General features: G+C 37.7%; 16 protein-coding genes, 1 long non-coding RNA gene and 1 pseudogene across 29 annotated transcripts; 8 read left to right on the top strand and 10 right to left on the bottom strand.

The window, feature by feature from the left end:
* The first annotated feature begins 1680 nt into the window (after nt 1–1680).
* On the top strand, nt 1681–5129 carry LOC125215458 (uncharacterized). 2 transcript variants are annotated; one of them, XM_048116880.2, is made up of 8 exons: nt 1681–2062; nt 2630–2754; nt 2839–2876; nt 3575–3685; nt 3769–3848; nt 4432–4468; nt 4649–4690; nt 4773–5129. In XM_048116880.2, the coding sequence occupies exons 1-8, from the start codon at nt 1787–1789 to the stop codon at nt 4838–4840; spliced, it is 777 nt and encodes a 258-aa protein (XP_047972837.2). In that variant the 5' UTR covers nt 1681–1786; the 3' UTR covers nt 4841–5129. The 2 variants fall into 2 exon arrangements, with proteins under 2 accessions (XP_047972837.2, XP_047972836.2); XM_048116879.2 differs by lacking the exon at nt 4432–4468.
* A 119-nt stretch (nt 5130–5248) lies between these two features.
* On the top strand, nt 5249–10443 carry LOC125215457 (proline-rich receptor-like protein kinase PERK10). 2 transcript variants are annotated; one of them, XM_048116877.2, is made up of 8 exons: nt 5264–6956; nt 7052–7465; nt 7540–7626; nt 8453–8523; nt 8619–8695; nt 8794–8941; nt 9713–9874; nt 9973–10443. In XM_048116877.2, the coding sequence occupies exons 1-8, from the start codon at nt 6104–6106 to the stop codon at nt 10135–10137; spliced, it is 1977 nt and encodes a 658-aa protein (XP_047972834.1). In that variant the 5' UTR covers nt 5264–6103; the 3' UTR covers nt 10138–10443. The 2 variants fall into 2 exon arrangements, with proteins under 2 accessions (XP_047972835.1, XP_047972834.1); XM_048116878.2 differs by lacking the exon at nt 9973–10443 and having other exon boundaries at nt 5249–6956; nt 9676–9811.
* Nucleotides 10444–11409: 966 nt separating this feature from the next.
* On the top strand, nt 11410–12273 carry LOC125212574 (putative calcium-binding protein CML16). The gene has a single exon (XM_048112779.2). It carries the CDS (start codon nt 11572–11574, stop codon nt 12091–12093), a length of 522 nt encoding a protein of 173 aa, XP_047968736.1. The 5' UTR covers nt 11410–11571; the 3' UTR covers nt 12094–12273.
* A 114-nt stretch (nt 12274–12387) lies between these two features.
* Nucleotides 12388–18566, bottom strand: LOC125212572 (ATPase E1-E2 type family protein / haloacid dehalogenase-like hydrolase family protein). 3 transcript variants are annotated; one of them, XM_048112778.2, is made up of 12 exons: nt 18434–18566; nt 17505–18031; nt 15535–16862; nt 15320–15430; nt 14837–15113; nt 14654–14742; nt 14464–14572; nt 14055–14258; nt 13764–13889; nt 13586–13684; nt 13303–13494; nt 12388–13231 (listed from the first exon to the last, which is right to left on the bottom strand). In XM_048112778.2, exons 2-12 carry the CDS (start codon nt 17904–17906, stop codon nt 12599–12601), a joined length of 3570 nt encoding a protein of 1189 aa, XP_047968735.2. In that variant the 5' UTR covers nt 17907–18031; nt 18434–18566; the 3' UTR covers nt 12388–12598. The 3 variants fall into 3 exon arrangements, with proteins under 3 accessions (XP_047968735.2, XP_047968734.2, XP_088923326.1); XM_048112777.2 differs by having other exon boundaries at nt 18388–18531; XM_089067200.1 differs by lacking the exon at nt 18434–18566 and having other exon boundaries at nt 17505–18338.
* Nucleotides 18567–25747: 7181 nt separating this feature from the next.
* Nucleotides 25748–28144, bottom strand: LOC148931043 (DNA-directed RNA polymerases II, IV and V subunit 8B-like). The gene is made up of 5 exons (XM_089067743.1): nt 27955–28144; nt 27442–27545; nt 27164–27321; nt 26346–26452; nt 25748–26130 (listed from the first exon to the last, which is right to left on the bottom strand). Exons 2-5 carry the CDS (start codon nt 27509–27511, stop codon nt 26019–26021), a joined length of 447 nt encoding a protein of 148 aa, XP_088923869.1. The 5' UTR covers nt 27512–27545; nt 27955–28144; the 3' UTR covers nt 25748–26018.
* A 1551-nt stretch (nt 28145–29695) lies between these two features.
* On the top strand, nt 29696–35466 carry TADA (tRNA arginine adenosine deaminase). Its single transcript, XM_048113545.2, has 4 exons — nt 29696–33362; nt 33437–33524; nt 33671–33798; nt 34902–35466. The coding sequence occupies exons 1-4, from the start codon at nt 29863–29865 to the stop codon at nt 35167–35169; spliced, it is 3984 nt and encodes a 1327-aa protein (XP_047969502.2). The 5' UTR covers nt 29696–29862; the 3' UTR covers nt 35170–35466.
* A 789-nt stretch (nt 35467–36255) lies between these two features.
* Nucleotides 36256–37208, top strand: LOC125210908 (uncharacterized). Its single transcript, XM_048110540.2, has 2 exons — nt 36256–36873; nt 36959–37208. The coding sequence occupies exons 1-2, from the start codon at nt 36301–36303 to the stop codon at nt 37058–37060; spliced, it is 675 nt and encodes a 224-aa protein (XP_047966497.2). The 5' UTR covers nt 36256–36300; the 3' UTR covers nt 37061–37208.
* Nucleotides 37152–39044, bottom strand: LOC125210909 (Zim17-type zinc finger protein). The gene is made up of 4 exons (XM_048110541.2): nt 38815–39044; nt 38500–38659; nt 37957–38085; nt 37152–37376 (listed from the first exon to the last, which is right to left on the bottom strand). Exons 1-4 carry the CDS (start codon nt 38958–38960, stop codon nt 37269–37271), a joined length of 543 nt encoding a protein of 180 aa, XP_047966498.1. The 5' UTR covers nt 38961–39044; the 3' UTR covers nt 37152–37268.
* A 669-nt stretch (nt 39045–39713) lies between these two features.
* SUA (suppressor of abi3-5) lies at nt 39714–48482 on the bottom strand. Of its 5 annotated transcripts, none has more exons than XM_089066808.1 (17): nt 48143–48482; nt 47751–47879; nt 47515–47555; nt 47005–47214; nt 46438–46873; nt 46272–46343; nt 46073–46165; nt 45912–45991; nt 45327–45477; nt 44662–44746; nt 44495–44586; nt 44338–44406; nt 44031–44210; nt 42685–42874; nt 40929–41879; nt 40448–40632; nt 39714–40181 (listed from the first exon to the last, which is right to left on the bottom strand). In XM_089066808.1, exons 2-17 carry the CDS (start codon nt 47796–47798, stop codon nt 39999–40001), a joined length of 3066 nt encoding a protein of 1021 aa, XP_088922934.1. In that variant the 5' UTR covers nt 47799–47879; nt 48143–48482; the 3' UTR covers nt 39714–39998. The 5 variants fall into 5 exon arrangements, with proteins under 5 accessions (XP_088922934.1, XP_047968018.1, XP_088922935.1 ...); XM_048112061.1 differs by having other exon boundaries at nt 48194–48482; XM_089066809.1 differs by having other exon boundaries at nt 45327–45474; nt 48194–48482.
* Nucleotides 48483–48586: 104 nt separating this feature from the next.
* On the bottom strand, nt 48587–52559 carry PHO1;H1 (EXS (ERD1/XPR1/SYG1) family protein). Its single transcript, XM_048109881.2, has 13 exons — nt 52338–52559; nt 51959–52250; nt 51414–51822; nt 51271–51319; nt 51105–51176; nt 50765–50894; nt 50435–50555; nt 50096–50345; nt 49858–50007; nt 49613–49765; nt 49260–49538; nt 49026–49162; nt 48587–48945 (listed from the first exon to the last, which is right to left on the bottom strand). Exons 1-13 carry the CDS (start codon nt 52545–52547, stop codon nt 48855–48857), a joined length of 2343 nt encoding a protein of 780 aa, XP_047965838.1. The 5' UTR covers nt 52548–52559; the 3' UTR covers nt 48587–48854.
* A 7037-nt stretch (nt 52560–59596) lies between these two features.
* Nucleotides 59597–60894, bottom strand: LOC125211204 (uncharacterized). Its single transcript, XR_007174477.2, has 3 exons — nt 60518–60894; nt 60118–60193; nt 59597–59765 (listed from the first exon to the last, which is right to left on the bottom strand). It is a non-coding gene; the product is annotated as an uncharacterized LOC125211204 (long non-coding RNA).
* A 486-nt stretch (nt 60895–61380) lies between these two features.
* LOC125215188 (FACT complex subunit SSRP1-like) lies at nt 61381–67809 on the bottom strand. 3 transcript variants are annotated; one of them, XM_048116532.2, is made up of 18 exons: nt 67352–67809; nt 66625–66709; nt 65939–66051; nt 65158–65343; nt 64754–64859; nt 64392–64528; nt 64143–64226; nt 63972–64066; nt 63763–63871; nt 63510–63596; nt 63320–63412; nt 62867–63064; nt 62637–62782; nt 62389–62542; nt 62161–62259; nt 61891–62070; nt 61725–61803; nt 61381–61651 (listed from the first exon to the last, which is right to left on the bottom strand). In XM_048116532.2, the coding sequence occupies exons 3-18, from the start codon at nt 65990–65992 to the stop codon at nt 61524–61526; spliced, it is 1935 nt and encodes a 644-aa protein (XP_047972489.1). In that variant the 5' UTR covers nt 65993–66051; nt 66625–66709; nt 67352–67809; the 3' UTR covers nt 61381–61523. The 3 variants fall into 3 exon arrangements, with proteins under 3 accessions (XP_047972489.1, XP_047972486.1, XP_047972487.1); XM_048116529.2 differs by having other exon boundaries at nt 65939–66078; nt 67352–67808; XM_048116530.2 differs by having other exon boundaries at nt 65939–66075; nt 67352–67808.
* Nucleotides 67810–67969: 160 nt separating this feature from the next.
* On the bottom strand, nt 67970–79354 carry PPC4 (phosphoenolpyruvate carboxylase 4). Of its 2 annotated transcripts, XM_048116527.2 has the most exons (21): nt 79123–79354; nt 78181–78344; nt 77497–77611; nt 77329–77406; nt 77190–77258; nt 77023–77101; nt 76874–76950; nt 76707–76802; nt 76417–76558; nt 75674–75805; nt 74961–75034; nt 74577–74852; nt 74156–74281; nt 73922–74023; nt 73694–73840; nt 72528–72626; nt 72323–72411; nt 70555–70681; nt 70273–70479; nt 68411–69836; nt 67970–68200 (listed from the first exon to the last, which is right to left on the bottom strand). In XM_048116527.2, exons 1-20 carry the CDS (start codon nt 79276–79278, stop codon nt 69012–69014), a joined length of 3180 nt encoding a protein of 1059 aa, XP_047972484.1. In that variant the 5' UTR covers nt 79279–79354; the 3' UTR covers nt 67970–68200; nt 68411–69011. The 2 variants fall into 2 exon arrangements, with proteins under 2 accessions (XP_047972484.1, XP_047972485.1); XM_048116528.2 differs by lacking the exon at nt 74156–74281.
* A 2499-nt stretch (nt 79355–81853) lies between these two features.
* LOC125216272 (geranyl diphosphate phosphohydrolase-like) lies at nt 81854–83675 on the top strand. Its single transcript, XM_048117945.2, has 2 exons — nt 81854–82232; nt 83191–83675. The coding sequence occupies exons 1-2, from the start codon at nt 81995–81997 to the stop codon at nt 83490–83492; spliced, it is 540 nt and encodes a 179-aa protein (XP_047973902.1). The 5' UTR covers nt 81854–81994; the 3' UTR covers nt 83493–83675.
* A 737-nt stretch (nt 83676–84412) lies between these two features.
* On the top strand, nt 84413–85308 carry LOC125216020 (nudix hydrolase 1-like). The gene is made up of 2 exons (XM_048117622.2): nt 84413–84688; nt 84929–85308. The coding sequence occupies exons 1-2, from the start codon at nt 84553–84555 to the stop codon at nt 85222–85224; spliced, it is 432 nt and encodes a 143-aa protein (XP_047973579.1). The 5' UTR covers nt 84413–84552; the 3' UTR covers nt 85225–85308.
* Nucleotides 85309–89087: 3779 nt separating this feature from the next.
* On the top strand, nt 89088–90283 carry LOC125212053 (protein MIZU-KUSSEI 1 pseudogene; annotated as a pseudogene).
* Nucleotides 90284–107392: 17109 nt separating this feature from the next.
* On the bottom strand, nt 107393–109421 carry LOC125216218 (uncharacterized). Of its 2 annotated transcripts, XM_089067578.1 has the most exons (3): nt 108850–109421; nt 107789–108686; nt 107527–107684 (listed from the first exon to the last, which is right to left on the bottom strand). In XM_089067578.1, the coding sequence occupies exons 1-3, from the start codon at nt 109057–109059 to the stop codon at nt 107668–107670; spliced, it is 1125 nt and encodes a 374-aa protein (XP_088923704.1). In that variant the 5' UTR covers nt 109060–109421; the 3' UTR covers nt 107527–107667. The 2 variants fall into 2 exon arrangements, with proteins under 2 accessions (XP_047973833.1, XP_088923704.1); XM_048117876.2 differs by having other exon boundaries at nt 107393–108686.
* A 1784-nt stretch (nt 109422–111205) lies between these two features.
* Nucleotides 111206–112493, bottom strand: LOC125212416 (clavaminate synthase-like protein At3g21360). The gene is made up of 2 exons (XM_048112585.1): nt 112128–112493; nt 111206–111805 (listed from the first exon to the last, which is right to left on the bottom strand). Exons 1-2 carry the CDS (start codon nt 112491–112493, stop codon nt 111206–111208), a joined length of 966 nt encoding a protein of 321 aa, XP_047968542.1.
* Nucleotides 112494–126810: the final 14317 nt, after the last annotated feature.

Genomic DNA, 126810 nt, shown 5'->3' with positions numbered 1-126810 from the left:
TGGAGAGAGAAAATGTGGGTGTAAGTATTAAAGTAGAGAGATAAAGAAAGATGAATATTTTAATGAGAGTGAGAAAAAGTGGTTGAGTATATTAATTGGAGAGATAAAGTTTCCAAAAAAGGAAATGTGTCATCTTAGTTGGGACAAACTAAAAAGGAAAACGTGTCATCTTGAGCGGGACGGAGGAGTATTATTTTATTTGTTTATATTTTTGTCTAGTATATAAAACCAAAACCAAAAATACCCGTATCTCTAAATAGTATATGATGCTTAGTAGTATATGGTAGTCAGTTGCAAACTTATTCCCTGTGTTCGATATCCCGATACTGACCTTTAGCTATACTAGATCTACCCTGTAAATTTGCAGGTATTTTTAGTGCTAATAAATAGTGCAAAGTTGTGGCCTGGGCAGTGCCCAGGTGCTGTCCGGCTCAGGGTTGGAGCCTCCTGGGCAGTGCCCCAAATCCCATTCCTTTTTGTTTTTTGTTTTTTTTTTTTTCTGATTTTTTTCGCATTTGGAATTTAGTCCTTGAAGCGAATGGAAGAAGAAATGAAGAGGAGGAAGAGGAAGAGGATGGAGAGGGAGAGTGAAGAGGCATACATAGATGTTGGGAAGTGAAGCCTATTTTGATTTTCTTATTTTTATTGGGAAGTAGAGACTATTTTGATTCTTTCTTTTTCATTTTTTTCGGTTTATATAATTTATAGTTGTATGTTGAAAATTTAGAAGTGGAACTCTCATTTTGATTTTCTTATTTAGTTCAATTTTTTAATATTTTAGATTATAATTTATTATTTTTGAATTAAAAATGAATTTCCCGTATTATAATTGTTCAAGGTTTTCAATTTTTACAAATAAAATAAGTCGGGGTTGTGAACAGTGCAATTTAATAGTTGTGGCATGAGATGGGGCCTACGGGCTTAGAGGAGTTGTGGCATGAGACTCAAATTTAGGAGAATGATGACGTGGAGGAGGCTTGGGGGCTCCAGGCCAGAGTTATGGATGCTCTTATCCATGTTATTCTCTTATTTGGAAGAATATCAACACTAGTACAAGAAAATATCAACACATATTTATTGAGATTTTTACATGGTTTTATTGAAATTTTTTGATGTATTTGTAAATAAAAATCTGGTTATCAACATTTACGAAAATTAAAATAAAAAATACTATCAAATTTCATCATCCGAACGTCGTCGGAACATATGCAATTGAGATCTCGTTGGAATCCTTATAAAATTATCTTTAATTTGATATATTTTTTGCGAAAAAATAATTTAAACCGAGAGAGTTACGTAAATTTAAAGTTTTAAGATGATTTTAATGAGAGAGAATTAACATAAATACCCTCTAATTTTATTTATTAATTTTTTTATTTAAAATATAATTCATGTGACATTATTTCAACACTAGATCTTCTAATCTAATGGATAAGAAGTATATATATACGTGAGACTTATATTCCATCAACTTATTTAACTCATATTTCTCTACCTTTCTTAAAACTTGTGACATAACTAAATAGGACTCCTATTATGGAACGAAGGGAGTATTTGCTCGTAGGAGCAGCTCAATTGATTCCGTAGACACAGAATTGCAAGAGAATCATCATAAAATTCGTATTTCTAATTTGACCCCAAATATCTTCCAAATTAGAATGAGGACAAGATGGTGACCAGAAAGGCACAAATTAGGGAGGAAATTACTGCTGCAACAAAAATTGATTCTGTTGCATTCATAAACAAGTTTCAGTTTATTGTTTCCACCAGTTTAACGCTAGCAACAATGGCGTCAGTAGCTGCTGCTAAAGTAACCCCATATTCCATTACAACCGCGAATCCGAAAAAATATCTCTTCTCCCACAAATTCTCCATAAAAGTCTCTTTTTGCCTAGACTCGCCGAGCCCAAGACTCGTCGCAGCTAATTCCAACAACCCGAATCTCGATTCCGTCAATACTGTTCCCGGCTCTGGATCGGGGCCAGGAAGCGCGGAAAGTTCGCATGAGTCTCCGTCTCCTTGCGCTGCCATTGATTTTCTCACATTGTGTCATCGCTTGAAGGTTTGCATGTTTTCGCCATTTGCGCTAATGTGTGAATCAGTTGATAATTTGGCTGTGCTTAGATTGTTTTTTAAGGCTTCGACAATTGTGTATTCTGGACTTCTGGTGGTGTATTTATCTTTTTTCCTGCTAATTAGGAGGTTTTTACTAGGTATACGATAGAAATTAATCGGATGTAGACAATTTTACAGTGTGTTTTGATCGAGTTTCTGCTAAGAGAGAGCCCGTTGTTGGAGTTTTAGGACAATTCCTGGAAATCAGGGAAATATTTTGTGTACACTACAGCCACCTATAGATAATAGAAGCATCAATATTCATGACCATTTCGATATGGAGGTTGGGATGCCTTCTGTGCCAGTATATTTTATGTTAAGAGAAGGGTCATTGTGAATCAACCATAGATTGATCATGCATCAAATTAAGACTAGTAGACGGCTGTCTGGTTTCTATTTGAAGACCCTTAAGCTATTTTCTTAAATGCTGTCAAACTTTTCGTTTTGATGTTATCTCCCGGCTGCTATAATAAACGTTTCCTTTGATCCCTGTCTCCCTCTCACATGCACTTAGTCTACGAAACGGAAAGGATGGCTGAATCATGGCATAAAGGGTCCTGAATCAATAGCTGATCACATGTATCGAATGTCATTGATGGCTTTGATTGCTGATGATGCTCCTGGCGTCAACAGGGAACGGTTGTACTTTAATTGATTTTGCTTCTACACTCTACAGTGCCACCAATGTTACACTCACATTATTTCTTATTGACCATGAAACAGGTGTATCAAGATAGCAATCGTTCATGACATTGCAGAAGGTATATTCTTGATCCAATTGAATTTTCTTGGCCTAGTAGTGGAGCTGTAATGTTTCAAAAAAAAACACTTATTTTCCTTTTTTCCCAGAAGTAACATTTTTACATTTATCTCACCCGTCCATCCCCTTCTGTGTATAACATATAATTCTGTAGAATTAACCATGATAATTATGCTGATATAATAATTTTGTAGCTTTCTATAATCTATGTATCTTCTGTTTCCTATTCTATCAACTTCTAGGTATCCAGTTTGACTTCCATACTTCTGAGAATAATGACTGTGATTAGCTCACAATAGAGTTTGAGGCTGAAATTGAGCTATTGGAACATTGTGTATTCCCAATATAATTTTTTATTATGGAAAAATTGTCAGCAGTAAACTTTACTATGTGGAGATCAAAATTCTGCTAAAATAAGTTATATGCCTTAAGAACTGTCAAGTCACAATGTTTCTACTTGATTTACTTCTTCTGAGCTAACACAGGTGCTGATTTTAATCCGGGTTAGATTTCAGGGACTATAATATTAGCTTGTTTAAGAACATGAGGACCTATGCCTCTTGCCTTGTTATTCAGTCCTCCTTTCCTGTTATAGGGTTTTAATTCTTTTGACTTTGGAAATTACTTTTGTCATCAATTTGTCATTCTCATACTCGACATGATCACATGAATAAGTATGTGTTGTCTTGACGTTTGTAGCCATTGTTGGAGATATAACCCCATCTGATGGTGTGCCAAAGCATGAAAAGAGTAGAATGGAGCAAGAGGCGTTAGATGAAATGTGCAAGGTTCTTGGTGGCGGGATGAGGGGTTTGACTAAGCTCTAATGCTATATATATACTTATAGTCTGTGTTCTTGTATCAGATGTGATATCGTGAACCTTTTTTGGCAGCTGAAGAAATACAAGAACTATGGCAAGAGTACGAAACCAACTCATCTTTAGAGGCCAACCTTGTGAAAGATTTTGATAAAGTATGTAATGCTGCATCTCTGTTTGATTCTAATAAGATTGTGTTAATCTTTCAGTCCCATCCGGATGCTGAAATATCTCAATAGTATCTAGTGGGGTTTTTTTTTATCAACTCGCATTTTGGCCTTTTTTGTTGCTTCTGTTCTAAGCTTGTTCTGATTATTATGCTTTTCTGTCTGAGACGTGATATTTCTACCAATGTTGTGACGCATACTCTCCAGTGCTATCGGCTTCAAGAAATATATTGTATACTTTCGTTGACCAGGACGTGGAGGCTTGAATTGCTTCTAGTAGGGCAGCATATAAGCTATCTCCTCATCCTTGGTTATTTTAGAATTCAAAATTTGGAACATTTGTCATTTCTGCACGTCATCTAATTTATTTTGAAGCAGAAGAAGGATTATTAATGTTCACAACTTAGCATAATTCATTTCACATGTAAAAGAAAATTAAGTATTTCCTTCTTCTGTTGTCCCCTTCTTTCTTTGATGCAGCTCCTTGTATGTACTGTTATTTGTGCAGTTCATGTTTTCTTTCAACTTATTTATCTCAGTTTGTGTACCTAATCGTCTAATATTTCTTCAGGTTGAAATGATTCTACAGGCGTTAGAGTACGAAACAGGTCAAATGAGTTGTCATTTGATTCTTGGCGTATAATTTATGCACTTTATGATCTACAATTCATAAATTTTTTTTCTATTAAAAAGACTGCTAGTGGTATATTTTCAAAGTTTCAAGGATGTCTCAGAAATTTGAATTTTGAAACCGAATACTATCTGATGGTAAGTGTTTTATCTAGCAGAGCATGGGAAGATCTTGGACGAATTCTTTCTGTCAACTGCAGGTAAGTCTGATGAAAAATTATCTTCTTCACTAAGCTATACATTTTCTTATTAATAATGCATAGTTATCTTTGTTCGTTGCAGGAAAATTTCAAACTGAAATCGGGAAAAGATGGGCAGCCGAAATCATTTCCAGAAGAAATTCGAGATGAACAAATAGGCCTAACTAGGCCCTTAATCCATCTCGCTGGACTAGCTATCAATTAAGTTTAGTCATCTTATATTTCTGTCGCCATCCTCGGCTGTTCCTGACAAGGAGCAACGCCGAGGAAGACTGAGCAGAAATCGCGTATTTTAACAGAGTTCCTTCTTTCCCTGAGAGACGACCTTGTTTTAGTAGTTTTAATAATGCAGTGATACTTCTCTTGTAGGTTATTATTATAAGAAAAAGCAGTACTTTTTGTGAATTATCAATAATAAGTCGAATGATCGTTTTTATTATGAACTGCGTCGGAGACTTTAATGACTAATTTTTTTTTATTTGACTAAAGAATTATTAAACTTGGTTTTAGAAAATTTGAAGATTAAATAGAACTTGACAACCGATCTTGTGGCAAATATTGAATTGATAAGCCTTAGTATATGCAGTGTGATGAAATATAGTAACACAATTTATAATAAGAGTTAGCAATCAAAGTCTTTTAATTCTGAGGAATAACTGCTAGTACAATAATTAAGGACATAAAGTGAGAAATTGTGAAAAGAGAAGGAAAAAAAAGGAGTTATGGAGAGAAAGAATTGTTGTTGACCCCAATTTTTCGTGATCAAACAATTTACAATAATCCATTTTCATGCATTCACACAGATAAATAAAAAATTAGCACTCCAGATTTGTGATGTGGAGAATCTACCATGGAAACTGAAAGCTCAGAAAAATTCTCGCATGTTAATCTTATGTCACACATCTGTCATGTCTTTTCCGATGCATGGCTGCTTTTGGCATCTCGTTGCAGTGATTCTCAAGTGTGAGATTTTTTATTTTCCTGATTTGTGTAAATAGTAAAGTTGTGATCCTGCAGCTGTGTACACTGATTTACGTGATATCTGTATCGGAATTCAGTCGGACTATGACGTTAATTGACGTTTTGCCGACTAGGTCTTGCGTAGAATTGGGGATTTGAGTACTGCTTTCCCTGCAGATCGTGGTGATCGTTGTTTCATTTGGCGATTGCCGATTTGCCATGTGTTTTTGCTTCCTAAGTTCGTGAGAATCAGTGATTCATGCATGATTATAGACTAGGTGCGTGAAAGGGAATTGTAGTTTGATCGCAATTTTTTGACGGTTTGATTGTTCGGAGAAGTGTAATTGCTTGGCTACATTGTAGTATTTGTATATGATATTCAAGTGTAAGTAAATTTGTGTATAGAAGTAGCGACAAAGTTAGTGTATCAAGGGGTTGTTGGTGGCTGGTGAGATGTCATCTGCATCTTCTACACAACCTCCTCTTCCTCCTGATGATCCTCAGGGTTCATTACTGCCACCACTGAAGAGTTCCCCTCCCCCAATCCCACCTCCTCCACCACTGCCCGAGCCACCACTCATGGCTTCTCCGTCTTTAAGTCCACCACCAGTTAGCTCAGCACCGCCTCTAGTATCACCTCCACCTCCTGTTACACCACCAGTTAGCTCTGCACCGCCTCCACCAGTAGATGTTCAATATTCGCCTCCTCCTACTACTGAATACCCTCCACCCCTGCCTCCATCATTAAACAGTCCCCCACCTCCTGCTGTGGAATCACCAACACTCATGCCCCCTAATAGTTCACCACCACCAGAGCCCCCAGCAGGTTTGTCTCCACCACCCTCACCCTCACCACCTCCACCACCACCTCCACAAAGCTCACCACCCCCACCTCCACAAACATCACCTCCACCACCACCTCCACAAAGCTCACCTCCACCACCTCCACAAAAATCACCTCCACCACCTCCACGAAAATCACCTCCACCACCTCCACTAAACTCACCTCCTCCACCTCCACAACATTCACCACCAGTGTCACCACATGCACCATCAATGCTAAAACATCCACCTCCTCCCCCCTCTCGGTCACCACCATCCCATCCGAGCACCAATAGTTCCAGTAATACACCAACATTTTCAGAGCATCTTAGTGGTGAGGGCATTAGTGTTGAGGCCAACTTGGTACTTTCTTTAGTATTTGGTTTATTAGGATTTCTTCTCGTGGTTGGATGCTGCTGTTGGAGATGGCGAAAAAGAGGACGCAATGGTGGTTACATTGTGCCGACCTCTTCCCACAAATCAGGTAAATATATTAGAACATGCAAATTAAAATATCAGCATGGTCATGTATCCTCTCTTATGAAAATAATTTAAAAAAGTTATCTGCCATGTGCCCAGATCCTGCATTTTTGAAGTTCCAAATGTCAAAACATAGAAACAGAAGTGGCTCTAGCATAGATATCATATGTTCACCCCTTCAGGATCCTGGTGGCTTCAGCAGGTCTAGGACGTGGTTCAGCTATGAAGAACTAGTCCAGGCAACAGATGGATTTTCAGCCCAAAATCTCTTGGGTGAAGGCGGATTTGGGTGTGTATATAAAGGAACCTTTGCGGATGGTAGTGATGTAGCGGTTAAGCAGTTAAAGATTGGCGGAGGGCAGGGAGAGCGGGAGTTTAGGTCGGAAGTTGAGATAATAAGTCGTATACACCACCGCCATTTGGTGACACTTGTTGGTTATTGCGTAAACGAAAACAGAAGGCTGCTTGTATATGAATATGTTCCTAATAATAATCTCTATTTCCACCTTCACGGTAAATTTTGCTTTACAATTTTGAAGGATTCCTTTCTGCATAAATTATTGTTATGTTCCAATAACTTGTTTCAGGTGAAGGTGTGCCTGTTCTGAATTGGGCTGTACGTGTAAAGATTGCTCTGGGCGCAGCTCGTGGAATAGCTTACCTTCACGAAGATTGTAAGCTATTTAACTTTTTTTTGTTTTTTATCATTTAACATCTTTAAGCTTGTTCTACTTCTTGCCAAGATATATTTCGCTGTTGAAAGAAAGTCTGTTTTATCCTCCCTTCAACTTAAAACAAGCCACATTTTTGCCATTTTTAGGCATATACTGTAAACTGGACTTAAGTAAAAATTGAATTGAAATATTATCATTTTCTCAGAAACAAAGACATAAAATAGCAGTATCATAGACATTGTGATGATGTTGATCTAAACTTGATAAGATGTTGCCTCAAATTTTTTCTCCATGTTCCTCAAAGTAGGGACAATAGAGTGAATTAACTTCTTCCAAATAGTTCTGCAAGAAGAAAGCATCTACTTGAATGGATAGGAGGATTGCGCTACTGGAAGTTAAAAGGAATATTCTTTGTGAAGTTTGTTACAACCTTTTTTTCTCAATTTCTCATCTCTCTTGCTCTAACACTTACGAACTAGGTGTTCTCTAACAATGACAACATGATAGAATAATTTATTTCATAGTGCCCATAATTAGATGTTTACATACTCTGGCCAATCAGAATATGCTTAAAGCACGACTTTGTGATTTTCATCTTAATTGGTCTATAGTTTTTCTTCTCTTTCTGTGTAAAGAAACTAGAGGCATTTTTTTAGGGATTGATAAATATTCCATCATTTAGTGACAGAGTAGTTCGATACAAATAGAATACAGAATTGGTACTTTACATTTACCTACTACTCTGGACATTTGAATAGCTCATTTGCATATATTGTACGTATATTGTAACAGAATATTAATTTAACGTATGTTGGTGGATCTTCAGGCCATCCTCGTATCATCCATAGAGATATAAAGTCATCTAACATCCTTGTAGATAGTAACTTTGAAGCTCGGGTATGTGTATTTTCTTGCAGACGATATATGTTTATATTCAAATACCTATTTAGAGTATCAAGTACTCTTCAGTTCTTGTCTTTCTACATTTCTAGGTTTCTGATTTTGGATTGGCTAGATTAGCTTTGGATACAAATTCACATGTTACCACACGTGTTATGGGAACTTTTGGGTAAGTCGTCTGCCATTGGTGGTGATGTTTTCATGGAAACTAGCTGAAGCATTTTAAGTATTGATTTTCTCTTATACCTGAATTTATTGGGGTTTCAGATACATGGCTCCTGAATATGCATCTAGTGGCAAGTTGACTGAAAGGTCCGACGTATATTCATTCGGAGTTGTGCTTTTAGAGTTAATTACTGGACGCAAGCCTGTAGATAAATCTGGACCATTAGAGGCTGAGAGCTTAGTTGAATATGTAAGTTTATCAATATGTTTTATACATAATCCACAGGGATAGACGTGTGCAACTATATGTCGTAATACCTGAGAATCCTTGCCTTAGCATGCATGAGTGTTTTTAAAATGGATTAAGTTGGTTTTGCATTCATGTCCATCTTTTTGCCACTTGGTCAACCCATATTTTTGCATCCATTTGTGCCACTTGATTGCTGTTGCAATATTTTTGAGCTGTTAGACTAGAATGCTTCTATTGAATTAATAAAAAACTGAGATTTCGGGTAGTTTCTCCTCCAAAACAACTGTTTGTTTGATTTTGTTTATGTTTCAGTTGTTTTGTGTCTAGTACTGATGGTAATAGGATCCAGGAGTGAATGTAGTAGAATTTCTGAACGCATGTTGTATGCAACATAATTACTTCAGACATTGTATCAAGTGGTAGTACATATTTTCTCTAGCAATTGCAGCATGGGCTACATGTGTATACGGAGAATCAAACAATCCATTCTATATCTATTTTATTAATGTGATTATAGCCCTGTAGGTAGTATCCTATGATGGGCTTTCGAGTAGAAAGGAGGAAATAAATCAGCCTTGAGGTGTGGTATATGTGCTGGGGTACTGTTGCTTCTTTTATGTATGTTTTGAGTGCTAAGTTACTACATTTAGCAAGCAAATAATTGTACTAGCTAAAAGGTGCATTTTTGCATGGTAATTTCTGTTAGCTAGTAATCTCTCTTTATTTTAATACAGCTGCCAAATTGGAAACATTAAACCAAATTCGTTGCAGGCTCGGCCTTTGCTATCTCAAGCAATTGTGACACAAGACTTTGAGAAGTTGGCTGATCCAAGGCTTGAAAAACAATATATCGAGAGTGAGATGTTTCGGATGATTGAAGCTGCAGCAGCATGCGTGCGCCATTCATTTATCAAAAGACCAAAGATGGGACAGGTAATAACAGTGTTACTACAGCAAATCATTAGCACATAAGAAACAAACATGGATGGAATGGCATTTGTTATTTTTATCAATCTGTATATGCTGTTCAGGTGGTGAGAGCATTGGACACAATGGCTACCACAGATCTGACAAACGGAATGAGAGTGGGGGAGAGCCAAGTATTCAGCCCCAGAACGCAGTCTGCAGAAATCCGACTGTTCCAGAGGATGGCTTTTGGCCCTCAAGATGATATTAGTAGCGAATTCTTTGAGTAGTCACAGAATGGCGCGCCAGACCTCACCCGTCCAAGCATTGGGCGTGGACGGAATGGAAATGATTGTTGGGGCTGTTCCATTGCTTCTCGCCGTGCATTTTGGTGAAATGCACGAGTTATTTGCATGCACCAATGTGTATGTGTAAATGGAATAGATGCTCGTTGCATTAAAGCATAGTGATATGGAGAAGGAAGAGTTTTGGCCTTTTTCCTTTTTTTGTGATGATGTTTATTTACTGTATAGAGAGAATTGCCTTTTGTCTTTTCTTCTTAAACCTATATTTATAAAGAGAAACTGTTTATTTCAGGCTGTCTTTGTAATTAATTACTAAGAGTACTATATGTCTATAAACCGTTGTTTAAATTGGTTTGGTGGAGCCGACAATTTTAGGTTACGTTAAAATGGTGTATAGTATAATGAAAATGAAGTACTCTCAAAAGATGGAGAAAATTGAGTGATTCGTTACTATTATAATAATAAAATTTAAAGAATGGGGACAACCAATTCCTCCTCCTAGTGCTGTGCAAGTTGACTCTCTCTCTTTCACACACACACACACACACACACACACACACAGATTTATGTTGAGGGTTGTTGGATTGAGGTGATATTGATTAATGATTAGTGAGCGAATGAAGTGGCAATCATAGAACAGTCTGTGGAGGAAGCTGCTGCATGTTCATGGCGGTGCTATAATTATTCCATAGTTATCTAAAATGTACGTATATTAAAAGGCTCTATGTCCTTAACTATTCGATTATATTAATTACTAGGAGTAATGATTAATCACATACTCCATCTTCTGTAAATCAGTTTTTTTTTCCTTAAATTTATTTGAAGAACCATTGGTTTCTGTCTAGAACAATCTTATTTACATTAAAGCTTAGGTGAGTGAAAGTGTCAAAACGTTTTCATGATAATTTATTCATATCCCACTTGGAGATATTTAAAGGGAGTGTGATAAAATTGTACTCTACTCCAATGTTTATCTAATTCATCGCATCACCATCACAAGCAATTAATATAAGACTCGCCACATGCAAGCCATTTTTCTTACCCAATAATATTGCACTCATTTAATGCTAAATTTACTTCTTACCTCCACAATAAAAAAATGTCAAAATATAAGATGTATAGATACATTCCATCTAAAGTCACAAAGAAAAGTTTGCAAGAATAGGTCAGTCACAAAAAGACTTGTAGAAGTTTCATATTGGCCAATTACAATAAGTCAATAAAATATTGTTACACTACTTGATAAATATAAATACTAGTATTTGATCATCTTCGTTGCTCTTTCATCATCACCACCCACGCGCTTTCTCACTCATCGACCATTTCAAACCGACGTTAAAATCACAGCCTCAAACACTCCCCAAAGCAAGCACAGCCACCCTCCGAAATTAGGGTTTCTTCTAATTCGATTTTGGGGAAATGGTCGCATTCCGCAGCATCAGAATGGCTAAGATGGAATCCGATCAGCTGAACCAGCTGAGGGACATCTTCGCCCGCTTCGACATGGACCACGACGGCAGCCTCACGCAGCTCGAGCTCGCCGCCCTCCTTCGCTCGATCGGCCTCAAGCCCTCCGGCGACCAGATCCACTCCCTCCTCGCCAACATGGACGCCAACGGCAACGGCTCCATCGAATTCGACGAGCTCGTCGACGCCATCCTCCCTGACATCAACGAGGAGGTGCTCCTCAACCAGGACCAGCTCATGGAGGTCTTCCGCTCCTTCGATCGCGACGGAAACGGCTACATCACCGCCGCCGAGCTCGCCGGCCAGATGGCGAAGATGGGGCACCCCCTCACCTACCGTGAGCTCAGCGATATGATGCAGGAAGCCGACTCCAACGGCGACGGCGTCATCAGCTTGAATGAATTCGCCACAATTTTGGGGAAATCGGCCGTCGAGTTCCTCGGCCTCGAGGAGCCGGTGTCGTCTTCATCCTAGGGTTTACTCATCTTAATTTCATTTGATTTGATTTTTTAATTGGGGGAAATGTATGTGGCGTTGTACGACAAAACTAATTCATCTTTTTTCTTCTCTACTTTCTTCTTTTTCATTGTTTTGATTAGTTTTTGTAGATAGTGTATTCAGATAAAAAAAAATTGGCAGAATTTCAACAGCAAATTGTTACTTATAAATGCGTTTTTTAGTTTGATCACGATATAATAAAAATTGTTAGTTCTTCAACAAAACAATCAATGTTGAAGTAATTCCCAATACCTAAAACAACAGAGCAAGTTTAAGCAAAATCTTGATATAATAGAATGATTTCCTCACATATCTACTTCAACTACATCGACTGATAAAGATTACAAAATTGGTTGAATCTGTGTTACTTACAAACTGCACAAATAAACTGTACAGACCTTGCGGTACTAAGTTCACAACGAGAAAATCGAAGCATCATTGTACAACGAGCAGGGCTCCGAACACACATAACAACCACGTGCTATCGATGATTACGGCTCCTGTCATGCAATGGATTCGTCCGTGCCAGGGAACGAGCAGTGAAGCCCACAGTCGTGTGTCTTATCGATCTCTGCCTCACCATGTCACAGAATTCCGGATCATCAGCTCGGCCCTCGTACCTAATCCACTGTATCATTCCATGGTACATTGGGAAGAACCTCATCTGAACAGCTTTGTACACAAAGTAAGGCAGGAGAGCTGAGACGATAACGTAGATCGTTACCACGTAGAACGCAGGTGTCGGGGCCAGAGACTCCACAAACACCTTATACGCGGTTGTGGAGATATTCGAGGGCATAGCTCCATACGCTAAAAGGAAAATATACCACAGAGCAATTCCACCCCAGATGAATATATGCTGGATTAAGGTGAAGTAACTAATGGCAAGAGCCATCTGACAGTTGACGACCCACACAACGCACGTATACATTACCGCTCCAAGAATCTGGTGATCGACAATCTTTCCGTTTTTGTTGAATCCCTGAGGGTTCAGTGACCTTGAGCAGAAGTAGTAGATGATAACGGCGCTGGAAACACCATTGAGCATCCAACCAATAATGCGGCGCCAGCTGAAGAGGGAGTTCTGCACACCTTCTTGGTAGAGCAAGGGAAACTGCCATGTGAAATCGAGCATGAGACTTTGATGAGATACTAGACACGCTAATATATCGTATGGAGGCGTACCTTTAGGCATAGTCTAGCAGAAACGTCCTGGTCGAAGACCCCCATTGCAATAACGGGTAATGAGGTGAAGAACACGTTGTAAAGGGACAGAAACCAATCGTTATACGCGGTTTGCCCAGAGAAAGACGAGTGAGCCTCGTATAGGAAGAGAGTGATACCAAAAGTGATATTCTTGTAGAAAAAGTAGCAAATCTGCATAAAAGGTTATATAAAATTAAGTAGTGAATGAAGACATAACTTCGAACAAAGCTCAGAAGTTTGGAAAGGTGAACATTGAAGTTACCATTGAAGAGATCCTTCTGTAACACCAATGTCCATGCACCAAAAGCAGACGTTCCAAAAATCGGAACTGAGCAATTGCAATATCACTCGACATGACTGCCTGGTATGTAAACGAAAACAAAATGTGAGGCTTTGTCAAGAACTCTTAATCCAAACAACACACAATTTAGCTTTTGCACCTGCATTCCTTCAACACCACTTATTCCGATCCCAATATCCGCTTCTTGCAGCATTCCAACGTCATTAGCTCCATCGCCAATCGCCAGAGTAGTCTTATGTATTCCATCCTTAACAAGTCTTGTTACCTGTGTGGTTAAAAAACCATTTGAATACTTGTACATGTACGATAGAAGCAGTAGACACGGCTAAAAAATCAATTTGAATACTTTTACATATATGATAGAAGCAGTAGAGGCGGCTAGATCACAGAATTAAATGAGAATGTATAGATGCAGAGAACACAAACTAACCAAAGCCTTCTGCTTAGGAGAAGAGCGGCAACATATTACAGATGCACAGCTGATTGCAAGGCCAAGAAACAAATTCTTGACACTGTCATCTAATGCATATGCAAGAGATTTCCCATCAATGATCAATGCGAAAGCCTCCGATCCCGAGTTAGCCACCTGACTCTTCCCCACAGTGATCTGCTGGAGAACACTTTGCTTCGAAGCCTAATAAAAAATTGAAACCTAATCAATACCCCGATTACACATACCACTTAAGAAGACTTACACTATTACAGTAACATCTAACAAATACGAAGAGGAAACATTTTGTACCCACCCCTAAACCAGAAAATGTAATCTAGTAATTCTAAGGCAATGTAAATGTCAATCCAAACAGAAATTGCTCACAAATAACTATAAATTGCTTTACCTTGGCAATCACATTCTTATCTCCTGTTTTCTCCAACGTTGTGATCTCTTCTGTATCCAAGCTAACAAGAATATGCTTCATTCCTTCTCTGAGCAAGCTACAAGCATACCTGCAAAGTCGACCCGTTCAATCAGAAATACATGGATAGTCGGCTTTGATTGCATTTATGAGAAATCATGCTGGAACATACCCAATGTTGATAGCAGTTTCCATCTTATCCCCAGTCAAAACCCATATTTTGATCCCGGCCTGCGCGAGTTTGTCGATACACTCAGGTACCTGCCACGAACAACACCAGAAAAGAAAATTCAGCACTGGCCAAATCTAGAGAACCGTGCATGACTGCACTGCGTGATACTGTAAAATGACGCACCCCTTGTTGAAGCTTGTCCTCTACGGCTGTTGCACCAAGAAGAATCATATCTTTCTCGATTTCTTCAGTCACTTGATCAATCAGTTCCTGACGATTGGCGCTGACTGCATTCTTGGCTTCGGTGAATTTTTCATTGAACAGTGTGTATTCTTCTTCGCTGAGTTCCCGATAAGCAAGTATTAGGGTCCTCAAGCCTGTATCAGCATACTCATTCACGTGTTCCCTGGTTTCCTTTTCATATTCTCTTCCATTTTCAGCAAGCCTCTCAAACATGACACTGCGGTGAAATAGTAATTATGCAGCTGATATTAGGAAGGTTTATGACAAACAAATATATTTTGCAAAAAGTTTAGGAATGAAAATATTTCTACTGGTAATGCTTAGCATGCCGGGAACATTGTCATCAACGTGTGTTTCAGTCAACAAAACATATGGACATGAAATGCACGGTAGCAGTTTCAGTACATTACGAAAGAAACCAACCTATCAGCACCTTTGCAAAACAATAGTAGCTTTCCCTCCTCATTCCTTACTATCACAGACATTCGCTTTCTTGAACTGTCAAATTCTAGAACATTTAACAACTTGTATGACCTGCATGCATCAGCTAAAATTGTTTTAGGATATGCATCGCATAAATGACTGTCTAGATGTCAAAGGGAGGATAAAAATATGGTGGAGAAATCAAAGATACTGACCATTCAACTCTTTCTCCAGAGACGGGGTCCCACTCCTTCACATGAACGCTTGTTTGTGTTCTTTTGAAGAATTCAAAGCCGATTTCCCTAGCTGCAATGACAAAGGCAGCCTCATCTGGTGACTCAGCTTCATATGTGACTTTCCCTGTGTTTTCATCAACGTCGGGTAGAGCTGTATGGCAGACTGCCAGCAAGCGGAAGAATTTAAGGATGACATCCGAATGGGGCTCGTTCAACCAATTCCCGTTCATGATTCTATCATCGTCAAAATTGAATCCCTTAACCGAAGATCTTCTTGGGCTGCCAACATCCTTTCCTTTCACCATAAATGGAGACCCTGTTCGTTTGGCCATATCCCTTTCCACTTCTGTTATACCATGTCCATATGCAGTACCAGCAATTGAGCACTTGATAAACTCCATCGAATTACAAGTTAGCGTCCCTGTCTTGTCTGAAAGTATAGTATCAACTTGCCCTAGCTCCTCATTCAGATTTGAGGTACGGGCATAGGCTGGTTTGTCAGTTTCTTCATAGTACATACTAACATCTTGATTTATAAATATGCTCTGAAGCACCTTAACTACTTCTATTGACACATACAAAGAAATCGGAATCAAGTAGCTGTACAGTAACAAGGCTGTCAAAAAGTGATATATGGCAGCGGCTGGTGCCCTATCTGGATCAAAAAATATGTCAGCATTATCTGGTCTGAGATACCACCTTTTGACTCCGCCATCCAAGTCGTCTTTAGTCTTAATCCCGAAGTAGATTGATCCAATTGCGGAGATGGTGAACAAAACACCAAACAAAAGGTAAACAATCTTATCCATCTTCTTCTCTATATTGCTTCTCTTGGAAGGAGGAGGTGTTGAATTCTGGATAACCTTCGTGTCGTGGCCTGTGAAGATAACAGCTCCGTATATGTATTCTGTGTTACGGAGTTTTGAGTCTCTAAGTAGCAACTGTTGAGGCGAAAGAGGGAGTTGAGCTCCTTCTAACTCCATACTTCCAACAAAACTGTACAAATTAGCATTAGGATCCTCACATTTGATAACAGCCTTGAAATCTTTGAACTCCTCGTCATTTAGTGATGAAGTTGCTTCCAATGCTTGTTTGATCTTCAAATTTGTCTCCCCGTCAAGGTTCATGGTCTCAACGTAGCAGATAGCATCTTCATAACTTGATGAAAGCAAAACTAAGTCTGCAGGAAAGAATTCATCCTTCTCCACCTTAACTATATGCCCGACTTTCAGATCTTTCCATGGCGTTGACTTAAACTTCCCATCACCTTCATGTACCTTCACCTTTCTGTTGTTCACCTCAACATCCTAATATTTGCAGATTCTCGTCATCATCATCATCAACAAGAACCAGAGTATACAAATTGACAGGTAAGAAAGGAAACAAATAACTACGTCGAATATTATAAATTTCCCAAATGGGCAAAAGCCAGTGGTAACATATCTAGTCCAACGACATACAGTGGCCTCATAATCAGATCCTTGATCGAGGCAATCTTAACTAAATCAAAGATTATCTGAATCCAGAACCAATAACATACTTTTTGTTTGGATAATTTTAAGACAAAGAAATAAAGCAGCTGTCAACAATAAATTTATTGGTTCTGTCTACTCAAAACAAAAAATATTCACACTGCACATAAACAAAACAGGTAGTTTCCACAAAAATCTGAACATCCCAAATCCAGCAGAAAGTCTTCCAATCTGAACACATACAAAACTAAGTAGAATTCCTCCAAAAACGTAGTAAGCAACCCAAGCCAAGAACAAAATAAAGCAGCAGCATAGTACACTCCATACACCTCAATAATTAAAAAAGACAAACACACACAACCGCAACATCAGCAGCAACAGAAACATCAACAACAATACCAATAGAAAAAACAACAACAAGGTTAACATCAGACAAAACGTATATCATACTACCACATAACCAAAAATCAAGAATACCTGTTGATTCCGCCGCCAATCCTCAATACCTTCCTTAACCATGGTTGCTCCAATAACTATAATCAAGGGAACTATAGCACTGACCGCGGTATAGGGCGCAAGAGGGGTAAAACTCAAGATACCAGTGACAAGAAAATAGAAGTTAGCCACTCTCCTAAACTGCTCAAACAAAGCCTTGGGCAAGAAAGTTGCAGGAGTGTACTTAGTTGTCCTAACATAATTAGTGGCATATGTCCTAAGGCCGGCGTCCAAACCATCCGGCTCGTTGCAGTAAACCACCCTTGAGAAGCCAGGCCTCCCAATCTGTGACTGTGAGAGATCTTCTTCTGCTGATGGTCTTTTTGCACATTTGAATGTGTAGATCCTGCTGAAATTTATTCTCCGTTTTCTGCCGTTTCTCATTCTGTTACAACAACCTTAATCTCGTGAGATCCAAGAAGAGAACTGAACCAGGCCTGCTGTCTGAAATAGCAGCAACTGCCCTCTGATAATGCAGGCGTTCAGGGGCAGCTACTTTTGTCAAGCACCTAGCATACAAATGACTTCATAATCAGAGATTTTTTTCTAACTACCATACATAAACAATTATTTTCAGAGGAAAAAAATAACTCCAACAAATGGTCCTAATCTCCAACTACTCCAAAACAGTTGTCAGAAATGAATTATTGTGAATATTTGGGGGTTTCAGAGGACTGATTGAGGAAGAAGAAGACAAGAGATTCCATCTTCAAAAAGGCTCAATCTTTGTAATGAGTGATTGGATTAAGCAAGATTAAGGCTGCTAAATCAGCTGGAGCAGCTCAAAAGTGGTGTATAAAAACAAGAAAACGACAGTGCCTTGGCAAACACCTAGCATTAGACGAAAGACGAAAATGAAATATACGTGTAGGAATTATCCAGTCATTTGATTTTTCCCTCATGACATACACCTTTGATCATTGACTTGGATTTCTCTCTCTCTCTTTCTCTCTCTTTGTTTGACTTTGATGGCAGTTGGGTTTGGGTTTTTTGCACAAGCCTAATGTTCAAAATCAAAACTTGACCACTATTCCTTAAAGAAAAAGGAATTACAGATCACAAATGATTGCAGAAACTCTTAATGGATGCCACATTAGCTATTGCAAGAGAAGCAGAGGTTGAAAATTTCAGAGAGAGGGAGAGGGAGAAAGGGTCAAGGAGACAATGGGCGATATAAAATGAATTGGGGTTTTGCTCCGAATTTTCACATCGTAAAGCTGGAGGTTTCGCGGGAAAACATTCTTTTTTCAAGAAAATGTTTGTTGTGATTCTCGCAATTCGCATATTTTTGTTTGTTTTTGCCGGAGATCTGAGGGGAAATGTAAAACCAGTTGCACATGCAGGAAAAAAAATATTTGTGGGGGAATTTGAGTGAAAAAAATAGAATCTTTACGGTAACAATTTGTTTGTGTGTGTTGGCAATCATTAAACTATTATTGATCATATTATGATTAATTAAATTAAGAGTGTTTTAGCGATGTGTTAAAATCGGACAAATAATTAGTTGAATATCTTTATCTTTTCTAGATTTGAGATAGTGACACAGACAAAAAAGTGAAATTGCATTCGGCAAAGCTGGCAAAGGACCGCAACTCAGGAGATGCGACTACTCCAATAAATTAATTTAGTAGTACTAATATATTTTGTTTAAAAATTAGTTAATGGAGTAGTGGTACTATAATTTTTCATACTTTATAATTCAGTTAACTGAAATTATAGAATATCTAATACTTGCATCATGTTACTCCCTATAAATTGAGTCTATATAAAACTGCCACTACATCTAATTATGAAGCTGAAACTAAAGTATTTTTCCAATACTCGTAATTCAATGTATGCGTTCTTAATCGCATAGATGTGAAAATGTATATGTGAATTATTCGGTGGAAGTGTTTCTTTTTCCCTTGTTTAGGGGATTTAATTATAGGCTTGTTATTCTAAATAATATTGTTGTATGCAAGTATGAATTTTCTTAATTAATTGCTTTTATAAATGGTTATTTACTTGACCACTATTGAATGCAACAATAGAGTAATGTCATCTACGATTTGAATTACTTTTAAATTGCATACGTCGTGTCGAAATTTATAAACTACTTAATAAAAAAAGATTAAAATCAAGATGTATTTACAACTTATTAATAAAGTAGGCTTGCAACGTATGAGATGACGTTAATTTAGTCAAAACATTTTTGTAGCCCCCAACTGCATGATTAAATAAATATAAGTACCCTAGTCCCCTACCACCTCCATGCACTTCATTAATATACTAGTAGGAATACTACTCTTTTCTTTAATTAGCAAAAATATGGAGTATTACTATTATTCCTTTTATAAGAAAAAAAAATGGTATATGTATTTTGTTTTTGCTATATGAGCTCATTTCATTTTCCAACATTTATCATCTACCACAGAAACACTTCTCTCTTTGGTACATTACTTGTAATTATACGGCAACGTTTTTGACTGCTAATTCTATAATCCCTCCGTCCGCGATTAGGAGTCCCGGTCACTTTTACACATCCGTTTTATAAAAATCATAAAATATAGTTAACGTCAAAAATGATAAAGTAAGAGAGACAATAATGTTGAAGAGTCTTTTCAACATTATTCTCTCTTTTACTTTATCACTTCTCCGCTTAAACTATTTTTTATCATTTTTATAAAATGGGTGCGCAAAAATGACCGGGACTCCTAATCACGGACGGAGTGAATATTAATTTAACATCGATTATATTTATAGCAATTGTACTTATCGTCATGAATTATTAGAATTGTACATATCGAAAATTTATATCGAGTGGAATTTGGATGAGATTTACAAGCCCATTGGCATCATTTGCTAGTAGTATTTCTCATCTGTGACAAACAGATTCTTTAATTTGTTGAAAAATAAACGTAGATAATCATAAATATAAAAGAGATGAATACAAAAAATTATTTATCTAATTCAATACTATATGTATCTATATTTAAGAGTGATGTCAAGCCAATGATTTCAGTATGTAATTTTAATGAGCGTGAAGTTTTCCACTTTTACCTTACCCTTTATATGACATGACAGAGATCAAATGGACTATTATATCGTTAGTTTTACTCATTTAATTTATGTCAAATTTGATACAATGTACACATAATGAAACATTAACTCAAAAAAATTGACTTGAAGAGTACATATATTGGGAAAATCCCAAATTATACATTCATTTATTTAGGCACAATAATTTTTGCATGTGTTGGCGAAAACATTAATTGAATGCTTTAGGTGTGGGCACATGTATGTAATGGCTAATTTTCGAAAATTTGGGATGAAATTAAGTCAGTCGTCAATAAATAGTAGGCATACTACTAAAATGAACAGTTTGATATCATAAGATGATAAGAAGTTTCCGAATCTCTGTGATCACTTCATAGGTTTCGGAAAATGGATACATGCATACATATACATACACAAAAATGCAAAAATGCATTTATTTTGTATTACGAGTAATAAGGAGTAGAATGATATATCCTTGGGTACTGGATATGTGAATTATTTGGAATATGCAAATGTACAAAAATACCCTTAGTTGATTGTTGGCATTTTAGTTTTAAAAAGTTGAGACAAATAAAAGCACCTCGAACTTTTTTATTTGAAAAAACACCTCAAATATTAACTATATATATGTGAGGCATGCGAATTGAACAATTTGCAAAATATGCAAAAATACCTTAAATTGTAGCTAGTCTAATTTTTTTTTGTGTGTTTTTCCCTAAAATCGGTAGCACTATCCATAATAAATGAACTTTAATGTATAGAAACCAATATTTAAACCATAGAGTATAGACATGGTTGCTGCACCTATTTAGTAAATGCAACAAAGCGATAGATAACATATAGATGTAATTAATGAATGACGAAGGATTTGCGTTCTCCAAAGTTTAATGCTATATATTGTCATCCGAATTGATTTAATGAAGTTATTTGCGTTCACTGAATATTTGTTGTGTTATTAGGTTGGGACCAAAAAATATTGAAATTGTATTTGTTTGAGAGCATTAACAATACCACAAGTTTTAGATTTCATCTTGGAGATTCGCTATTACTATATTTTAGATTCACACGTGTGCTCAAAATGACTCGAATTCTCAATCTACTAAAAAAAAATGAAGTGTCTTACCAATTGAATCGTATTTTATTGTCGATGATTGTTTTTTTTTTTTATTGGATGCTCTTTAACATTGCCCGATTTGTTATAAGGAGTAAAAAAGTTTTGCAAAAAAAATGTTAAAGAATGTGTCAGTGAACTCAAATTTGAGAGCTTTTAATTATAATAATTATAATTAGTTAAAAGGAAAAGGGATGTTCTCCGATTCCATGCAAATTGAAATGCCAAATATGAAAATTAATAAAAGAAATAAAACCAACGGTCGCGTAAGTGGACCTACACGTTATTCTTTTTCTTGTTCTCATTGTAGTCTGCATAAAGCAAAAAAGAATTTAAACTTGTGCATTTTACTTTTTGTACTTTACGGGATTTTATACAATTATGTGAATTCTAATGATATACAATTTTTATTAATTAGGGGAATGTGCATAAAGGATTAGGAACAATTATAAAACATAAATTAAATTGTTAGTAGCCAATATAAAACGCAATTCGTTAAATCATTTTCGAGGAATTAGATTATTTTGTTATCAAACTTGAACGGTTTTAATTCATCAATTGCACTTTTGTCATAATTCGAATTTTACAATTATCATTAGCGTTCGAAGTTCACTATGAATCAAAATTGTTTCAATTTCGATTTCTTTGAAAATTTGATGAATTTCTGTTTCATATAAAACCATTCTCAAATTTTTTTGTTTTATTTTTTTGTCTTTAACACATGAGTAAATTGATTTATTTATTTTTTTTAATCCTCAACATATGAGTAAATTGGTCTTATTTGACTTGATCAACATTTATTAAAAAAAAATTACCAAACTGCTGGCCGACATGCATGACACTGTGTATTTTTATAAGTGTAACCACAATAATGAAAAAGTCTACGAGTCCATGTGCACAAAATGGTCTTTTTAGGGTGAGCAATCTGTGGCCAAATGTCTCTGTTTTGCTAATTCAATTATATAGTGACATTTATCTGTACATATGGCTACTACGTAATTACTTGCAAAAAGCAAATGCACCTCTATTTTCATTTCGCCAAAGAAAGAAGCTTTCTTGATTTGTTAGTGCTTCAACAAATATTCCGACAGTTTAGATAGTGACCCTCTACCCTATATTTTGGTAATCTTGAAATTTTGTTTCATGTGACTCTAAAATAAAATAATCACAACTACCACTAATTTAATAGGATGGGTATTTAAATGCAAGAAGAAGCGGATTATTTTCTTTCGATTAAATTAATTAATTTCATTAAATAATTCCAAGCTATAAATTGCCTAATAAGAAATTTACTCAATGAAAATTGATTACGGCGAAGCTATAAACCACTGCACATTAAAACCTACTCGAAACCCACATTTAGACTGTATATTTGTCAATGATATTTAATACTCCTACAAAGTTCACAAATCTAATAGGTGGATGTGTAGAATTATGTAACATGTTCTATGATGAGCTGTTTAGAGACGATCGATTTTGTTTGTGACATTTGTTTAATTTAAATTATGCGTTAAAGAAACAGTTTTTGTTGGCTGTCCATTTCTAGGTGTTTCTTTGACTAACAGCACCTACCAAGAAGAAAATAAAGTGTGTATTCTATTTTTCAGACATATAGAAAGGAACTGCATAAGGTTCTTATAACATGGAATTTTCCTTTTTAATTTTTTTTTCTTCTGAACCTGGGAAAATTTCCTTTTTCTAAATAGTCCACTGCCTCAATTTATGTCTCAAGTAAATTCAATCTCCTAATATCTTATATTTTACATAGGTTAGGTGGTGTTGTTTAATCGCACATTAATTTGATTGTGCAGTGAATCAAGTCTTCCACAGATTGGTAGTGTAGGGCGTTTGATTTTTGGGCCAATTCTTGACTTTATATTTGATTATAGTGATTGATTTAGTTGGTAAGTATTGGACTACCTATTCATTCATTTATTATTTCAAGTTAAATAATTTAATGTAAGTACAAATTACTCTGAAGTGATAAGTTTGTACAATTTTGTTTTCTTTCTGCAATTGATATCAGACTTTATATCAATAAGTTTTCTTCTATATGTGCCCATCAATCAAAGAATTCTACATATAATAATGGATACCAATTAGTCAAGCAAATTTGATAATCATCCAAATAAAGATCTCTCTCACCCTCAAATAAAACTATGTCCAAGAAGAAAGTGCCAAATCTATTGATTAAAAATGAAAAGACAGCCTCCTAATTGGCAGAGTATTTTCCGATCTCAAATGTTACATGTTACACTTTCATTAGTGCCCTCACAAGTCTAACTTTGATTTAGAGCATTGTGCCCCATCTCACGCCCGATCGGTCGAGATCGGGCTCGGGCATGATCGGGCATCCATCGCAAGTCTCGGGCATGCCCGAGGACTACCGAGAGTTCGGTCGCGCCCTATCTCTCGCCCGATCCATTGGGCGTGAGATCGGGCGCCCATTGCAGGCCGATGCCCGAACCCGATCATTTTCTGGGTTTTTCTTAAAATTATATAAACCCTAATTAAAACCACTATAAATACTTCATTTTTCTTCACTTTTCACACACCAAATTTAGATGACTAGTTTGGTTTTTTTTAATTTGGTATTTTAGTTTTAATGTAGTTTTTTTAGCTAAGTATATGATGTAGTTTCACTTTTAAATTAAGTAATGTAGTTTTTTATTTTTTGCATTTGTGGTGATTAATATAATATATTTTGGTATTTTAATTTAATTAAAAACAAAATTAAAAAATAATAATTTAAAATTAAAATGAAAAGTGGATAAGAGATATGGCATCCACTAGGACTCTATTATTACAAAAAGATAGGACATGCTGATGTGGTAATCATTAGGGCTCTGACTAGGGCTTTCACTAGGGCATCCATTATGGATACTTATTTTTATGTATGATTTACCCATCCTATCTAAATTTGTTGTCCCAATGAACAAACGAAAAATAATCAAAATATTCATATTTTACAACGCAAAATGAATACCGACAAAGTTGGTTCCCAAAAAATTCAGGTTAACCAAAGAGAACAATTATTGGAAGTGGGAGATAGAGAATCTTGAGCATATTCATGTAGCACAATAGAATAAACGATTTTGGAATTATACGTGACTCAACCAATCACACAGTGGTTTTCCCCAATCAATAAAAGTCAGTAAATAAATTACACAAAGATGTTTCATATAGACTTGTTTTTATTGTTGCCCAAATATATAAGTTTAATTTTTGATCAACTATTTAACATTCTCATCACTAATATATTGACATAGTAGAAATTTATAATTTTCTTTTTCAAATGATTTTAATCCTGGTGAAAACTCCATTCAATCTATATAATTAGAATGGAGTGAGTACATATATTGTTTATCAATAGAGAACACCAAACACGAAATCTATCAATTTATTGCTGGATTGAATAAAAAAGAATACTTGTATTAAAAAAAAATTTAATTACTACGTGCAAGATCTACCACGATTTAACAAATACTCCTAACTTAAGAGAACTTATCAATAGTATAAAAAGAAGTATAAAAGCCAATAAAAGGTTCGTTATATTGCAGTGGGCTCATTTTCCATAGCCCAATAAAAATTTCATTCTTGTTTTATTTTAATACTACATTTTCATTATGTGTTTAGACAATGTCGTCTTTGCATCTTTTTGCATAAACATGAAACAATAACAAAACATTTTGCATAAATATGAAATAATTATAAAACTTTGTACACTACTCATCATAAAAACAAAGATGAAATTGTTGTATCGCACTTAGACAGAGGGTTGGATGACTAAACATACATATGTTCGTGATGGAATGTAATAAAACAGACTTTCTACAAAAGTCAAACCTTTACATTAACATGAAATAACTGCAAAGCATATTGTATGAATATATAATTACAACTTATCATTTGATTAATATTTTCACTTTAAGTAATTTATCAATTTCGTATTTGGGATATCGATATATTCATGCTATCACTGTATACATATGGTTTATTTTATTTGAATAGAACTACAGAAACAGCAGAAAAGTAAAAGAAAAGAGGATGCAGAACACTAGTACTAGGAACAAAAAGGTAGCAGAAAATAAGTATTGCATTTGAAATTTGAATTATGGGCGGTGTTGAGTTATGACATTAGCACCTATTTGAAGAACACAATTATCAGGAAAATGCTAAACCAAATTATCATCTCACAAACAAACTGAATGCGTCATTTAAGCTTAATTTATGAACACAAATCATAAACTATTTTCCAAACTTCTATTGTAGCAAAAGAACATCACTCCCACATTCTCTGAACTTGTTCAAACAATACAGCATCAGTCCATTCCAAAAGCCTCAAGTTTTCAGATCTTCCTCAAGAGAAGAAACATTTTTTGATCAACCTTGAACTTGCGCATCTTCAGAGGGTCGCCTCTTAACATCAATTGAAGTCCTCCAAACGAAATAAAAACCTCCCTGTCGCAGATGAGAATGAGATGTCAGCCAAGTGGGGTGAATAAATGTGAAAATCGAGAAATAGTAAGCAGTTATGTAACAAAGATTCTCTACAAGTTCCTCCAACAGGAGGCTCTTTAAGGTCAAAGAATTTGCAAACTTATAATGGCTTTCACATACTACCAAAAGAGAAATTCGGCTTGCAATTTCATCAATGAAACAGTTACAACACATACACTTTTACATCATCATTCCCGTCATTCTTTTCTTGAGACTCCGCCATCTTATACAGAAGACCATGCATCACGTACTCAAATTTTTCTGCAAGTGATTTTGGTTCCCCCTGCAAGTCAATATAAGAAACAATAAAAACTATAAGTCAATACGACTCTCTAGTCACACGTAATGCAAGATACTCCTAAACATCTAACATTGTCTAAATGATACACTAAACCAACTTATCCCTTTAATACAAAGGCAAGTTATTAAAATATATTGATACCAAAGATTGGAACTTTGATAGCACTTGATTGAATAGCAATCGCTAAATGATGATGTGCAATATCAGTCAACCATAATCCTCTAGTTACTGGATCTAATCCTCCACAAAAAGTAAGAAATTCCGCATATCTTGACCAATTTAAGCTGAAAAATGCAGTTGCTCCCTCGGCAAAACTTAGATTAAGTTGAGCCAAAAGATAGCGATTCAAGATAAATTCACGAGGGAGCGGTATCTCTATATGATCTACTCCAGCGTTTAGACTCTCAGGCTCATCATCTTTGCCTGTTAGGCAAGAGGCTAGCTAATTGCAATATTTTCCTCGGTATGTAGCAAAGATTGAAGCAACATAAATCAGATTAACACAACTATGAAGATCTAATGCACTCTCCCTCAACAATTTCATATTTTTGCATCATATATACGCCTAATCTAGAATAAAATTCCCCTGCAAGCTATATTCAAGTCACAAAGACCTACCAGCACCAATATTCTAAAAAATTTAAACAGATTATCCAATTGAAAACTGGTAATTCTTGCCGAAATGACCTGTACCTCAGGAAAGTAGCCTGTAACGGCTGAACCATCCATATGCAGAGTGTTAGAAATCAACATCCTGTATTTCTCTCTGGGACGCATTTGATACAGCTCAGAGTGCACATCTAATTCCAAGTAATAATCATTTTCTTCACTCTTTGCATTTATTCTAGAAACTGCAAAATTCATCCACACAATCAATCAGCTCAAACAAACCAATTTTTCTGTTTCATACATTTAAAGAGTAAAGACATAAGCCTCATAATAAGAATATTAGGAGTATCTTCTTTGTATACCTTTGTCATATACTGCTTGGTTATCAATCTTGACCACTTTGATTATCTCATCAAAGTAGAAATCCGCCATTGCCAACCAAAATGAAACAAAAGAGAAGTATAACCTGAAAAGAACATTAAAAATTGGCACTAAACGTTGATCACTTTGTAGAACTCAACAAAGGTACTAAACTTAGCAGAGTAAAACATAACCAAGATTAAATTTTGCTAATAGCTGGATTTCAAGTTGGTGAAGGGTATTCAAATTTCTGCTTGGTTTATTTTACTTACGCGATAATGGGGAATTAAGGAATCACAGTGAGTGCTAATTCAAGTAATTCTGCGCTACGTAGGTATAGGTCAGTCTCTCACCAATTATTGATAACATTCTTATTCGAATTTTTCTTTTGCGTTTCTGCTAGGCATGCAAGAGGAAATAAATTCAAAATATGCCGAGGATTACTATTGATTGCTATATACATATTACAAAAATTGAAACTTGCAATCAGCATAGAAATTGAAGTGAGGCATTACCCTGTTTTTTTAACCTTAGCAAGATGAAAATTCTACAGAAGCGATCCCGTCCTTCCACGGCGGCGGAATACGAAGAAGATGGAAAGGCGCGGCGGTGTTGGCAATAGGGAATATGCAGTTCGAGGTTTTATTCTTCCAAAATCCAGGGTTTAGAGAGAAGCAATATAGAGCTGTAATATTCGAATTATTTTATCTATCATATTCTGAATATTACCATACTATTCTTGAATAAATAAATTTTACTCCTTGTATCTGCGTTTACGAAAATAGTAATAGTACTATATTTCTATTAAAATTAACGTTTGCTATTCAAATTTCAAATTATAGAATCGATGGATATAATAGTATTACATGTAATGATTTTCTTTATTAGAAAGGTCAAAGGAGAGATCATAAAAACAGTTCCTTACACGGTAAATAAGAACTAATCTAAAACATCCTTCTTTTTAAGACCTATTATGAGCAAAATTAACTTATAATACTTCAATTTTTATGGTTTTAGTCTTTAATGTTTCGGAGATGAGATTGTAAATGTAATTAATCTATGAAGTAGGTTTTTGATTGCTCAATATTAATACTTCATCAGTAAAATAATCTTATTTTGCTATTTTGGAATGATCACAAAAAATAATCTCATTTTTAAAATGAAAACTTTATCTCATTCTGTGTTCACCTTTTCCATTGTTTTTTATACTCTATTCAGTTTTTTTTATTAGTTCTCTTACTTTATCAATTTCTCATCAAACTTATGTTGGCCAACAACGAGTTCATTTTTTGCGATCAGGAGAGTAGTCAGTGGATTATAGATTGTCTTAGACTAAATTGTTTCTACATTGTCTTAGTCATTTCTCATCAAACTCATTTTGGCCAACAACGTGTCTATTTTTTCCGATCAAGAAAGTAGTTAGTGGATTATAAGATTGTCTTAGACTAAATTGTTTCTACATTAATCGAAATTAATTATATCAACAACACTAAAGTGTGGGTATTACTATTATCCCAAAATCAAGTAATGAGATTATGCATTAGTAAGATTAATTATATCAACAACACTAAAGTGTGGGTATTACTATTATCCCAAAATCAAGTAATGAGATTATGCATTAGTAAGATGATAGAATTATCTATGAAATTCAATAACATTGATAAAACTCAATATTATCTGCTTCTTTCATCCCAGATAATTCGTCTCACTTTGACTGTACACGGATTTTAAGAAATGTAATGAAAAATGAGTTTGGAAAAGTTAATGGAATGTGAGTCATACTTTTATATATTAGTTTTATAATATGATCGGACACGAATTTTAAGAAATGTAATTAAAGGTGAGTTGAAAAAGTTAATGGAATGTAGATCTTACATTTATATATTAGTTTTATAATAAAATGTAAGTAGGAATGAGTTAGTGGAATATGAGGTTCACCAAAAATGTAAAAAGTGAAATGAGACAAATTATATAGGACGGACCGAAATGAAAAAATGAGATAAATTATCTGGGATGGAAGGAGTAATTATTTGAAGAAAATTAAAGAATCAGATTCATTCAACAATAAAAAACTACTCGTCTGTTCATGTGTTTTATTTTAGCTCTATCACAAATTTTTAGAAATATAAAAAATATATATATATATAAAAAGTAAGTAAAATTTATCTGCCTAAAACAATAATGTAAAAATGAAATACGGAGTAGTATAATCTTTAATTTAGATTTGAAAAAATGGGGCATATATCTATTATTCCATGTGTCGTGTAAAAATGGCGAAAAGATGACAAAAAGGGAAATCGAAGGAGCTCATCCATCCTAAATTCCTGTCATTCGTTGCTAACAGATCAGCTGTGGATCTTCGCATCTCCTCACTCCTCTCTTCTTCAAGGTACTTCTATCTCTCGCTTAGTCTCTTTTGAGCAATGCTCAACACTGGCATGACTTCAGCAATCTCACTAAGAGCCAGAGGATCCCTTTCATTCACCACCACTGACCACTCACACTGCTCAAATGGACGAATCCCTTCTGCCTATTCATCCTCCACGCCTTGTTGCTCTTGCTGCTGTACTTCATCATATACAGTCCCAATTTGCCCCAATTATGGCTATAACTTATACGGACTGAAGCAATCCTCTTTAATCCAATGGTCTCGTTACAGGCGACCCATTTCGAATGGATTTGATTATTTTGCTAGGTTGCCAGTTTGTGATATTGATAGAATAGGTTATCGTGATAAAGTTTGCAGCTTTACGGAGAGAAGAAATGTAGGTAGGAAAAGAGGGGGATTAAGAAAATGTTTCGTGTTTGAGGAGAGGAGTGAGGGGTATGATCTTGGGGGTGTCGACAAGGCCGAGGCTATACTTAGCCTGTTGTCTGAGGATTTTGGGGAGGAGTGTTTTCTTGAGACGAAGGAGACTCGGAGATTGGTGAGGAAACCAGTGGTGGAGAAAAGAGAGAATGCTAGCGTGTGCAGGGAGTGTGGGAGTAAGAAGGATAGAGTCGAGCAGGGTGTTTCTGGGAGTGGGAGTGGGGCAATGGTTAGTTCGAGGAAGGATGATAGTAGGAGGAGGAAGGAAAGGTTTCAATGTGAAGAAAATGAAGAAGAATTGTTTAGGGAAGAACATGAGGGCTCTTTGTTGAAGAATCGAAGGGAAGAAAGAGAGAAAGCAGAGAGAGAGACCTTGTTGAGAAAAGCGAACCAAAAATCTGTAGATAAACAAGATAGGGAATCGATGAGAAGGAAGAATTTGAAACTTAGGTCAAGGACAGAAGATAAGGAAGAGTTCTTGAGGAGAGAGAATAGGCAGGTGGTGGCAAAAGATAGTTCAAGGAGAGACGATAAAGAAGAGTTATTGAGGAGAGAGAAGCATATGCAGGAGGTGAGGAAAGGTATTTCAAGGAGAGACGAGAAGGAAGAGTTATTGAGGAGGGAGGAGCATATGCAGATGGTGAGGAAAGGTAGTTCAAGGAGAGATGAGAAGGAAGAGTTGTTGAGGAGAGAGGAACATAGGCAGAAGTTGAGGAAAGAGGGATCGAGTTGTTCCTCATATTATTCGCTCTCTTCAAATGGTGAATATGACAGCAGTGATGAAGTTGAGCTTAACTCGTCAACTGGTCATAAGAGTTATGCAAGGAATAATGAACTAGTTACCCAGGAAACCAGGGAAGAGGATCAGTGGCGTGAGGGTTACAGGGAAGACCGCAGGTCTAGTTTGGAAAATAAGAGCTCGTCACAGGAATTCAATACTGGATCAGGTGTTGTTGAGTGCGACTTCAGAAAGAAATCAGAGAAAAGACTTGCGGATATATCTGTGGAAGAGATTGAGTCAAGGACAGAAACCTCAATTAAGGAATCAAAATCTACCATTTCTCATGAACATACCCATGAAAAATTTTCCAACTATGTCAGCCGTGATGATAGGAAGGAAAAATCAACTGAAAGCATGGAATTTGATGAAGAGAGGAAACAAAAGCTTAGGCAAAGAGGTGGTGAAGTTTTGAGGCAATCTGAAAACATGCTGAAGTATAAGCAATTTGTTGGAAGTCAGGATATCCGCAGTGGAAATGTTGTAGACAGTACTAGCTCTCAAAAAGTATACACTAGAAAGGGTGAGATCTCTGCTAAAGTTGCTGCTTCAAATCAGGGGCGTAGTTCCAGGGAGGATGAGCATGGTAGGAATTCTAGTAAGATTTCTGAAGCATCAGAAGTCCAAGAGATTGACATTAGAAAAACCTCCATTTCTCAGCAAAATTTTGAAACTAATGTCAGGAGGGAAGACATATCTACCACTAGTGTTGATAGTACAGAGCATCAGCAACAATATGGTCGAGTAAGTGGGCAAGTGGAGTTAAGGGGAAAGTTCCAACAGTTAATCAAAAATGATGGTGAGTCGATGTCAAGAAGGGAAACAAATAAATTTGAGAAGATAGAAGAGAATGTGGGCAGTTCTAGAAATGATTTCGATGAATCGAACAAAGTAAGAGTCACTAGCTCGGCAAATACTGGTGCCATTTCGGTGGAGCGTAGAAATAAGAATAAATCAGAGACACCGGTAAGACCTGCACAATATTCATCAGAGGTAGGTATATTATCTCTGGGATCAACGGCTGGGATTGCTACTGATGATACTAATAGTGGAAGTTTACAACTTGAATCAACTACTTTACATGGAACTAACATACATGGTTCTGTAGTGGTTCATCCTGAAGCATATGGCAGAGACAAAACCAACAGTTCTCATGGCCAGGCTTCAAAATTAATCTCCGATGAAGGTGCAATTGCATCTGCTGCCCGATTAGAGAAATCCTCAACACACTACGTTGGAGAGTTTGTTGAACAGGTAAGGAGCGAAATTTTGAGTTCTGAAATTCAAAGGGGGAAGGAAACATATATAACTGAATTTTTGCATGGAGAAAGTTCTGGAGATCCTCAGTTAGTTGAGCAAGGCTTAGTGCTTGATAATCAGCCATCTGGAACAAAGGGGCCTTCGGATGAAATGTGGAATGTTGATGAACAATCAAATCCGAGGCCCTCAAAGGCAGAAGTTCCAGATAATGCAATCAAAGAGAGTGGTGTTATAGTCAAGAGAACTGGGAGGTCCTTATGGAATAGCATTGGAGATATTGTTCGATTTCGGTGGTTGGCACATTCTGAAAGTCATGACTCAGGCAGGAAAACTAGTGGAAGAATTTCACCAAATCAGTCTATGAGCAGCGAGAGGTGGTTTTCTGGACATGATGCTGAGGAAAATGAAGAGGCGGTTGAAGAAAAGGAGGGTGGAAGTTCCACACCTGGTTTATCTGGTAGGCATCAACATGAAAAAACAGGCTCTCAAATTGACTCATCTGGCTTGCATCAGCAAGGAAAACTGGGCTCCCAAACTGAGAAAAGTTTCAGCTCATCAACTTTAGAGGGCTATCTTGGGAAAGCAGGAACGAAGGACACATCTTCCTCAGTTACTCAACAAATGAGTACACTACAAGCCAGCATTTCTTTGCCTACTGGTGGGGAAATTTCTGGAGAAACATCCTCTGCTGCTATAATTGATCCCTCAATTCCTTTGCCTGCACTAAGGCTGCGGAGATCTCCTGTGGTGCGAGGGGTTCCAGATGGAGGAGAAGCACATGCATCTGGTAGTGGCACCAGTGAGCAAATAGATACCGGGCTAGTGGAGCAAACAGAGGCAGTAGTTGATAAGAGTGAGGTGAAACAAAAGAAACTTCAGAGGAAAGACCAAGTTGTTAGGGATAGATTTGATGACTGGGAAGAAGCATATAGGCTTGAAGCAGAACAGCGGAAAATGGATGAAGTGTTTATGAGGGAAGCATTGTTGGAAGCAGAAAAGGCTGCTGACAACTGGGAGGTGCCCGTAGGAGCTGTTCTAGTGCATAGTGGAAAGATAATCGCTCGTGGCTGCAATCTGTAAGTTGTTGACATTTTTTACGTTTCTTTGTTTTTATACAGATAAATTTTATTTTTTATTGTGCATATTTCAGGGTGGAACAGTTGCGTGACTCTACAGCCCATGCAGAGATTATATGCATTAGGGAGGCTTCCAACACTCTCCGGACCTGGAGGCTTTCTGTAATATATCTGTCTCTTTCGATTTACATAATTTATCTGCTTGGCTATGGATTCAAATATGGTGACTGGGAAATTTACCACCAAGCTATGTATGACTTGCTGCTTCTGCATAGAGCATAACATCCTAATTTGGACACCATCCGCAGGAAACTACACTGTATGTAACACTTGAACCATGTCCCATGTGTGCTGGAGCTATACTTCAAGCTAGAATAGACACTCTTGTTTGGGGAGCTCCTAACAAGCTTCTTGGAGCTGATGGCAGCTGGATTAGGTAACACTGAAGTTGATTATAATTTTATTATACCTGGAGAAGCCTTGAATCTCATTTACAACAACATTTTGTGCTTTTGCTTTGTTTTACTTAAATACTACTAATTATTTAAAGTAGTTGATGCTAATAAACGAAAATTCTATGGTGTCCCTGTGTGCCTGTTACTCATGGAAACCTGACGCTCCACAAGAACCACTCTTCAGCCATGAGATAAAGATTGACTACTATCCCCTCAACACATAACCAGCAAAAACTTTTGACACTTCTACTGCTATGCTGGCAGTTTCTGCTTTTTAATCCCCTACCCACTAAACAGTCATTTAGCCTAAAGCTTCACTTTATTCTTATATTCCCTTTGAGGGTTACAAAAGGAGCTCTATCATTCTCGGACTCTCATAACAAATATTGTTAATGCATTTCATGATATATTTCATTGCTTTAGCAATCCATCCAACAGCCCTTGTTTCGTTGCTTTCTAGTTCATATCTCTCAAGCATGTGAAATTTAATCATCAAACTGTGGTATTACTGAAAGATGGAAGTGCACACAACTACCAAGAAATGGTTTTAGGATTCTGCTGACTTTGTCAAACGTACCATTTCCCTGTGATCACCCAACCGTAGAGGCTACTGTATAGCTTGATGAAAGATATTTTACATGAAAAAACATTTGTTTCTTTTCTATGTATGTGGGAAGCTAACTTCCCATGACTTGTCGGTTCCCCTACTTGATGTGTTTAGACCTACTGCATATGGCTAACTCTTCATACTTCTTGTCCAACCCTCTTGTTCCTGGTCTGTTATCTTTTGCAACTTAATGTTAATGGAGAGATGGTTTCTACTAATTCATTATATGGAATGTTCGTATCTGCGTGAGTGGTTCATGAAAGCCAAATAATTGTGCACCTTGATCTGATACATGATTATGAACTAAAATTCAGAGAGTAAGTCAGAAGCAATATAAGTTATGCTGTTTATATCAGTTAATAAGTTCAGTTATATTAGATGTTCTTTTCAAGTTGAAAGCATAAAATCTTCATCTCATGAAATTTTTATCATTATTTTGACTCTGTTTTCATTGGTAACTATGATCCACATTCATAGGCTCTTCCCGGGTGATGGAGGAAACAGCTCGGAATCAAGTGAAAAACCACCAGCTCCAGCTCACCCGTTCCACCCTAAGATGAGCATTAGGAGGGGAGTGCTGGCATCAGAATGCGCAGACGCCATGCAGCAGTTCTTCAAGCGAAGGAGAAAGCAGGAGAAAAAAGCCGATGCTCCAAAACCACCATCACGTCTTCCCATTTTGAGCCGTCACTCGAATTTCATGGCCAAGATGCACGACACCTTCAGCTTAATGTTTTGTCTCTAAAAGAAACAGAAGCCCTTCTCCCCTTCTCCAAAATGGCGCTCACAATCGAAAAGCTCAATATTCAGAGATGTGTGGATTTCTCCTTCACAAGCTTCTGCATATGTTGCAATTTAGCTGTAGTTTGGTAGCTACTGGTACTTGTTATTGTTCTTGAAAATAGTAAGTATATCATCATATCCTCTCTCTCATATCCAACATAATGAGTTTGAGTTGTGATATCATTTTCTTGTCAACTCCAACTCCAGCCATGTAGCTCATTAAGATTCATGTTTTATCCATGGGAAAACATGCAAATTATGGATGGTTGTTCTGTCATCATTATTACATCCAACTCATATAATCTCACAGATTGAGACTTAATACCGAAATCTGGTGATTTGCCATTTTATAATTATATTTTGTGGGGATGACTTTCTCAACTTACTCTCTGTAATACCGTTAGGAGTTTTGATTTTCGTTAGCCCTTGTGAAAAATCAAACCTTTCCTTTGTTCCATTATATGGGTTATATTCAATCTTGCTTTTCATTATTTTGCACACTTACTGTTTTCTCTCTTCTTCCATCAACATTTTTTAGGAAGAATAATAGCGTGACAAATATGACACAAAAATGTCGAAACAGATGACAAATTTAAATACATCCTTTTTCTGTGTCTACACGGCTTGCCCTAATTTATCTTGCCTGTATTGAAATCATAAATGCATTTGCCTTCACTCCAAAGCAATTTCCAAAGTTGCTTTAATTTCTGAATGATTAAAAAATATTGTAAAATAATCGAAAGCATGATCAATGTGTAATACTATAATACGATCAGTGGCCGTAGGGGAATGATATTGAATTCTGATACACAAATTAGATGATTGTTGAAAGCAACATATGACCAATAGCACAATGTGCTGAAGAAACATATCAATAATTTCAATCACGACGCATAATTTTTGAAGCCAATTAGGTGTAACCTTCTCATGACAGCAGATGGCAATGTAATTAATCAAAATCCTAATTTCTTTTTTATTTTATTTTTCATCAAAATGACGTATCACCAAATTCTTCCTACTTCCAAAACGTGAGATATAAATGTATGTGCAACTGCAACTATCTCTCAGTCCACACACACAATTCCTCTCCAAAATGGCAGCATTTCTTTGGGCTTGGGTTTCTACCTTCTGCATTTTATTGGTCATTGCAAATGCGCAAGCACCCGCAGCTTCACCTTCTAATACCCCATCAGCGACGCCTACACCAGCCGCTGCAGCATCACCACCAACTGTAGCCACGCCATCAGTCGCCCCAACCACTCCACCGCCACCACAACCTCCAATAAGCCCACCCGTTGCAAGTCCAACCCTCCCACCGGCATTACCACCAGCTGTACCTCCACCACAAGCATCCCCCACACCAACGCAGCAGCCAGCACCGGCTCCTGCTGTAAAAGCACCTGCACCAGCACCAGTAGTACAGGCACCGGTGTCCCCACCTGTGGCATCACCAGCACCAGCACCGGCTTTACAACCACCGGTCCCTGCACCAGTGGAGGTCCCCTCACCTGCACCAGCACCCGCCAAGCACAAGAAACAAAAGCACAAACACAGGCATCACCATGCACCAGCACCGGCACCGATTGTTGTTAAAAGCCCTCCGGCACCACCAACCTCCCAAGACACAGAAGACACAGCACCGGCACCCTCACCAACCTTAAATTTGGTAATTAAACTGAATTCATACCAATTCTGCCTGATAAAATGTCTTATCACTATATAGCTTCTGACTGTTCATTGTTCAATTACAGAATGGCGCCATCACACTTGATCAGCATGGAAGAACAAGAATGCAGGTGACCGTCGGATTGGCCCTGACTACCTTGTTGGCTGTCAGCGGTTTCTTCTTCTAATTTATACTGTGGGACCATTTTGGCATTGGAGAAAGGTGTATTGGCATACAGAAGAGGATCAGAGCAGTTTTATCTATATGATATTCATTCATTATCTCCAAAATGTTTTACTATCATTTATAAATTTAAAATTTGACATATTTTTCAAGATATCACAGCAGATTCATTTCCCACAAAAATTGAAATGCTGACAAATTAAAAGCTCTGTCTAGACCTGATCCGTCTTTGCATCTAAATCAATTTCCTCCTCCAAGTTATACTCGATCACAAGCCCAAGATTGTCGACCAGCTTGTGGTACTGAGAACATCCTGAACACTGTAATAAAATAGTCAATCTACACATGGCCAGAAAAAATTACAGCAATAATAATAATATATAAAAGAAAAAGGTAACAAAACCTTTTTTGGATTTAGAATGTTCTAAGCATCTGGTAGAAACAGAATAACCTAAGACTTGGAGGAATATCTTGACTCAGTCAGAGAGCATTCTGGAGTACACAGTCTGCTGGCTTGAACTTATAGAATATCTTCTTTTCAGTTCATTGGTTTATTAGTATATGGTTGAATAAGACGAGCATCCCCTCTTTTCACTTTTCATTCTCATTTACCTAATTGTTTCTGTGAGCAGAGAAGCCCTTAGCCAACAAAAGCTGTTTCTATTAACTGTGGAGCATTATATGTTTTTGAAAGTACTACTATAATTAAAATATCTCTAGATTCTTATTTTGCTAGACCGAAAAGGTACGGTTTTCTGCTCTGTAGGGGGAACTAATTGTCGATACAGGCATTAGCCGAAATGACAGTGGGGGAGACCAGTTCCTAACTATCATATGTACAAGTAGTGAGGATACTCTTTACAAAGAAAAAATATACTGACATAACTAATTACTAAATACCTGCACATAAACAAGCCCACGTTCATAAGCTAGTCTATTGATTAACCTCTGTGACCGCACACCACAGGCATCACATGTAAAAGTTACCAACAGACGTCTTCTAGGGAGCTTCAAGTCGATAACACCCTCCTGTGAGCAAGACCAAAAGGAGCTCGGCTTAATCCAGACACTTCATCAAGACAGTTTTCAAAAATAATAGACTGGGGGGGGGGGGATTACTTTGGTATGTAAAACTACTATAGGCTAACTAACCAAGTATATCGACTGAATTAAGCAATCTTTGAGCTTATTACATATGTAATCATTCAAATACTCAATCATATATGCTTTACCACCCACAATAAGTGCCCCATATTTGTATAAGAAAGTTACATGTGCTAATCATGAGAGATGCCTCAAATAAGTGTTAATGTACGTAATGACAGTCCGACTCCTAATTAAGTAGCCAGGAAGAATACAGAAGTTATAATTATTCATAGCATGATTTTTTTTTTCATTTTTCCTAGAGACAAGCAAAAACCCAACATAAAATGGAAACAATACCTGTTGGCATTCCATTGAAGAGGACTGCTCCAATTCATTGTATTCTCCATTTCCATCTACCATCGAACATGATATGAATGGCACTCTAAAACATTGCTCCGTCTTATTTCCTCGGTAAGAAATCATCGACCTCCTTAAATTAATCGTTAAATCAAGACAGCTGCCAGATCAAAACCGAAGCATTTCAATGGCACTACTAATAAGAAGCTACTGTTTAACAAAAAGCTCAACCATTTTGGATTGAACAAAAAGAAAGTGAAAGTAGAAGCCTGATGAGAAAGTAAAAACAGATTAGTGTAGAGCAATTCTGCATACCTCCTGCCGTGAACGGCGACAGAAGATGATCTTGGAAATGTAAAATCTCCATATTTGGCACCAAAATTAGGTCTGAATAATTGGGAACAGGGGAGAGAAAATTTAGGGGCTTTAGCCACCAAGGGCAAAGAGCAAACGGCGTCCATTTTCAAAAGAAGAAGATGATGAACACAACCTTGTTCTTATTTTCACTGAATTTTGATTTTATTGTTCCATTCAAAACAATATGTTGAATTGTTGATTTCATATCGCAAGATTAATATTGAGCATAAATATTTGCTAATAAAAATGTATTTATTTCAACATATTCAGGTAAGAATATAAACATTTTTATTCAAAGTGTAAAATTCTAGTACTAGTAATTAGTTTGCTTATTGTTTTGTACTACATGGAGTAGTTTTTAAAAGGCTAATTAACCTCTAAATATTTGGAACATAGTCAAATTTTAGTTTAACACTCTCTCCATTCACTCCTCTATTACGTGTCCACTTTCTTTTTAACTTTTTGTTATTGGTTTTAAAAAATGTAAACAAGAACATTGAAAAAATTAATGATATATAAATCCTATTTTTATAATATAATAAAATGTGAGTGCAAATGAATTAGTGTAAATTGAAAACTGACATTATTTTATGAGAGCAAACGAGGTGCAGGGAGTATACAATATGGTTTACATTAAGAAAGAAATGGAATGAAGATAACATAAAATGAGAAACAAGATAGAAATGGTTTATAGTATAAGAAACGATGAGATGGAATGGTTTATAGTACTATATAAGATATGATGAGATGGAAGGGAGTACATAAATTGATGTATATACAAAACAAACTTCATTTTGAAGAAATGATTTGATCCAACAATAAATATAAAATTACATTCTAAAAGAAAGAGGATAGGAGAACCAACAATACTGCTTTCTATCGTACTTATTTGTAAATAATAATTAAACAAGGCACAGTTTAAATGAGTGTTTTTCTTCCCACAGCAATGGGGCAACAGATGGTTCCGAAATGGAACAAGTAGAGACAAAGATTTAATATCGCTGGATATGTATATATATGCTACAATGAGTAAACTCTGAACCTAAGAGCACAGCAACATCACACCTACAACTCAAAGTAACACAACTCCAATCTGTACATCTCTACACCATTGCTTGCACTTCTCTATCCTCTCACTCACATCATGACATTTCTCGAAAACGAGCAATCGCCTTCTTCTGAATAACAGCTTTGTAGCTATCTCCTGCCTGAACTTCCAGGCTCGGATCCACTTTCTTTGGTTGATGGATCCCTAGTCCCGCTCTCGTTTCTGTGGCCTGAGCCTGTACGGGTTCTACCATGCCACTCCCATCTCTCCCCAGCCCCTGGACGAGAAACCAACACAAACACCAACCAAAAGCATAGCCAAACAAGTCAGATCTAAGATACAGATAGATATTGTTGCTGGCCACTATGCACCCGCGCCTATACACTGGTTGAAGCTCCAAACTAGAAATAAGGTTATGGTCAAGCGGGACATCGAGTGTTAGCAGATTAAGGAGGTGAAATCTATTGAGGGAAGCGAGGTACGGGTATCATTACTAATTCAATTTACAGAACAAAATTAGTTTTAAGGGTTTAGAGATGATACCGAGCCTTCATGCCAGCCCATGTTGCGGAGCATCCGGTTGCCCACATTGCTCTCATCAATGGCCTTGTCAGCTGTAATCACCTCATAACTCTGGATATTCGCATCTCCACTACTTCGTCCACCACCAACACCAGGAGGGAAAGGCATAGAGTCCAAACCACCTCGTCTATATGCTGGATCTCGGTCTTGATGTCCACGATAACAAGAACATAAATTTTCTCACAAGTCAATACAGGGTCCGTGGAGGAAAAAACTAGCAATTTGGCCATTGGAATTATTCTTCTCAATATTATTAGCATAGACACAATTGCAGTATAGTCAAAGCTCGAGACTAAGGCCAAGCTTAATGCAACTATTGCATACCATACACCTTAATTCTGTCAAATCCCAGAATCATACAAACCACAAGACAATGCATATAAAATTTGTTGCATCTTTAAAAGATTGAGATAAAAATAATGTATAACTCAATAAAGCTTACTTGAGTCTACAATTCCAGCATTTATGTCATCGTCCCCAAAAGCCGATGATGAACCGTACAAGCTTCTCCTTTCAGCTGCACGATCTCGATAAGTTGATTGAGACTGTTCTTTGTTTGTAACTGAAGTGGTGGGCATCTCAGAAAACCTTCTTTTACCACTTCCTGTAGCAGAAGATGGTGCATATCTGCCTAATGCAGACGCGCCGGTTCTAAATGGTGTAACCGGTGTGGAATGTTCTGAATGTGTCAATGAAGAAGATCCTGCAGAAGATGCACCAAATGATGAAGCCGGTGTACCTTCTGGTCCCATATAAACAGAATCATATTTCACCACACCCAATCCAGAACTCCTAATCACTCCTTTTAAGGTTCCACTAGAACTGGCGCTGATGGGCTTTGTCCTGTTCTGGGATTCAATGCCAGCAGATTGAGTTGAGGCACTCATCATTCCTGCAGAAGCTATAACATTCTCTTTTGCTACCAGTCCTTCATTTATTAATTTGCTCTTCATAGATGATGCTGGGTTAGATCTCTCTTCAACTGATGCGGACGGCTGATTGTCCTCGAGAGCCACTCGTGGTGCTTGTCCTTCATTACTTCTTTGCTTCCACATGGTTAAGACATTATTCATCTTCTTCTTGTTAGCCATTATGCTACTTTTGGAAGCAAGTTTGATCTCTTTAAGTTTCTCCTTTTCTTTCTTCTCAGCTGCTAGCGCAGCAGCAGCTGCAGCCTGGACAGCATCTGGTAATGAAGCAGCTTTCTCATTTGATGTTATGGTAGCAGCTGGTGCAGAAATGATGACTTTTCGATTATTAGAAGCATCTGATGTCTTAGAAGCATCAATTTGTTTTTCAGATGTCTTGCCATTCTGATCATTACAAGGAATATACTGCTGAGTTTGTTGATCATAAGAATACCAAAGACCATTATTCCCATCATAATATAGACCTGCAGAGCAAATTATATTAGCCATCTTCTTCAGCCTTTTCAAGAGAAAGGACCTAAGAGGTCCCACACTTTTCGAACATCCCTGACTTCAACACTATGATTGACCTATATACTAAGCATTTTCATATAGAAAATTAGACGCACTGATTGGGAAGGACTGGTGACCATACATGTCTAAGAAAACATATACAACAAAAGACAAGTATATAACAGACAAGAAAGGACATGTTTCCACAGGAAGAACAAATAACTATAATGACCTCTATATCTGGCACAGCACAAATGTGGGCCATTACGATCACATAATGGCAGATGTTAACAAACATGAAGGTAGGGTATGAGTACTGCCAATAGCATAAACTGACAACCACATCACAGTCCATGCCCATGCAAAGTAGTTGAACAATGTTAATGTCACAAGAAAATAATGAATTGAAACCTACTCGACTGTACTTAGTGAAGATAATGGACAGATTATCTGTTAGCATGTTTTCCAAGTAGGAACTTGATAATCTTCCACTATTTCAATCATGATAACCAGTACAGAACAGAAAACTATATTCAGAGCCAGGAATGTATGGAAACAACAGGACCATTTCCCAATACAGGAAGGTGTAGATTAGATGCAACTTGTGAGTGTATGCAGAGGGTTACCGAAAGAGTACAAGCTGTATCACGGAATGCCCAAAATACAAGTAAATGAATAACAGACACACCTTGGCCCAAAAATACAGACATTATCAGGTTACAATAAACTCAGCAAATAAGGAGTTTCAAGAGGAAAGCAAGGAAAAAGTTGGAAAACCTGTAGTTCCATCGTAGTAGAAACCAGAAGTAGCATCGTAGTAATAACCAGAGGCTTCGTCCCACACAAAACCAGATTGTGGAGCTGAAGAATCTGTTTCTCCTGCAACATGTCCACTCTGCCCATGACCTCCACCAGATTGGTTGTCCTCCGGATTGTATTCTTTAGGTGCCCAGCCAACAGCATCATACTAAAATATACAAAGAGATACATGAACCATCTCCTTGTATTAATCCAATAAGTGTAACCAAACACAAGTACTAAGGAGGTATAGATAAGTTAGAACTTCCATACCCAAATGATTAAGAAAGGCTGAGGGGAGATAATGAACCATGGAAGACGACTAACATCATGCACGCAAAACCTATTTATTCTCTTTAGGATGCCTCGCTAATAATTTTCTTTGTCAGATATGACAGCCTAAAAACTTGACTGTTACATCAACTAAGGACTTAATAAAAAGATAAATCTAATAAATAAAGGAAAACGAATACTCCCTCCGTCGCAACTAAGTTGAGTCGTATCGTATTCCTCTTTTAGATGTCCCAACTAAGTTGAGTCATTTCCTTTTTTAACAAAAAAGGAAACATCCAATCACTCTTACTTTATTCCACCATCTACTCAACTCTCTCTTTATCTTTCCTACTTTATTCTTCTCTCCTACTTTTTAACAAAATTTCTTAATCTCCGTGCCCAACAGTTATGTCTCAACTTAGTTGAGACAGAGGGAGTACTTCAAAATCTGCTTTAATTAGCAATACAGTTTTCAAGATCTGCCCAGCAGCAACCAAGCTTGTATACAACAACATGGTTTCCTCATGTATATTAAATGGTTGGATGGTTAATTATATAGACCTATAGCATGAAGGAACCGAGTGTCTCTTAACTAACCTAGGAACTGGAAACATATACAAGGAACAGGAAAATATTGAGAACTTAGGTTAAGAGATAATCATTAACTGCTAAGCAAGAGCAAACTTGTATTATCAAAGGAAGCATGAGACATAACTTCCACTATTAGACCATCTCCAACCATTTACACCAAACTCAAACTCATTTTTGAGTATACGTCACACCAAAAAGTAGTTTTACTCCAACCATTTACACCAAATTCAAAATTTACATCATTTTTGGGTTTTTGTCTCTCAAATTTTTTGCAGGAACACCATATTTGGTGTTGTTTCACAAAAAACACCAAAAATGGGTTTGAGTTTGGTGTATGGTTGGAGAAGATTTCTACACCAAAACTCATTTATAGAGTACGGTTGGAGATGGTCTTATATATATGCTGAATGCAACATATGACCAGTATTCATAGTTTATGGAGAAAATGCTAGTCATCAAACCTGCTGAGCAAATGTAGCTGCTTCAATTGCAGCTGCAGCAAGACTGCTCGACTGAGAAGCTCCTGAAACAGCTGATCCAGGCCCAACAATACTTTTGGCATAGGCAACTCTAAGAATCTGACCGTTCTTCTCCAAAGTAGTACCATTTGTTGCTTCAAGAGCTTTAGTGGCATCCTCAACCTGGTATCAGTTTTCACATGACCAATAAAACTCAATGAAAATAAACATGCAAGCAGTAGATGAAAACCCACAATAAAGCTACATACTAACAATGTGCACGCCACGGTAACACAAAAGTGAAACTTACAGAATAGAAATGGATAAATGCAAATCCTCTTGAAACATGCGTGAATTTGTCTCTAACTAACCGCAAATCCTGAAAGTATAAAGTGTTTATTGTCAATACAAAGTAGCAGACTAGTAACCAAACACCGCACAAGAAAGCAAGAGAATTTATTTCAAACCTTAATAGGGGCATGTTTAGAAAATTCATAGCGTAGCATTTCCTCATCAGCATTTTCATCCAATCCACGGACAACAAGAACATGTGTTGGGCCTGAAGCATATTCAGGTAATGTTCACCAAAATAGAGAGAAATGCCACCAGAAGGACTTTTGTAAGAATAACAAACCTGATTCCCCTCTCTTGCCAGCCGGATTAAAATTTGATGATGCCATATCAGCAGGGGGAGCATCTTCTGTTCTTGGTTCATTACACTGATTGAAAAGTATAAAGATGGTTAATTCAATAAATGAGGCTGGTGTCTATATACTGAGAAACAAACTTCTGTAGTTTTACAAGTTAGTACTCCCTCCGTTCCACAGTAGTAGAGTCATTTCATTTTCTGCACTCATTTTGAAAAAATGATAATAAATAGTTAAAGTGGAGAGAGTAAAATAAGAGATAGAATAATGTAGACAAGAGTCTTATCTACAATATTCTCTCTCTTACTTTACGTATTCTCCACTCTAACTATTTATAATTATTTTTTCAAAACGAGTGCGCAAAATGAAATGACTCTACTACTGTGGAACGGAGGGAGTAGAAAAAATCCTTCCAGTACTACACATTGACAAGATAAAGATGCAACTTGAAGTGAGAAATTTGGGCTTATGAGCACCAGTACGAGATATAGCACCTACTACCTAGCTATTCTTTATCCCCACCCCCAGAAGATAGTTATTAACATGCAAGGAAGTGGAAAAAATGTTCAACCAGATAGAGTAAAGCATCTAGACCAGTTGCACTTGCTCATGGAAAATTTGCAGAAAAGCATAAATGAGAAAATAAATAAACCTGAAAACAAGATGTCCTTCGGGCAAAATTGACACAGCCACATATTGTGCACATCCAATCAGATGGCACCATCATACTTCTATAGGTACCATGGCCTGATCTTGATCCACTGTCCATCCCAAGAGATCCGTTAGAACCAGTTGGCTTACTACTGCAACAAAGGCCAAGATTCAGAAAAAGCTCCCAAAATCCACCCATATAAAGGTTGAAAACCATGTTATGCTATCCTAGTATATCAATTCCTTCAGGTTCTTAATGGTGTTTATAGAAGGAATGCAAATTGACAAATGGCAAGTGTAATGTTCATCATTCCAAAGGTCGTGAAAATGTGATAGTGATACCACTTCTGCAATAAAATTCAGTTTAATGCGTTATAAGTATATCATGGAAACAAAATTATCCCAATGTGGGCAATCATCAGAAATATGCAATTAATTTTCTTACACTATACGAACAAGGTCTAAATGTGCCATAAAACATTCAACGCCAATGCCTATTAATGGGAAATTTGAAAATGGTGCTATTACACTGAGTTTAGGCAGGTTGCCTAGTCAGGGGGGAGGAATAAACATTAAGTGTGTCTACCTGTACTCAAAGAAGAGCTTCCTTCCATCAACAAGAAGACCTTCATGCCCAAGCTTATCCATCATTGCTTGTGCTGAATCCTATTTACAAGATTAAACTTCATTTTTATATGCAACATATTGATAGATACAGAGTACAATAATTGAACATCTACTTCATACCACAGAAGGGAAATCAATAAAAGCAAATCCACGAGAGACGCCAGAGTTTCGCTCTTTAATAACTCTAACATGACGAAGGGGTCCCCACTCCGCCTGATACAGATAAATGAGTCATATATCAAAATGAAGTTCACTGCAAAAAATGTAGCAATAATAGCATCTTGGCAAACTTCAAAGGAGTGGTAGATAAAGGAATTACAAGAATCTGATACAAATCTTCTTCGGTTGTCTTTTGAGAAAGACCCTTCACCACAACAGTGGCAGAAGGCGCCTAAAAAAAGAAAATGAAGCTGCTTAGTCAATCCACCTAAAAGAATAGTAGATCAAGAAACTATTAAAAGCTGGAAAGAGTAAATGGAGCATACAACAGAATGGTTAATCTGACGCCTATCTTCACGATCCCTTCTCCTGTCACCTCTTTCATAACGACTGTCCTCATAGCTGTCTTCCCTGTAACTTCGACCATGACTGCGGCCTCGAGGGGACTTTGACCTAGCCCGATCATCACGACCACGAGAACGAGATCGAGAACGAGAAGGGGAATGCTCATGCCTTCTATAAGGGCTTTCATCCCTTTCACGACTGACACCTCTCTTGTCCCATTCGCGATCCCGAGATTCACGTCTTCTCCAGTTACCATCTCTTCTACCACTCCTCTCATAGTCTGAATCATAACTGTGTCTTCCGTGATCATAATCCCTGTCACGGCTGTCCTCCTTGCTTTGATGGGAAACACGAGATCTGTAGTCATAATCATCATAGGCATAATCCTCCCGATCACGGCCGCCATATCTAGAAGGCCTATCAAATTACAATCATGAACATCAGAATAACCGTCAGTATGGTCATAGTCATCACATGATTCTATTAATATTTCAATCTCATTATACTTATCAGCTACCAAAAAGGGATCATAATATAAACAAACATACGGCTTTTCATGCCTTCTAATATCCCTATCCAAAGAATACTCTTCTTCATAGCTTCTCCTCCTCGTTTGAGGCCACATCCCAACTGATGATGGCGGTGGAGGATAATTATCCCTCTCCAGTACATCTCGATGAAAGGCACCCCTTGGGTAGATATTATCCCTAGAGAACCTTTCATCTATAAACCTCCTATCATCATAAGATCCATCATCCCTGCCAAAACAATATGAGGCAAGGGCCCATAGGAAGAAGAGGAAAGAACTAAAAGCAACATCCATATGTAATTGCAAAAATGTACCAAGAAAATAGGATCTTTTCAGAAATAGAAACCAAACAAATAAAGAACAGGCAGGGGGAAGGGGGGGGGGGGGGACAGTCAACTGCCTGTTATGCACTTTTGCTAAAAAAAATACATCTGAAAGCTATTTAAGAGAATTGACATCTTAGAATCTTCAGTTTAACCACATGAAATCAACACTCTTGGGTTGAGAAAAAGCATCACAGTGGACTCACCGAAAATTTGTATCATGAGCTGCACCATACCCCTCCAAAGCCTGTGGATTCAAGAGAATAAGTTGTGTCAGCAAGTAATAATCATGGTAAACGTAGGCAAACGATTCCACATCCTCACTGTCCCATGGCTTCTCTCATGCTCTTTAAGGAAGAGATACTGGAAAAATGGACAATCACATGATCCTAATTTCTTGTATATCATCCCATATATGTGACGAAAAGGAAACCACAATTACGCTGTTATTTTCCCATCCTTGATGAAGACCATAGCGTCCAGGGTCCATTGCTCTGACGAATCACCGTTTTCCTGCAAATGCCTATCTAATTGTCGGAAAGTTGTAGATGCAAGATGAATGGGACCTTTCCTGTAAACATTGGAAAAACATGAGCTATGCCACGACGGAAAAACAATTTTCATCCTTTGGCTTTCCCCCCTAAAGAGCATCCCTAAAATACACTCTTTCAGATAAATCCCCATTTAAATACTTCCAAATACATCTCTTTTAGCCTCGGTTACAAATAGGTCAAGGTGAGTGAGCAGGCATATATCATATCACAACAAAGTATAGCTAGAAGCTAGGGATTAAATAGCCAATGTAGTTATTAGGATCTTTGGGAGATTGTATACATGTAATAGCAATTCATCTGAATTTCCACTGTGGGTGGCTATTGCACATACCGACCAAATTCAAGTCGATTCCGATGAGACAAAGCCGTGAGCAATCAAGATTAGGGTTGCGGTTTGCTTCGGAGCCGACGATTAGAGAAGGTGAAATCGCGGAAGAAGAAATCGTTCAAAACCGAACCGAGATGGCGTGTATGATGATGTAAGTAAGAGAAGTCTATGACAGAAACGGAGAAGAGTCACACAAACGTAGCGATTGTTTGAGAGTTAGGCTTGGGCGGAGGCGGAAGGGGCGGAGTGTGGGTTTGGGTTTCAATGTTTAGAATTGGGGATCTGCTGTTGCGGATTAATCTTAATAAACCGAACCCAGATTAAGTTTAAACCTTATATTTTCTTTTCTAAATCTAATCATTATTAATAGTATAATAAAGAAATAAAGATACAGTATCTTAGAAATAATTTTATATTTTCAAGTTAAATCATCATAATCTTGACCCGAATATTTTAGAATTACCATGTCCTAGTCTACAAACATTATTGAAACTGACCTGACAAAATGGTAAAGCTATGTAAAGATCAATGTGGAAGACCATTGTTGTAAAGTAGAGTATGTACATTTATCTGTGTACTGGACCAAAAAATGTAGACAACATTATCTACTTGCAAACAAGTGCACATATAGTAGCATAATTCTTCTACCAAATTGCTCTGGTTTTCAATCTTGATCATCCACCTCATGAAAAGGCAGTGGCACTGTCTTCACAGCTCTAAAATGGCCTGCATTATTCAGATGCTCATTCTCCAACCTAATCAATCAACCAAAGAAAAAAAATTAGGATCTTTAACATGAATCACCATCAGAATCTTGCATGAAGAAAAAAATCACCTGTAAAAATTCCACTGCCCTCTTCTTACAACCTCAAGTGCTGCTAAAAACAGCATGGTAACTCTATAGTCGACCTTTTCAAAGTTGTAGTGAAAAACTGTCTGCAACCAAGCTAGCCTGAGCACTAGGTTCAACCCCTGCACCATCAACAAAATATTCTCAATCATGGCCATTTATCAAGAATCTTTTTTTTCATTTGGAGGAATAGATTCCATGTATGATTTGTGTACTGACCAAAGAGAAATAGTAGATGAACTTGTGGCGAAGCACGAGCTCATCTCTCAGCCATGGATTCTTGGAGTTGAACTGGAGTAGGCCCCAGTCCTTGACAAAGTCCCAGTAGAGCTGATACACGGTTGCAGCGCTGGACATGATCACGACGAGGCAGAGCCATCCGGCTGTCTTTTCCTTCTCGTACGCCATTTTGGCTCCTGCGGCTAGCATTGCAGACACATACTTCCCTAGGTTGAGGAGATGGCTCTTGTGCCCCTCATCAAACCAACGCCGGGCACACTGAGAATGATAACATGTCGTTTAGGCGCTAATAACAACCTTAAAAAAGATCGAATTTATGCGATGTACTATACCTGCAGGGCTCTCCAGTAATAAGGCAGAAATGAAACTGCATAAGCCAAGTCTTTGTAGTATGTTGTGCTAGTGCAGTAGTTGTAGTCCTGAGTTTTGTAGCTCCCAGTTATGTAGTAGCATGCTATGTACTCGATGTTTCTGAGTGTCGGGACCTGATCAACAACAAAGAAACAGACCAATCAGCTGTCAAGAATAATTCATCTGCATTAGCTTAATTGATTGATCAGTGAGCTTGATTAATTACCTGGCTACATAGTTGATCAGCCATGAAGAAGTCTAGCATCAAGACCTTATACAGAGGCGATAACACGATGTTTCTTATCACAGATAGCAACCGGTAGCGACTTGACTTGTAGATCACGTTGAAGGGACAGATCAGGACTACAATGAAAGCCTGCAAGAGATATGATGATTGAAGTACTTGTTCAAGAAAAGTGGTTCCAGTATTGGTTTTGGGACATTGTTATGTAGTCGAAAGCTACCAGAAAAAGAAGGCCGGGGATGGCTTGGACTTGAGTGTAGGAGTAGCCCTTTTCGACAAGCAATAAATGGACAAACAAGACTCCGACTACAGCAGCCATTGATGAGGTGCAAATCAAGAACACATCTCTGTACTTGAGCTCCTTTGTGGGGCAAAGTTCGAAGATGAAGCTGTAGTTTATACGCGTCTTTCTCCACGCGAAGATGTTGCACCCAAACAGAAAGAGATGCAGAAAAAATAAGCTGAATATGCTGCACAATGTTGGAACAAATAATGCCTCTCAGACATAATGGTCTCAAACATGCATGACATGAATCTACATAACGAGGCGTGCACTTGCCTGAGCACAGGATAGACTGTTTCCATGTACACCGTGTCTGATTTAGATCGATACATTCCTGTAATATGAGCCATGATAACATATCCTATGAAGAGTGCTACGAAGCCCCCAGCGAATAATCCTGGTCGTTGAAAAGACAAAACAATGGATCAGATCTGTCTTCTATACAGTGTTTTGACAGTTTCACATTCTAAAGAAAATCTTAATCTTGGATTCATTATCATTTAGGAATAACACATGATCAAAGATGCAACATTTTTAACATTATCTTGGAAACTGTTTTTATGTGATACCAATTTTTTCAGCTTGGATTTGTAGCAGTAAACTCACCAATAAAAAAGGTGACAGCATGTGACTCTGTACGCTGAGTCGGCCTAAGGTACTTCATGGCCTTTCTTTTATCCTCTTCAGCAAAATGCTTGACAAAAATCTCCTCAACCTCATCTGCTAATTTCAGTGCCTGTCACAGTAAATAAATTTTCACTAGTGTGAGACAAGAAAATCTAGGATTCATGATTAGAAATCTAGGCAATTGCAAACTAGAGAAGAAAAGCCACAGACCCCACATCTAATCATCTTCCAATCGCAATGCTTATGATTACAAGACTGTTGCTTTTCTTCACCATTTCACACACACACACAAATGCTAGTTTTTAGATATGTTTATCACCTTGTCTGAACTGTTGAAGAAGGAGCTCTCCACCACTTTTAAGTAAATGGGAAGAACTTGTTTGTTTGTCACCTGAGAAAGCAACGTGGAAGTTTCGTCAGTCAAAATGAGCAGCATGAGAAATTGTGAAAAAAAGGATGAAGATTGGCTGCGTATATATGCTTACTTTGTCAACTTTCTTCAAAATCTTCACAAAAGCAAGCATGTTCAAGTTCCTGAAAGAATTAAAAGGACAAATCTCAATTTCTAAGAGCATAAGAAGCTATCACTTATCGAAAGGCAGAAATGTATAGAGAATTGAGATCACACCTATAAGTTTTGAGGTAGCCTAATCCTTTGTAGAGATCAACGAAGGCACCCCTAATCATCTTTTCTGCATGATGAAGCTTTTTCTTGTTAATATGCAGCCTGTTTCTCCCTGGACTACCTTTCTTCGACGACTGGTTCACCAAATCATCCCACAACAAGTAACTGATAGCTGAAAATGTGCGGGCTGGATTCGTGACAGGAATGTTGATTCTCAAGTTCTTCCCTTGGCAGTTGATTACGCAGTTGGAGATGGACTTAAGCTTCCCATCCCCTTGCTTCATTCTCATTGATCTTCCAAGTTCACCTGACTTGGGTGATTCAGACGATTTCATATCATCTCTGTCAAACTCTCCGGTTACATTCTCCAACCCTGGCTCCGTAGCTGCTGCATATTTGATGGACTCCTCATCTATTAGCAAACAGAATGAATTTGATAAATAAGGAGCTGCAGTGATCAAAATCATCGCGACTAATTCATTAGTACTAATAAGTGACAAAATGCATTTATAGATTATGCCAAATACAGAGAAAAATCTGCTTCATACCACATGAAATAGTGCCAGAAATCGACTCCTCCTCCTTCAAGTCCTGAGACGAAGGCCCTTTAGCCCGTTGATGCTGCTTCACAGCGGCCTTGAGCTCAATGAGAATCTCCATTTGCTTCAACAACGACTCTCCCCTCTCAAGAAACTCCTTCTCCTTTGTTCTGTAAAACTGGTTCACTTTGTTGAGTTGGAGATCCAAACAAGCAAAGAACTCGCCTGCTGCATCCGTGTCAGCCACCTGCTCCAGCAGCTCAGTCTCGTACATGTCTGTCTTGCTAGCCGAGCGGTGAACCTAAAACATGGTGCAGAATCAGAGAAAAGGCTTCGAAAAATGAGTCAGACTATCATCTCTGAGATGAAGAAGGCACAGAAAAAGTACTTGAATGACCCTTGGCTGTCTCTTCTTGTTTCTGAAAGAAGACATGATGCGTTTGGAAAAGGAAGTGTCGTGTTTGTTGGTGTTGTTAGCGTTTTGGTCATCGAGTAGTTGTATTTTCTTGACGGCCTTTTTTAGATGGCAGTAATCCACAAAGGCTTCTTTCCATTCAGGAACCAACTGCCCCTCAAACTGCTTTGAGAACTTGACCATTTTGGGACAATGCAGATAGGTAGTGAGTGAAGGAGTGGAGAGGGGTGAGATCCCATTATATACGGAGAAGAAAAAAAGGAATCTTGATTGATGGCCATGGAGACAGCACATTCTGTTTATATTATATCCTATGCTCTTCTTCCCACTTGGAAGGTATAAGGAAAGTGTGATCTCCCCGGAGAATCGCCTTGTTCGGACAAGCAGCCTGCATTGAAAAGGTTGTTGCAAAGATTGCGAGGTCCATTTTTGCATAGGAGTAGTTTGTTTTGCTCTGTAAGTAGAGCAGCCAGATCATAAGGCGTGTGTTAATTCGAATTGTCGCACTTTGAAAAGGTGTGAACTTTATTAATTTACCTAGGGAAAACAAGAATAGGTGGTCGTTGTAATAATAATTTTGGTTTGTAACTAACATATATTCACGTTGGGAAGATAGCTAAGTGGCTCGGGGCTCGTTTTTTCGCACGTGGTGAAATTTCATTAGGCTGTTGTAATAATAAAATTAGTATTAGTATATGTTTATTTTTAATTGAGAATTAGGAATTAGTAATATATGGCTTTTACTTTTTTAATTGAGGAAGTTTCCGATATGGTCGAAACACGGTTTTTTGGGGAACTATCATATTTTAGTGACTGCGTGTTTTCAAAGGGAACACAAGCTATAACATTATATATCATAGAATTTTTGCTTCTTTCTTCAATTGTTCTGTTCAAATTTTGCCAAGTTCTACTTTAGCAGATTGGATTATAATTTATTAATACACGTGTGATGCCATTCATTTCATACATGCGATTCGAATCAGTTTTGTTGGACTTCTATAATCTTAACTAGAACACTTTTTCCTTTTAACTTTTGTTGTAAATTCCTAGTTCTTGATTTTTCCAATATATTTTTGGGCGGTTTGGCAATTTTTCATGGCCTGACGCAATGTGATTCCAACTAAAAGGTTCTTCAAAATTACAAATTGCATGAAAATCAAAACCCTGCTTAGTAGTAGTATAATTTTATTACACTGTTCAAAGTCAGTGTAACCTGTAATTAACAATTACGTATTTATCATTATATATTTTCCCACATCTCATAAAACAATTTCCAATAATTCTTAAAATCCACCAATATATTCAGTCCAACTTTGGTTATCAATTATTTATTCGAATTTGTTATCCCACGATGCCAATTGCCGAGTAATATACCCTTGTGAAATGATTATAATTGCTATAATTCTGATCTGAAAAAGAGCATATGATTCTAGATTGAGGTTCCATAAATGCAAGTATTATGCCCTTTGTATTTATTAATCGCAAATGTTAATCTCAACTGAGAATATCCTACTTCAATACCAGAAGCAACTCATCCTAAAAGGGGTTAAACGTTAAAGGCATCTTTAATCTTTTACCAGTCTTAATACCTCATGTTTTGGATCCAATCAAAGCATATACTTGCTCAACTATACTATTTAGATTCTGGCAACCTATGTATTACTATAACCTTTTAAATTATTCTTCTAAGTTAAGCATATGTGTAACTCAAATTGCGATAAGAGTGTGCTAGATATATATGATGGATTAATACTTTATTTCATAAGCATTTAACAAAGAATTTATGTACAAAGAGTAGTGATATAGGACAACCATCCCTTAAATATATAACTAGAGAATAAATCTCAGCCACACGATCAAGAAAATTAAGGGTTGATATTTAACATATGCTTTTGAAATTGTCCCAGATTTTACTTCATTATAAGAATGAACTAGTTCATTATAATAAGGCGGGGGCAAAATAGTCATTTACAAAAATTAGGGTTAAAATCAATTACACTCATTTTGAAAAATGCATCGTTTCGCCATAACCCACTGCGCTTCTTCTTTTCCACTCTCTTCTCTCAATGGAAACCTAGGGTTCCTCCGTTTCCTCTATCTCTGTTTCTCATTTCAGCTGCTTCTCTTACTTCCCGCTAATTTTCAACATCTAGTCATCATTTACGCCAACGTTGGGGTAGGGCTGGGCCATGGAATGTTTGCGGCGAAGGGTCTCGCTGGAGTGGCGTTAGGAGAGAGATCGGTGGTGGTATAGCCATTGTTGTTTTCGGTTGGGATCATATAACCATTAGCGGTGACTGTTAGCTCTCTCTCTCTATATATATGTATATACTTACTACACTGATTGGATAAAAGTATATATGTTTATGTCTCTATTGCAACTGTGCTTCAAACTATAATTGTGAATTACGGGAATGAAAAAAAATACACATTTACACACACTAATCTTATTCTTATGCATAGTCTTTCTAGAGAGAGAGAGATCTGCAGGGATGAAAAGAATCACGATTGGAACTTGATGAAGTATATTATGCTTACGGTGAAGTATACTATGTTTATAGTGAATTAGTATTGTGTTTATAATGAACTAGTATATTAACATGTGAGTTGACATATGAGTTATGTATATTGTGTTTATAGTGAAATATATTGACATGTGAGTATACTATTTTGACATTTGAGTGATGTAAATTGTGCTTGTATTAAAGTATGTTGTTTTTATAGTGAACTATATTGGCACATGAGTGTACTATTTTGCATTTAAGTGATGTATATTATGCTTATAGTGCAGTATATTTTGTTTACAGTGAACTAGTATAATAACATGTGAATGTACTGTTTTTCCATTTGAGTGAAGTATATTATGATCACAGTGAAGTATATTATGATCACAGTGAAGTATATACTTATTACAGTGAATTATTTTGGCTTTATGTTGAATGTTGATATTAATCTTTTTTTACTTTCTTTAAATGATAGGACTTTGTGTTAATCTTTCGAAAGCTACATATATACATAAAGAAAGACGAAGAGAAGGGTATAGAGCAACTGAATCAGAGGTTAAGATCAAAGTATTGCAGCGCATTAATGTTGTTGAAGATGAACCATGAGTCATTGACTAACTCCATGGCAACATCAAGGCATTATGAAGATTGTAGCAAAAACATGGACATAAATGTGAAAAAATGATTGCAAACTTTATAGAATGTGATATAGTTAATAACATGTGTCATTTCGTTCACCGTAAACATATTCGATTCATTCAAATTCAATAGTCAGTTCATAACTTACATTAATATTCTTATGTTAAATTCTTTTTTTATTTATTTAGTTCATAGCTATGTAGTTTCAGATGATTTTTACAAGCTATTTTTTTTAATAATTGAATACTTGTACTGTGAATATGCTTTATAGTGATGTTTCAATACCTTATAGTGATGTTTGAATGCCTTATAGCGTACATATATGTTGATCACAAACACTTCACTCTAATCATGGAATACTACACTCTAAGAACGTCTTATTTCATTGAAATGAAAAATAGTGCACTATAAGCATGATCACAAACACTTCACTCTAAACATGAATTACTTCACTTTAAGCACGTTTTACTTCACTGAACTGAAAAAACAGTGCACTATAAGCAAGGATCACAAAGACTTCACTCTAAGCATGAAATACTTCACTCTAATCACTATATGCACAATTTACTTCACTGAGATGAAAAAATAGTGCACCATAAGCACAAATCACAAACACTCACTCTAAACATGAAATACTTCACTTTAAGCACGTTTTACTTCACTGAACTGAAAAAACAGTGCACTATAAGCAAGGATCACAAAGACTTCATTCTAAGCATGGAATACTTCACTCTAACCATAGAATACTTCACTCTATGCACAATTTACTTCACTAAGATGAAAAAATAGTGCACCATAAGCACAAATCACAAACACTTCACTCTAAACATGGAATACTTCACTTTAAGTACGTTTTACTTCACTGAACTGAAAAAACAATGCACAATAAGCATGGACCACAAACACTTCACTTCGCTCTAAGCATGAAATACTTCACTTTAAGCACGTTTTATTTGGAAGCCTATTACGTCACTCCGGAGATGAAGACGAAGCGGTAGGAGGTTGAAGGGGAGCAGGAAGTGACGATGACGCAGCCGGTGGGCCACATAGATGAGATGACAGGGGGAGGCAGCTGCAAGAGGAAGCCGGTGGAGGAGGGCGTCGCCGGAGAGGAGGTTGATTCGTGTTCCTCCACCTCCTTCACGGAGAGAGAGAGAGAGAGAGAAAGAGAGAGAGTATGCATGAATGTGATGTGTATGTGAGAATATGGAACAAAGTTGATTTCTCAAATTATCCCCTGCAATTTTTATTAATAGAAAATGAATGCTTAATTTAGTCATTAGATTAAGATAATGAGTAACTGAAATTTATTCTCTAGTTATACACTTAAAATTAGTTAGACCTTGATCACTCCTCTATACACACCTCTATACACACGTATTTATTGAAATATACTACTAGTATATAATTATTTACCAATACCCACGATACAAAAGGATAAGTATTTTAGAGATTGCAGTTTAGTAGACATTTTAGTCACATATATAATGTCTTATTGGGCACTGTGGAGCGAGAGATATTAATATATTAATTCAAAAACACGATGATACAACTCTCCATCTTGAATTGATGCTTCATGGAGTACATTAAACCACTGAATCAGTTTGTCGTTTAACTACATTTACCAATCAATAAGCAAATAAAATAATAGCTATGCCTTGAAATTTATGCAAAATTAAAGCATATACCCTTTTCCTTTGCATATGTTATTATGCTCTAATTATGTGGCATGCTGCAGGTATCGATTTTGATTTGATTCTTTTGAAAGTGGGAAAAACCACATAGATAAAGTATAGTAGACTATACTTTATGTCTATGTTTATGTCTGCTAGAGTATAGATTTTGGGATAAATTATTTTTTTAAATTGTACTAGTATAAATTTATGTCTATGTTTCCAATTTTAAAAAAAATTACCAATCTGGAGTCTAGGGTACACATCCATTTGTCATCCTTGAAGGTTATCGACGTCCTAAACCAATCACATATATATATTGTCAACAAAATATGTGTTGGCAAGGCATCAACTATCGAATACACGACCAATAGTAATAAAATATATATATATATATATATATATATATATAGAGGGATGTATTCATATACTTTTTCTATCTTTTGTTCTATTTCCTTCTCAATCTCGACCATCCATTTTCAAGATCTAATGGCTGAAAATAGTGCCACATGTATTTAATTATATTATTTAAAAAAATCGAAAAGGTAAAATTGAGTATACACTAATTAGTTTGTTATGGTAATTCCCTTAATTATCTCTATTAAAGATTACAGCAATTATTTTTCACGATTACACACTGAAATCATTCTTCTCTCCCTAAACTTTCAGCGTGAGTTCTCCATTGATGACATTCTCATTCCTAATCTTTTCTCTCTTTTCTAAATCGAAGAATTCTGGGTTTATATTTCTTCTCGAAATATACCGATCAGTGAGAGAAGTCGTTCATTTCCCTTTCTTCTTTTCCAAAATTTGGTGGTGTCCCTCGATTCCTTTCGGTTTTTTCAACAATGGAAGAAAGTCATTTAATTAATTCTTTCATCGATTTCGAGAATTATTGATAAATTTTGGTAGAAAGTTATTGTATTAGTCGTGTAATTGACATCAATGGTTTTCTGTATTTGTTTATGATTAGTTCGTTCTTGTATTTACTATTATTTTGCATCAATTATCGTTTTATTTTCATGAAATCCATCTGACATTTACAGATTTTCGTGTTTTTTTCGTAAGTTATAGCTTGTAAATTTTCGACAAATAATGTACAATGTTAAGCGTATAATGCAGATTGTATTAATGTACGATTATAGTTGTATAATGTATATGTCGTCTTTGAATAATGTAGATTACAATGAGTTTAATGTGTGACAGAAGTTAAATCCATTCTCAAAAGGGTTTAGCAATCTATGGGGCTAGGGTATAGTACTAACTCACTAACAAAACCTTGACTACTAAAAGGGAGTTAGAGCCATTACCATAGGATTTAACAATCCATAGGGCTAGGGCATATTACTAACTCATACATCAAAATTCATTGTTGAATTAAGTACATGATTCAGGGAATAATGTTTAGGCTAAGTAGAACTAAATAATGTACGTCAAGTGGCGTATAATGTACGTGTGTAATACTAAATGATGTACTTGTGTAAGTATTTAATGATTGGTGAGAGTTGAATCCATACCCTTTGGGTCAGCAATCAATGGGGTTTTAGTACCCACTCACAAACCAAACCATCACCAAGCACAAAGAGTTTGAATCATTCCCCTTGGGTTTAACAACCCATGGGGCTAGGTTATAGCAACATAAACATGAATTAAATTTTATTTTTTAATGCATTTAAGATTTGGTATAGTATATAATGTACCAATAGTATTTAATAATGTGCACAGATCATTGAATAATGTACAGACTGAAGAGAATAATGTTGAAAGGAAATTGAATTCATGCCCTTTGGGTTTAGCAATCCATGAGGCTAGGTTGTAGTACCCACTCATAAACGGAACCATCACAAAAGGGCAGAGAGTTTGAATCATTCCCAATGGGTTGCTAGCTAGGCTATAACACCACCACATGAATTAAATTTCAATTTTTAATGCGTTTAAGATTTGGTACAGTAAATAATGTACCAATATTATCTAATAATGTGCATGGATCAGTGAATAATGTACAAATTGAACAGAATAATGTTGATAGGAAATTGAATTCATGCCCTTTGAGTTTAGCAATCCATGGGACTAAGTTGTAGTACCCACTCACAAACGGAACCATCACAAAGGGCAGAGAGTTTGAATCACTCCCCTTGAGTTTAGCAACCCATGGGACTAGGGTATAGTACCACCATATGAATTAAATTTTATTTTTTAATATTTGATTTAGATTTGGTACAGTAAATAATGTACCAATAGTATCTAATAATGTACATTCGTAACAGTGAATAATGTACTGATTACAGAGAATAATGTTACAAAGAACTTGAATTTATGCCCTTTGGATTTACCAATCCATGGGTCAAACGTATATAGTAAACTTATAATATAATAATAGTAGAGATAAAATTATAAAGTAGATCAACTCCAAAACAATGTAATACTTAACTACTAAATAACGTACGACTTAAAGCAAGTATAAAAAACAATATATCTTGAAAACAAACTAAAAAATGTCAATATTTTCTCTTCCACGTATGCTTCTCCTTGTCATTCTCTATATCTTTCAGTGTTGTAGAGTTTCTCGAATCATGGTGGCCCATCTGATCACAAACGGAATCAGAAAAACATATATTAAAATACTATATTCGTACATTACTCAGTAAGAAATATACATTAAATAAATATAGTCGTACATCACAACTATAATAAATAGGATTATTAGACACGACATTAACAATAATGTACAAAAGCAAGCAAATAATGTACGAAAGCAATCAAATAATGCACAAACGAACTAAAACATCCACTCCAACGCAACAACACAACTTGGGGGCACAGAAAATTCAATAGAATTAATTGCATACTATGCAACCAATAGTTTCACCATATAAAAATAACATAATGTACACAACCGCCTACCACAATGTACAACTACTCCATTACATTGCTCACCTGCATTCTGGGTTGGTTGGCTTTTGAACAGTCTTCCTCTCTTAGACATTGTTTGTTCTGTGATACAGACCAGGAACTACAACACAATAAGACTTCCTCAAAAATCGAGCAATACCCAATTGTAAAGCAGTAATTAACTATTAACTTCAATATAGTCAAGTTAAAGTAGATGATTCAAGGAAAAAAATAAAAAAAATTACCAAATGCTATTTCATTTTTCATGCAAATTAGTTATGTACCAACAAGTCCATATAATGTAGCATAAATTAAATCTACCACAATGGCAGATCTAAATGATGCAGCAGATAGAGTTCAATAATGTAACAAACGGTATATATAATGAATTTGTTACAACAGAGAATAAAACCCCAATTGAAAAACCAAAAATCAGGAACCCTACCTTGTTATTGATTGCAAGTCTTCCACCGATTAAAACGTTGCTGCGTCGAGCGAGTGAGCAAAATCCGGCAGAATTCGTCTTCTCCGTGTAGTTGCTCCGATTTAGCAAACTAATCAATCAATACTGAAGAAAAACCCAATTGAAAAACCCAAAATCAGGAACCCTACCTTGTTGTTGATTGCAAGTCTTCCACCGATTAAAACGTTGTTGCGTCGAGCGAGTGAGAAAAATCTGACAGAATTCTCTTCTCCGTGTAATTGTTGATTTCCGGTGGCTTGGAGTGGCGGCTAGGGTTTGGAAATTGGGGAGGGGGGAATTAGGGGAGACGATGTTGAATCGTGGGTTTGAGGAGTGAGAGAGAGAGTGGGTAGATGGAAGGTCTATGAAAATCTCGCTGAAATCTCGCTCCTGCCGTTTTAATTCATGGCTGTTTTACAATTTTACCCATATAATGCACAGAATGAACCTAATAATGCAACACAGGATGATTTTGTGAGGCTTCATCTAGTCCATCCATTATACTAATCTAATGGATGTGATTAAGAAGGAAATAGTATCTAAAGGGGTAAAAGGAATTTAATGCTACCCTATATATATATATATTAAATCAGCGAATGGCCAGCTTGTCCTCCGCGGCAAATCAGGGAATTTATTTAACTTTCATTTTTGTAATCTAACTATCAAAATTTGAATTTATATTGCATGGATACATTGTTAATTCAGAGTCTTTGGACTTTTTATTAATATATTCTTCCCTTGTTTATTTTTGCATATTGAAAATTGAAGATGGTGTGGGAGTGCTGGAATCATATATATCCCACTCCCAGACTTAAATCTCATATATGGCCAGTCGAAGCAGGTAATGTTGCACATAATAAAATTTTGTATAAGCACATGCATCAACATGGTTAAATTAGCCACATCACAGATATTTGTAACAAGAATGACACATTTATCAGCTACTGAAGGCTTATGAAACCTCGGACAGTTTGTCAGCGATGGAACTCTAAGAGGTGTCAGATCCATCTGGTGAGTCAACTTCCATCGGCTGTGGATTCTTATAGCCACTGATCTCATCACCGTAGCGTTTCTTGTCAGCTCGGGCTTTTGCTTCATATGGAGCCTTCTCCTCCGCTGCAGACACAATAGCGTCAGCCTTGGGCTCGTAAAAAGAAATGCTATGTAGAAAGTGGAATATGGTAAATACCAGTCATCTTATTCCATCTTTCTCCTAGTACTTTTCCTACTTCTGTAAACGCAATTCCTGGATTAGTCTTCTTCACATCCTGCATCAAATTGCACACAAATTGAGTTAAGGGCACAATTACAGACACATATTCAAACAAACTTGTGTATATTTAGGCTGTACAAACCTCTCTTTCGGCTTGAGAAAAGAACATGAAGGAACTCATTGCTTTCTTGGGGGCATTTGGATCCTTTTTCTTCTTTTGTTTCTTCTTCTTTCCATCATCATCATCATCTTTAGTCTTTTTCCTACTAGATGACGCCTTCACAGCAGAAGGTTCCTTCTTGGGCTTCTTTTTCGGTGTTGCCTGGACCACACCATATATTCATGCCGGGCTCCATATTCAATATTCAAATCTAAATAAAAAATGTACTCATAAGACTGAGAGAGATGTCACCTCTTTCTCCCCTCCGCTATCACTAGCATCAGAGTCATCTCCCCCGGAGTCATCAGTGGGGGAGCCACCATCGTCTTTATCAATAACAAAATCTTCATCCTGTGGTTAAGTTTGTACATTAAGTGATGAATGATTCAATCAGAATATAATTGTAGTTTGTAGTTGCATTTTGCAAATATCTGCACGTGATGTACTTCAGAGACAGGAAAAAGGAAATAGACACTGCACCTCCTCATCACTCTCATCTCCAATTGCTTGGTTCCTGATTCTCTCGAGATGTGGATCAACAGCATCATCAATATCACTCTGCAAAACAGCTGCAACTCCTTCGGCATTTGGGACACTTCCCGCATTGAAATTCATAATCTTCAAACCTTTCTCTCTGAAAAATCATAATATCAGACACCAAGTTATGACCAACTTCACTAATGAACTTCAATCAGATAATAAGAAGGTAACAAGCAAGAGGCACTCACTGGACAAATTGAAAGAGATTGTGATACTCATTTCTTTGAATATTTCTGAAAAGATGCTCCTGCTCAGTCTTAAGTCTGATGAGAAAATCAAAATAATGCATGTTTGAACCTCCAGCAGTATGCCTCTCAAACTCCACATAGTCAATCTAAGTATATTGGACAGAAGAGTTTTCAGGTGCCATTTTATCCAAACATGGTAAAGAAGCCCAAAAGATATCTACATACAGTACCTCCTCATGAAGAATTAGAGTGGGTGGCTTAGGTAAAAAGAAAAAGCTCTTTTCAAGAGGATAGAGAACCCCATCTTCAGCTTTGAGTGATGACTTGACAGCATAACCATCCTGACTACTGCGGAATTTTCCTGGTTTGGTGACTTTGGCACCAGACAATCCACGCAGTATAGTAATGAAGACCTCATGGATGAGTCCCTGAAATTTGAACAAAAATATGATGTCATGGCATATTTTCTCTGAGCTTCCCAAGCAGACAAAATGGAAGGCCTCCATGGCGACAGAGGATCCAGTAAAGATGAAATAAAGTTATTGAGAGGAATATAAGGCAAATGTGGTATGGACAACCTACTTTATAATACAATTGTGAAGAAAGCAGTTTGAGATCCAGTGAATCATCTTCAAGGATCAACTGGTGAATCAGCATTCTATAATATAATAGTAGGTCATTACCTTGTGATCAGGGTCAAGCTTTTCTTTGTACTTGGAATTGTAAAGGTCTTCACTCATTGATAAAGTGGTGTCCATAATAGCATCAGTCTCAAACTGTAGATGAGATTAAAAAAGGAGAATCTCATAAAAACTTCAAATTAATACTCAAATTTCATGTTGAAGTAAAATAATTAAGCTATCAAATACTAACCTGCATCACAATATGTGGATACAAGGTTTGGCCCTTCCTAATTGGTGGATCAAGTGTCACGACAACAAAGGTGTGTGGTTGGTTGAACTGCAAGAAAAAAAATGTTAAATCAACCATTAGAGATGATTTGTGAAATAGGCACTCTCCCGTTATTCGACGAAACAATTTTGCAATAAATACAGTAGATTTCCCAAAAGTGATATGTGCAAATACCATTCAAATACAGGATTTTCAAGAAGGGCAAGAAGAGTACCTTAGGTAACCAAAAAACACGAACTACGCTGCTGTACTGAATTTTAAAGTCATTAGCCTGTCCTTGGAGACGTAAAAAGGAAAGATGAAGTTCGACACTGTATCGTCCCCTGAACAAAAATTAATGTCAGAAAATCTGCAGCAGAGATAAGTTACTGATGTCGGGTCTGCAACTTCTTCTAAATTATTCTAGAAACTAAGGTAACCCACCTAGGAGTAAGTATGGCAATCCCGTCAAATGTAACAACAGCTTCTTCCCCTCCTGCTCCAACATCTGCCATTGAGACAATCTTGTCTCTGAATACCTGCGAAAAGGGTATATTACTAATACTGAAATGACTGAAAGACAACCAACATATGGGACTCATGTAAATGAAATACCTGAGCAGAAGGTCGATTTTCATCACCAACAAATTGAGTGTTTGAATTAGGGATGTGGAAACTTATTTCCATTAATGAGTCTTTCTGCAAGAAATAATAGATTTATCAAATTTGCAAATTACTACTACCAAATAACAAGAAATCAATCTATATTGATGATAAATCTTATACACTAATTTTCTAGGTATCACTATAGATGCAATAACACCAAACAACCATGAATACCGAATTACATGGAATTATAAGTACCTCATTGGCACCAGTTGTATCATCAACATGGAATTCCAGCATGACATCATTTTTCCCTTGAAGTTGGGTTTGTGCTACATCGGCTAGAGATATCTCGAATGCTTGCTTATTACCCACAAGAAAAGTAAGTGTATTCCCTGGGAATCGAAGGGGTGTAACAGTCATCTATAAATCAAAAAAGCATATTCACTTGATTCCAAAGATTTGATAACAATAGGATATCATACTAGCAAAAAAATGACAAAATGTTGACATTGTTTCAAATGAAACAACTGAGCATCGGCAGATATATCTATACGATGACAAACAACGTAATGGAAACGGAAGGAATATATCAAACGTAAGGTGACCAATACAGATACCATTTAAATCAACTTCTCCCCAATTTTTTCCACTGACAGAGAGCTGCTTCTCCTCTGGAGTTACTGAAAAGTTGGTCTGGAAGAATGTATTCAGGCTCGCAACATCCTGCACAAAAAGCATCCACAAGCACAAGTAATCATACCAAGTGATTCTTAGAGTATGTAACTCCTCCCATTGGAGGCATGACAAAGTGGTGATGAGAATGCATTCAGAGTAAAAACAGATCACTTTTAAGTTTTAACTGCATCGCAAATCGATAAACCAAAAAGTTTTTCCATATACTCCATCTTTTTAACTTACAGCAAGTTTGATCCAGTTATGACGCAAGTTAAGAATGTCTTGAATTACATGTTCTTGTGAGCTCCAGTTATGAAATAAACATGAAAAGAGATAACATATCCACCTGATCCCGGAAACCGGTGAACTTGTAGTTGAGGCCATCTTTGGTTTGAACACCAAGTTGGTTAGATCGAGGTACCTTCATCCATGTAAGGCCCAGCAAATCTGATTTATCAACATCCACAGCCTTGCCACCTCCTTGTTTCTTCCATATTATCCCACCTGAGTGGACTTTAAGTTGTCCAGGATTCTGCAAAGGAGGGTAGGTCTCAATATCCTTTCTTCAATGAAAAAAAGAACTACTACAAGACTAACAACACAAGATTCTCACAAACTAATATTCACATTACAAAACTAGCAAAGCAAGGGCTAATTTCAACTTTTCATCTTCTTTGTTTCGATTTTTGCATCTTTTCCTTAGAGAGTTCAAGTAACTCTACAGGAAAATCTCGTTCATTCACCTTGAAATTCCCAATTCAACTTCTTCATATCAACCCAGAAAGTTTTGACACAAAAAGTATCACATTTCGACAGGCTATCCAAAGAAGGCAACTCAGAGAACAAATTACTCCTAGTACTTATGTAAGTGACACTAAAACAACCAACAGATTCTGATCACTCGTACGAAAAGAACGAACATAAATACCTCTAATTTTGGCACGACAATATGGATTAACACAGAACAAACTGGACGTACAGCTTTTTCGACGAAAATAACACACACACAAACGCAAATCTAGGGTTAGGGTATATAACCACCAAAATTAGGACAGGAAACAATAAGTCAGTAACCAAGGATGAATTAATTTGACAATGAACAAAATGGAGCAAAAATAAACACTCACAGTTCCTCCTCGACCACCGAGAGAGATATTGTTGAACGAATGACCGTCCGCCATGATTGGGAGTCGAGAGTAGGCAGAGGCACGGGTGAGGGTATATGGGAGGAGATCCCCTACTGTGTTGAAAATCACAGCAATTGCTGCTGTTCAAACGCACCAAGTAAAGAATGAAACGCAGATGTCTTTTTTTTAAATTTTGTTCAGTAATTTTATTTTTATTATGGGATTTATTTTTATTATGGAACTTTTATCATTAAAAAATCCATAATCCTGTCAAGAATTAGTTAGATTCATAAATTAAAATACTTTAATATGAACTGATTCTAATTATCATAATGTTTATGTTTTTGTTTAATATTTTTTTTATTGACAAAAACATAAGACTTGATTTGATAAAATATTAAAATAAAAATCTTGAACAAAAATATAAAACATATGTATAATAGTATTTTATACTATGAGCAGAGTTGCAGCATTCATTTGCATTCCTTAGGTATTTTAGTTATGAATCCAACAAGTTTGATGGTATTTTAATTTTTAAATGAATAATATCCCATAATAAAAATAAATCTACTAAACAAAACAAAAAGAACAAGAAAACTTGCATAACCAATTAAAACACAACAATTTATATGTAACAACATAAACTTAATTCAAGAATTACGAACTAATGTAGAATAATACACTACCTCAAAATCCAGAGCGCCTTGACGATGGAATCACTTTACTCTTTCGCTATCTCCTTGCTCGCGTGATCTCACAAGGTAGGATTACCTTCAATATGCATTTCTTATATAAAACCAACACAAAACAATTTAAAGCATAGATCAAGTTCTCTTTTAGTTTTTGTTAGTACTAAATTTATGTGTAACTTGCTAAAAATTCTATCCATGCTCCAAATTCCCAACCAACGTCTTGTAATCAAATTATAGCTTGAGTTCCAAACTAACCAAAATAATCTAGCATCAATACTCAAAATTCATCCCCAACTTTAGTTTAAACATGGAGTAGTGTATATTCCCAAATATGCATATGTGTAATTTATTGTGATTTGTGAACATCAATCATCAAATTCAACTCTAACTATAGGGTGTCTCAAAACACCTCATAATAAAAATACGTAATTCCTAGTAATTTGTTAAGATTTATCTTATGCTAGCATGACAATTCCTCAAGCTAAATCCAAGTAGCAACACAAATTCCCCAAACTAAGCTAAAACATATTCACATAATAATATTATATTTTTCTCCAAATTCAGCTCCCCAGTTATGCTTAGGAAACTAATTAGTCATTAAACAAATTAGATTTGCAACTAATTTGCTGAAATTCAAATTTGGAGAAAAAATTGTACATAAACCCTAACTTTCAATTGAAGATAAAATTAAATGAATAAAAGATGTAGGGAGACTCCTTACACAAATGGGAGGTAGACTAGCCTATGGAGTCGTTGGAATCCGGTGATGAGGCGGCGAACGCAGACAGAGAGAGGGGCTAGCCTATGTGTGCTCGTGCTGGGGTTAGGGGTTGAGACAGAGAGAAAGAGACGAGAGGTGTTTTCCCACGGTCGCCGGAGGCGCGGCGATCGCCGGAAGGAGGTGCTGCTTGTTTGTGTATCGGAGAGTGAGTGTGTGTGTATGTGTGGCAGAGTGTTTGTCTATGGCGTAAAGTGTGTGTGTGTGATGGAGAGTTCCCAAAAGAGTTCAGGGAGAGAGATTAAAATCTCTCATCTCTTTTTTCTTTTCTTTTTCTTATTCTCTATTTCATTACTCCACGACCACCGAGAGAGATATTGTTGAAGGAATGGCCGTCCGCCATGGTTGGGAAACGAGAGTGCAGAGTAGCAGAAATGAGGAAGGTCACGGGGCAGGCACGTGGGATTCCGTTTGGGCCCAACTGACGATGGCCCATGTAATTCAACAAAATGGGCTTCATCAATAGCCCAATGAGTTTATAATGTCTTAATATAATGTTCAGAATGTGGCTGCTTTTTTTACTAGATCCATACACGTAAAATCTATGAAGTTTTGCGCCAATAAACCTTCAAATTGTTTTGTATTGATATAGAAATAGTAAAGATTTAGTACAATGGTTATGTAGCTATTGAAAGAGCAGATGGTTCGATCATCATTTTATTATACCAAGCCCAAGTTATAGGGCACAAGCCTAGATAGCAACATTCATTACATTGGGCTGCTTAGTAAAGTTGAAAACATTAACTTCAATAACTCTTCTCATTTCTTCCCTTTGGACTTGCCCCCTGATCCCTGTATACACAAACAAGACAATAAACCATGATATCAGAAATGGTAGTAGTACTTCTTTTCCTTGCCGTTCTTTAAAAATTGAAAGAGGTTTACATGAGCCCCTTCATTCCTAACATTCCTTCTATTTGTATAGTTTCACATTCACTTAAAAAACAGGAGGTAAGGAAAGAAGGAAAGAAAGAAAGAAAGAAACAAGAAGTAAAACTTTGCCTTCTTCTTTGGCTCCCGGGGCTTCAGTTCTCCCTTGGCAGGGCCCGGTTTGGTGGCCGGAGCTTTGGCGTTGGCGGGCGCTTTCTTGGGTGCAGCACCTGATTGGGAACCAACAGGCTTCTCCAGTTTAAGTGATGCCATTTCTTGGATGAATGTTGATGTCTTACACCCCTCATTGTTTATGTATTTATAAGCCAAGTTCACAAGTGTCTGGAAAGAATATCATTTTTAAGAACCATCCTAGGAATCGGAATAAATAATTCAAATAAAGAGAGGCTTCTTTCATCTCATGCCGCATCAGATGCTGAGCATAATCTTTACTCCAGAGAAAGAGGTTTCACTAGGAACAGACAGGAATAGATGGGGAGATATTTGAGCATCAGATTTTGTCACTAACTGCACAAAATCATAATGCTCTAGTAGGTAATAACGTTGCATCAAAAGACATCACACTTCTGATCTCAGATTTTCTTCTGAGACAATATTTACATACTTATGTCACGAAGAAATGGTTTCTGCATATGCAAATAACAAGAAACTATTTTTCATCAGATATTGCCTAAATTGTTTAGATAGATGATGAGTTTTACTAGTACGTCGCTCAGCCCGTGTTCCTCATGCCAGCAGCAATGCCATTAATGGTGATAAGCAAGGCATCTCGCAGTTTGTTGTTGTCGTCGTCTCGCCTCAGCCTTTTCAGTATCTCCACCTGCAGCATGTTTATTGGATTCAGATAGGGAAGCCTGCTCTCGATCAGCTTCCGAAGGCTACGGTTGTTTTCGGACAGTTTTTCGTGTCCGGTTATCAACAGTACAAACTTCTCTGCTGTCAAAAGTTCCCTCCTAAGCTCAGCCCCCAGCTCTTGCCTGCTCTCAGACACCAAAACTTCATCGTAATGCTTGGCTATTGGTATGTCTGCTTTTCCCAGAACCATCTCTATCAAGTCGATAGTTGATTGGAAGAAAGGCCACTCTTTGTACATTGCTCGTAAATCTTCGGTGTGCCCTTTCTCACAGATGCCCTTCAAGCCTGCACCAACTCCAAGCCAAGCAGGGAGAATTAGCCGTGTCTGAGTCCAGGCGAATATCCACGGAATGGCCCTCAGGTGTCCGATTCCAGTTGAAACCTTTCTGCGTGTTGGACGGCTTCCAATGTTAAGACAGCCGAGCTCAGCCTGAGGTGTCGCCTCATGGAAGTAGGCAAGAAATTCAGGGTTCTCATAGACAGTGGTCCTGTAAGTAGTTGAACTGATTTGTGAAATTTCATCCATCAGTTTGCGCCATTTTTCTTCCTTGGGTGATTGGGGTGGTCTTATGGTAGCAAGAAGCACAGCTGTGGTGTAGATCTCTAACTGTCGTACAGCCATTTGTGGTAGCCCAAACTTGGCCTGCACCATTTCACCTTGCTCGGTAGATCTTAGAGTACCCTGCCAATTCATGGAAGAAGATATGTTTGCCATTATTGAAACTTGAGTAAAAATAAGAGCTAATAAAGGTATAGAGAATAACAAGACATTCCATGCTTCTAGAGAAATTTTACATCATTGTAGTCCTCAACTGCATTGCTTCATATCACTCTCCATATAGTTATTCTTCTTTCAATCAAGGAGAAAAATTTCTAACTTGATTTCCTCTTTCACGTTTGCTTATTATATACTCCCTTTAAGGAGAACTATTTTTCAATCAATTTTGTGACCTCCCTTTAATGTACATTAAATTCTTGCCATAACATGTGAAACTTTTGTAGCACCACTATTGCACATAATTCGGGATGTTCATTTTGCTTCTTAGTTGGATAAAATACAAATGCGCCAAAATTCTAAAGAAAAGGAAACAAGAGGTGAACAAAAAAGTGTATCTCACCATAACTGAACCAGGCGGTTGGGACTGAATAGCAAGATGCGTAGGACCACCACCACGTCCAATGCTGCCTCCACGGCCATGGAATAGAGTAATCTTTATGCCAAATTCATTACATGCTGTGGTAACATCTTGTTGAGCTTTGTAAAGTTCCCAAGCAGCAGTAAAGCGTCCTGCATCTTTACCCGAGTCAGAATATCCAACCATCACCTGTACCATCAATAAGCTAAAAGTTAGATTTTTCATAAGCAACTATTGTGAGAGAAACAACAATTGTTACTGTACCTCCTGGTGTCCATTATGGTTCTTAACAATATGATCGTGATACCAATCAATTGATAGTAGCTTTCTGATGACTGAACCAGCTTGTCTCAAGTCCTTCACAGTTTCAAATAGAGGAACAACTCGAAGCCTATTACAAGATTCAGATACTATTCTGTCAGTTTTTAAATGTATAGAAATGCGGAAAGGGTATATAAATATCATATTTCCAACACGCTTTTCCTGATGGGTGTAATTTTTGCTTCTAGTCAATCTTAATAAATGCTCCAGAGTCCTCCAAAAGATGTAAACCAGGCACAAATATGCCCAGTTCATAAGAATTAGTATAGCGTAATCTTTCGAAGGTGTGATTCCATAAATTTTACATTCCAGCAGCAAAATAACAAATCATCTTTTGCCAAAAATAACTAAAGTTAAAGCCACATTCTCATCTAGCATGACGATCATTTGTGTCAATTGTGAAGCTGATTATCCTTGGTAAGTCACTGTGATCTTAGAGAAATAAATGTAATGGCACCAAATGAGAATAAGACCAGCTATATTGCACCATAGATCATTCTCGTGTTTGGGGTAACATCACCTCCTATAAAAATCACCAGTTCTTCTTGGTAAAAAGTGTGATAAGAAAACTTAGAAGGCAGACAAAAACACCCATATCTCCAATGCATTGTATAAATTATACTACGAGAATTGATCTCCTGGGCGACACTACGTGAGCGCCTGGTGAGCGATTAATGACCTGGCAATTATATTCATTAATTTTCTCTCCTCTCTCCTCTCATCGTCACTAATTCTGGAATCTGGATCCCTCTTCCTCGCTTCCCTTTTCTTCTCCTATGGCCGTATAATATTATTGGATTTGCATCAACTCTCTCTTTCACAATCTCTCCTCTCTCACGTCATTCTCTCTCTTTTCAGTCTCAATTCTTTCTTCCCCAAATCACCTCACTTCTCGTTTTCAGTTCGTCACCCCCAAACTGGAACAGCCATAGCCGATTTCTTCCCTAGTCGCCGCCTGTTCATCGCCGGCGCGAGATAGCCTCCGTCCTCTACCTCTTTATCTATCTATCTCTTTCGTTCAACACAAAATCTCTAAATCGAGGCATCGACCATCCTCCAGCACCACCGCGCCGGTGAGCGGCGTCCAACGCCATTCGCCTGCCGAGATGGGACCACCGGTGCCGCCGGGTTCGAGCCGTAACAGCCGCCTTGTCACCAGACACCAGTTGTTTCTTCGTTGGCTGTCAAAGCTCTGGTTAGTGACTGGTTGCAGTCCGCCGCCGTCTAAAGGCGTGCATTCGTCGATGCCTTGGCGGCAATTATCCAGTTTTACATTCGAAGTTCGAAATTGTTCCTTGACGGTGTTCGAAATTCGAAATTCGAAAAAATTGTTCCGTCGATGCATCTGTAATGCCTTGGCGGCATTTCTCTAATTCTGAGAAAATTGTATAACAAAATTGATGCAGATTAGAAAATAAATCTCCACCGGGAGAGAGAAGGGGAGTGGAAGTGTTACTGGGATGAGAGAGAAGGGGAGATGGAATTACAGAGGAGGAAGAGGGAGAGAGAATTAGTGGGTAAATGAGAGGGGAGAAAGGAGAGAGGAGAGAGGAAAGGAAGACAGAAATTGACGGTGATGTTGCCACGTCTTATCTTGCTCACCGGGCGCTCACCTAGTGTCGCCCAGCAGAACAATTCTCATTATACTACAGTATACTGGTTAAATATATGGTAAAATTTTACAGTAGCATTTTAGGTGAAGACATCTTACGTTCCACCAGGACATGGTCTGCCTAGCTCTCCAGCAACAGCTAGGCGAGCGTCCTTCTGCAAAAGCTCAACTGCCAGAACATCACTAGCCTGCCAATTCATATGGACAACACACCAGTTATATACTGAATCAAGGGAAGAGTAGCTTTTGGCAAATGACTGTAGCAACAACGTCATATAAAGTTGCTACATACTAAATGTCATACATTGGAGGCCATAGAAATCACATATGCTCCAAGTGAATCACTTCCCAGTTCAGCAGCCACTCTGAAGGTATCTAATACTTCTTTAATATCAAGGGTGACCTACAAAGAAAAATCAAGTACGGAAACATATAATAACCATTTACATTAAGAAAAATTTTAGAATAGTGTAATAAAATTTGGAATTATGATCAATGCAAGCAACAATAATATCCCCACAAGATTTCAAAGAACATAGGTATAATACCTCAAAAGAATCAGAATCAATTATTTCTTCATATTTCAGCATAAATAAAATTACTTGTTTTCAAATAGCCAACAATTGTTCACCAATAAACGAACAGATAAATATCTTTATGATTAATACCATTAAATCACTTATTGGAAATAAATTTAATTCAATTTACATTATTTTCATTTCCTCCATTGATACTACTCATATGCTATTTTTTCTCCATCTGAATATTGAAATTTGAAAACTCTTGATTAGGACCTTCAATCCATTATACCTTGCTGAATATTGTATCTTTATTTGATATCAACAGTGAAAATTTCAATGCATGACCTTCAGTTTAGTATCTTGTCAAGCATGAAACTGGCATATATCCTCCATAGTACGTACAAAAAAGAAAAATGCATTGAAATTCGCACAGAATTTGACAAATGGAACTAAGACACAGTAAAACCACTATCAGATTCATATTAGTTTGATAGTTTGAGTGAAATTGAGGTAGACTTAGAGATTTAGAGCAGACAACCAAACCTTATATTATACAGACAAGGGTAAACATGAATGTCTTAATAGAGACATCTCAACCGCCTAACTGTTCATGTTGTCAACATCCAGTGTCATCATATCTCTCATATTAACAGCACCCGCATCTTTATTTATTTTAACTGTCTGTTTTCTACTACAATTTCAAAGCTAATAAATAAGTTATTCTACAGCACATAAAGAGATTCTTATGGACATAATTCTTGAAAAAAAGACCTGTAAAGCCCAGAGAGAGCTTGGGTTTTAAAGGGTAAGGGAACATTATGATAGTAGTGGTGAATGGTTATATACTAACTTCCATTGCACGTAAATCCACAGAGGACACAAAGTACTTAAGGCAATCAGTTGAAAATCAAGCAACTAAAGTCACACAAATTTACTATGAAGTAGCTACCTCTATAGTTGGAGGAACTAGAGGCCTCTTCCCCTTCAACTCTCTTGTCAGGAATTCCAGTTTCTTATCTTCATCCCACTCACTATAGGCACCCATATCCAGATATTTGGTTATTGCATCCAGTGTTTCTGAATGTCTACCAGATTCCTGGCACATGAGGCATGACAGTTAGCACAAGTAGCATGAGAAATACATAATTGTTTCTTGGAACATAAACAGGGAATTTACCTGGCGAAGGTCGAGCTTCATTAGCACCATCCCAAAAGTAGCAACACGCCTAATTAGGTCAGCAAGTCGGCCATCACCTAAGATCCCAGACCCGGAACATTGCTGCAATGTCACAATCAGTTACTACATTAAGATCTGCAAATGTTAAAACACGTGAGATATCTGAATCATATATTTGTGGGGTGTTTTTTTTTGGTGGGTGGGGGGGGGGGGGGGTTTACAACACAAAGATACCAGTGAGTCATAGCACAGTAAGAGAGGTTCAAGAAGTTGCTCTGAAGTCTCATAATAATCCCAAGAGTCATATTCACAAGGAAGGTCCTCAAGAAGAAGTTCTAGCCGTCTTCGACTCTTGGAAAGCTGAATTGTAGGCAAAGAAGAGAACAGAAAAGAGCTTATATCAAGATAACATAAAGAAAAATGGAAGTATCAAAAAGGGGAAAACAAACAATTGAACGAGACTCTAAGCAGCTAAGAGGTCATATCTACCCCTTTAGCATCAAGTCATTGTTTTTATGGGATAATTGGTTTAGAGAACTATCCCAGCGATCAGTTAAGTTTTCCTGAATTTATGAAGTGGGAATGAGGAAAGATAGCTGAGAGGAGTTTTAATTCAGTTTGAAAATATGTGGATGGAAATAGGCAAGCTCAGCACCTTTTCTTTCACATCCCCAAGAACAACTCTGTAGGGAGCTATTCCAGGTATCTGGGAAGAGCTTGGTTCTAGGAGCTTCTGGAAACTAGTCCTTCCTATCTGAGATTCAGCAAATTGTCTCCTCTGAAGTAGAAGCTGACTCGAACTAGAAGCTGTTCCTCGTGGTGTCACAACTGACTGACCATTTCCAGAATTATTAGCATTGTCATTTCCATGTGTTTTGATGGAAAGTTTACTTGTATCAAGTGAAAATTCTCTCAGGGAATCCTGTCTACCCTGTTTGCAAAAGTGCAAGAAATGTATTAGCATCACCCATAAAAATGAAGAACATATATAAATATGTTGAGATGACCAAGCCAAATAAGTTACAAGAGTTTGATTTACCTGACGATTCATTGGCTTAAACTCTGTTCCAGGGACATCTAGTCTAGGATAGTGAGTCTTCATGTCATTGTGTTCTACAAGAAAAGTAAAAAGTACAAATAAAATTTTATCAAGTTCATATCTCATATTCCAAGCATAGAAGATGCCATTAGTAATAGTGAGATAAAATGGAAGGACCTAAGAAGTAACAATGTGTATGATCTCATGAAACATGGAAACCGAAATCAGAACATACTAGAGGGAGGTGGAAAAGGCAAATCAGGACATATGTAATGTGGGAAAATATATGTAGAACATACAAAAGCCCAAGCACACGTAGGAGGAGAAAATCAGAATCTCGTAAAGCATAAAATAAAGGACAAAGAGGAAGAAAGATTCCAGGGAACCATTTACTACACAATAATTTCTCTAGACCCGGAGACAATAATCTCCTTCCCCAGTAATATCAATCTTAACTCGAGGAAGAGATCTGTTCATGTCCACAGAATGGTAAAACTGAGCAGTAAATTGCACGAGAACATATCATTCCGATGAGCTTAAAACTCAGGCAGTAACATATCGACAGTTAATTAACTCCTCAAAGTAAAGCAGAGGGCTTGGGAATTGTATTCTTGAGCATAATAATGTTCAAGAGCAATCAAGTGTGCATGCCAAAAGCATAAAAAATTGGAGGGTGTGCACACAATACAAATTATTGAGGTTGAGACATTAACCTGCACAAGAGGGCAGGTCTGCACCAGCTGGAAGCTGTGTTGGAAGAGGTGGAGCATGATTGCTGTAGTTTTTGAATTGGCCCAAACTTGATTGTTGACTCCGAGTTTCATGCCAGTCATCTAGTGTTTTCTCTGAAGGAATGCAGGTAAAAAAGGTCAGCAATTACCAGCCAGTGCTTCAGCTAACTGGCCAATTTATTTGCAGAAGAACTCCCTCAATGCATCACACTAATCATCACAACGTGTAGAACCATGGAATGAATGTGCGACTTCTTGCCTTGCAATCTACTAGTTTTTTATCAGCCAGTTCCTCAATAGGTGTGATGCACAATGCAATAAGCATTAGCAAAAAAATTCTGGAAAAATGTTAAATCTAAAAGGAAGACCTATTTTACTGGACTTAAAGCTCACTGTAATGCAGCAGGATTAAAAATCTACAACATATAGCACAACCTGGCACTGGATCCGTAAGCGGACGAAGAACCTTATATGATAAGTTCAAATACGGGAAGATGCAAAAGCATGCTACACTAGCTGAGACAGTTCATAAGCTTCCAAACATAGATCTCAATGATATCAACTCTATAGACCGCCTCTCTAATACGGGTTCAGAAAGTCACTCAACCAACTCGCAGAAATTTCTAGTAGCTTGTATACCCATCAGACGATGATGATCAAGACGAAATGCATAAGCAAAGGGTGCAACTTTCTCATATGTGTAGCATGAGCCTAGTACACAACACCTTTTTCTAAAATTTCACGTGCTAATCCTGATAACTTTGCACTGCATTGGTTCATGGAGAGTTCAAATCTGAGGTTATCAACTTCACGCAAGTAGAGATCAACAGCCATCCACCTGGATAAAAGAGACACGTCTCTTGTGACCTGACACCATTGGTAAAAAGCCCATCATACACATGAGAAGAATAAAGGAGTGATCTTCTCGGATATCCAGAAACCAATTCACAAAATTACCAAGGCACTGGAAATGCATGCTTAGAAAGATGTTACACAGAGAAAATACAGAAATTACCTTTGCGGTCACATTAGGATTTCCATCTCGATCACCCCCCATCCAGGATCCAAATTTTATTGGAGTGCATGTCAAGGGTAGGGGCTTTCCAGTATGCTGCGGATGATGAATGAATATGATAAAAACCAACAGACCAAATGGAGATTTGAAGAAGAAATGAGATCAACCTTCTTTAGTGCATTACTGAGACGACGTAAATAATGAGGTACGGCTCTCCAAAGTGATTGCTCCACAATATTGAGGCCTAAAAAGGATAGCAGCATCATGTAAAACTCAATGTATAGTATCTCGACATGTCCAAACCAAATAAACTTACCAGCTCTAGCTTCATCAACTGGTGTAGGTTTGTGTCGCCTAAGCTCATCCGTTTGCCATATTGAAGCAAGCTCTCTCACCTAAAATATTAGAAAGACTCGTGTTGCTAGGAAATGTAAAATTGGTTTTGCTTTTTTCACACTATTTACACTAAAGAAAAGCAGGTACCAGATCTTCAATTAACATCTCTCGATCTTCATGCCCTAGGTCAGGCCGATCATTATATTCTAAAAGATGCTGCAAAGAACAATACACTAAATGCAAATCTTCAACAAGACAAAATGGTAAATTTGGTTAAGCAGCATACTGCAATCTTGATATGTTTATATTGCAGAGTTCTACGATTTATTTGAGTCGGGTGTGCTGTCAGGACAATTTCAACCTCCTGTGGTAAGAGACAGTCAATATACTTCAAAAAAATTATTGGTAGTGAATATCTTGTAAAACTAAACACAGAAAGACAACACTCGGAGACCTGCTTGCAAACAGTATCATATAGGTCTGCTGGAGAAATACCACCTTGCACAAGCTGATTCAAAACATCATCACACGATTTTGATAAATTTGCGGACCCTCGAGCTTTAGTTACTCTGCGGAGTAGGATGTTGCACAATCAGTATTCAGAGGACAAATATCTCAAGAATCCAGTAGAAAGGAATTGGACCAAGCCAATGTACAATTATTTCAGTGTCACATTATCAGAATATAGAGGTCCACATCAAATAAATACCGCGCTTAATTTATAACAACAGGATTGAAGCTAAAATGTGTGAATATGAATTCTAAGACTGCCATCAACCACAAATAAGCAAAGACGTTGCATACATATTGTTGATGGGCCTTGAAGCTTGATTATAACATATCTCTTAAATTATGCACCTCAAATATGTGCTCAAGAACTACAAGCTAAACAACTAAATATGAATGATTAACATGTTAAGTCATTTGTGTAATAAACAATAACTACAGTAAGGACATTATTCTTCAATTTTACAAAATTAAAACTTATTTGCAAGATTTTTATTTGCCATTAACTTTATTTTTTATGGTGAACTTAACTGTGGTAAGCAATAAGCATGACTTCATACATCTGAATTGTGTGAAAAAAGACAGCAAGCAGCCGGCAGATAATGCTGAAAATGAATATTACCAGCATTACCTGTGATGTGTTTCGGCAATCCCTGTCAGGTTTAGATAATGACTGAATGCGCGAGCAAGTGACAGGGCTTCCTCAAGGGTCATCTTAGACAGCTCTGCAGACAATTGCTTCTCAAGAAGCTCCGCTGTGTCCTCAATTCCTGCCATCCTCATGTTGCATGCACTCTACCATACATGCTTCAGCATAAGTAAATATACCCGTGCTTGCATGTGAATGTATACACGCATACTTGAAACAAAACACTTCCCACCCTAAAATTGCTCTAGTACTCTGGATTAAGAAATTAGTTCACAGGATCATTTGAGAGTGAGTGAGTACTTGACACCAAATACCTCACTCCACATATTTTTGTACATAAAAAAATGAAGTAGGAGTAGTAGATATAACCTCCTTGTTTGTATTAGATACAACTTGGAAGAGGAAAAATGGTAACGTGCATGTTAAGCTAAACAAATCTAACAAAGTATCCATTAAATTCTGCAATTGATGCCCGATCGCGCAGTGATTAAAATTTTGAAACACAAACGACTCATCGCAAGGCAACATTACAAAAATCTAACTGAAAATACATCATCCACGCTGTCGACACCATACGCATGCAGCATAATAACAAAATAAATGCGCAATGAACACTCTATAGTCCGCTGTGAACATATCAAACAGAAGAATAATAATACACCAGATTCCAGTGTTACAAACTTACAGAGATATAGTTATATAGATGAAGGGGGAAATCCTATACTGAAAACGCACACTACACGCTCACACACTATGAACTAACACAAACTTTCAGCAAGCACAAACCGAAGTATGAGTAACTAAGCATCAGAAGAAACAACAGCAAAACAAGGCAAAAAAAAAAAAACGGTTGAAACGCATAAATGCGTAAAACAGAGCACGATCTACGAATAGAAGGTGAGAAGAGAGGTAAGTAGCGGAAACCTGTGCGAGAACTCTGGTCCTTTCGAGTTTGTCCATGAAGTCAGGCCCTAATTCGCGTTGGAGAACATCATTGAGCAGGTTTCCGAGTAATCTGCAGTCATCTTCAAACCCCTGGAACGATATCTCCTCTGCTATATCATCCGTAATGTCCGTCATGCTTTCTCCTCCGGGAAAAAAGATCAGAAGCTGAAGAGTGAGAGTAGTGTGTGTTGTGAGTTGTGAGTGTGGTGTTGGCGGGGAGGAGAGAAATAGAATTGGTGCACAAAGGGTGGGGCTGCGATGATTTTAGTGTGAGGAGTTAGATGATGACACGTGGAAATAAGTAGCGCGGATTATGGTGATGCTTTTGTCGTCTTGTGTATGGTGGCATTTCGTAACATGATATCTGTCGCTGGCGTTGCAGGACCCACACCATACAAATTTCCCCAGATTTTTTTTATAGGAGTTATTCCAAACATCAGCATAAAATTTCAATTTTATTAAGATCACCCCATGTTTAGTATAGTAGGAGTACTAATTATGTCTGTTAAATTTTCAATAATTGCAAGTTTTTTTTCGAAAGATTAAAAACACTAATATGCATAATCATAATAAAACTATAATTTCTCTGCATCATAATTAGTACTCCGAACATAACGGTTGCATTTCATTTGCTACAAATTTGGGGGGAGAGATTTAAGGCGCAATTTACTATTTAAAAAGCTTCTTTTGGAGATTGGTTGTAAATGCAACCATTGTCTTTCTGGAAATAGGATGATATTTGTGGACATGTAACGACTAATGATGATTTGTTTAACTGATGTCTATACTGGAATTGTGATGCTATAATGATTTGTTAACTGATGCTATCAGCCGATCACATATGTATATGTACATATATGTGACATGATTAGTTTGTGATTATCGTGTTGTTACATGAGATATTGGTACACGATATACCCCCTCATAGAGATAGAGTGGTGTAGTGTGAAATTGTTCCAACATTTACAAATCTTAATTCACTATTTCAAAATCAATCAATCTTTCAAAATACAAATGTTCCATACACATAATAACGGTCCCTCATATTTATAAGGAAGAAAAGACACTAATATATTTATCTGAAGTCCAGAAATAAATGCATTTGTACCTTTATTTCTCATGGGCGCTTTTGATAAAAATTAAAAAGCATGTCCTTATCCGAATTCCATCAGTTAAATACCCACAAATAAAGTGGGCCAAAAAGATTAACATTTTTTAACATAGACCGAATGAATTAAGTTAACTGAATTGAAAACTACTTAATTAAATGCAAAAGTCAAGGGGGTCAGAACTCCACTTAGATAACATATTGATATCTTCCAAATTTCATGATAACAAATGATGTTTGATAGAGATATCTAAATGGTGTTATACTATAGTACTAATAAATTAAAAAATACAGAGAAAACTGAAAAAGGTAAGGGAATATCCAACGAGGATAAAGAATCCTAGTAGAGATTCTATTGGAGATACTGGTCTTTCACTATGCTCATGCTGCCTATTGAAATTATGGAAGACCATATTCTTCTAACCAAAAAATACTAAAATTGATAATTGGATATAAATATTGAACTAGATAAGTTGTTGAGAATAAGTGGACCACAGCGGATTCATGTGATGAAGATGGTAACAAATGGGGCCATTTTCACATGTGCCCTTATTGTGGACATGGATATGGACTATCTATGGAGTATATAAAATGAAAGTATTCAATGTTAAAAAATGGCAGAAACTATATGACAACTTGTGCTTATATCAAATTATACTCCATATATATAGGTTTGATTAGAATCACGACGACTTTTTAGATTATAAATAAGACCTATTATGATTCATTGAATCGTAAATAAATGGTAGAGATAAACAATAAGCTAAATCATTAAATCATTTATGTAATAGTGGTATCATCTAGAGGTAATTACGTCAAAAAATCAATAATCACCGTGCTAATAATTGGCAGTGGGCAAATTATGCAATAAGATCACTATTTGTGCAGTTATTAGTATCATATCAACTACTATGATTAGATCATTGTCATCACAAATGAACAAGAGCCTGTTTTTTTAGAGTGGAAATAGTGGGATATGATTTATGAGGTTGTAGCCTGAGCCTCAGCTCTCTTGTTTTGTGATTTGGAGTATGCTTCCTCATCTTTTGCTTTCTACTACTTCGGATCATCCACCCTTGAAACCTCGACAAGCTCTTGTTGAATCAATATAGCCCTCCTCATCTTCATCCTCCAGAGATTGGAATCGTTTTTCCTTATGAACTTTTCTGCCTCAAATCTTGAGGGAATTGTCCATCGTGAGATCGATACTCTAATCCATAGACGGCGTCAATTTGTTGTGAAATGGATGAGAACAACAACAGCAACACATGATCTTGAAATTAGAGATATGCCGCAGAATTGAATTAACTCACTCCTAGGAATAAATATAGGTGATCTATTTATACACAAAAAAAGTGTATATAACCGCCTTCAACGGTCTATGTGCTTGCTTGATCTGTATATGTTCCTGATTCACAGTAACAATATAGAAAGTGGTTTTTTTTCAAAGAAAATGTAACTGTCACTAACAATGCCACTTTAATTAAAATAGTAGATATAGATTTCTTCTGTTACTCATCTTCCACATTTTAAAAGGAGTAAATAGATTTACAATTTGTCTCGACAAATAAATGTCAATTGTACATTTCTAAATTCTACCTACCTCATTATATATTAATTACATAATGGTTCAATAACCCATAATTCCAATTTTCAGGCAAATCATATTCATATTAACACAAGTTACTACCAATACTGAATTAGAATACATCTGAATATTGATGCAGCAGCAGTAGTAGCACTATGGCATTTATGATTAGCACCAGAGCTCTCTCAATCGCCAAACCTATTTCCTCATTTGACAACCATGGCGCGCCGAATAAGCGCGGGCGCTTTGGGCGCCTACATATGTCGGCGCAACCTACGCTAGAAGTTGGGGTGCAGGTGATTCTGTTGAAGGGAAATAAAGTGCTGATGGGCCGCCGCCACACCGTTGTAGGCGACGCTCACTTCGCCCTTCCCGGCGGCCACCTCGAGTTCGGTCAGAAATTCTTTTTCTCCCTTTTTATTATTATGTGATGATTCAATGATTAAGACACTTTTTTTTTTTTTTTAATATTAATGCGACATACGATCTGGAGGTTTTGATATTTGCTCTTGTTTCTGGGAAACATATTTGCGTCCAGTGATCACAATTCACAAATACTCCTACTTTGTTTACCAATACTAACAATGATTGAATTCAAATCCATTTATCCAATAAACTGATCATCCAAATAATGATTATAATTTGACGAATTATGTGTTTGATAACAAGTGGGAGGGAGTTTAATTAGATTATCGTTGAAAATATGAAATATACCTATGTAGGGGTACTAATTTATTTTGAACACAAATAATTCCAAATCACTTCTTCAACCGTCCTTAATTATTTTATTAAAGAAATTTCAACAGCCTGTGTCTTGCTATGGACCACCAATATATGTTTTTTTAATCTATGATAGGATCACTCAAATTAGATTATTAGAGTAGATAATTACTTCAGTAGCCCACAATATAGATTTTTATTACCAGCATTAGCACAACCTAACATGGACTAATTGAATGCATTATTTTCACACCAACACCAAACCACCAACAGTAGTATAGTATTTTAGAAAATATTCTAAATTTGTATATTGACAATCAATATTATATGCAACATTTTGGAAGATGGAGTATTATTTTTGGTGAGGTACTTGGTTTGAAACTTTTTTGTGCTAGAGCTGGTGCAATTGCAGATCCACACTAAGACTCTGCTATGCTAAGAGTTGCTGTCATCTTTACCAATTCACTTCTAATTACTAATCTAGATTTTTTTAATAACTTATCTCAATATGTTTTCTTTTACACACACTCACACACACACACAATGACTCAGAACCCTCGGACTTATTACAGTTGGAGGGGTAGTTTCTTAACAACTGAACTGCGCAGCTTGATTGTGTTCCAACAAACAGGGGAGAGCTTTGAGGAATGTGCATACAGGGAAGTGAAAGAGGAGACAGGGCTAGAGATTAAGGGAGCTGAGAAATTGACAATCGTTAGCAATGCGATTTTGGAACCGAAACCTATGCAGCTTGTAGCAGTTATAATGAGGGCGGCGCTTGCTGATCCGAACCAGGAGGCTATCAATATGGAGCCTGAAAAATGTGATGGGTGGAATTGGTACCATTGGGACCATCTTCCTTCTCCATTATTACCCACACTACAAACAGCTATTGTAGAAGGTCTAAATCCTTTCCCACCTACTACTCATTAGTACAGCATCATCTTTTCAAGATAATACATTTCTCGCAAAAACTCATCATATATATTGGTTAATGAAAATGTAGTGTTTATGTGGAAATTTGCCAATAAGACAGAAAATAAGGGCATTTATAAGCGTGCGAATCTCTCTTTAGCCTTTTACATATGGTGATATGGATATACAATCTTCGTTCTCGATTTGTGATTAATAAGAATACTCAATTTCATCTAGTTATATAGGTCATGAAACTCTTGGAATGAACATAATCAAATTAGTCAGAGCAAACAATTTAAACAGCTCGAATAAGGGTTTTTAGTTTAACACTGTATGCCCATTCATAGAAACCGCGAAATTACGAAATCCAAATTCCTCCCTAATTAAGTACTAGTATTATTGAGAATTTGAGAGAATTCTAAAGAAACGAGCTCTAGTTACAATATATTATGAATATTGCTACGTTGAACCTACTTTGCACGGATGTGATTTTGCACTTTTTTTCAACAAATTTTCAGACTAAATGGTATGAAGAAACATCGGTCAATCCATTTATTGAAAAATTACAAAAGCATCTCAAACGTGCAAAGTGCAAAGTGCAAAGTTAAAGATATCTACTACCTCCGTTCCATAGTAATGGAGACGTTTCTTTTTAGCACGGAAATTGAGAAAAATTGTGTTAGGTGAGTTAAGTAAATGGGAGAGAGAGTAAAGTAGAAAATGAAAAAGGTAGATAAATGAAGAAAGCGGTTCAGCCTTATGATCAAGATTAAAGAAGAAAAAAAAAAGAAAAGAAAACTATTTTCACAAGATTCAACCTCAATTATTGATAATCACATTAGTTGGAAACTTGGAATGGTCAGCATATATTGGGATACTATATACTTTTAACCGCGGTATAAGTTTTTTCGGCAGTTAGGTCCCGACCTAGATTTTGTTTAAATCAGTCGCCTTAACTGTAGAAAAAAAAAATAATTATCATTACTAGTATTCACATTACATGTACTTATTTTAGATCTGACCTGGCAAAAACACAATTTACATTCACCTAATTGGCATTTTCTGCAGTTGCTGAGCAATGTCGTCGCCGCCACCGAAGCCAGTAGTTGGGGTGGGAGTTTTTCTGCTCAAAGAAAATAAGGTGTTGCTCGGCCGCCGCCGCACCGCCGTCGGCTACGGTACTTTCGCCCTTCCCGGCGGCCACCTCGAATTCGGTTAGTATCCGCTTTTCCCCTTTTAATACTAGTTTCTGATATTCAGTTCGGGTGACTTTTGCTGTTAGTTTGCCCTGATTGAAATTCCATTTTTTGGGCAAATTTTGAAATAAGCATGAAAATTTGGTAAATTGTGGTACGAGGCCTGATTTTGGGAAAGTAAAAAATGTCACTGCTTACAATTTTAACGACGTCGTTTGTTGAGATACATAAAAATAAACGTCTGTTGCATTTTATTAGGAGAGACATTTAGGGAGTGCGCAGCGAGGGAAGTGAGGGAGGAAACGGGGCTAGAGATCAATGGGGCAGAGTTTTTGAGCGTGACCAACACCGTGCTTTCGCAGCCCAAACCAACGCAGCTGATTGCAATTCTGATGCGCGCATCCCTTGCGGATGCCGATCAGACGGCTATCAACGCCGAACCCGATAAATGCGATGGCTGGGATTGGTACGATTGGGACCATCTTCCCACACCTTTGTTCCCCGTACTAGAAACTGCCGTTCTACAAGGCCTCAATCCCTTCCCCCCCAAATAACAACACACGGCATCTACTTCCAAAACATGGACAAACTCATATTATGATTATTTAAATAATTTGCTGAACTAAGTTGGATTTTAATTCGATTGCTCTTTATTTATATGTCTTTGGGTTTTTATTCGTGGGTTTGTGACCCATGATTCGGTTTTTCATATGATTGAAGAACTAGTGTAATCTTAAAACACAAAGTTTTGTCAATTATTGTCAATCGTTTAACTTTTGAAATTGGCTTATTATATTATCATAATATTTTGACATTTTTACAATTGTTCTATAATTTCTGATTCGGCTAAAATTATACACTGCTCCCTACGTCACCAAAAATTATGCACTTTGAGTTTGACACGAGTTTTAATGCAAAACTGGTAAAATAGGAGGAGAGGTAGAGAGAAAAAGTAAATAAAGTATTGTTAGTGGAGAATGGGTCCACCTCATTAGAGAAAAAAGAATTCCAAAATTAGAAAGTGCATATTCTTGTGGGACGGACTAAAAAGGAAATTGAGAGTATATTCTTGTGGGATGAAAGAGTATATGATATAAGAGGTAGAACGTACTATGTGGACAAAATGTTGAACTACCTCAACAGTGTCGTTTAAGATATCTGGTCAATCACAAGTTTTAATTTTTTTACACTTGTGTGTGACATATCAATAAATTCAGACATATACCACACGACTGGAAATTTTCATCATAAAAAAATTGAGAAAAATGTCAAAATTACGTTATAATCAGTTATTTTTAGAAGTTGCATATTAAAATGCGACTAAACTCAGTTGTTTTTTCGACAATTTGCTTTTTTATTATTGGATGACAAAATAAAATAGGAGTACTACATAAAATTTATTATACTATATGTGATGACTCTTCCCAAATTCTTTTTGCTGTGTTAGTCTCTAGCGGCCTACTAGTATATGAAAGTAATGTAGCCCATTTAGTTATATTTAAGCCTTTTGGGTAGGCCCAATGTCGCCGCAGGGTCGTAAAAATACATATCATTATCAATGAGATATGAAAAGAACCCAGTCACAAAATAATACTGATATCATCCCAAAGTGGTTTTAATATGTGTGATGATAAATTACTCAATAACATATTGCGATGATAAAATATTTTAAGAAAATTCAGATAAGGGATAATATTTTCAAATCAGACACACTAAGCAAAATTACTTTATTTTATATTTCAAATATATCACTGGGTCTCATAACAAATAAAGAAACGATAAGTATGAATTAATATTCCCCTCATACTGTATCTCCCACTAGGCACTAACGAAAGATCTCATATCCAATTTTAACACCAGTTTATATATGAAGCATGATTAAAGCCGAACTTTAATGATTGATTTAGATCTTGATTCCAAAAATCATGCCCCAATAATTCTTCAGAAAAATACAAAAGATTAATTAATTAAAAGCTACCTATATTTAGGTTGGTAGCTGGGTGCAGATCATGATTAGTTGATCCATAGAATTCTGAACCTATGACAAAACTTTGTATTTACTATTTTAAAACAGTCAAATGACTTAGGTGCTATGCACTTATATTCAATGAGTTTTGACATATATGCACTACACTTTTATGGTGCATGTGGAGGGGCCGGCTGCATATGATATCGCCTCTTTTAGTACTCCGCTACTTTAATTTATTTTAGAAATAATAATAATAACAATCATATGTGCAGTACTAATTTAGTCAAAATTCAATGTATTTTAAAATCATGTAATGATTGTAAGCGCAGCACTTTACAGCGAATTCATTTGAGGATTAAGGTTTTATTGGCTCGATGTAATTTTTCATCATTGCATCACACTGGCCACTAAGTTTATGACATTTTTTTGCGTTTTTAGACAAACATTCTCGGCTCGTGTAAACTGCAACGTGTGTGCAGATTGAGTGAATTGATCGGCAGATCTATCAATCATTCAATTGTAGCTAGGTTGAGCACATAAAAAATGAAAAGAACAATTGAAAGGTACTATGTCTATGTATACGTGCTAATAGATTTCATTTTGGAGTTGTTAGTTTCATTTTGCTTGATAAGAAAACAAGGTTTTACACATTTTGGATGGTGATTTTGATATTCATGTAAAAATTTAAACTATGATCACAGTATTATTTATGAATGACAAAATAAAGGAAATTAAATGTGAGTTTTTGGTATATAAAATTTAATCTGAATTTAAATCATTAGGACTTATGTGGTTGTCCACTCCAACTAGCTAATATTGAATTCATTTCACAAATGTAAAAGAGTAATTATAAACAACCAAATTTTGTACAACCAAAATAAGGTTATATTAATAATTTGATTATTAATTATATATTAAAATTATAAATATAGTAAGTGGATAAGTTAAAAAGACTTATTAGCCTTTAAACACATTTTTTATATTTATATTTGAATTTTTTTTTATTGTTTTTAAAATTTGAATTAAAGTATGCACTAATTACATTTATAGTTTTAAAAAAATAAAAAAATTATACAAAAATCATAAATATATGACCACAATATTATACACTTTCCATGTACTATATATATATCTAAATATTTTAATTAAATGCATAAATAAATCTATTTGTTTTTTAAATAAACTAGATTTTGGTCGTACAAAATTTGGTCACGTGGATTTATTGAATGCAAAATTAGATAGTAATCTTAGTGCCCAAAACAAGTATTACATACGTCATTATATATAGATGCCAACAGACAAACTTTAAACTTTTTTTAAATTAGTCAAACTTTGACACGAATGAAACTCAGACAAGTTAAACATGCAAACTGATGGACGTTCACATCATGGTGTATACCAATTATAGAATTCTTTAAATATAAATTTATTCACACTACGATTATTTTTTTTGTTTCCTTTTAAAAAAAACTTTCATTCTCCACTTCTTTGGTGATGATTTGAAATCAAGACCAGTTGCAATATTAGTGCAAGGTTTATGGCATACAACTCATTTGAGGTGGTCACATATTTACTAATGGTGTCGCCTCGCCTCACTACACCCTATCCCACAAAACACTTCAATTTTAATTTGCATAATTACTCTGTCTCCACTGACACTGTATAGCACACCACCAAGAAATTGGCTAGGTCCATTTTTTTATAAAAAATATATTTTGACTATTATTTTTCCGTCCCATAAAAACAAAAACGTAAACTTTAGAAATATGAATTTTAAAGTAACATTAATAAAGTGTGAGAAAAATAGAAAGAAAAAGTGATTGATATATTGCTAAGAGAAAATAAGTCACCCTTAGAAAAAATTGTTAAAATAAGAGACAAATTTAAAGGACCCAAAATAGGGAAAAAAATAGACTATTTTTATGTGAAGGAGGGAGGGAGGGAGGGAGTACATTTTTATTGACAATGCTCATATTACTTGGAATTTAGTATTCCCTTTGTCTCATCATAAGCGAGTCACTTTTCCTTTTGAGATGTCATACTATAAGTAAGTCGTTTCTTTCGTACGGAGTACTTTTTTTCTCAGCTTACTCTATTTTCTCTATCCACTAAATTCATTAAATATCAACTTTTTAGATCTTGTGCATGTAGTGTCTCAATTACTCCATAACGGAGAGATTACAAATTTTTAGACTACATATCCACATATTTTACTTATTTAGGCTTCTCAATAAAATATTGAAGGACTAAGTTTGAAGAGTGGTTACAGTTTGGTGTGTCTCTACCTATCCCTTATCAATTTCCCAAGGCAAATTCTTCTTAAATCAGTCAATAATAATAAAAAAAATACTCCAATTAATAAAAAATAAAATTTCCCAATTCGCATTTCTTCGAGTGCCCCACTATTCCGAAAACGATTATAGATAAATCCATGTCCCCTCTGTCTCTGAAACCACAATCCCTCATTCCATTTCTCTCTCTCTGCCAAGTCTATGTTCTCTCATTGTCTCATTTGTCATACATATTTTCCTGAATCAGTTTGGTGGGGCTGTTCACCTTCTTTTCCCACAACAAAAACTAACAATAAAAACTCCCTCAACTCTAACAAACACAATCACTCTTGAACTGAGATGAAGACGATCACGGCCCGAAGCCCGCACGACTCCTCCTTCTCCTTCTCCCGCAGATACTTCAACTGGAAGAAGAAGAGCCCCGACGACGAAGAAGACGACGACATGGCCGAAATCCTCAACCTCCCCCACGAGGAACAAGAAGACGACCTCAGCTTCCACCTCCGCCGCTCCCGCTCCGCCGGCGCCGCCGCCAAGAAAACGCCGCGCAAAAAGCTCTCCGTGATGGCGGTGGCGAAGCTGCGGTGGGCGCGGGCCTTGGGGCGGGGCGGGCCTAATCTGTCGTCGGGCCTGGGGACGAGGGTGGTGGGGACGCTGTTCGGGCACCGGCGCGGGCACGTGTGCTTCGCGTTCCAGGAGGACTTCAAGCTGGGGCCGGGGTTTCTGGTGGAGCTGGCGACGCCGACGAGCGTGCTGGTGAAGGAGATGGCGTCCGGGCTGGTGAGGATCGCGCTGGAGTGCGAGAAGCGGGCCGAGAAGAAGGGGGCGAAGCTTCTGGAAGAGCCCGTCTGGAGGACTTACTGCAACGGGAAGAGGTGCGGCTACGCGATGAGGAGGGACTGCGGGCCCGACGAGTGGAAGGTGCTCAACGCCATCGGGCCGATCTCGATGGGGGCAGGGGTGCTGCCCGGGCCGGCCTGCGAGGATGGAGAGATGATGTATATGCGGGCCAAGTTTGAGAGAGTTGTGGGCAGCAAAGATTCTGAGGCTTTCTACATGATGAATCCCGATGGGAATGGAGGCCCCGAACTCAGCATCTATTTGCTTAGAGTTTGAATCTTTTTCTTTTAATTAATTTAAGTTTATGTTTGAATTTACTTCGGTTTTTACTTACTAATGTTTTTAGGCTTTTTTTTTTAAAAAAAATGGGGAAAGTTTTAGTGGGATAGGAGAGATGGTTGGTTGGATATATGATGATGGTACATTGTGTATAGGTGAGGGTAATTACTCTGTTTTTTCCCTTTCCCTAATGAATGAAAGCTGGAGAAATGCACTTATTGTGTTGTCTGCTAATTTTTGGTTGATTTTGCTATTTTATTATCTTTGTCTAAACACATCAATGATTCATAGTTAATGATCTACGCCCCTTCTTATTGAGTGTGAATGGCTAGGAATGGATTACACTTATGTACAAACATAATTAGGAATTTAGTATTGTCTTATCTGGTTTTGCTCACCATTTATATCTTGTGCCAAGATTTTGGGTGGAATTCACACGACCAAATGTTAATATTTTATCAAAAATACATTAGACATGCAGATAGATGTAATATTTTTATCAGAGAAAACACATGGAATTATTGAGTGAAACTACAAAGTGCATTTTGTTATTTGGATGGAGTGTTCGTGAGTTTGAATTCTTTTTTCCTCCACTTGATATAAAATGAAATGAAAAACCTATCTATTAATATAGTGTTCGATTTCCTAGATAAAATAGTCCAAGATATAATTAAGGATTAAGTTACGATATTATTTTAGTTGAGAGGTTAGCTATGACTAAATATCTCATAATTATATTGAGATGTGAGATTGAATCTCGAAAACTAAATTCATTATATGTTTAATCTCGAGATAAAAAACCAATTACCCCTAACTAAATTAAAAACAATTGTAATGATTGGGCATGATTCGGCCACGGACACACCAAAATCGAAGACGGCCCAACACATGGGAGACTTCAATAATGTGTTCCTAACACGTGCTGATGATTACTCTAAGTCCAACTTACAATTTTATAAAACAAATTGTTTCCATTTCTCTTTATTATGAAAATTGACAACCACCACACTTCCATAAATTGACACAAATAAAACAAAACACCAATTCGGCGACAGGTAAGGTAGTTTACTTTTACCATCCTTTCATCGAAATCTAGAAAAAATAATTTTTAGGAACTTTTATTTTTAAGTTATTTATTACTGGGACTTACCCTATATTTTTAGGGGTAACTGCTTTTAGAGTCACCAACTTTCCATAAATTCCGGTTTTTTCCACGAACTTTAAAAAATTCGTGTAATGTCATGAACTTTATTGTCAGTTGCTATTTTTCCATGTCAGGTTTTCCGGTCTGATTCATACTGTTCGTTTCCTATTAAGACAATGTCCAAATTCTTGTATCTTACTATCATTATTTTCGTCTTTGAAATAGCTTCGCGTGGGTACTTTGTACGCCTCAATCGGAACTCGGATGAAGAAGTTATGGCCATTTGATGAAGGCTGCGACCTTCGTGCGACCTTGTACTATCATAATGGCCATAACTTCTTGATCCGAGTTCCGATTGAGGCGTACAAGGTACCGACACGAAGCTATTTCAAAGACAAAGATAACGATAGTAAGATAAAAGAATTTGGACATTGTCTTAATAGGAAACGAACAGTTTGAATCAGACCGGAAAACCTGACATGGGAAAATAGCAACCGACAATAAAGTTCGTGGCATTACACGAACTTTTTAAAGTTCGTGGGAAAAACCGAAATTCATGAAAAATTGGTGATTTTAAAAGCAATTAGCCCATATTTTTATGTTATTTATCAGGAAATAGATTTTGCTAGGTGAATCTGAAAATTAATGAATGAGTAGATCACGGTCTGTTGAGAATGGGACAATACCACTTGAAATTGTCTTCCAACTTCATCATAAACATAAATGGATTTATGACAATTAGATATCAACGCACGATGGGGAAACACTTAATATAAATGATGTCACATGTCGACTCGAAATAATTATAACTTTAGTTTATAAGTGGCTTCACTAGTATGTGTAATTTGAGTTATTTTGAAATGAATGTTAGATAACTATTGTGCACATGCACCATTTTTTTTGCATAGATAAAATCGCAAAAAAATGTATGTTCGTTGAAAATTAAGAAGAGTGATAGCAAAATCTTATTCATGTGACACATTTCAACTTAGATCGATATATATGAATTTTGATTTAATTAGGACTGGTAGCACTACTACTGTAATGTCACTATTCACTGGAACTTGAAACATGCAGCAAATAAGCAGATAAAAGCATGAGGATTTGTCGGGTGCAGTTGGGGCAATTATGTCCATTCAATCTCATTCAAGTCTTTGTCTTATTAATATTTACCTCAATTTGATGGCCACATTATTATTTTTCCCAAACCTCTTTTCAATTTTTGGCCCAAAAATCTTTCTCTTTTCTTGCTTTACAGTTTACACTGAGATCGCCGCTTCACAGAATATCTGCTTTCTCCATTTTTCCAGATTTGCTCAGCTACAACAGGAAAAATAAAGCATGCGATTTTCACCTTCACCTATATTTATGTGCTATTTTTTTACCTAGTTTTGGCAAGAGACTTGGCTTGGGGAATCTATGTATTACATACGCTATTTCGGTCGTATTAGATTCCTAGTAGTCGGACTATTGATAGTGTAAATTATATATCTCAAATTATATGCAGTCATAATTTAATAACTGAATGATAACAAATAATCTCAAAATTGCAAACGCGAATTTCAGTGCTTTTAAAACAGAATTAGGTTGCAATATTCTACATAAATAGAATTGAAGTATCTAAACAACTTGTATATATGTAGGACTTTTCACAATATAATGGGAAAATTAGAGGCTCCAAATAAAAACGGCTATTGTATAGTAATTTAACTTCTGCCGATTTAGAAGAACTTGTTGATGGGCCTACAATCCACATCGTTATAGCCCATGTTTCGACTTAAGTTAAGCCCAGATAATTTTATTTGTTTAAAATAAGAATAGGGTAGGTTTCTTGGGCTTTTTGAGTAAATGTTTGCATCCGGGGCCGAATTTGCGATGCTAGACATTTCTTTGATCCTTCTCTTCTATTCTCTAAATAAAGCCCACAAGAAGATTAGAAAAGATAAAAGAGTAAGAAGAGAAACACTTTGAAAGATAGTTCATACATGTCCATTTTCACTATTGTAGTGAAGTATGAATCTATTATGTATCAGAATCATTCAAAAGTTAGCTTAAAACATGCAAGTATTATTCATAGGTAAGCGTTAAAACAAAACCACATCTTAATGTATAACCAAATAATTAAACACGAAGGTCATTTTCAGATTATTTTAGTTCATACGAATTCACACCCCTCGTATGAACTAAAGCGATTTTAATGCATTTAAAAATAAGCTTCGTGTTCTTAATGATCTTTAGTTTTATTTATATTTTGTAATAGGCAGAGAGCCATATTGTTCAAGTCGTCGGTTGTCCTATTTGCATAATTGTAGAAGTTTTCTCAATTTGACTGACTAACCTTAAAAACAGGGAACAATGATAGCTAGTTGCATACAAGGTCCCATTCTGGTCAATGTCTTCAATGGAATACAATGGTTGGAATATGTCAATTTCTTCAGTTAGGCTTGGCCTCCAATTTATTGGTTTTCAGTCAGGAGACAAGTTTTTTTGTTATTTATTTCTATTATAAAGAAAGTGGAGTTTCTTGACTCATAAAAAATATAAACCGATTGAAAAACTTTAATTTATTCGTAAGGAAAAGTTAATTTTAAAAGTCAAGACTCGTAGGATACATTGGATTTTCTACCACCTCGATAAGAAAGGATTTTTGTAAACCACTTTAATTTGATGGATAGAAAACTTTAGCCCAACACACAAATCTTGAGTATAACATAGTCAAAAATAAAGCACAAGATGTAAAAAAAAAAAGAGAATAAAAGAAAACACAGTACTTTATCATTTTGAGATTCGGGCGATTTATTTACAAAGCCTATAGGCCCTACTTGGTATGATGAAATGAAATGAATATGATGGAATGAAATAAAGATGAGAATGGAATGAACGTAGCCGGTAGGAATGGAATGATAATTCCATTCCATTCTTGTGCTTGATAAGCACAATGAATGCAAAAGGAATGGAATTATTCCTTGATTGATTTCATTCTTATGTTTGATAACTACAAATTAATATAGAAATGGAATGTAATGAAATATAAATAATTAATGTTGATTCAACCATAAAAAGCACTACACACAATACACGCACTACACACATTTCACACACCACACATATTTCACACACAATATGAAATGTGTGTGTAGTATGTGAAGTGTGTGTAGTGCGTGAAGTGTGTGAAATGTGTGTAGTGCGTGAAACGTGTGAAATGTGTCTAGTGTGTGTGTGGATTTTTCAATTATTAAAAAAATTTAATTTTAATTTTATTATAAAATTATGATGATATTAAATTTAAATATAATATAAAATAATATTTATATAATTTTGTTAAAATTTAAAATAAGAAGAAAGAAAAATGGAATGGAATGACCATTTCTTAGCTAAATGGATGGAATGGGTAGGTGTGGGAATATGGATATCGGGTATTGGGTTTACCCGTACCCGATCCGATATCCGCCGGATATTAGATACTCAATATCCAATTTTATGGGATTGAGTATGGGATTGGATATTGAAATTTAAGATAAATCGGGTATTGGGTAACCCGAATGGGTATCGGATATTACCCGAATATCCAATTTATTATTTAAAGCATTTTTTAGCCATTTTGGGCTTCAAGAGCTGGGCTAATTTATTTACTAATTACAACTTACTAGGTTATTAACACTTTCTCAAAACTTATAAAAATAATTTAATCTTCTTACTCTAGGTCACAGCGTCTCCAAACTCTCAAATTTTACGTATTGCATAACCAACTCATGTGGTTTTTATATCTAGTCAATGAGTATTTTGACTTTTGAATTATATTATTGGTTGTTTCTACAGTTTAATTAAAGCGTAACTTTTATTATTTTACTTACATATTGCATAACCAATCTCCATAAATATAATCATATACTACACTTTAAAATAAAAGTGACCCACTTTTTTGTAGTTTCATACTAAAAAATAAATGCAACATTAAAAATTTAAGTCAATTTAAATATTTCTATATGAGTAAAGGTCAATTTTAGTTCTAAACATATAGCCAAAATACCAATTTGGTCCAAAACATTCACTTTTTGAAAAACAGGTCCATAACAAATGAAATTCTTGTCGATTCAGTCCTTTTTTTTACGATTCCGTCAATTTCTGACGGTCAACGTCAATTAATGAATTTTTGACCATATTAGACTTAATTTGAGATTATTACCCACTTAATTATTTTCTAAATATTTAGCTAATTAAATTTTTATCTATTTCTTTTGTAATTCTTTTTCCATCTCGCTTTCATTTGAAAACACGATGCCTGCATCTCTCTATCTCCAATTTCTATCCTCGCCAATGCCACCTGTTTCCAGCCCGTCGAATTTGCAACGATGAGCTCACCGCTTCGCCCTATCAAGCCCTCGGTCCTCTCTGCTCTCTGCCTTCGCAGCTCAGCGTCGAGTGCCCCCCCAGACGGAGCTGCTTCCACCATCGTTTGCCCCTGATGTTCGGTGTTCGCTATCGAGAGCGAACAACGCCGTTGAAAATTTCTGTCCCCAAATATCTGTCGAAATAAAATTAAATAAAATTCGCTATCACACATCTGCGATGAAACCATCTCTGTCCCCAAATTTTTGGTGGCTCGTCACGGCGCCAACGCCTCCTTCCTTTGCTCTCTTCGTTCAATTTCAGACGTTGGGACAACATTGGACACCCCGTCGCGTCACCTACTGCTCTCGAAGCTCCGTCCACATATTCTGACCGCTATCACACATCACATACCTACAAATCTCTCCAAAACTCTCACACACCAACAACTTCCCGCTACCCCCCGTGCAGTTCACGTCCGCCTGCTTCCAGCACCGCCCCGCTTCATCCCACCCCCAGGCGTCACCCTCACAGGCTCGCCGTCTCTAGAAATTCCGACATCTTAACCACCCACATCTTCCCCCGCACTCCACCAGATCGATTGAGTACTCCAAGAACGCCGGCAGCAGCCACGGGTACTCCGAGAAGGAACCGCCGCCCAAATCGCACTCCACCACCGTGCCGCCGGAGCTCGGGAAAATAGAGTACCGATTTGGAGAAATGAGGGAGAGGAGAGAGAGATACGAGAAAAGAATAGAAAACGAGATCTATTTTGCAATTCTTTTTTTTTTTAATTAATCATGTATTATTATACTAATTAGGTCAAAATATCATTAATCAGGTGTTGACTGTTAATTTTTAACGGAATCATAAAAAAAGGACCGAATCGATGACGGTTTCATTTGTTATGGACCCGTTTTTCAAAAAGTGAATATTTTGGACCAAATTGGTATTTTGGCCATATGTTTAGGACCTCTTTTGACCTTTACTCTTTCTATATTTATATCAATATACAAAATTTGAATTTTTTTTATTAGTTATTAACACATGTAAGAGCATCCACAATAGCGGCTAGCCGATTCGCATCGCTAGCCGGTCGGCTAGCCGAGCCATTGCAACCGGCCAGCCGAGAATCGGCGTGGGCTAGCCAATTCGTGTGCGCTGGCCGCCACTGTAGCGTGCCGATCGGCCAGCGTCAATTTTTGCTTTATTTTTTTAAATTTTTTTTGAAAACCTATATATACGCGATTTTAGTTTCTGTACAAGAGCAACATCGACCGATGGGGATGATGGCTGGAGCGCCGGGGGGGATGCCTTGGGGGATGCCGGGCGGGGTGCAGGAGAGCGGTGGGCAGTCAGCGCTGGGGCGAGGAGGTATGCCCCAGATGCAACAGCAGATGATGTAGCAGATGATGGGGATGATGTGGCAGGGAGAGATGCAGCCCGGTAGGCAATCCGGGATGCTGGGGCCACCGGGGGGGGGGGGCAACGTCTATCATCCCTCTCTTGATTTTTTGACGGCTTCGTCTCACACGTCGACCCCAGTGGAGACGCAGTTCACTGGCGATAACCTTTTGGCATTGCATGAGATGGGGATCGATCTCAGGGAGCCGGACACTCCCGTTCCAGCGGGTCGGGCTGCGCCGAAGAAGAAGAAAGCCAAGGGGAAGGGCAAGGTGGTTGGCGAGTCGTCGCAGCCCGCTGTTGAGGACACCCCCACGCGGAGGAAGTGGACGGAGGATGAGTACGCCGGCGTGGCCAAAGGGTGGCTGTCGGTTTGCGACGATCCGCTGGTTGAGAACAATCAGCGGGTCGTCAACATGTGGGCGAAGATTAGAGCAGCCTACAGGAGGAACTGCCCGCACGGGAAGGACTACAGCAGGGAGGAGTGCCGGAAGGGGTGGGAACGGATCAGGGCCGCGGTCGGCCGATTTTCGGGGTTGTACGCCAACGCCCTCTGCCAGCTGACTAGTGGGCAGAATGAGGAGGACGCCAGGAGGATAGCGGAGAGTCAGTTCCCCTTGCCGGGGAAGTATAAGGAGTTCACCTTCTGGGAATGCTATGTGTTGCTGATGGACTCCGAGAAGTTCCGGGCGGGGTGCGACGCTGGGTGGCCGAAGAAGCAGAGGCTGAAGTATTCCGGCGACTATAGCGGCAGCAGCGGCGGATCCCACGACCTCCCCTCGGATGCTGAGTTTCCGTCCCCTTCATCCTCTACTCGTCGCCCTCGCCCGATTGGCCAAAGGCGGGCGCAACGGGCAGCGAGGGGAGGATCCCCCCTATCGCCCCAGGAGGTCATCTCGGCACCCCCCCACGCGCGTACACCTTATTCTCGCGTGCAAAAACGGAGGAACGGATGTTCGCGGTCTTCCAAGAGTGGAAGGCCGCAACGGACCCCACGGAGAAGAGGTTTCTCTACTCGATGCTCGAGAACATGCGGGTGGATTTGGATACATCGAGGGCACTGGTGGGTGGTTCAGACGCGGGCTCAGATACCCCGGGTGGCGGCGGCGGCGACGACGGGGAGTAGAGAGTGGCGGGGCTCGTATGTGGAAGCCCTTTTTTTTAAAAAAAAATCATGTATTTTTTTTATCTATGTAACTTTTTTTTAATGAAATGAATGAATTTTTCCGTATATGTCTAGTAAATTTAATTCCGTAATTTAATCATAAATTTAATTCCGTAAATGTAGTTATTTTTGAGTTATTTTTATTGCGGCTGGCCTATGGCTAACCTATTTGAGTAAATGCTGACTTGGCAGGTGGATTTTTAGTGCTGCTGACGTGGCAGGGAGAGAGAGTGGCTAACCTATGGCTGGCCTATGGTTTACCTATTCTTATTGTGGATGCTCCAATGAGTCGGGTATTTGGGTACCCGATACGTTGGATATGGATACCCGGGGTGGGTATTGGAGTAGTCAAAAATATATCGGGTCGGGTTTTAGATAGACATTTAGATGATTTTCGGGTTTAGGTACCCGGTTTTTTCGGGCCAGGTATCCACGGATACCCGTATTCCCATCCCTAGGAATGGGTATTCCCATGTGGAATGGTTGGTCATTCCAAAAGTAATGGTGATTCCTAAGAGCGTCCGACGTCCGACCGGACGTCCGCCGTAGTGAGCGGGACGTCCGCCCACGCCCGTCCCGAGTGCCCCTCCCATGGGCTCGCCCCTCGCGCGCATGTCCGACCAGACGTCCGCCACAGTGGCGAAGGTCGGACGTCCGAGATTTTTAATTTTTTTTTAATAAACTCTATAAATTAGGGCTCCCCCAACTTCATTTCATTCACACCACTTGTGTTGACAAGTTTCTCTCTCTAAATCTGCAAATTTCATTTCTACTACAATGGAGTACAATAGGAATTCTCCCACCACGAGCGGCGAAAACACACCCCCAATTCCCACCGGAACAGAGGGAAACTTTGCGGGGATGTATCCCCAAATGGCGGGGATGGGGTGGATGAATCCCCATATGTTCTACAATATGTTCCAGTTGATGAGTCAGATGGGTGGGATGACGACCGGGGCAGCGTGGATGGGCGGTACGCCGTCAAATATGGCGGGGGTGGGTGGGATGATGCCAGGGGCAGCGGGGTTTGGCGGTATGCCGTCAAATATGGCAGGGGTGGGTGGGATGATGCCCAGGGCAGTGGGGATGGGCGGTACGCCGCCAAATATGGCGGTGGGTGGGTCGATGCAGCACAGGAGCCCGGGGACGCCTAGGGAATCTGTCTACCGCTCATATATAGATTTGTTGGCCGACGATTCCCCTAGTACTGTTCCGGAGACTCAGTACGCCGGCATCGAGACTTTCTCTTTTGAGGAGTTGGGAGCGGAGTTGGGGCTATCGCCGATCCGTGAGACTCCCGATGAGGCGGAGCCTGCTGCAAGGAGCAGGAGCAAAGGCAAGGGCAAGACCAGGGGCGGGGGTAGGGGCAAGGGCAAAGTCCCTAGCTCTTCCTCAAACACGGGGGCAGAGGCAGAGGAGGAGGGTGAGGATGAGGCTGAGGAGAGGAGGACGATCTGGACCGTGTGGGAAAATGCCGCGCTTGCGAAGGCCTGGGTCGGTGTAGTAGAGGATCCCTATGTCGGGCCGAACCAGTATGTTGACCGATTGTGGCTTCGCATTAGTGAGGCCTACTGCGGCTGCAAACCGTCTGGGGCGAAGCCTAGCACTTCCGAGCAATGCCGGAAACAGTGGCTTCGGTTGAGGCCTAAGCTCAGTCATTTTGCCGCCCTCTACCACAACAACATGCACATGGAAACCAACGGCATGTCTGAGGATGATGTCCGGAGACGAGCCTTGGCCCAGTACCCCGACAAAGAATTGAAGTTCAAAGAGTTTGACCAATGAGAGGCCTGCCTTTCTCGTGGTCAAGGACTCGCAAAAGTTTGTTGTGGGTGTCGACTCGGGCTGGAAGCGGACGAAGATCAACTCTTCCGGTGAGTACAGCAGCAGTGTTGGTTCGCACGAGCTCCCTGAAGCCGAGGAAGTGGCCCCGCTACCACGAACAGACTCTCGCCGTCGTCGTCTTCCGATGGGGCAAAAGGCTGCACAGCGGATGGTGAGGGGAAGCGGCAGCGGCAGCGGGTCCTACGAGGTCGAATCGGAGGCCCCAGAAGACCCAAGTAACGACCGTCTCGCCCGCGCGCAGCTAACGAAGACCCTGATGCATAGCACGAGTAAGTGGTTTAACACCCACGATCCTGTGTTCAAAAGGTTGTGCAAGGATGTGGTCGATCAATGTCGGCGCGATTTAGGAATGCCACTCATAGATGATTATGGCGTCGAGATTGGGGGCGGGCACGTCGGAGGCGGCTGCGGCACGGGCGACAGGGACGAGGATGGGGACGAGGACGAGGACGAGGAGGAGTGAGAGCCGAGGGTATTATGTAATTTTTTTTTAAATTATGTAATTTTTTTTTAAAATTATGTAATTGTCTTTAAATTATGTAATTTTTTTTTAATTATGTAATTTTTTTAATGAAGTTTTTGAATTTTCCCGTATTCTGTGTCGACTGTCGACATTTTAATTCCGTAAATTATAAGTCCGTAAATTGAATAATTGCGGGAAGTCCTAGTGCAGTGGGAAGGACTAGTGATGTGGCAGTGGAATGGGAGGGGCTAGTGATGACATGACGGGTAGTTTTGTGGAAAGTCCTAGTGGAAGGGGCGCCACCGGAGACGCTTTAATAAAAATATTTACCAAGTAAAGGAATGGAATAAAGATAGGAATGTCATTCCATTTCCCAATTCCATTCCACCGTACCAGAAGGGCTGTAGGGTGACATATTTTCTTTCCTCTTTATTAATACTATATACACTATTTAGTGAGTTTTTTTCCCTCAAATTTGCGATGAATCGCTATTGTAGTATTTCTTTTAAAAATAGTTAAAACAAAGTCGAGATATACATGTGACTTCGTTCGTTTATATCTCATAAATGACGTATACATATATACCTTATATACTTTACATAATTTTTCATTAATTATGGGATTACATATTTATCTTTCCGCTTGCTTTGAAAACATAAATTATCAAGTTAATTACCTTTTCTTAATAAAAGTAAAACTCTCTTCTCTATCATTATTTTCTACTACTATATAGCAGAAAAATTGAATGACTCACACACAGCTCACAACCAGCATCTCCAACATGTACTTTAATCTATAGATCGAGAGTTCAAGCGATCTAATATGCATGTGTAAAGTAAATTATGACTATAAAAGTCATAAGTTCTCATTTCTTGATTGTTAAATTTATAAATAAAATTCGATTACAAAAGCACATTAATTTGTTAACTCACTACTAACTCATCGGTTAAAATACTCTACCTTGTGTTCTCATAATTCTTATATAGTGCATATATGATTCATTTCATTCGTTAACTGCAAGCTAAAATCGATGATAACACTATATAAGAACGTGACGGACTTATGGTTTATAATTGACCATACTCATTTCATGTGCCAATTTAAAGTATTTTATATTAATGGGAAACAAAAACAAAAAAAAAAGTGGTTACTTACATTAATTATCATATTTTATTTTCTACATAGACTTTGCGAGTAGAGCCGTGTGGACTATGGATCTTACAAGCCATGCCAACTGTTACCTCGCCAAAGTTGACCTCAATTATAATTAAATTGTTTAATTTTCCAATTCGACACAATCATGGTCAAAATATACCAATCTAAGTAACGATCCAAACAACCGTAATTACGCAAAGGTTTCGATTAGATTCTCATCTAATTTTATTTAATTTCCTAACACGTCAAAATTAATCGAGTATAATGTAATTTTATTTCTTCACAATTTTTTTATGATGACTTAATTCTGATTTTCTGATCACGAAGACTAAAATGAGAAAAAAATCAACTAAAAAATAATTAAATGAGTTGAGATCACGACCTTTGAATAATGTAGCTAGGCACGTCGAATTTCATAACGGGGTGATAACTGTTAAATCAGTCACCTAATCCTTATATTTATTTCTCCTTTTTGGCAAATAAATACAAGGAGCAATATCTATAATCTATGTACAGTGTTTCGAGAAAATAATAAAAAAACATAATTATCAAAACCTCACCATTTAACACAAAATCGAAACCAAAAAAAAGGAAAGAATATATGATAGTCTAAAAAGTCAGGCATGATTGATTGTTGCAGAATTGATTCATCGGTTTGAAGGAGCAGAGTTGTGCCTATGGGAAGGCCCAGATGGAGGAATGGGCACTCCTTTTGGAAGTCTTGCAAAGAACAGCTTCTCCTCATTTTCTCTCAAATACTTCAACGCCATCGCCGACACATCGTCTTCCTTCATCACCGTCATCGTCGTTGTCGCCGCCATCATTCTCCCCGGCCTACCGGCGCCCACGCCGGAACTCAACAGCACAAGCGCTATAACAAAAAGAATTGTGAAGATCGAGGTTTTTGAGCAAGAAGGAGCCATAGTTGAATGAATTTTTTGAATATAATGAAAACTTTTTTGGTTTTGGTATTTGATTTATGAATGAATGTGTTTGTGTTTGGTGAGGAGCGTATATATAGAGAGATTGGTGGATGCATGAATTGTAAGGAAAATGCTGAGAGTAGAAATTGATGGGCCTGGCAAGTATTTTACACGGTTTCAATGTCAACGGTTTACCAAATTAAATTGGATTTTCTTACTTTTCCTAATTAATTCGAGACTTGACATTTATTTCCTCTGCGTGCGGTGCAAGAATACTTGGGTCTCTTTGTGTACTACTTTTTCTTAATTTTATACTTTGAGCTACATATCGAAATATAAATTTTATAATCCAGTTCTGTGTATTGTATGCAGAGAATATACGTGATTAAAGATAATCAAATATATATAATTGAGTCTATTCAAACAAAGAAGAAGTCAAACTTGATAATCAAGTAGTAGTAGATTCCTACTTTGCTTTCCTTATTAATATAGAATTAAAGTTTAGAGAAATAGTTAGATGTAATAGAGTTGATTATCTGAGCATAATACAATATAATCTTTATAATATAATTTTTTATTTTTTGCACTAGTCTTTTATTTTTCGTATTCTATTTTCTATCAATATATAGATTGCAGACATTCACATTTTGCGTGTGGGGATGAAGGGGGTTGACCTTTTCATATGCAAATCCTTAGGGTTGAAATTTGTAGTAATCTATATATTTGGTGGTGATGATGAAATTGATGTTTATGAATGTGCCACGTGGCGAGCTTAAGAATTAGTACTATAATATAGCCAGCACAAATCTACGTTTATCCGTGGAGACAGCAAATGACGATTAATTTTGATTAGTTATAAATTAATTTTGATTTTTTTCATAATTGTCACCCCTTGATACATCCTAACACCAACTTAACATACCCTTATTTATCTGAAAAATATAATCTAGCTAGAATGTACACTGTTCAATTCCCTTCCCCCACCAAAAAAAAAGATGTTGAGAGTAATAATAAAATAAATAAATAAAAACAGTGGTTTATTTCCAGTTATGAAAGAGTGTAAATTTAATAGCTTTGTCTGTAATAAATATATAGATTTTCCGTGAAATTCGGGCCATGTTTAATGCACCGCCATGAAAATATTGCTTCTTCGGGTTTGTTTGAGGATAAACAAAACGAGTTAATTACCGAAATTAAAATAATAAATCTCTTACTTTTATCTTTTTTATATTAAATCTTTTGCTTGCGATGCGACCATAAGAAAGCAAATTAAGGGTCCACCTATTAATTCTTGAATTATTTTAAGTACGATCGTGAACGCCATCTGGAATTAATTAATATGGTACACAATCTCAGTAGCTATCACTTTAGATTGATGTTCAATATTTAAAAACTTATAGTATCCCATTGTTCTACTTTATTTCAGTTTTTTAGATATGGTTCACTATTTATTACTAATGTTATAATGTAGATGCAAATTAACTCATAGCACATCATCAGATAACAAAAGTAAATGAAAATAGGGTATATAAATATTTTTCTATTCCAATTAATTTGAGGATTTTTAAAAATATTTAGAAACAAATTAAATGTATGCAGATTAGGTCCAAAATGAAAAACATCAAACTAATTTGAAGTTTTAATGTGCAGACTTTTGGCATCCGGCTCACTTGAAGTTTTGGATTGATTTATGCGATTTATATGGTAATACGGTAAATTATAAAGTTTATCATATTATATTTGAAATTTACCTTGCTATGCAATTTATCTAAGTATTACATTCTTATGATTATATTGTTTGACTTTTGAAATAATTTATTGGTAACTTTAGTTGTGGTTTGAAAAAACTAATTTATTGTAAAGATAAAGAAAAAACTAAAAAGATTGGTAACAATTAAAGACGTGACATATAATGCATAGAATGATTTTATATATTATAGATGATTTTCAACAATACTGTTGAATTGGAGACGGTCTCTCAACTTTACTTAATTGAGTAAGTAACTATTCTAAATTGAAAGTCAGCCATTAACAGGAAATATTGACAATTATTCTAACATGTTAGTAAATTATTTCAACGTGACGTGTGAGTAAAATAGTAGGAAAATAATAGAGAGATTAAGTGGTGCGTACAAGGAAGACCGACATTGATTAAAAAGTCAGATGTGGAAAAGCAGACACCGGTGACTCATGTTATTGCTAAGTAAATTGGTTATATCAGAATTATGACTTCCAAATTAGTTGTATTAAATATTTGAAGAAGTTGGCAAATTGCTGAGGCGTCATGAGACGTATCAAATAAGGATTTGCATAACAAATTTCTTCATATCGAATTCGTAATATAATATCCTCGTCCTCGATGGGGAGGAGATATATGCAGTGGACCATATATATTCAGTCAAGTTTACATATTTTCTTGGTTGGAAAAAATTAAAATCATGCATATAAATACATATGACTTTAATTGTTGACTGTAAACATCATAAGACCGAGGTCATACGCTCGATAATTATGGCGGGGAAATGTTTCAACTATATGCAATCTAAGCATGACCAAATTAAACTACCTACACTTTAGAATTCTAAACATGACCAAATTACCAACTCCTTAGAATTTTAGCAATTCTACACAATTTTTTAGTGAATATGGAGTGTCTTTTATGTGTGATAAAACACTGGACCAAAATTTACCTAAAGCGCCAACTTCAAGTGGATTAATAATACTATTAATAAAATTGGTTGTATGACTTATGAGCATAGACACGAAAGTAGGGACCTGGGCCCATAAACCCCAACAATCTTGAAAAATTACAAGAATTTTTTAGTAATTTTCACATTATTTATAATTACTTAATATAGTACAAACTTAACTAATGTCTTGTGAATTGATGATTCATTAAGTTTTAAATTAAATGGTATATCAAATATCAGTAAGGACATGCATGTCAATTTAGATGCATATGGGTGGAACCGTGGAAGCACTACCCGACCCGCCTCGTTGCCATCCCTTGACCCTATCCATCTCCTTAATTGAAGCAAATGAACATAAAAATCTTAGGTGATGACTTTTGACTGGTATGCAAGACTGAAAATGAAATGGACTTAGTAAATGGAATTATTATTAATTATTATTATTTTATTACTTCATTTTATGAAATGTTTAGAGATACAGAATGAATGAATCAATAAATAGTTACTGCATCTAAGCATGAGATAAAGAGTTGACATTAAGCCATGGCCCATGGAGTGAGTTCCAGATGGAGAGATTTAAAAATGCGAGTAATATAGGAGTATATCTTAATTAATCTGTTGCTACACATCAGCAGCCGGTTTCTATTTTTCTCTACATTCGAATCAATATTTGTAATTTATTTAGAAGAAATCAAGAGGCCGCACAGCCTACGTAAGTAGGCATTATAGCCGGCAATTCCGATCCATTGACAGCCGCATAGTAAATCATTCTATAATTCAAAAATTTAATACTCCTTCCTTTCACCGTAGTTCGGTCATTTTTTCATTTTAGAAATTTCTCTTCTAGTTAATCATTTCTATATATAATACTCACTCTGTCCCCGATTAAGAGTTACACTTTTTCATTTCAGTCCGTCCCCAAATTAAGAGTCACACTTCATTTTTACCATAAATAGTAAATAGGCCACACATTCCACTAGCTCAATCCACTCACATTTTATTATAAAACCAATATAAAAAAATGGGTCCCACATTCCACTAATTTTTCAACCAACTTTTTTTTACATTTCTTAAAACCCGTGCCCGGTCAAAGTATGACTCCTAATCAGGGACAGAGGGAGTAATAATTTTTTTCTTTTTCTGACTTTACTCTCTATTACATTATTCTCTCTACTTTATTTTGATACCTTTCTCCCTTACTTTTTTTTTATCTATTTAAATAACATATTCAGCGTCTCTTTCTTAAACTCAATGCCGAAAAATTTCGCCTCAACTACGAGGGAACGGAGTAGTATGAAATATTCTAATTTTTAAAACGGCTAAAAATTAACTAATCTTTGTTTAAGATGCAATGTGAGGTTAAATTTAAGAGAAAAGAAGAAAACGAAAATTGATGGAGTATATTAGATCAACAAAAAATATATCGTTCTTTTAAAATTCAAAAATTGGTTGATCGGGTCGCAAATAAATAAGTTTCTTAGGGCATCAGAAACCGAATACCCAAAAAACACTTATGCATTTACACATTTCTCTAGTACTCACAGAGTCACAGTTACGTGCATGTACAAACTTAGAGAGAACAACAATCAATTTTGAAAAAGAAATAAAAGCAATTAAAATTAATAAACCAGATTTGAATCTAAAGCAAAATAAAAAATGTCATAAAATGCCGCCATTGGCCACATGAAAAGCATGCTTAGGCACACATTCTGGTGTGATTCGGTGAAGCCGCCTGAGTAATATTCTTCACTTATCCCCACCCTTACATAAAAAATTACTACCGACAAAACAAGATAAGCCCGACTCAATGTTGGGCCCAGTGACTTTAGACCCAATGACATTCCAGGCTGGGCCTCTATAGTGGTTAATTTTGAGAGCATGAATCTCTAATCTACCAAATTCTAGGGAAAATATATTGAATATTAAGGCCCAGTTGGTAGCCTCTCTCACAAACACACATCTTTATCATCATTACCTTTTCTTTAATATATGCATGGACCACTTGAATTGTATTCTGTGAGTCTGTGCAAACTGCAAAGTGCTATTTCTGAGATACAAATATCGACAGAGCAAAACTACAGGGTGTTGGCCCTATTACCATTGCTCTTTCCCTTTCAATGCATTTAAACCCAACCATAAACATTTCTTTAGTGCACATCACTTCCTTGGCTGCTTCTCTCTTATACCACAATATAACTAACTTGTTTTGTGCCTATTAAAAGCCATTTTGCCAATCATCTCTTCATTCCATCATAATATATGACCTCAACCTTAAAATAGGACATAACTCAAATCCTACCATATTACTACTAAGTCTATCATGATCATCCCCTCAATAACTATATCTACAGATTACATGAAATTGAAAACTATAAACATAACAAAAACCAAGTTCCTAACACAAGATGATACTAATAGTGGTGATCCTAATGAAACAAGAGGTTTGGAATCACCAAACTTGAGAAATCTCATCACATCCTTTTGGCATTGTTTCACCCCTTTAGGCACATAATTTGCCTGCACACGGTAGCAAAGATTTGGATTATCCCATGCACCAAATCTTCTCCCCATTTTGCCGTAAAACAAAGCAGAGAATTCAAGCTCCCCTGTCAAATTATTACCATGAAGATACATTGCACCAACATTAGGCAAACTTGCAAGACTTGAAGGGATCTCCCCTGTCAGCATGTTATTGTTGAGCCCCAGAAACCTCAGCCCCCGGAGACGGGCCATCGACTCTGGAATGCCACCTGTCAGGCTTGCGTTCGAAAGCTCAAGCGCAGCTAGGCTCGTCATTCTCTCCCACTGGAGCTCCATTAGCCCACCTCCAATGGGGTTGTTTGAGAGGACTAGTTCTTGCAAGAACTCCAAATTCTCTAGTGATTTAGTGATCCCACCTCTCAATCTGTTGTTGCTGAGATCTAAAAGTGTCAAATTCTTCAAGTTCCCAAGACTTTCTGGGATATTCCCCTGCAGTTTGTTGTAGCTCAAATCAAGCTTCAAGAGTGGGACCATCCCTCCAAAACTCAATGTCAAAGGGCCAGATAGTAAATTCCTGCTCAAATCAAGAATCAACAATTGCTTTAGCCCTACCAAGCTATGGGGTATTTGGCCTACAAATGAATTCCCAGCAAGATTCAAACGCTCCAATTCCTTCAAATTGCCTATGAATGGATGCAATTCACCACTCAGTCCATTCTCCACCATCACCATTGATTTGAGACTCTTGAGCTCCCCGAGAGAAGGCGGGATTCGCCCCGTTAGCCCGGGGTTTGACCGGAACTCCAGCGACTCCAAGCTTGGGCCGAGAGCTCCCCAACTCCGAGCAGGGATTGAGATAGGGCGGCGGCGCAACGCCGTGAAGCAGTTGAAGAATAAGAGAGATTTCAGGTGGCTTAGTGCAAAGAGATGAGGGCTGAAATCAGCGCATTGAGCGCAATTTAGGGAGTTTTCATGAAGAGATCCTATGCTTAACTCTGTCACATACCAAAATCCATCAAACAGATCGCATGAAACACCCTGTCATAAAAAAAAAATCCTTTTTCACTTCACATAATCAAAAACCACAAAAAAAGAAGATAATAATGGGGCTAGAAGTATGCTAAAAGCTGCATTTCCCTTTTCATTTCAAGAATCTTGAAATATTGGAAGAAATAGAAAGCGCACACAATCAGTGAGTCACCTCAATGGGAGTCCAACCACAAGGATCCGGATAAAGATCCGAACCATTCCACCATTTGCCCACGAAAGTTTGAATAGTAGAATACAGAGCTGCTTTCTCCCCGCTCTTCATTGGAGCTGCCTCGCTCTCAGCCTCTCCATTGCACCACAAATTTAAGCTAAATATGCAGAGGATGACGATCCAACACATCAAAGATTTGATCTTTTTCATAATCCCAAAAAAGGGTTTTATTTCTAGCAGGTAAAACTTTGCAATCAGATTTGTAGTCTTTGACAGTCGCCTGCACAAAAAACAGAGCAGTCTACACCTCTGTTGACTATTTATATACCTTCACACAGAAAACCTCTCTGTCCAAGTACAAAATAACACCAAGAATTATGAGACGTTTGAGAAATATTTTGCACCAACTCTGATTTATTGCAAATAGGAGGCATAATGCAAAATAAAGTCTACTCTATTTTTGCAGAAATATAAAATACTAGAAGGTTAATTTTATCTATTTTTTTGCATCAAAAGTGATAAGCTCCTAAACATAAACTGCTGAAGAAATGAACAAAGAAAGGGATCTATTTTTAAAAAGGGAAAATCTATGGGTTTTATATAGGTGGAATTAAAAAGTTGGTTGAGTTAATGCCTGGCCCTTTTTATCAATTTCATTTTTGTTTTTTGTTTTTTGTTTTTTGTTCGGGGGTGGGGGGATTTGAGAATAGTATTTAATTTGTTTTCATATACGGAAAAAACTGTAATGGAGTTATTAAATTTTGATAATGAACAAGAGTTTGATTTGAGGGACCATTTTGCATGGCAAAGGGGCATGTCAATGCATGCAAACAAAGGCAGTTTTTGTCCGTTAGCGGCGTGTCTGAATTTCTTACAATCTGGGCAACCTCCTTCCTACATGGAATAGGGATATCATGTATACTGGGAACTTTGTAAGAAGATCTCCAAGGAGAGAAGAGAAGGTATATAGAAAATGACATATTATGTATTTACTTTTTTTAAAAGTAATATACTCTTTTAAAAAGTAGCACATTTTAAGGGGAAAAGGTATATAAAAAGGTAAATTAGTTTTTAAAAATAAAAAAATAGTATAAAATGCATTAAATATTATAAAGTGTAATACCTTATCAAATATCTTTCCCCTTGAAGAAGGGTTTTCATGAAAAGACGGCAAATATGACAGTTATAATATTTTACCTCTCCATTGGTGGAGGGGTAAAGATACATCTTCAAAATAGAAAAAGGTACAATACCTCTCCAATTGGAGAATGATTTTTATGAAAAAAAGGTAAATATGATAGTTATAAGGACATGTTTTATAGTACTCAAATTTATGTTTTTCAATTAGTTCTCCTAATAATGATAGTACGTGGGAAATACGTGATTTATGATTGATTTGACACACCAAATGACAATATATTTGAACCACTGAATTTTTGTTCCAATATACATTCATTTGAAAGACTATAGATTGGTGGTGGATCAATACATTTGATTTTTGCTCAACCTACCAAATCCACCATTGTTCATTTTCTGTGTCTTTGCGAACTCTTCATAGTTCATCCCCGCTATAATAATCAGGGGTAAATAGTAGATTTGCTCATTTTCTTGGTACAAATTTTTTTCAGTGATTAAGATAGGGTTTAGGCCCATGCTAGACATAATATTACCCTATTTTCATATTCATGCCTGCATAAAGTCTTGATGAATAAAGTGAAATAAAAGGAAAATTACAAAAACTAGAAACATGAAAAAGCACACAGCTGCACAGTGCACACAATGTGTGAGCATATGAATAACATGAAATAAAAGGAAAATTACAAAAACTAGAAACATTAAAAGTTCACACAGATATACACACAGTAAGTGTGCATACAGCTATATACTTACTTATAAGAGGGACCGATCATATAAATGTTTGTGTCTGAAACAGAGAGAGTCCTTTTTATCAACGCTATAAGCTTAGGACCACACTATTAACACCATGATAAGTCCTTTTCTTGGCTTCTCCAACTTTTAAACGTTTGAGTTCTACTATTTCAGAACCCAAATGATTTCATCTTTTTCTGTTACAAGAATATGATTTCAAATAGTAGAATCTGATAAAATCCAAACAAAATTGGAGCAGTAATCGTCGCGGATCTGTAGCTCAATTTTTGCTCCAAATTAGTATATCATCCTATTGGGCTGGTAAATGGGCTTTGTGTGTCTATAGTGCATATAGACTACATATTAAATTGGTGGTTTTTGATAACATAAAAACCAAACTATGTAATAGAATTGTTTTGATAACACGAACAATATTACTGCAGTATTTGAATACACTATTTGAACCAATTATATATTGTTTAAAGATTTATTTGCATGTAGCAACCAACACTTTTCTTGGTGGGAGAGAAGGCCTTCTACCATGAAGTAAAGCCAAGTTATCAAGGAACAAAACATCTCCCATTTCCCACTTGAATTGGATGCTCTCTTCTTCGATGATCTCTTGGCATCTCCTCACCACCTCATCCGGTATTTCACTTGCATCAGCCATGGTGGCAGAGCTGAGCTCGTTGCCGTGCATCCCGACAACGGTGTTGAACCACATCCTCCTCCCTTTTCTTCCCTCGAACACCCTTGTCAAAGGCCTCGGGCCTAGTATCGTCTTCACCCCACCGTCCGCCAGCCATTCCATCTCCATCCCTAATGCCTTGCCCCTCTTCTCTGCTTCTACGCGGTCTGAAGTCCCGAATGCATCTTCCCAGCCCCGGCCTCTCATGGACGATGTGTTGTCTTTGCTGAGGGCCGTGAACGTGTATCTCAGTCCTTTCGTCTCCATCTCCTCCACCATCTCCGGGTACTCCTCCAGCATCCTCTCTGTCACACGGAAGCTAGGCACGATCGGAGTCTCTCCCCCTCCCGGTGGAGGTACCTCACAGAAAAGAATCACCTTCTCTGGGAATTCTTTGATCTAGTTGATGTTGGCAAATCAAAAGAAAATAAATTTAACAATATCTCACGTTAGCGTAAAGAGAAAACTAAAACCACTATAACTATAAGTAAGTATGTTACTCCTCCTATAACTAATTGTTTTTAGGATAAAACCATTTATATGGATTTCTATATGTTGAAAACCACACAAAACCTTTTAACAAAAGTATTCAAACATCTAATTTCATAACTCATCTAAAAAAATTAGTCTGTTAGGAGAGAGAGTCTATTTAGTTTATAAATCCCACATCAGTTGTTCTTGACGACTGATATGGGACATTGTGTCCGTAGCACAAACTCACCAGGACCATCTCATGGTGGTAGTAGATGAACTCAGACAGGGGACCTTCGTTGGCTGTCCAGACCCTCTTGTACACATGTGTCCTAGGGGCGGGCCCCACGTACCGTATGTCCTCCCATCCGAAGGCCGCGACTATGTCGTTGAATTCGTGGGCATTCTTGACATGGAAGCCTCTGAGGAGGACAGCACTGTTTTTTACTATCAACTTCTCGAACCACTCTTTGTTTTCCTTCAGGGCAGCCAGCAGCCCCTCCGTGTTGCCAGAGCCGCCCTCGGGGGGCTGCAGGACGAGTGGCATAGCTTCGCCTTCGACCACCTTCTGCCCTTCGCAACTTCCAACCTTGAAGTATTTGCAGCTCGACTCCATCAGTGTGTAATATCGCTAGTGACCTTGTTTACAATATGCTAAAAATGGATATGGAGCATTCTGATTTAGTTGCACCAGTATTTATACTAGTTTGGGATGATAGAATCAGTTGATGATTGGCATCAACTGGATATTTGGATCCCCTCTTTGTCGATTGCTACAAATCTATGTTGACATTTGCTAGTTCTTGGCTTTGTTTGCTTACTCTTGTCCAAGTGTAATACATGGTTTAAATCTTTGACTGTGGCAATTTTATTATAAATTTCTAACCACTTTCAACGAAAAGATTTTGAATAAATGTATGAGTCGGCCATTGTAAAATTAAAATATACATGTCGTAACAATTAAAAAATGTACAAATCTTTAATTGTGAAGTAAATCGCCCAAAAATGGTTGTATGCGCATATAAAAAATTTGTTCCATTTTAATCGGGTGAGAAGAAATTTTTAGCTGGAGGTGCGGTTATGGACTTATGGTAAATGTCATTATATGATAGCATTTTTAATTAAGTAGTGTGATAGAAAAAAATATATTTTTAATGGTTATAGGCTTGTATTTGAGTTTGTGCTCATTAGAAATCAGACCAATTTTTTATACCCTTATACATGGTAATCAGAATTATCTAATCAATAAGTTGGTAGACAAATCTCCTAAGTCCTATCAAATAAATCGTGTTTAAATTTACCATCCAAAAAATTACTCTAACATCTCTCCTAATGTGTCCAACATCGATCAGATCAGTAAAACAGTGAATTAAAAGTTTCGTCGGTTCATCGGTCAATTTTTTTAAAACATTCGATAATCATAAAGAGTAATGATAAACAACCAAATTTTGTACAACCAAAATAAAATTATATTAGTAATTTTAATGTGTTAATTAAATATTAAAATAATAAATATAGTTAGTTAACAAATTAAAAACACTTTATTAATTTTTGGTCTCATTTTCAATTTTTTATTTTATATTTGAATTATTTCTCTATTAGCTTTTAAATTTGAATTAAAGTATGCATTAATTATATTTTATGATTTAAAAAAATTTAAAAAATTATACACAAATACCATAATATTATGCATATTCTCTATATTATATATATGTCTATACTTTTAAATTAAATGCATAAATAAATTACATTTTTTCTCAAATAAACTAATTTTTGGTTGTACAAAATTTGATTGTATAACTTTATTGAATCATAAAATAGACATCTCTTGAATCTTGATATGGGTCCAAATTGAAAATAATTAATGCATTTCAATTCTAGTTTGATCGGGCTAGCCCCGAGGCCGACTTTGGTCATAAAATTTTTTGGACAGTCCATTAAACTTGGGCCTGATCTGATCAATATTACTCCCTCCGTCTCCTATTAGGAGTCACTTTTTGATCGGACACAGATTTTAAGAAATGTAAAGAAAAGTTGGTTGAAAAAGTTAGTGGAATGTGGGACCCATTTTTTATATCGGTTTTATAATAAAATATGAGTGAATTGAGTTAATGGAATGTGGGACCTACTTACTATTTATGGTAAAAATGAAGTGTGACTCTTAATTGGGGACGGACCGAAATGGAAAAGTGTGACTCTTAATGGGGGAAGGAGGGAGTAAAAGATACTATCTCCAAAAGTTTGTCAATTTTTTCACTTCCGTCTGTCCCCAAAATTTGTCTCATTTCACTTTTTACTCATTTTGACAGTGGATCTCATATTACATTAACTCATTCATATTCACATTTTATTATAAAACCAATATATAAAAGTGGATCCGCAATCCACTAATATTAACCTTTTCAACTCACTTTTCATTACTCCATCCATCCCTGAAAATTTGTCACCTACTCCCTCCGTCCCACGTTACTTGAGTCACTTCTTTTTCGCACTCGTTTTGAAAAAATAATAATAAATAGTTAAAGTGGAGATAAAGTAAAGTAAGAAAGAGAATAATATAGTTAAGACTCTGAAGAGTTGATTTCTTGCTTGCTGTATCCTATCAATTTCTAATTACACACTTCCTAGATCCAGTAAATCAACTAGATCACAAGGTCTAGAGACTCACAAGACTGGAAGTCTGGTCGTTGGTACGCAAGCAAACCTTCAAAACCCTCAACCACAGATACTAAACTAGCACAGGGAAGTAGGGATCGATCCCACAGAGATGGACTCGTATAGTACATGCATAGAGATTTGGAAACTATTTTTGGGTTGGCTGCTGCCACGCATATTTTGGGTTGAGGAATTTAACTAAGTGAATTTGGAAATAAAGTATGCTATGCTAACTGCTAGATCTAGGCAAAAAAATGAATTATGTATAAGAACTAAATCAAATCAACTACTAGATCTGGGACTTCTACGAACATCTCTAGACCAAGGAGATTAAAACAAGTGGGGACCAAACTCTGAAAAAGGTAAGTACGGACAGAATCGAATCTGCAGCCTAACTAACTAAAGCATCAACTGAAAATGACTTCATCTTCTTCAACGAACACAAATAAATGCAGAGATCAAGAAAAACAAACTCAGATGTAGATCGGAGGCATAATCTTAACAGAAAACTAAACAACGACGGAAATTAAACTGCTAGACGAAGCAAACCAGGCAGAACAAAATTTCCCATAATTTCATGCAGAAATTCACCTCCCCTGTTCAGATCCATACTTCGGATGCTAAATCCACTCCGGATCCAAGCATCAGAACAACAAACCAACCAAACACAACTCCATAGCCATGATTCTCAAATCTATTAAGATATTCAGCAACAAATTTAAGATAGCATCTCAAATAAACACTCCGAAATAGCAAGCATCATAATAATCAACACGAAATCTAACTTCATCAAAGCAAATCAAATGTAAACAGAACGGATAAACTGATTCAGCAACAAAACAACAAGCTCGACTTCCAAACGTGAAGTTCGAGACTGAACTGAGTACCAAACAGAAATTTTAAAAGAACAATTGTTTCTTCGCCCTCAAGGGACGGTGATGCACTGATACGAGACTCCTGAAAACGAAAACCACCCCAAATTTCCCATATCCCTAGTGTGTGTGCTAAGAGCGTGACTGTGTGTGGAGTGTAACCGATCTGCCATTCTTGTTGCGCACTCCTTTATTTATAAGCTTCGAGGTGGGGCCCAGCGAGGTATTGATTGACTTGATTGCCCTCAGCTTTTGGCTTCCTTCCTCTAGCTTTTCCTCGTGATTCCGTTCCTGCTCCTCGCTAGATATCCTCCTCCAGCATCTCCTGGATCTAGCGCTACACACACACCTGGCTTAACAAAACTTGTTAGATCCAGCAGAAATGTGATGTTTTTCACTACATAACCAATGCATGAAATTAGCCTTATCAAACTGCTCACACTTAAACCATACTTGTCCTCAAGTATAAAGACAAGAAGAAAAGAAGAATAAGGCGAATTTCAAGCATGGTTATCCCCTTGACCGACTCTACAGACTCTAGACAAAACTCCTACACCTAGACACAACTGAGGCAAAGCTAGACACTAAAACAAAGAGTACATAATCACATAGGATGAAAACATATAAACACATATGCATGAACTGGTTTCAACTTTTAGGCAACCGTCCCCACAAGATTAAGATCAATCCAACAGGCTGCACTCCTCCAAATAGGCCTTTTTCTCCCCTCTACCTAGCCAACCTGTCAGCTCGTCAAGATAGCCTGTTACTTCCCCAATTGTTAGATTCACTCGATCGCTCATTCCTTACCAGGGATGTTAGGACCGATTCTCTCTTAAGTTATTGCCAAACCACTGAAGCCTCGGGTTATGAGAATTTCCTCCTTCTATCCTCCGTCACTATCCCCCCCTTTTTTTTTTTTTCTTTTTCTGGACTTCGTCCAGCTTATACCTCCTTGATTTCCTGGACTTCGTCCAGCTTATACCTCCTTGATTTTTTCCCTTTTTTTTTTTTTTTTTTTTTTTTTTTTTTTTTTATTTCCTCCTCTGGACTTCGTCCAGCTTATACCTCCAAATTTTTGCGATTATATATTTTCTCCTTTCCCTTTTTTTTATTATTTTTTTCTTTTCTCTTTTCCTTCAGCATTCAGTGGCAGACTTTTGACATGTGTTAGCTCTAAGTGTTATCACAGGCTTATAACTCACCTCTAGAGTAGGGCTTCACAACTAGGCAAGTAAAGGCATTTACTATCGTTCTTGCTTCATTCAGATTGGTTCGGCTTACTAAAGAATCAGGCTTCTAAGTTGGAATACCTCCTATTTTCAATTACTCTCCCTAAGGGAATCTGCCGTATTATATCCACTAGTTCATGCGATACAATCCTAGACCTACAACTCCTCAAAGCATAATAACACTGCATTGATTCCTCTCCCCCTCCCACTTCACTCAAGCTTGTCCTCAAGCCATCGTCGTGAAGGGGGGAAAACAGAGAATTCAATGCAGAATTAAACAACAATTTCACTTCTCACACTTAGACCGAGCAACGGGCTAAGTGGGAGAAGAATAAACCAACAGAAAACATAGAACTTCTCACACTTAGACCAAGCATTGGGCTAAGTGGGAGAAGATAGCATAAAACACAGCAACGCATGGAAATAAAACACAGAAAAAGAAACACAAAAACTAAAATTTACTTGGTCTGGGGAAATTGCTCATTTCTGGGGCTGGCTCCCGCGAGAGCCAGACGGTGGTGGAACACTGGGGCGGTTTGTTTTCACTTTCTTCTTCGCTGGTTGCTCCAGCTCTTCCTTTCCTTCTGCAGCTTGATCGAGTCCTGGTTTCCTCATTAGCATTTTCGTCCTCGGTGGATTTGGAACTTTCTCGGGAATAGTCGGGGTGGTCAACTGCTGGAATGGCTTGATCGAGGGACTGCTGTGGATGATCTTCTGTGCCTCGCCACTTGACCCAGGAGTCGACTTCGACTGGGTCAAGGGAAGCGTCTGATGCAGCCATTTCAACATCCGCGTAGATATCTCCACAGCTTCCGCCACTCTTTCACTTTGTTTGGCACATTTCGTGGCCAAATCTGCTACGTTGCTGCTCAGAACTTTTACTTCTTCCCGACTCCCATTGAGTTCCTTCCGTATTCCCCCGAGTTCCTTCATCATCTCCTTTTTCATCAGTTGCATTTCCTTTTTCATGTCCTGCACCTCCTTCCTAAGCTCTTCCACCTCTTCACTTGGCATGGCCTCCTCAGCTTCCTCTAATTGATTCCCTTGACCGCGACCTAAAAAAATATGAAGACCCCAGACTCCTGGGTCAAGGTTAAAGTACGAGACATAAACCCCCTTTGAGTTTGGGTCTTCGAAAATATTTTTGGAAATTTTTGAATTTTTATTTTGTTTGGATTTTCTTTGTCTTCTAAAGCAATTAAACTATGTACAATTACCTTTGAATATTCTCGAATCCCCTGGATCAGTGTGTAAAAACATAACATTTCCCTTGACCCAGGAGTTCATCGAGAATATTCCTTTGTCTGGCTAAGTGATAACTGAGAGCGCACGTAGTGGTATTTCCTCCACTACGCATAGCTCAGAATTATCCCTATAGACTTTCAATCTATGGCCATTAACAAGAAAAGGGACCGAGTTAGGAGCACTTCCCTGGATTTCCACTGCTCCGTGTGCGCGGAGGCCAACGATGGTATATGGACCTACCCACTTTGACTTCAACTTCCCTGGCATTAGCTTGAGTCTGGACTGAAATAGAAGTACTTTCTGCCCCACCTGAAGTTCCTTGACCCGGAGGTTCTTGTCGTGCCAGAGCTTCGTTCTTTCCTTGTACCACATTGCTGAATCGAATGCCTCTAGCCGTAGTTCCTCCAGCTCCTGTAATTGCAGCTTCCTTTCTTCTTCACATGCCACAGACTTCATATTCATTTCCTTAATGGCCCAGTATGCCTTGTGCTCCACTTCCACGGGTAAGTGACACATTTTCCCAAACACCAACCTATAAGGTGACATCCCGATTGGTGTCTTGTAAGCAGTTCTATACGCCCACAAAGCATCGTCAAGGCGTTTACTCCAATCCTTCCTTGTGGTGTTAACTGATTTTTCCAAAATACTCTTTATCTCCCTATTAGAGACTTCAGCTTGCCCATTCGATTGGGGGTGATATGGTGTAGACAATCTATGATGCACGCCGTATTTCCTCATGAGCGCTTCTATAGTGCGGTTGCAGAAGTGTGTTCCTTGATCTGAGATAATCGCTCTAGGAACTCCATATCTGCTGAAAATGTTTGACTTCAGAAACTTGGCCACCTCTTTAGACTCACAAGTGGGCGTAGCCTTCGCCTCTATCCATTTGGAAACGTAGTCTACAGCGACCAATATGTAAGCATTTCCGTACGACGACGGAAATGGGCCCATAAAATCCATCCCCCAAACATCGAAAATTTCGCAGATCACTATGGGCACTTGGGGCATCTCATCTCGTCTCGAGATTCCCCCTGTCTGTTGACACCTTTCGCAGCATTGACAGTATTCAAAGGCATCCTTGTTCAATGTAGGCCAGTAGAATCCACTGTCTAGAACTTTCCTTGCGGTTCTCCTTGGTCCGAAATGCCCTCCACACGCCAAGGAGTGACAATGATGGAGTACATCTCTTTGTTCCCATTCAGGAATGCAACGTCGAATTATCTGATCTGCACACATCTTCCAAAGATAAGGATCATCCCAGAAGTAATATTTGGCTTCGCTTTTAAGCTTCATCTTCTGGGCCCGGGAGGCTTCCTCTGAACTTGGCACCTCTCCCGTGACCAAGTAATTTGCCAGGTCTGCGTACCATGGTTCTGCGTTACGTACGCGCTTTCCTCGATCAGATTCTCCTGGACCGGTTAAAACTAAGACAGATTCCCAGCTTATCGGTCTAGGTGGTTCGTCCATATAGTACAAATGCTCTTCGGGAAAAACATCGGGAATAGCCTCGTCCGTATCTCCTTGATGAATTCTACTCAAGTGGTCAGCCACTCGATTCTCTGTTCCTCTTTTGTCTCTTACTTCCCAATCAAACTCCTGTAGAAGTAGGACCCATCGAATTAGCCTTGGCTTTGATTCTTTCTTAGCTAGCAAGTACTTTATTGCTGCATGATCAGTGAAAACAATAACCTTTGACCCAAGAAGATAAGGGCGGAATTTTTCGAACGAGTAGACGACAGCCAACATTTCCTTCTCCGTAGTATCGTAATTCTTCTGAGCTTGATTTAGTGTCTTGGACGCATAGAAAATTACGTAGTTTTTCCCATCTATCTTCTGCCCTAGGACGGCTCCCACAGCGAAATCGCTCGCGTCGCACATTATCTCAAAAGGGTGATTCCAGTCCGGTGCCCTGATAATTGGTGCGGACACTAGTCTCTCCTTGAGCAATTGAAATGCCCTCTTGCATCCCTCATCAAACTCGAACTCCACATCGTTGTGCAGCAAATGAGTGAGTGGTTGCGCAATTTTTGCAAAGTCCTTGATAAACCTTCGATAAAACCCTGCGTGACCGAGGAATCCTCTAACTTCCTTTTGATTTGTAGGGTAAGGTAGCTTTGCAATCACTTCCACCTTTGCCTTGTCCACTTGTATTCCTCTTTCAGAGACCACATGACCTAAAACAATCCCCTCAGTTACCATGAAGTGACATTTTTCAAAATTCAGAACTAGATGTTTCTCTTGACATCTTTGCAGCACTAGGTCAAGGCTGGCTAAACAAGTGTCAAATGAGCCTCCATATACAGTGAAATCATCCATGAATATCTCGATGCACACCTCTAGTAGATCCGAAAAAATACTCATCATACAACGTTGGAATGTCCCTGGTGCATTACATAGACCAAATGGCATCCTTCGGTAGGCATAAGTTCCAAAAGGGCATGTAAATGTGGTCTTTTCCTGGTCCTCTGGGTTCACGAAAATCTGGAAATAACCGCTATATCCGTCGAGGAAACAGAAATACTGTTTGCCAGCCAGCCTCTCTAGCATCTGGTCAATGAATGGTAAAGGAAAATGATCCTTTTTGGTGGCTTCATTTAGTTTCCTATAGTCGATGCACATCCTCCATCCAGTGACCAGTCGAGTAGGCACCAACTCGTTCTTGTCATTCTTCACCACTTGTATTCCAGATTTCTTCGGTACCATGTGAACCGGACTGACCCACTCGCTATCTGGAATAGAGTATATGATTCCAAGGGACAGTAGTTTCAGAACTTCCTTGAGCACTTCCTCCCTCATGTTTGGATTCAGTTTCCTTTGTGGATCACGCCGAGCCTTTGCCCCTTCCTCTAGTCTGATGTGGTGCATGCAAAGATCAGGGCTAATTCCAACTAGGTCAGAAAGTGTCCACCCTATGGCCTTCTTGTTCCTCCTTATTACTTCCAGCAGCGCACTCTCTTGGTCTTCAGTCAAGCGGCTGTTAATTATCACTGGACAAGTTTCTCCTTCCTCCAGGTATGCATACTTTAAATTTTCAGGCAAAGTTTTCAACTCCTTCTTCGGTGTGATGGCTTCCTGAGGTAAAGGGTTCTCCGCCTTACTTCTTGGCGCCATTTCCTCTAGATTCGCTCCCTCGTCTGGGCTCTTCTCCTGAACAGATCTGGCTGATTGGAATGATAGTGGCTGGTGGCAGAATGCCATGATCGCTTCATTGATCTGATCATCTGTCAAGTCCTGTGTGAAAAAAGTTTCACACCATCCTGTCACCTCCTTTTCTACAGTCTGGCTCAGCTCCGAATTGTCAAACTGTTCCTGCATTAGTTCAGTCTCAAGATATTCTTGGACTAGGGGGTTAATTACATCTACAACATGCAAGTTTTCAACATCAAGCGGTTTTTTCATAGCTTCTTCAATGTTGAAGGTGTATTTCTCCCCATGATAGTCCAGGCATATGGTTCCATCAAACACATCAATAACAGTCTTCGCGGTGCGAAGGAAGGGTCTCCCCAGTAACACCCCACTAGACTCAGCAGATTCATTACCCCTCATTTTTATCACATGAAAATCAGCTGGGTATAGGAAATCATGCACTCTGACTATGACATTTTCCAATACTCCCTCAGGCGATATGCATGTTCTATCGGCCAACTGAATCACTACTTTAGTATCGACCAAACTGACTCCCACCAATTTTTTATATATTGACAGCGGTAGGACATTTATCGAAGCACCTAGATCACACATGGCATGCTCAATTTTAATATCACCTATAGAAATAGGAAGAGTGAACATACCTGGATCTGTACACTTTGACGGCATCCTCCTCTTTTGTATCACGGCGGATACATTTTCTCCTATAACAATCTTCCCATCAGGTTTGGTTTTTCCTGCTATGAATTCCTTGATGAACTTGCTGAAGGTGGGTATTTTCAGAGCCTGCAAAAAGGGTAGGTTAATCTCCAGCTTACTAAATATTTCCACAAGGTCCTCAGTATCATCTTTCTTTTTCTTGGCTTCTCCTCGATATGGGAATGGTTTGGGTCGCTTTACTGCATTCGTGGAACTCCCTGCTGGGGCTGCACCTGTCTCCCTGCTTCCCTCTTTAAGTTCCAACTCAGGTTCTGGATCAAGGAAAAATGGGTCACTTAGTCGAGGCATCGATCCCCTTAAATCTCCCTCCTGGAGGTCATCCTGTATAGGAATTTCTCTGAGTCCAGGATCATCTCCTCGAGACTTCTGATTCCCCTTTTCTCCGTTCATCTGTGAGGGTGTCTCCTCGTTTATCACTTGCTTCGGTCCTTCATAGCCTTTCCCCGATCTCAAGGTAATTTGACTAATATTTGCTCGGTCTGGTGGTTTGACAGTGGCAGGCAATTTCCCTTCATTTCCCCGCATTTCGTTCAGCGACGTGGCCAACTGGGACATCTGCTTTGCCAGCATGTCCATGGCAGACTTCTGCTCCTGCTGGGCATCTTGAATTTTGTGCACCACGTCATTGTTAGCCTGCATGTTATTCTGCATGTGTTGTTGGGAATTTACCAGATCATGCACCATGTCATCAAGATTCCGCTGTGGTCGGAAACCTTGAATTGAACTGGGATTAAATCCTTGATTTTGATTGGTTCCAACCACCTGGTTCTGGCGAAAATTTCCCTGACCTCCTTGATTATTGTTGTACTGGGTTGCTGGACCTGGGTGACTCTGTTGGAAATTTTGATTGTTTCCTGAATTGTTCCTCTGATGCGGTGGCACATAAGAATTCCCTTGGTTGCTCTGGTTCCTGTTGTTCCAGTTATGCTGATCCCCTTGGTTACGGAAATTCCAGTTGTTCAGCCCCTCTTGCTGCTTCCCTGCCCAGTTAGAATTATGCTGTGGTCCTTCCTGATTCCGGCTGGGCCATGTCTGCTGGTTCTCCGCTGGACCTGGGTGTTGTGACTGTGGTTGTTGGTTCCCTTCAGCCCATCTGAAACAAGGATTGTCCCTCCATGGTGCCTCCTTAATCTTCCACTGGTTCCAGTTGGTATTTTGATTACTTTGATTCCAATTCCCCATTGCATTCACTTGAGCTTGGAAATCTCCATCGAGTGAGGGATTATTGTAAAATTGAAGCTGATGTTCCTCTTGACCTGGGTTTTTTTCCTTATCAGTCGACCCAGGGGTATTTTTCTTTTCAATGGCATTTAGCAGTGCCTTCTCCAGTCGATCTATTCTGTCTCTAACCTCTTCTCCTTCTCGTTCCTTAACTGTGTTCGCGGAGCTTCTCCTCATGATAGCACGCGGGCAGTCATACGCCTTCTTCGCGTCGATTAATCTTCCCAGAATCTCGCGTGCCTCGCTTGCCTTATTCTTGGTGAAATTCCCCCCGCTCGAGGAATTCATTAAGTCCTTGGACTCAGGATTTGCCCCTTCGTAGAATAGATAAAATGTTTCAGCCTCCGTCATCCTGTGATTTGGGCAAGCGTCAAGCAGGCCTTTAAACCGAGACCAATATTGGCTTAAAGATTCATCGTAGTCCTGCTTACACTCTTGAATTTCTTTTTTCAAAGCGTTTGTCTTATTGGACGGAAAGAAATAGTCCAGGAACTCCAATTTGAAATCCCTCCATGTGGTGATCGAGTCAGGTGGAAGCCTCAGCAACCAAGTGTTTGCCTCTCCTTTCAATGCAAATGGAATCGCTCGCAGGCGATAGTCCTCCTCGGTAGTTTCGTTAGGCCTTTTCTGGATGCTACATAGCTTACTAAACTCGTTCAAAAACTCATAAGGACACTCATTCCTCCGTCCAGAGAATGTAGGTAAAACGCCCAGCACATTCGTCTTGATCTCAATAGACCGCTGACGTTGATTTGACACTATGGCATGAGCTGGCTCTCCGTCGAGATGTGCAGTTAGCGAACCAATCTCTGGGTCTAGGTCCACTAAGTTTGCCATTACAGACTCCTCTTCCTCCCTTTCCGAATGCTCAGTTTCTGACGACGACCGTGAATCCTCTTTCCCCGATGAATTCCACTCTTCTTCACTCCCTGATTCAAACGGAAATGGATCTACAGTTGACAACCCCGATCTGGTAGTTATGGCGGATGTTGATTCCTTAACTTGCCACTTCAACTGCACGTTCCTTGACCAAGATGGGTTGCTCCAGATTCCTGACCTTGAGCCCTTGCTCATAAACTGCCAAAAGCGAAATTCAAAAGATTAAAACTATTTACACCAAATCTCTAAACACATAAACAAACTACGCCATCCATCCCCGGCAACGGCGCCATTTGAAGAGTTGAATCCTTGCTTGCTGTATCCTATCAATTTCTAATTACACACTTCCTAGATCCAGTAAATCAACTAGATCACAAGGTCTAGAGACTCACAAGACTGGAAGTCTGGTCGTTGGTACGCAAGCAAACCTTCAAAACCCTCAACCACAGATACTAAACTAGCACAGGGAAGTAGGGATCGATCCCACAGAGATGGACTCGTATAGTACATGCATAGAGATTTGGAAACTATTTTTGGGTTGGCTGCTGCCACGCATATTTTGGGTTGAGGAATTTAACTAAGTGAATTTGGAAATAAAGTATGCTATGCTAACTGCTAGATCTAGGCAAAAAAATGAATTATGTATAAGAACTAAATCAAATCAACTACTAGATCTGGGACTTCTACGAACATCTCTAGACCAAGGAGATTAAAACAAGTGGGGACCAAACTCTGAAAAAGGTAAGTACGGACAGAATCGAATCTGCAGCCTAACTAACTAAAGCATCAACTGAAAATGACTTCATCTTCTTCAACGAACACAAATAAATGCAGAGATCAAGAAAAACAAACTCAGATGTAGATCGGAGGCATAATCTTAACAGAAAACTAAACAACGACGGAAATTAAACTGCTAGACGAAGCAAACCAGGCAGAACAAAATTTCCCATAATTTCATGCAGAAATTCACCTCCCCTGTTCAGATCCATACTTCGGATGCTAAATCCACTCCGGATCCAAGCATCAGAACAACAAACCAACCAAACACAACTCCATAGCCATGATTCTCAAATCTATTAAGATATTCAGCAACAAATTTAAGATAGCATCTCAAATAAACACTCCGAAATAGCAAGCATCATAATAATCAACACGAAATCTAACTTCATCAAAGCAAATCAAATGTAAACAGAACGGATAAACTGATTCAGCAACAAAACAACAAGCTCGACTTCCAAACGTGAAGTTCGAGACTGAACTGAGTACCAAACAGAAATTTTAAAAGAACAATTGTTTCTTCGCCCTCAAGGGACGGTGATGCACTGATACGAGACTCCTGAAAACGAAAACCACCCCAAATTTCCCATATCCCTAGTGTGTGTGCTAAGAGCGTGACTGTGTGTGGAGTGTAACCGATCTGCCATTCTTGTTGCGCACTCCTTTATTTATAAGCTTCGAGGTGGGGCCCAGCGAGGTATTGATTGACTTGATTGCTGAAGAGTTGATTTTCTTGCTTGCTGTATCCTATCAATTTCTAATTACACACTTCCTAGATCCAGTAAATCAACTAGATCACAAGGTCTAGAGACTCACAAGACTGGAAGTCTGGTCGTTGGTACGCAAGCAAACCTTCAAAACCCTCAACCACAGATACTAAACTAGCACAGGGAAGTAGGGATCGATCCCACAGAGATGGACTCGTAAAATACATGCGTAGAGATTTGGAAACTATTTTTGGGTTGGCTGCTGCCACGCATATTTTGGGTTGAGGAATTTAACTAAGTGAATTTGGAAATAAAGTACGCTATGCTAACTGCTAGATCTAGGCGAAAATGAATTTTGCATAAGAACTAAGTCAAATCAACTACTAGATCTGGGACTTCTACGAACATATCTAGACCAAGGAGATTAAAACAAGTGGGGACCAAACTCTGAAAAAGGTAAGTACGGACAGAATCGAATCTGCAGCCTAACTAACTAAAGCATCAACTGAAAATGACTTCATCTTCTTCAACGAACACAAATAAATGCAGAGATCAAGAAAAACAAACTCAGATGTAGATCGGAGGCATAATCTTAACAGAAAACTAAACAACGACGGAAATTAAACTGCTAGACGAAGCAAACCAGGCAGAACAAAATTTCCCATAATTTCATGCACAAATTTCACCTCCCCTGTTCAGATCCACACTTCGGATGCTAAATCCACTCCGGATCCAAGCATCAGAACAAAAATCCAACCGAACACAACTTCAATACCACGATTCTCGAATCTCCTAAAATATTCAGCAACAAATTCAAGAGAACATCTCAAATAAACAAACCAAAATAGCAAGCATCATAATAATCAACACGAAATCTAACTTCATCAAAGTAAATCAAATGTAAATAGAACGGATAAACTGATTCAGCAACAAAAACAGCAAGCTCGACTTCCAAAAGTGAAGTTCGAGACGGAACTGAGTACCAAACAGAAATTTTAAAAGAACAATTGTTTCTTCGCCCTCAAGGGACGGTGGTGCACTGATACGTCATTCACGAAAACGAAAACCACCCCAAATTTCCCATTTCCCTAGTGTGTGTGCTAAGAGCGTGACTGTGTGTGGAGTGTAACCGATCTGCCATTCTTGTTGCGCACTCCTTTATTTATAAGCTTCGAGGTGGGGCCCAGCGAGGTATTGATTGACTTGATTGCCCTCAGCTTTTGGCTTCCTTCCTCTAGCTTTTCCTCGTGATTCCGTTCCTGCTCCTCGCTAGATATCCTCCTCCAGCATCTCCTGGATCTAGCGCTACACACACACCTGGCTTAACAAAACTTGTTAGATCCAGCAGAAATGTGATGTTTTTCACTACATAACCAATGCATGAAATTAGCCTTATCAAACTGCTCACACTTAAACCATACTTGTCCTCAAGTATAAAGACAAGAAGAAAAGAAGAATAAGGCGAATTTCAAGCATGG

This window comes from Salvia hispanica, chromosome 3 (assembly GCF_029641045.1).
Source record: "Salvia hispanica isolate PSC_SH4W2 chromosome 3, Shi_PSC_v1, whole genome shotgun sequence".
Lineage (NCBI taxonomy): Eukaryota > Viridiplantae > Streptophyta > Magnoliopsida > Lamiales > Lamiaceae > Salvia > Salvia hispanica.
The sequence above is the reverse complement of the archived record's forward strand: the minus strand, read 5'-3'. Positions and strand labels throughout refer to the sequence as shown.

Bases quoted from the DNA above. Each gene is read 5' to 3' on its own strand.
- LOC125215458 (XM_048116879.2), top strand. From the start codon at position 1,787: ATGGCGTCAGTAGCTGCTGCTAAAGTAACCCCATATTCCATTACAACC. The intron at 2,755-2,838 runs GTTGTACTTTAA...ACCATGAAACAG, and splicing joins CCTGGCGTCAACAGGGAACG to GTGTATCAAGATAGCAATCG. The intron at 3,849-4,648 runs GTATGTAATGCT...TTTATCTAGCAG, and splicing joins TTGTGAAAGATTTTGATAAA to AGCATGGGAAGATCTTGGAC.
- LOC125215457 (XM_048116877.2), top strand. From the start codon at position 6,104: ATGTCATCTGCATCTTCTACACAACCTCCTCTTCCTCCTGATGATCCT. The intron at 6,957-7,051 runs GTAAATATATTA...CCATGTGCCCAG, and splicing joins GACCTCTTCCCACAAATCAG to ATCCTGCATTTTTGAAGTTC. The intron at 8,524-8,618 runs GTATGTGTATTT...CTACATTTCTAG, and splicing joins ATAGTAACTTTGAAGCTCGG to GTTTCTGATTTTGGATTGGC.
- LOC125212574 (XM_048112779.2), top strand. From the start codon at position 11,572: ATGGTCGCATTCCGCAGCATCAGAATGGCTAAGATGGAATCCGATCAG.
- LOC125212572 (XM_048112778.2), bottom strand. From the start codon at position 17,906: ATGAGAAACGGCAGAAAACGGAGAATAAATTTCAGCAGGATCTACACA. The intron at 15,114-15,319 runs GTTGGTTTCTTT...ATTTCACCGCAG, and splicing joins TTTTGCAAAGGTGCTGATAG to TGTCATGTTTGAGAGGCTTG. The intron at 13,685-13,763 runs GTGCAAAAGCTA...TTTACATACCAG, and splicing joins GTGGTGTTGAAGGAATGCAG to GCAGTCATGTCGAGTGATAT.
- LOC148931043 (XM_089067743.1), bottom strand. From the start codon at position 27,511: ATGGCGGATTTCTACTTTGATGAGATAATCAAAGTGGTCAAGATTGAT. The intron at 26,453-27,163 runs GTACAGGTCATT...ATTGACTTGCAG, and splicing joins TTACAGGCTACTTTCCTGAG to GGGGAACCAAAATCACTTGC. The intron at 26,131-26,345 runs GTATGTGTTGTA...CATCTGCGACAG, and splicing joins GGGAATGATGATGTAAAAGT to GGAGGTTTTTATTTCGTTTG.
- TADA (XM_048113545.2), top strand. From the start codon at position 29,863: ATGCTCAACACTGGCATGACTTCAGCAATCTCACTAAGAGCCAGAGGA. The intron at 33,363-33,436 runs GTAAGTTGTTGA...TGCATATTTCAG, and splicing joins ATCGCTCGTGGCTGCAATCT to GGTGGAACAGTTGCGTGACT. The intron at 33,525-33,670 runs GTAATATATCTG...CACCATCCGCAG, and splicing joins TCCGGACCTGGAGGCTTTCT to GAAACTACACTGTATGTAAC.
- LOC125210908 (XM_048110540.2), top strand. From the start codon at position 36,301: ATGGCAGCATTTCTTTGGGCTTGGGTTTCTACCTTCTGCATTTTATTG. The intron at 36,874-36,958 runs GTAATTAAACTG...GTTCAATTACAG, and splicing joins CCTCACCAACCTTAAATTTG to AATGGCGCCATCACACTTGA.
- LOC125210909 (XM_048110541.2), bottom strand. From the start codon at position 38,960: ATGGACGCCGTTTGCTCTTTGCCCTTGGTGGCTAAAGCCCCTAAATTT. The intron at 38,660-38,814 runs GTATGCAGAATT...TTGATCTGGCAG, and splicing joins GTCGCCGTTCACGGCAGGAG to CTGTCTTGATTTAACGATTA. The intron at 38,086-38,499 runs GTATTGTTTCCA...TCTTGCTCACAG, and splicing joins CTTCAATGGAATGCCAACAG to GAGGGTGTTATCGACTTGAA.
- SUA (XM_089066808.1), bottom strand. From the start codon at position 47,798: ATGGACCCTGGACGCTATGGTCTTCATCAAGGATGGGAAAATAACAGC. The intron at 46,166-46,271 runs GTAATTCCTTTA...TATCTGTATCAG, and splicing joins AAGATTTGTATCAGATTCTT to GCGGAGTGGGGACCCCTTCG. The intron at 45,992-46,072 runs GTATGAAGTAGA...TCTTGTAAATAG, and splicing joins TTATTGATTTCCCTTCTGTG to GATTCAGCACAAGCAATGAT.
- LOC125215188 (XM_048116532.2), bottom strand. From the start codon at position 65,992: ATGGCGGACGGTCATTCGTTCAACAATATCTCTCTCGGTGGTCGAGGA. The intron at 64,860-65,157 runs GTGGATATGTTA...CTTTTTGTGCAG, and splicing joins TCACCGGTTTCCGGGATCAG to GATGTTGCGAGCCTGAATAC. The intron at 62,071-62,160 runs GTGACATCTCTC...GGTGTGGTCCAG, and splicing joins ATAGCGGAGGGGAGAAAGAG to GCAACACCGAAAAAGAAGCC.
- PPC4 (XM_048116527.2), bottom strand. From the start codon at position 79,278: ATGACGGACATTACGGATGATATAGCAGAGGAGATATCGTTCCAGGGG. The intron at 77,612-78,180 runs GTAATGCTGGTA...CCTACTCCGCAG, and splicing joins ATTGCCGAAACACATCACAG to AGTAACTAAAGCTCGAGGGT. The intron at 77,259-77,328 runs GTATGCTGCTTA...TGTTCTTTGCAG, and splicing joins ATAAACATATCAAGATTGCA to CATCTTTTAGAATATAATGA.
- LOC125216272 (XM_048117945.2), top strand. From the start codon at position 81,995: ATGGCATTTATGATTAGCACCAGAGCTCTCTCAATCGCCAAACCTATT. The intron at 82,233-83,190 runs GTCAGAAATTCT...TCCAACAAACAG, and splicing joins CGGCGGCCACCTCGAGTTCG to GGGAGAGCTTTGAGGAATGT.
- LOC125216020 (XM_048117622.2), top strand. From the start codon at position 84,553: ATGTCGTCGCCGCCACCGAAGCCAGTAGTTGGGGTGGGAGTTTTTCTG. The intron at 84,689-84,928 runs GTTAGTATCCGC...GCATTTTATTAG, and splicing joins CGGCGGCCACCTCGAATTCG to GAGAGACATTTAGGGAGTGC.
- LOC125216218 (XM_048117876.2), bottom strand. From the start codon at position 109,059: ATGAAAAAGATCAAATCTTTGATGTGTTGGATCGTCATCCTCTGCATA. The intron at 108,687-108,849 runs GTGACTCACTGA...TTTTTATGACAG, and splicing joins GTGGTTGGACTCCCATTGAG to GGTGTTTCATGCGATCTGTT.
- LOC125212416 (XM_048112585.1), bottom strand. From the start codon at position 112,493: ATGGAGTCGAGCTGCAAATACTTCAAGGTTGGAAGTTGCGAAGGGCAG. The intron at 111,806-112,127 runs GTGAGTTTGTGC...AACATCAACTAG, and splicing joins ACCACCATGAGATGGTCCTG to ATCAAAGAATTCCCAGAGAA.